This window comes from Aquarana catesbeiana, linkage group LG01 (genome assembly GCF_042186555.1).
Source record: "Aquarana catesbeiana isolate 2022-GZ linkage group LG01, ASM4218655v1, whole genome shotgun sequence".
Taxonomy (NCBI): Eukaryota; Metazoa; Chordata; class Amphibia; order Anura; family Ranidae; genus Aquarana; species Aquarana catesbeiana.
In genome coordinates, this window is record NC_133324.1 from 936,427,098 (window position 1) to 936,571,276 (window position 144,179).

Here is a 144,179-nt window from a genome sequence, read left to right on the forward strand (position 1 = left end):
CAGCTTTGAACTGCGCTAGGGCACCACAGCCATGCTCCAGTACTGGGCTCCTACTTTGCCTTCCACATTTCACACCCCTCTGTTCCCATTGGCTGGGGAGAAGCCGTGAGCCATTTCCTGAATGGAGAGGAGCACGAGGTGAGAACAGCCCAGGATGGGGAAGTGTCTGTGCTGTGTGCTGGCAACATGGAATGGTAACCAAGCTCAGCGAGGCAAGAGGGGGAGAGTGCCATCCTGTAGCCACGATGGGACCGATGTCACTGGTGAGGTATGACACTGCTCAGTGTCTCCTAGTCACCAGCTTGGATTCTCTGTACCCCCACCCGGGGATGTCTACTTACCCCACTTCCCTGACAACTAGGGAAAAGACACACACCTCTGGGAGGTGATCTTACCCCAACACCTGCCAACACTGACAGAGAAACCTTCAGAAACTGCTAAAACAAAAAAACAAATCCCTTAATACCTCCTCAGGGGGCCCCTGAAGGGCTGCAGGCTCCAGATTTTGTGTCACATGGCTTTTCCCTACCAGATCTAAGTTGACCCCCCAAAGCCCCCTGACCACCCCCTCCACCCTGCATGCTGTGCCTGGCTGCTGAGCTTCTTTCCCATTACAGCACTCTATACTGTTCCTCCTCCGCAGGGCTGAAATCACATTACTTTACAACACAGCCAGTTAGCCATGATCTGCACAGGGTGTATCTGCTTACTGCAACTACACTGCCGTTCTGACCAGAGAATTTCACAAGTCAGAAGGGAAACATAAAAGCAAGATACACCCTGTGAAGACTGACCGACTGTGTGTAAAGGAATGTAATTTCAGCCCTGTGTAGTGCGTGTGTGTGTGTGTGTGGGGGGGGGGGGGGGGGCTGTATAAAGTGCTGGGATGGGAAAGGAGCTTTGCCAAGTGACCTGCCAGGGGTCCCTGTCCTCTGATTCTCCAGTGGTAATCCCTGTCCTCTGATGTTAAGAGGAACTCTGCGAACTCAAAACTCTTAAGCCACTTTGAGTATCTTGGTGTGTGGTGGATGTATCTGCATGCAAGTTGGAAGTAGTGGGGGGGGGGCCCAGGTCAACTTTTGCATCGTGGTCCGCAAGCTTCAAGCTATGCCTCTGGCTCAGACCATACGCCGCACACCGCATAAAATTGGTCTGCATGGCTGTCATCCAAGAAGGAAGCCTCTTCTAAAGATGATGAACAAGAAAGCCCGCTAACAGCTTGCTGAAGACAAGCAGACTAAGGACATGGATTACTGCAACCATGTCCTGTGGTCTGATGAGACCAAGACAAACTTATTTGGTTCAGATGGTGTCAAGCCTGTGTTGCGTCAACCAGGTGAGGAGTACAAAGAGAAGTGTGTTTTGCTTATAGTCAAGCATGGTGGTGAGAGTGTCATGGTCTGTGGCTGCATGAGTGCTGCCGGCACTGGGGAACTACAGATCATTGAGGGAACCATGAATGCCAACATGTACTGTGACATACTGAAGCAGAGCATGATCTCCTCCCTTCAGAGACTGGGCCGTAGGGCAGTATTCCAACATGATAACTACCCCAAACACACCTCCTAGATGACCACTGCCTTGCTAAAGAAGCTGAGGGTAAAGGTGATGGGCTCTGTGATGTCATCATGGAGGAGTGGAAGAGGACTCCAGTGGCAACCTGTGAAGCTCTGGTGAACTCCATGCCCAAGAAGGTTAAGGCAGAGCTGAAAAATGATGGCGGCCACACAAAATATTGACACTTTTGTCCCAATTTGGAGATTTTAACTTAGAGGTGCACTCACTTTTGTTGCCAGTGGTTTAGACATTAATGGCTGTGTGTTGAGTTATTTTGAGAGAACAACAAATTTACAAGTATACGAGCTGTACACTCACTACTTTACATTGTAGCAAAGTGTAATTTCTTTCGTGTTGTCACATGAAAAGATCCAATAAAATATTTTACAAAAATGTGAGGGGTGTACATTTTTGTGAGATACTGTATATATATATATATATATATATATATATATATATATATATATATATATAAACTGCAGGTAAGGGTGAATCCATGTGTTATGTTAAAGTATGTGCCCCAGTATATGTTATTTATAAAAACTTCACTTCATACCTAATTTCAGTGCGCTGCTCGGCGCTCACGTGACCGCCTGACGCTCAGCAGGAGCCAATGGCTGTCTCAGCCAATCAGAGGGGGAGAGACCCGGAGAGTTCCAGCCAGCCGAGGCTGTCCTGCACATCGATGGGCTCAGATAAGTATTAGGGGGCTGAGTGGGCTGCTGCACACAGAAAGGTTTTCTATCCTAATGCGTAGACTGCATTAAGATAAAAAAAACTTCTGACTTTACAACCACTTTAACTGTTCAGCCCTTTTTTAGTTCCTTTTATAAAATTTTGCAAATAAATAATTTTTGTACATAAATTTGGGCCAAAATGTATACCGATACATATCTTTGGTAAAAATAACCCAAATTAGTGGATATTGTTTAGTCTGTGTGAAAGTTAAAGGGGGTCATTTACTATAGCGCCAAAAAATTCTTCTGCAGTACCAAAAAATAACTCTCAAAAAAGGCAAGACAGATTTCAACTCTAAGAAAGTCAGCACTATAATGCAAATGGAAAGCAGCGTTATTGCAGACCTGGGGGGTGTCTATAGTATGCCTGTAAAGGGGCGCATGTTTCCCATGTTTAGAACAGTCTGACAGCAAAATGACATTTCAAAGGAAAAAAAGTCATTTAAAACTACTCGCGGCTATTAATGAATTGCCAGTCCGACAATACACATAAAAGTTCATTGATAAAAACGGCATGGGAATTCCCCACAGGGGAACCCCGAACCAAAATTTTTAAAAAAATGACGTGGGGGTCCCCCTAAATTCCATACCAGGCCCTTCAGGTCTGGTATGGATATTAAGGGGAACTCTGGCCAAAATTTAAAAAAAAAATGGTGTGGGGGCCCCCCTCAAAATCTATACCAGACCCTTCAGGTCTGGTATGGATTTTAGGGGAACCCCGTGCCAAAATTTTTAAAAAAATGGCGTGGGGTCTCCCCAAAAATCCATACCAGACCCTTATCCGAGCATGCAACCTGGCAGGCCGCAGGAAAAGAGGGGGGGACGAGAGAGCGCCCCCCCTCCTGAACCGTACCAGGCCACATGCCCTCAACATTGAGAGGGTGCTTTGGGGTAGCCCCCCAAAACACCTTGTCCCTATGTTGATGGGGACAAGGGCCTCATCCCCACAACCCTTGCCCAGTGGTTGTGGAGGTCTGCGGGCTGGGGGCTTATCGGAATCTGGAAGCCCCCTTTAACAAGGGGACCCCCAGATCCCGGCCCTCCCCCCTGTGTGAAATGGTAAAGGGGTACAAAAGTACCCCTACCATTTCACAAAAAAACTGTCAAAAATGTTAAAAATGACAAGAGACAGTTTTTGACAATGCCTTTATTTAAATGCTTCTTCTTTCTTTTATCTTCTATCTTCTTTCTTCTACAAGCACAAATACGGTATCTGGATGATGTCTGTAGCTATAGGCATCACTCAGATATCCCCGCTCAAAGCAGAGGACGTAATTTGGCGTACGGCGGGTGGGAAGCGGTTTTAACCCTTTCATGACTAAGCCTATTTTTGAAATTTGGTGTTTACAAGTTAAAATCCATATTTTTTGCTAGAAAATTACTTAGAACCCCCAAACATTATATATATTTTTTTAGAAGAGAGTCTAAAGAATAAAATGGCGATTGTTGCAATATTTTTTATCACACGGTATTTGTGCAGCGGTGTTTTAAACGCAAATTTTTGGAAAAGTGACACTTTCATGAATTTTAAAAAATCCAAACAGTAAAGTTACCCCAATTTTTTTGTATAATGTGAAAGAGGATGTTACGCCGAGTAAATAGATACCAAACATGTCACCCTTTATAATTGCACGCACTCGTGGAATGGCGACGAACTACGGTACCTATGAATTTCCATAGGTGACGCTTTAAAAATTTTTTACGGTTACCAGGTTTGAGCTACAGAGGAGGTCTAGGGCTAGAATTATTGCTCTCGCTCTGACGATCGCGGCGATACCTCACATGTGTGGTTTGAACACCGTTTACATATGCGGGCGCGACTTCCGTATGCGTTTTCTTCGCTGCGCGAGCTCACGGGGACGGGGCGCTTTAAAATTTTTTTTTTTTTTTTTTATTTATTTTATTTATTTTTGTACTTTTATAAATTGTGTTTAAAATTTTTTTTTTTTTTTTTACTTTTATTGCTGTCACAAGCAATGTAAACATCCCTTGTGACAGTAATATGTGGTGACAGGTACTCTTTATGGAGGGATGGGGGGTCTAAAAGACCCCCCATCCCTCCTTTACACTTCAAAGTATTCAGATCGCCGAAAACGGCGATTCTGAATACTGTGTACTTTTTTAAATTCGGCGGCATTGGCAGCCGAGTAAACGGGAAGTGACGTCATGACGTCGCTTCCGCGTTTACAATTAGAAGGCTGGAACGAAGCCACTCACAGCTTCGTTCCAGCCCGCCCCCAGCCGCCGGAGATTCCCGAATGGACACCGGGCCTCCCGATCGCACGAAGCTGTGAGTGGTTTCGTTCCAGCCTTCTAATTGTAAACGCGGAAGCGACGTCATGACGTCACTTCCCGTTTACTCGGAAAGCCGAGGACGCATATGTGCGTTCGGTCGGCGGGAAGGGGTTAATGGTGTTCGCACAAATTTTTTTTTCCCGCAAAGCACAAACTTCCCATCTGTCTCGACACAGGAGAACAGCGTAGTGACGTCAGCATCACAGGCCACGCCTTACACGTTTCGTCACTACAGGACGTTATCTGGGGCTTTGCCCAACCCCCAGACAACGTCCTGTAGTGACGAAATGTGTAGGGCGTGGCCTGTGATGCTGACGTCACTACACTGTTCTCCTGTGTCGAGACCGATGGGAAGTTTGTGCTTTGCGGGAAGCCTGTGAGACGCCGGGATATCCTTGTTTTGCTGTCTACCTTTGCCTATGTGATCGGATTCGTTTGTAAGTGTATCTCTTTTTTCAATAAATCTTTTAAGTGGAACGATTACACTATGGGAGTTTTTTCTGTTGATATCTCCTGAGCAAATGCAGATCTAGCCTCAATACAGGATGCCGGTATAGGTTGTTGGGAGACCTTAACATTCCCTATGCTTGCTGAGATCACCTGTGTGATCAATGTAGTCGGTAAGGAGCCTCAATACTAACTTGGGTGTATTTAACTCTTGGGAGCCTGGATTCTTTTCATCACGTTTTTGGGACTAGTTCCTTGATTACTTTATGGACTTTTATATATATATGTTTTTTTACACTGTGTGTGATGGGACTCTTTCATGCATTTGTATTGTGATTATCATCACTTGAAATGTTCTCTTTACCTATTATGTATTTTTTTATATATTTTTATTTTTTTCACTGTTGATGAACGAACATTAATTACTTATAGCACGGTTTCATGATATACTGTGTTTTACTTATATAATTTTCCTATTCCTAAATGTTTTTTGGTTTTTCACTTATCTTTCACATGATTACTCATTATATCTGATATCTGTATTCAGACTACAAGGAAGTGGTATACTGACGGAAACACTCAAGTGGAGTGTGGGACGTTCCGTGACATTGGTGGCAAGCAGTGGGAAGCTTCCTGCAGTCTGGGAAATCTAAACCTCCACCTGGATCCAAGATCAGCATAGCAGACTTCAGTCACCCCAGTGGAGATATGGACCTGGCATCAGAGTTCCCAGAGCTGCTGCGGATCATCCTTTCAACATACACCAGGACTGTGTCTGAGGATGAATACCTGGAGCTTAGGCAGCAAATTCGGGTGGAGCTCTAAATTGGAGCCCTCCAGCTCTCTGGTATAAAACAGGGCAAGTGCTTTCCAACCCAAGAGCAACAGGCCAGTGACCAACGGGCATTGCGGATGGCATTCCTGGGAGAGCGACCCCAGGAGCAATGGGTGACTGAGTTGGACAGGCTGGTCCAGCAGGAGATAGAGCTGGACAATCGTTATTGGGCTCTGCAATGGTACGCAGAGGAGGGATATTTAGGGGAGACAACAGAATGCTCTCCGGAGGGATATGACTTTGGAGGCCCTGGATTGCTGAGGGAGAGCCTTACAGATCATTTTGTTTTTGGCAATGAAGGGGAACCTGACCTTGAGGACCTGCGAGAATATAGAGAGGCTATGCTCGGTCTTGCAGGGGTCTCAGAGCTCAAACCTGATCTGGACCATTTGCTAAGGAAGGAACAGCATCTGGAAAGGGCATACAGGAAACTGCTAGAACACATTCAACAGCATGCCAGAGAATCGGCAGTGGAAAATCTGAAGATTGCCGTCCACAAACCTGAAGTGCTGACCACAGGGCAGAGCTTTGCTAACCTCTGCCCAGCACTGATAACATCTTCTGGGTTCCATGGACAGGAGATGGCGAACCTCTATCCCCAGACACCATTTATAGAGGTAGGGGATTTAATAGACTTTTCTGCTGAGGAAGAACAACCTGATGAGCCTCCAGCTGAAGATCTGGTAACTGAACAGAGGGTCCAAGACCTCTGCCCCACACTTTTAGCAATTCCAGAGACTGGGGATTTAATAGATGTTTCTGTAGAGGAGGAACCATCTAGCAAACCCCCAGCAGAAGTGCTGGCAACCGGACAGAGGGTCCAAGACCTCTGCCCCACACCTGTGGCAGTTTCGGAGGCTCAGGGTGAGAAGGTGGCAATCACTTCCCAGCAGCAGATACAGGGGGGGAAGGGAGAGGAGGTGTTTGTTGTCCCTCCCCAGTTGACCAGGGTGGAGGAAGCGGCCTTTCCTCCCCAGCAAAGATCCGTGCACCTGGGAGACAGTACCATAGACATGTCATCCCAGCAGCCAGTTGAGGGAATGGAAAAGGAAGCAGCCAGCTCCTCTTTCCAATGGCAGCTACACAGTTTGGGAGTGGAGGAAGCCAGCCTCCTGCCCCAACGGTTAGCCAGAGCGGAGGATGCGGAGTACCCAGCAGAAGTGCTGGCAACAGAGCAGAGTGCTACCAACCTCTGCCCAGCACCGGCAACAACTGTGGAGTTCCAGGGAGCCGGGGCAGTTGGCCCCTCTCTCCGACGACAAGCTGATGTAGTGGAGCTGCTACTCCCAGCTACTCCCATGGGGTGATCGGCCCCTCTGCCCAGCAGCAGACTGAGCCCAGGAATGTTAAAAACAATCCAGCTGAAGCCCTGGCAGCCAGACAGAGAGTAAATGACCTCTGCCCCACACCTACTGAGGTCAACTATTCCTTGCAGCCAAGAATGGAGATCATGCGGGAAGACTATGTGAGTTCACTCTGCCTGACTATTGCATGCCCAGACCAGGTGGAGGTCTGGGACCTTGTTAGTCAACCTTTGATGGGGGAGAAATGTGACAGACTCATCCGGGACAGAGGCTATTGGAGGGGACTGAAAGCTAGCCTCTTGCCAACAGATTATGGGCCCTGGCATTTGGGGGAATGGTGCTCTCTGTGAGCTGTATGCCTGGGGACCCTGGGGTTGGTGTTACTTTGGATTCAGCTCCATTTCCCCCCAAACCACACAGACTCTGGGAACCCTTTATATGCTATATTAGAATGGTGACTGATTCATACCGTTGGGACTCCTACTGTTAAATGCTAATGTCATCAATTCCAGTTACCTGTCAGTTGTCTGCTATAATGTGTATATTGTAAATAAGTCTAGTGTGGCTCTAAGAGTCTTTTCACCCATTGTTGTTTGTGTTAATTAACTCTGTTACTGTGTGAAGCTCGGTGACCACAAGTCTGGGCAAAAGGCCATGTCTCAGTCACCTAGGCTGTATAAAGGATTAGATAATTAGCTCATGTTAATTAGGTTACAGTTGTATTGTTAGAGGAGGTTCCAATGGCATATAAAGTCAAGTAATTTGGATTCTAAATAAAAATAGTCCATGTTAGCAGTGAAGCAAGTGTCGCCTTGCTTTATGCTTGGGAGCGGTTGGAATATCTGATATCTGTATCCAGACTACAAGGAAGTGGTATACTGACGGAAACCCTCAAGCGGAGTGTGGGACGTTCCGTGACATTTTTTATTTTTGTTTAATTTCAGATATGCAAATTTGTATTTCTACTTATGATATTTAAAGGCGTTCGATAAGAAATGGTGTCCCTGGGTTAGCAGCGGGAGGAAATCATTCAGCTGAAATCACACACTTTCATTCCTGCATGTCAGTCCCGACTGCAGGGGGAATTTCAGAGACATCGGTGCAGAAACTGCACTGATATCAATACAAATTGCACCCCAAAGTCGCACCAATTAAAACAGCGCAATTGCTACCACTTTGACATGTCAAATCACACCAATGTGAACTAAAGCTGACACATACAACACTGCCTATCCACCAGCTGAATTCATTACCTGCAATTCTCCACAGCTGTTATATGTAAAGATTCCACCTTCATCAACTTGCAGGTGTGCAGAAGCCTAGGTTTACATTGGAGCGATTTGTCATGCGATTTGAGAGATCAAATCGCATGACTATTGGCAGCAATTACACTGTTCCAATCGATGCCACTTTTTTTGTGGCGCCGCACCAATTTGCTAAAGTAGTTCCTGCACTACTTTTGCCGATTTCAGGTGCGACTTCAATAGACATTTGTGTATAAAGTCACACGGATGTCTATCAAGTAGCACCTGAAATCACGCTGACCTTGCTTGGAATTTGTGCTACTTCAAGTGAAGTAGCGCGATTTCAAAGTAGCATCAATGTGAACCAGGGCAAAGAGATTCGTTTTTTGGTGCACAAATACATATTGAAATAAAATATAAGATATTGCACTTTCCCAAAACCACCACCCACAAAAACTAAAGAGAAAGAAAAGTAGAAAAAAAAAAAAACAAACACACACACACACACACACACACACACACACACACACACACACACACACCAAAGTTCAATAATGTACTTTTATTTTACCAGCAGAAAAAAAAAAAAATACATTTACTAGCTTCAAAAAAATTGACAAGATATATGGTGCTACATTTAGCAATGGGATTTTAAGGGCCCTGCTCATAGGAGCTTACAATCTAAAATTTGACAAAACCTTAGAGTGGACACAGCTTTAATTTCAGTGTATAATGGGCAACACATCACATTTTTATCTGCAAGATTATAGAAACATACTTAACAGTCATTCTTACAAAGCATTCCAACATAATATTACAACAGACTTATTCAAAACACCCACCACCAGCCCACAATCCACACATACATACAACATACATACATACATTGGTGGCCATGTTCTGCTGGAAGCTGCATTTCGGTGTACACAATTAAACGAGATCAAAAAGAGTAGGTTAGCAGATGCTTCCAAATGATGTTTGCATGATCAGACAGGAACAATACACGCACAACATTGACAGCATGGCCACATAAACCCACTTTTGATTAAAAAAATGCACAAGAATTTCATCAAATCTCCCAATATCATTCCTTCTCCCCCACAAATCACAGCAAAACACCTGACCTTCTCAAGCCAAACGAACCCCCCCTACTGCAGGCCTTTATATAAGAGAGGTTGTATTGTTAGCACACTGACACACCCAATAGAAGTACATGCCCACCAGTATCTTTCAATCTGTCTCTTCATGTATATCTAAAGTGATTGCACCTGAAGAGCAGGAACACATAATAGTATTCGCAACTGTGTTAGCCTTGGCTATGTGCATCAAATCTCCAACTACAGGACAAAGATCAAAGTAAACAAAGCATTAGTTTTCTAAGCATATGTACCTGTGCAGTGTAAACCCTAAAATTTGAAACGTCCAAGTCCCTGGGCATGACTAGTGCTAATAAACATTAACATCAGTCCCTGGCTGCAATGAGCTTCCAATCTAAAGTCCAAAATTAACTTTCTTACATTAGAACCTATTTTGACAGGAGACAAATAAAATGCCAGCATGTCTTTGGATTGTGGTGAGAAACCCACACAGGGAGTAGATATAAACTTCAACACAAGGATTAGCATGTTGGGGAATTGAACCAACATCCCAGGTGCTGCTAGACAGATGCACATAAACTATAATGGAATCCCAGTATTAGTATTGGGTTCAAAACTCATTTGACCAACCCTTTGCAGCTATAACAGCTTCAACTCTTCTTGTCCACAAGGTTTAGGAGTGTGTCTATGGGAATGTGCATTTGTGAGGTCAGGCACTGATGTTGGACGAGAAGGCCTGACCTACAGTCTCCTCTCTAATTCATCCCCAAGGTGTTCTGTTGTGTTGAGGTCAGGACTCTGTCCAGGCCAGTCAAGTTCCTCCACCCCAAAATCACTCATCCATGTCTTTATGGACCTTGCTTTGTGCACTGGTCCAAATCATTTGGTAGAGGGGGGATTATGATGTGGCGTTGTTTTTCAGGGGTTGGGCTTGGCCTCTTAGTTCCAGTTAAGGGAACTCTTAAGGCGTCAGCATACCAAGACATTTTGGAAAATTTCATGCTCCCAATTTTGTGGGAACAGTTTGGGGATGGCACCTTCCTGTTCCAACATGACTGCACACCAGTGCACAAAGCAAGGTCCATAAAGACATGGATGAGCAAGTTTGGGATGGAGAAACTTGATTGGCCTGCTCAGTTGAGTCCTGGCCTCAACCCGATAGAACACCCTTTGGCTGAATTAGAGTAGAGACTGTGAGCCAGGCCTTCTCATCCAACATCAGTGCCTGGCCTCACAAATGCACTTCTGGAAGAATGATCAAACATTCCCATTGGCACACTAAACCTTGTGGACAGCCTTCCCAGAAGCTGTTCTAGCTGCAAAGGGTGGGCCAAATCAAATTTTAACCCTACGGACTAAGACTGGGCTGCCATTAAAGTTCATGTGTGTGTAAAGGCAGGTGTCCCAATACTTTTGGCTAAATAGTGTATCTGGAAAAGACTAATGCCCCGTACACACGGTCGGACTTTGTTCGGACATTCCGACAACAAAATCCTAGGATTTTTTCCGACGGATGTTGGCTCAAACTTGTCTTGCATACACACTGTCACACAAAGTTGTCGGAAAATCTGATCGTTCTAAACGCGGTGACGTAAAACACGTAAGTCGGGACTATAAACGGGGCAGTGGCCAATAGCTTTCATCTCTGTATTTATTCTGAGCATGCGTGGCACTTTGTCCGTCGGATTTGTGTACACACGATCGGAATTTCCGACAACGGATTTTGTTGTCGGAAAATTTTATCTCCTGCTCTCATACTTTGTGTGTCGGAAAATCCGATGGAAAATGTGTGATGGAGCCTACACATGGTCGGAATTTCCGACAACAAGGTCCTATCACACATTTTCCGTCGGAAAATCCGACCGTGTGTACGGGGCATTACAATGGTGGTGGAACCCTCCTACACATAAATACTACATTTAGACATAATTATAGGACCTGGGAGATAAGACGACTTCTCTACATGAAGCAACATGGTTGGGATTTGAACCCATACACTCAGGGATGCAAAGCAGAAGTTCAAACCTCTAAGCCACAGACCTGCCACATGTGAAAACCTATTACTCAAGAGTTATTCTTCTTGATTTATTCTGTGATATTTGGTGTTTTTTTGTGGGTGAGAGTAGACTATTACCCTCAAATCTTTGGGAATTACATTTTGATTTCTGATGTTGGTACACATATCACATTTTTTGGCCTCAAATTATGAACATTTGGAAATAAATAAAAAGCAAAAATAATTGTGATTCATTTTAAATTTGCATCAGCAATAGTATTGTTTGTGGTTTGTAAAGACACCTGTGTGAGTTTGGGGTAAAGATTGTAGTGAGATGGAGAGTAACAAGTGAAAGTGACAGAGAAAAATATATTTTACCAAAACATCAAAACATTCCACATTCTAATATTCTTCGAATCAAAATATTTTAAGTAGAAGCAACAATGTTGCAAAGGAAATTTTATTTCACAGAAAGATACATTTCATCTCAACATTAAAAGGTTTTTTTTTTGTAAAAGTTAAAATTGTTCCATTAGAAGCAATGGCTGAAACTTCATTTTGACTAAATTAGAGCAGATTTTCATTTAAAAAAAAAAATGCTCTCTAATTAGCTCTCATTTTGGCTAAAAAAGACACTTTAGTTAAAATGAGAGTTATTTTCAGGTCTGAGCATGCTCATTTGTTCTGGCACCTAGTTGTCCAAAACGGGAAATTTTTCACTTCTCAGACTTTTAAAGATATTTCAGTGTAGAAATCACTTTTTCACACAGTTTAAAAGCAGATTATCTTTAAATAATATACCGCATATTTCAGTACCATTTAGGCAATTATATCATGCTCTAAACATTATTTCCATGTGCACTACTCCAGGTTTTAGCAGAGTAAGGGTTTGGGCGCTATTTGGTTTCAGGGAACTATAATAAATTCGATTTTGGGAGTATTTTCTCACCAGCGCTATAGTGAATACCGTTTTCGCGCTAATTACTGTGAATTAGCACTAATTACCATGAATTAGCGCTAATTAGCGCTAATTCACAGTAATTAGTGCTAATTAGCGCTGCAGCTCTATAGTAAATGACCCCCATAGAGTCTACAAGCTATGGTGCCAATCATTGAAAATTGATCACACCTGATACACTGACAGACTATCTTGAGGCCCTGAAATGTCAGGACAGTACCAATACCCCCCAAATGACCCCTTTTTAAAAAGTTAGACAGTCCAAGGTATTTAGTAAGAGGATTGGTAAGATTTTTGAAGTTCTTGGGAAAATTAAGACATTTTTATTTATTTTTTTTACGCAAAATTGTCATAATAACAAGTTATTTCTCACACACAGCATATGCATACTTGCAATTACACCCCAAAATACATTCTGCTACTCCTCCTGAGTATGGCGATACCACATGTGTGAGACTTTTTCACAGCCTGGCCACATAGAGAGGTCCAACGTTCAGGGAGCACCGTCAGGCATTCTAGGAGCGTAAATTACACATATAATTTCCTAACGCCCTATCACGTTTTGAATGCCCTGGAGCACCTGGACAGTGGAATTACCCAGAAAATGACCCGATTTTGGAAAGAAAACACCCCATCGTTTAATCTATGAGGCATAATGAGTCTTTTGAACATGTCTTTTTTTTCTACGGGTTTTTAGAAGATGTGGAAAGAAAATTAAAATGTTTTTTTTTTTTTTACACAGTTGTCGATTCATTAGATATTTCTAACACATAGCATATGCATAACAAAAATTAAACCCCAAAATACATTCTGCTACTTCTCCTGATACCACATGTGTGAGATATTTACACAGCCTGGCCACATAGAGAGGCACAACATCCAAGTAGCACCTTCAGGCATTCTAGGAGCATAAATTGCATAACAAATTTCATTCCTACCTATCACACTTTTGAAGGTACTGGAGCATCAGGACAATGGAAACGCTCACAAAATGACCCCATTTTGGAAGGCAAACACTCCAAAGTATTTTCTATGCAGCATGGGCTGCAGATAGGTACTCAGGTACTCTGATGGGCTGCTGATAGGAACTTGGGTGCCCTGATGGGCTGGAGACAGGTACTCAGGTAATCTAATGGGCTGCAGATAGGTACTCGGTACTGTGATGGGCTGCAGATAGGTATTCGGGTACTCTAATGGGCTGGAGACAGGTACATGGGTACTCTAATGGTCTGCAGATAGGTACTCGGGTACTCTGGGCTGGAGACAGGTACTCTGATGGGCTGGAGACAGGTACTCGGGTACTCTGATGGGCTGGAGACAGGTACTTGGGTACTCTGATGGGCTGAAGATAGGTACTCGGTTACTCTGATGGGCTGGAGATAGGTACTCCGGTATGATGGGCTAGAGACAGGTACTCAGGTACTCTGATGGGCTGTAGACAGATACGCTGGTACTCTGATGGGCTGCAGATAGGTACTCGGGTACTCTGATGGGCGGCAGATAGGTACTCAACTACTCTGATGGGCTGCAGATAGGTACTCGGGTACTCTGATGGGCTGCAGATAGGTACTCAAGAACTCTGGGCCGGAGACAGGTACTCAGGTACTCTGATGGGCTGGAGACCGATACTACTCTGGTACTCTGATGGGCTGCAGATAGGTACTCAGGTACTCTGATGGGCTGCAGATAGGTACTCAGGTACTCTGATGGGCTGGAGACAGGTACTTGGGTACTCTGATGGGCTGCAGATAGATACTCAGGAACTCTGGGCTGGAGACAGGTACTCGAGTACTCTGATATTGCAAAGTCAATCAAGCAACATTGGAAGCAGGGGAGTTGACTTCAGCTCTAAATTAATCTATTGATATGTTGATTCAAACGCTGTAGCATGGCCCTCCCTTAGAGGTTTTATTGGCATGCTACATCCCATTCGTGTATGCTGTCATGTTTGTGTCAGGAAACCGGAAAATAAATTTTTTGATATATTTTTGAACTAAATATACTATAGTTTGTATAACTTTCACACAAACTAAATAATATACACTTATTGCATTTTTTTTTTATCAAAGACATGAAACAGAATACATTCTAGCCAAACATTTTATTGGAGATGTTTTATAACAGAAAGTAGAAAAATTATGTTTCAATTTTTTTGGGCTTTTTTTGTTTATATAGCAAAAAATAAAAAACCCATTGGTGATCAAATACCACCAAAACTGAAAATTGTATACTTACCTGACAGTAATTTTCCTTTCCTGATACATAAGCATGACAGCATACAGGTCCCTCCCTTGTGGGTTTCACATTTGAGTACAGTTACGAGAATGCCGCCTGGGGGGAGGCGACTCATTTATATATAGCATAACCAGTCCTGATTGGGTGAGGAGCGGAGCCTATCCCATTTGTGTATGATGTCATGCTTATGTATCAGGAAAGGAAAATTACCCTCAGATAAGTACACAATTTTCTGTTTTGGTGGTATTTGATCACCACTGGGTTTTTTATTTTTTGCTATATAAACAAAAAAAGCCAAAAAAAATTGAAACGTCATTTTTCAACTTTCTGTTATAAAACATCTCCAATAAAATCAAATTTCTTCATACATGTTTGGCGAGAATGTATTCTGTTTCATGTCTTTGATAAAAAAAATACAATAAGTTTATATTATTTAGTTTGTGTGAAAGTTGTACAAACTATAGTATATTTAGTTAAAAAATGTATTAAGTCTGATTTATTGAAGACTTATCTAATTTCTTGAGGCCCTTAAAACGGCAGGATAGTAAAAATACTCCACAAATGACCTTATTTTGGAAAGTAGACAGTCTGAGGTATTTAGTAAGAGACATGGCAAGTTTTTTTGAAGTTGTAATTTTTTGTCACTTTTTGGGGAAATTAAGAAATGAAATAACATTTTCTTTTTTTTCTATTTAAATTTTTTTTACATACTGGGGGTCATTTACTATAGCATTGCAGCACTAATTACCGCAAATTACTGCGAATAGGGCTAAAACGGTATTCACTAAAAAATACTCCCAAAAATCGAATTTACTATAGTTCCCTGAAACCAAATAGCGCCCAAACCCTTACACTGCTAAAACCTGCAGTAGTGCACATGGAAATAATGTTTAGAGGAATGATATAATTGCCTAAATGGTACTGAAACATTTAGTAAATTATTTAAAGATAATCTGCTTTCAAACTGTGTGAAAAAGAGATTTCTACACTGAAAAAGTCTGAGAAGATATAAATTCCCCATTTTTGTACAACTAGGTGCCAACACAATTGAGCATGTTCAGACCTGCAAATAGCTCTCATTTTAGCTCCAGTGTCTTTTTTTACAGAGCGCTATAGTAAATACCAGATTGAGCGCTATGTTAAAGAGCATTTTTTGGAAGTGAAAACCTGCACTATTATAGTCCAATGCAAGTTTTAGCCATTGATTCTAATGGTACAATTGTAACTTCCCCAAATAAATCCTTTTAATGATGAAATGTATTTTTCTCTGAAATACATTTTCCTTTGCAACATTGTTGCTTCTGCTTAATCTATTTTGTTCTTAAGAATGCTAGAATGTGGAATGTTTTGGTAAAATATATTTTTCTCTGTCACTTTCACTCCATCTCACAACAATCTTTACCCAAACTGACACAGGTGTCTTTACAAACCACAAACAATACCATTGCTGATGCCAATTTAAAATGAGTCACAATTTTTTGTGCTTTTTACTATTTCCAAATAATCATAATTTGAGCCCAAAAATGTGATAGGTGTACCTCAAAGATCAAAATGTAATTCCCATAAATTTGAGGATAATATCACTATTCTACACTGACCCACAAAGAAGCACCAAATATCACAGAATAAATCAAGAAGAATAACTCTTGGGTAATGTAATTCCATCACCCGTATGTCCAAATAAATGCAGTATTTATGTGTAGGAGATTCTCACATGTGGCATCTCTGTGGCTTAGAGCTTAGAAATTCTGCTTGGCATCCCTGAGCATCTGGGTTCAAATCCCAAACATGCTGCTTCATCTCCCAGGTCCTAAAACTATGTTTAAATGTAGTGTTTATGTGTAGGAGGGTTCCACCAACATTGTAAATCTTGCCAGATACACTATCAAGCCAAAAGTATTGGGACACCTGCCTTTACACACAAATGAACTTTAATGGCCGCCCAGTCTTAGTCCGTAGGGTTAAAAATTGATTTGGTTTGCAGCTAGAACAGCTTCTGGGATGGCTAGGAAGGCTGTCCACAAGGTTTAGTGTGTCTATTCGAATGTTTGACTATTCTTCCAGAAGTGCATTTGTGAGGCCAGGTACTGATGTTGGATGAGAAGGTCTGGCTTGCCATCTCTGCTCTAATTCAGCCAAAAGGTGTTCTATTGGATTGAGGTCAGGACTCTGTGCAGGCCAGTCAAGTTCCTCCACCCCAAACTCGCTCATAAATGTCTTTTTGCACTGGTGTGCAGACATGTTGGAACAGGAAGGGGCCATCCCCAAACTGTTCCCACAAAGTTGGGAGCATGAAATTGTCCAAAATGTCTTGGTATGCTGTACATTAAGAGTTCCCTTCAATGGAACTAAGAGGCCATGCTCAACTGCTAAAAAACAACCCCACACCATAATCTCCCCTCACCAAATGATTTGGACCAGTGCACAAGGCAAGGTCCATAAAGACATGGATGAGTGAGTTTGGGGTGGAGGAACTTGACTGGCCTGCACAGAGTCCTGACCTCCACACAACAAAACACCTTGGGGATGAATTAGAGTGGAGACTGTAAGCCAGGCCTTCTCGTCCAACATCAGTGCCTGACCTTACAAATGCACTTATGGAAGAATGGTCAAACATTCCCATAGACATACTCCTAAACCTTGTGGACAGAATTCCCAGAAGAGTTTTTCCAACGGAAAATGTGTGATAGGACCTTGTTGGCGGAAATTCCGACCGTGTGTAGGCCCCATCACACATTTTCCATCAGCTTTTCCGACACACAAAGTTTGAGAGCAGGCTATAAAATTTTCCGACAACAAAATCTGTTGTCGGAATTTCCGATCGTGTGTACACAAATCCTGAAGCACAAAGTGCCACGCATGCTCAGAATAAATAAAGAGATGAAAGCTATTGGCTACTGCCCCGTTTATAGTCCCGACGTACGTGTTTTACGTCACCGCGTTCAGATTGATCGGATTTTCCGACAACTTTGTGTGACCGTGTGTATGCAAGACAAGTTTGAGCCAACATCCGTAGGAAAAAATCCTAGGATTTTGTTGCCAGAATGTCCGATCAATGTCCGACCGTGTGTACGGGGCATAAGACTGGGATGCCATTACAGTTCATGTGCATATAAATGCAGGCTTCCCAATACTTCGGACAATATATTGTATATTGCTTATGACACTGAGCATGGCTATGGACTTAGGGCTGGTTCACACCACAGAGATGCAGACAACATATGTGAGGCTGCCTGCTGGCTAAATGGGTAGCAAGTCCATCTAGTACCATTGGGGTTGCTGGTTCAATTCCCCAACATCCTAATGCTTGTGTTGAAGTTTATATGTGCTCCCTGTTTGGGTTTCTCATCACAATCCAAAGACATGCTGGTATCTTATTTGTCTCCTGTCGAAATAGTCTCTAATGTAAGAAAGTTAGTTTTGGACTTTAGATTGAAAGCTCATTGCAGCCAGGGACTGATTTTAATGTTTGTTAACACTAATTATGCCCAGGGACTTGGACATTTAAAATTTTAGGGTTTACACTGCACAGGTACATATGCTTAGAAAACTGTTTCTTTGTTTATGTGCATGCAAATGAACTTCGATCTTTGGCCTGTAGTTGGGGATTTGATGTACATAGTCAAGGGATAACACAGTTGCAAATAGTATTATGTGTTCCTGCTCATCAGGTGCAATCACTTTAGACATACATGAATAGACAGATTGAAAGATACCGATGGGCGTGTACTTCTATTGGGTGTGTGTCAGTGTGCTAACAATACAACAATCTCATATAAAGCTCTGCAGTAGGGGGGTTTGTTTGGCCTGAGAAGGTCAGGTTTTTTTGCTGTGATGTGTGGGGGGGGGGGGAATGATATTGTGCATATTGACAAACGCCCAACTAGGGCTGTTTGTTTGCTGAAATTCTTGTGCATTTTTTCCATCAAAAGTGGATTTATGTGGCCATGCTCTCAATGTTGTGCTGTGTATTATTCCTGTCTGACCATGCAAAATGGTTTGGGAGCATGTTCTGACCTTCTACTCTTTGATCTCATTGCTTAATCATGTACAAAGAAATGCAGCTTCCAGCAGAACATGGTCCCCAATGTATGTATGTGTGTGGATTGTGGGCTGGTAGTGGGTGTTCTATTTTGAATATGTGCCTTTTTAATATTTCGTTGGAATGCTTTGTAAGATAAATGACTGTTAAGTTTGTTTCTATACTCTTGCAGGTAAAATTGATGATGTAATTTACATAATTTTGTTTCTGCTGGCAAAATAAAAGTACGTTATTGAGATTGTTGTGTGTCTCTTTTCTTTCTTCTTTTTAATTAGTTTTGGGGGTGGTGGTTTTGGGGAAGTGCAATATCTTTCTTTTATATCTTATAATTTCTTTTTTTTTATTTATTTATTTATTTATTTTTGCTACTTCAGCGAGTTCATTTGAGAGGATTAAATCACTTTGATTAGGTCATTTTTATCCCATCTCATTATCGTCACATCATCTTTGCTTTTTTATAAATTTAATAAATCAACACTTCACTGCTTGTCTTTACACAAATTTATCCCCTCCCCTCCCCCCCCTCCCTCCCTGGCCCCTGCAGCTGACGCTATCACCTCAAGCTTTGGTGGTTTCTAATGTTCCAGGTCTCGTCCTACAATGTGATTGTTTCTAAATAGCGCTCGGATTTTCTAAATTTGGTCCAACAATCCCATTTACCCCCTTGTGTATCATAGTCACTTCCTGTAGAATTACTTGCTTCGAATCGCTCCAGAGCATATGTTTCATTGACGTTAGCCACCCACTCTCCTATCCTCGGCGCATCTTGTTTCTGCCAATTCTTAGGGATGATATTTTTGGCTGAGTTTAATAATACCGGGATTATTGAGGTTTTGTACCGTCTCATTCCCCCTTCCGACCTATGGAACAAACAGACCCACGGGTCGAAGGGGATCGCCTTGCCTGTTATTTCCTCAATTATTTTGATCACTTCTTGCCAGAAGTTTTTTATTTTTGGGCATTCCCACCACAAGTGCGACATAGATCCTGGAGTTGCACAACCTCTCTAGCAATTCGGAGACTTATCTGGGGAGAATGCACTAACTCTGACCGGGGTCATATACCATCTAGTCAGACACTTATAGTTGCTCTCTCTGGTTTTTGAGTCCACTGCCGTTCCATGTGTTGCCTCTAATATGCGCTTTACTTCCTCACTATCGACAGAGGCACCCAGTTCCTCCTCCCATTTCCTAATAAACGGGGGTGGCTCTGCCCCCAGCTCTCTCACCAAGATTCTATAGATTGCTGCAATTTTACCCTTCTTCATATCTTTGCTAAAAAGTTTTTCTATCGGTCTATACTTTGCTTCCTCCCTTAAGGGTCTAGGGAGACTAGCAACAAAGTGAGCTAACTGTGCATATCTCCACCCATTTAAGATCCAAACCCCCTCTTGTGCTGCCATTTCGTGAAACGTGATTATTTTTCCCCGTTTAATTATACCCCTTACCTGTGCCTCCCTATCTAATATCCAATTACCCCCCACTATCTCCATCCCCGGTGGGAAGAGCGAATTCTCTTTTAAATAAATTAAGGGGGAGTTATAGTCCCATTTATTTCTTGAGTGCATCTGATCCCAGATTTTGTATGTGTATTGTGTGATATAGTGTGTATCCTTACCCAGTCCCCTAAGCTAAGGGGGATTCCAAATCGCGTGACTTAATTGTGCATTACTCATCCTTTCTTCTAAACTCACCTATCTTTTAGTTTCTCTACTATGTGCCCAATCTAGTGCTCGTGCTAAGACCGTTGCTTTGTGATATAACCTAAAATCTGGGAGAGCGAGCCCTCCACTTTCTTTTTCTCTCCTCAGTGTCTTTAGAGCAATCCTGGGTTTTTTATTATCCCAGACATATTTACTTATAAGGCTGGATAATACTCTGAAAAAATTCTCCGGGAGGGGAATCGGAAGCATCTGCATTATATACAGGACTTTTGGGGTGAGCACCATTTTTACAAGATTGATTCGTCCTACCCATGTGACAGGGCAGTATTTAATTCTATTTATTTCCCTTTTTATTTCATTTAACAAGGGGATGAAATTCTGCTTATATAGTTTCGCTTTATCGCATATTAAATTAACCCCTAAGTATTTCAGGGATTTTTTCCATGGAAAATGGAACACTTCCCCCAGTCTGAGCGCCTCCATTTTATAGATATTTATTTTTAGGGCTTTTGATTTTTCTAGATTTATTTTAAAATTTAAGAGCTCTCTATAGTTCCTCAGGCAAATTAGGAGGTTTGAGATCGTGATTCTAGGTTTAGAAACAAAGAGAAGTATATCATCCATGAAGGCGGCTAGTTTGTGTTCCTCCCCACCCACTATGCAACCGCTTATATCAGGGTTTTTCCTAATCATAGCTAGGAGGGGTTCTAAGGCCAGGACAAACAAAAGTGGCAACAGAGGGCAACCTTGCCTCGTTCCATTTTTCATAACAAATTGGGCTGAGGGTGTCTTATTAACCTTTACATATGCTGCAGGTTGGTTATATAAAATTTTTATCCAATTTAACATTGTGGGCCCTATTCCCATTACTTCAAGTGTATGAAACATGAATCCCCAGTCTACCCTGTCAAACGATTTTTCGGCATCAATTGACAGGAGTAGACTGGGGATCCCACTCGTTCTAAATGCCTCCATTATCAGGAGAGACCTCACCCCATTGTCCCTTCCCTCCCTCCCAGGGACAAATCCCACTTGGTCTGAGTGGACCAGGAAGGGCATTTTCTCTTTCAGCCGAGATGCCAATACCTTCGCATATAGCTTAGTATCCGCGTTTAGGAGCACGATCGGCCTATAACTCGCGCATAAAGTCCTGTCCCTCCCCTCCTTTTGGATAGTGTTACAGCTGCCAGCAGGGCATCTCTACAGAGAACTCCCTGCTTCCCAAGACCGTTCCAAATTTGGCGCAGCCTGGGAACCAGGGATCCGCTGAATTTCCGGTAGAAGTTATTTGTGAAGCCATCGGGCCCAGGACTTTTGCCCGTGGGGGAAGACTTTAATGCCTGATAGATCTCCTCTTCCATTATCTGGCGCTCTAGCTCTAATGTGTCTGCTTCCGACAGCGTGGGAAGTCCCACCCCTTTTAAATACTCCTTAGTCTTCTCTTCCTTATTTCCCTTAATTTTTCCTACTTTGCTACCCAAATAAAGTCCTGCAAAAAACTGTCTGAATTCCTCTGCTATATCTTTAGTGGTATGTCTCATTTTACCTTTACTGTCTTTGATCTTCTCTATGTAGTTCTCGTCTTTTTTTTTCCTTGTGACTGACGCTAGATGTTTCCCCACCTTATTACCCTGCATATGGAACCTTTTTACATGTGTAGTCCTAGCTTTCGCCATCTCTTCTTCCAATAACTCCCTAAGCTCTTCTCTTTTTAGTGTCAGTTCTTTTAATGTAGCCTCATCCTTTCCTAATGAGGCTTTATGTATTTGTTCCAGCTGATAGATTTTGGCTACGAGATTTTCTTTCTTCAATCTCCCCTCTCTCTTTTCCCCTGAGTCTATGGAAATTATGATCCCTCTTATGTATGCCTTGAATGTCTCCCACAGAACTCCCCCCGTTATCTCACTCGACTCGTTGTATGTGAAGAACTCATCTATTTCACTCTGTATTTTCTCCACCACTGAATCTTTCATAAGGAGGGCCTCATTGAACCTCCAAGAGAACAGGGCTCTAAAAAGTCCCCTAAGCTTTACTGTCATGGAGATTGGAGCGTGGTCTGATAGGGTAATAGCCTCTACCTTTGAATCTGCTATGCACTCCAACAGGCTATGGTCGATCAACAGGTAATCCAACCTCGAGTAGGTCCCGTGGACCGGGGAAAAGAAGGAATAGTCTCTCGTTTTGGGGTGTTGTACCCACCAAACATCGATGAGCTGACTATCTTGCATATCCTTCCCTAATCTCATCAATGAGCCTTTCCCCATGTCCCGGGTCCCAGAGGACCTGTCCAAGGCCGGATCCAGACAAAAATTAAGGTCACCTGCCAGGATTGTTTCCCCCTCCTTAAATACATTCAGTCTCCTTAGGGTCCGGGAGAAGTATTTTATCGGGTCTCTATTGGGGCAATAAACATTAACCAATGTGTATTTTCTAAATATAAACAGTGTAGCGCTAAAATACAAACATCTATGTGAGGAAATTAAGAGAGAGGGAGCTATTCCACAATTAAGTAAAGAATAACCACATCCAGTCTCAAAACTACATAAATTAAAAAATGAATTCCAAGTGTGTAGTCTGATAGCATATAAAACGCTCATTCATCAGTGATGAGAAAGACATAAACAGTTTCAAAAAAATATATATATAAAAAATATATATAAATAGTGAAAAAATATAATAGTGACAAATAAAGTGATAATTTAAAATGTCCGCATTTCTAGTAGAGATGAGATATAAATAACAAACTTAGTAATAATAATAAAATGTCCACAATTCAAGTGGGAGGTGTGGCCACCAAATGGAGTCTGGAGATTGTCTAGTCCCAATGATATATCATGCAGATAAAGTGAATTCAATACAATGCAGGTGATACATTAATATCTCTTCCATAGTGATCCGAATCAACATAAGGGATAAGGTACTCTTACTGACTTTGGTGGACTCACAGGCCGTTGGCGGTGAGTCAAAAGGGCTTGCACTGTCTTAAGATGAATGACAGTATGGGAGTGGACCATGCGCTGGTAAACCTCTTCCTTCAGATAGGGGACCAGGATCCTGCCCGGATGGTCTAAACGATCACTGTCCTTGTCAGCATTGGTAAACCATGTGTAAAGAAAAAAACAAGGAGCCTCCACATGGTGTAAATCCAAAAGTTCAATTGGCATTTATTTGATCAGTCACGATCATCAAAACAATCCATAAAAATATATAAAAAAAAAATTGTAGAATCGATTCCAATAATAAAAGAAGTCTCTTCAGACGAAACGCGTCGGGTCTCCTTGCTGTACCCAGCCACCCACACCACGCTAGCCTTCTTTTATTATTGGAATTGATTCTACAATTTTTTTTTTTTTTTATATATTTTTATGGATTGTTTTGATGATCGTGACTGATCAAATAAATGCCAATTGAACTTTTGGATTTACACCATGTGGAGGCTCCTTGTTTTTTTCTTTACACATGGTTTACCAATGCTGACAAGGACGGTGATCGTTTAGACCATCCGGGCAGGATCCTGGTCCCCTATCTGAAGGAAGAGGTTTACCAGCGCATGGTCCACTCCCATACTGTCATTCATCTTAAGACAGTGCAAGCCCTTTTGACTCACCGCCAACGGCCTGTGAGTCCACCAAAGTCAGTAAGAGTACCTTATCACTACTACAGGATCACTACGGAGGAGATATTAATGTATCACCTGCATTGTATTAAATTCGCTTTATCTGCATGATATATCATTGGGACTAGACAATCTCCAGACTCTATTTGGTGGTCACACCTCCCACTTGAATTGTGGACATTTTATTATTATTACTAAGTTTGTTATTTATTGATATGACTGATTTCTGATTGGGACTCTAAAACAAAGTTAATACTGCAGCTGCAGGAACAGATTCACAGGACTCAATCACTGTGTTTAAAATGTCCGTTCGGTGAAAAAATTTATTATTACATGTTATTTTATACATAGATAAGAAAGGGGTGGTGTGAGATGTTATTAAAAAGTAACAAATAGCAATATGTTATTAAAATCTAACAAATAGAAATATATTATTAAAAACTAGCGAATAGAACAATTGCAAAAGTAAAACCTTGAAAAGGGAGGGGGGAGTAGAAAGCGTTTAGTAGGAGAAGTGTCTGTGTGTTAGGTGAAGGTTACAAAACACATTTCAACAGTGAGAACAAAATGGATTCTCTTGTGCTTAAATGAACAGTACAATGAATGTCCATGTCATTTCCCCCCTTTTGTTTATTTGACACCATTCTTCTCCGCGTTACGTTCAGCCGATTGCTGGTAACTCCTGTTACATTGGCGCAGAGAGACGGCGTCCTGTTCAGCTCTCTCCTAGCTTTCTCACAATAATGGGTTCATCAGGGCTGGTGGTACATTTGTTGGTACAGTGGGTAGTCACACAGAGGCATAGCCTGATGAGGAAGTAAATAACAAACATGAGAAATAGGAACATCACAATGTAAGCGCCTAGTTTCTGTAACCATGTTGCTATGCCATATAAAAAATCACCAAAACCTCCTAAACCCTGAAAGGGGTTCCATCCATCTTTAGCAATATCTCTGGCCTTATTCTGTAGTTCTCTTATCTTAGCAAGATGCCTTTTAATAATGTCCTCATTATCAGAAATGTATATACAACAGTCAGTGCGAAATATCTTACACATCCCACCTTGAGCTGCAGTGAGATAATTTAGCGTTAATCTGTGCTCTAATACTACTTTTTTAAGCTGAGCCATTTCTTCATTTAATAAACCTATATCAGTGGTAGTAAGGTTAATAATCTCATCTACAATTCTAGTGTAATTATTTAGTCTTTTCATTGCTTCAATTCCCCATCCTGTCCAGGAAGGGAACCATGACCATGCCATGTCACCTTCAGTGAACAGCTCTCTTTTGAACACTAAAGGGTATTCTGGACTTTGATCTGGTCGCACTGTATCTTTGCAAACAGCCAAAGCAGGTACTAACTTCCCAATATAACATGTACCTGTAACATTAGTAGGAAGCCAGGCGTAAGCTTTATTTCCACATATATAATATAACCCTCTACGTATGGACGGTATGCCTGCTCCTAAAAAACTGGAAGCAATAACATGGAATCTCAGGTAACCGATATTTTCACATATTGGAAACTGTGAGCAATTTGTACTATAAAGGGTTCTATTTAGTTCTGGATCTGGGATATAATAATATTGACCATGGTTTCCTCCATAAACTGTAATTTTTGCTCCGCTGCAATCTGAATTGCCCAACCGTCTACATTTAGTGTTAAACGGGCATGTGATGTTTAAACAAATCTGTGGAGTGTTTATCTGTTTCGAAACCATCAAAGTTACTGATCTGTGCTCATTAGCTGTGGAGACTATGTATGAGCCATTTATTCTGGTCCTGTTTAGATCAGTGAAATTGAGAGGCATTGCTATCATGGGTATTGTTCCTGTTTGGGGATGTAAGTGAGAACACACCCAGCAGTTACTAGCGTTGCTATGGGTTGCATACAATTTTAACATTTGGATGGAAGGGTTATTTTTCCATGTCTCAGTTCTCACAAACAACAAAAAGAAAAGAAACATTATCATCTTTTTTTCAAAGGATATCATCACTTCAGGATTTTCTTGCAGTGACTGGCGTGAATCCAGGTGGGCTTTCCTTCCAACTTGACAGCAGAACTGGTTGTCAAAAGCACCAAATGTGGTCCGTCAAATTTTAGTTCTAGTGGCTTTCTGACGTGTCGCTTGACCACCACCCAGTCACCTGGTTGGATTCTGTGAATACCTGAAACAGAATCTGGGTCGGGGATAGATTTATAAACACCTTCATGTATTTTATTCAATGTTCTTTGCAAAATCTGAACATATTCTAACAGATTAGAGTGAGAAGCCTGCAACTGTTGGGGAAAATATAGCCCTGTTTTGGGTGGCCCTCCAAATAAAATCTCATAGGGGGACAGCCCATGTGGTTGTTTAGGGGTAGTTCTTACAGAATATAGGGCTAATGGCAAAGCTTCCACCCATCCTTTTCCTGTATCTGCTTTAATTTTTGCACATCTGTTTTTCAAAATTCCATTAAGTCTCTCAACTTTACCACTACTTTGTGGATGATAAGGTGTATGGAAAGCTTGCTGTATGTGAAGTGCTTCCATTACCTCTTTCATTACTTCCCCGGTAAAATGGGTTCCTCTGTCACTCTCAATAGTTTCAGGAACTCCATATCTACAAACTATTTCATTCAAAATTTTCTTTGCTGTTGTTTTTGCATTTGCTTTGGCTACTGGCCAGCTCTCGGGCCAACCTGAAAACATGTCAACACACACTAAAGCAAACTCATAGGTGCCTATTCTGGGCATCTGAATGTAGTCTATTTGAATTCTTTGGAAAGGGAAATCTGGCTTTGGAGAATGCCTTTGGGGAACATGAACAGGCCTCCCTGCATTGTACAGAGCACAAGTGAGACATGAAGCACAAAACCTGGCTGCAAATGCACTAAATCCAGGTGCTATCCAATAGCAGTCAGTAAGTGCCACCATCGCGCCCTTAGCAAGATGACTGACGCCATGTGCCAGCTGTGCTAAAACTGGGTACAAACTCCTGGGTAGACACCACCTGTTGTCAGCGCTCCACAGGCCCTGCTGATTTTGGGTAGCATTACATTTGATCCACTTATCCTTCTCTTCATCAGGGGCCTGGTTCTGCAACTGAATTAGAGTTTCTACATCCCACTGCTCTTGATGAGGGGAAACTGTCCCCGCTACCTGGGCGACCCCTACAGTGGGTGTGACTCCAAATGCCATAAGGGCAGCATCCTTTGCCGCTTGGTCCGCTAAAGCATTTCCTCTGGCGGTCATGTCACTTCCCCTTGCATGCCCTTTTACCTTCAAGATGGCAACTTCTGCTGGTTTCTGAAAGGCCTCAAATAGTTGCTCTATGAGTTTTGCATGTCTCACTGGCTTCCCTGCACTAGTCAGAAAGTGCCGTGCTTTCCAGATAGGCCCAAAATCGTGGGCTATTCCAAATGCATATCTGCTGTCAGTGTACACATTTCCCCTTTGATTCTCTAGGAGATGACATGCTTTGACTACAGCATACAACTCCGCTTCCTGTGCTGACATCTGGGGTTTCAATGCTTCCTGATGTAAAATGGTGTCTGTAGTGGTTACAGCAAACCCTGTGTGTGGCTGACCATCATCAGTGTAAAATCTGGAACCATCTACGAATAAGTGTGTGTCACAATCTGATAAGGGCTCATCTTTTGCTGGTGTGACAGAGGCCCTTTCTACCTCCATAAGAGCCATACAATCATGAGAAAAACTCTCAGGTTCTACATCAGTACCATTTGTTGCATCTTCCTCATCAATTATAGGAAGAAGAGTAGCCGGATTTAAAGTAACACATCGTTTGATTGTTAAATTCGATTGAAGGAAAAAGAGCAGACTGGTACTTGTCAAATCTACTGGCAGACACATGTCTAGTATTTACTTGATTCATGATTTCCTGTACTGCATGTGGCACATACAGGATCAGAGCAGAATCTAGTACAAGCTCCGTTACTTTGTCTAGCAGCAAAATGCAGACTGCTATGGCTCGCATACAACTGGGGGAGCCTTTGATGACAGGGTCTAATGAGGCTGATACATACATCACAGGCCTCTGTTTGTCTCCATGTAGCTGGGTGAGTACACCTGCAGCAAATCCATTGACTTCATGACATAACAACGAGAAAGTCTTAGTATAGTCAGGAAGTCCAATGGCGGGAGCTTCAGACAAAATTTTAATAAGCTCCTTCATCTGCAATTCATTGTCCCATGTGAGTTTGAAAGGGTTTCTAGTGGTAGCCTCATATAGAGGAGCCATAAGTTCTGATGCATTTGGAATCCAGTCCCTACAATATCCCACTAACCCCAGGAAGGCACGTAGTTGCCGGACATTTCTTGGCTTTTCAAAGTTTTGTAGAGTTTTAACTCGATCTGGGGTTAGGTGACGGATTCCATGTGAAATGCAGTGACCCAGGAAGATCACTTTCTCTTGGCAGTATTGTAGCTTATCTTTGCTAACTTTGTTGTTACTGTTATAGAGAAACAGGAGAAGGCTTACTGTTTCTCTGCTACAAATGTCCTTTGTATCAGAACAAATAAGCAAATCGTCTATGTACTGAAGCAAAACAGTGTTTGGGTGTGAGGGGGACCATTGGTCCAATACTTGCTTTAACGCAGTATTATATTCAGAGGGGCTACTCACACAGCCTTGGGGCAATCTTGTCCATGCTAACTTTTGGGCATCATGGGTAAATGAAAAAAGGTGCCAGCAATCTGGGTGCAGGGGCACCGAAAAGAAAGCATTTGCAAGATCAATCACTGTAAAGCAGGTGCTGGAGGCAGGTATTCCACTTAGTAAAGTGCGGGAGTTGGGCACGATCGGGGTATCTGCCTCTATTATATTGTTAATGGCTCTCAAATCATGCACCATGCGATATGTCACCTGCCCACCCTTCTTGTCTGGCTTCTTTGCAATTGGGAACAGGGGTGTATTGACCTGGGACTTAATTGGTACAACAACCCCTGCTGCTTTCAGTTGAGTGATTTGATCCTTTATCCCCTCAGTCTGAGCAATACTCAGTGGGTACTGTTTAATCTGTGGGAGATGGGCTCCTGGTTTAATTTTTATCATGACTGGGGTGCAATCCAGCAGACCTACATCATATTTACTGGTGGCCCATAATTCAGTGGGAATCACTTTCAATTTTGGTGGAAATGGCAGAGTGGAGTCTTGGATTAAAAATACTCCACAGGCACAATTTAAAACTTCTCCTGATAGACTACTGACCACTTGGACTCCTGTAGGAGTGTAGTCTATGTTTGCTAAAATTTGGTTCAAAATGTCAGCTCCCAAAAGATTGGTAGGAACTGTGTCTGAAACTAACACTTTAGTGACAATTTCTGTTTGCTGTCCTAGCCTGAGTTTAAGTGGCTTGGACTCAACCAAATCAGTAGAGGTCCCGGTTAGGCCAACACCAGAGATAACATTTGTAGATAATAATCCTGGAGGTAAGTCCTCTATATTAAAAACACTTCGGCTTGCACCAGTATCAATTAAACAGGTTAATTCTGTTTCTCCTCCAGGATAGGGGAGTTCTTGTAAAAATACTTTTACTCTGGCCTCGGGACCATTGTCTCCCCTATTTAACATGATTGATACTGGCATGCCATTTTCCTATGCCTGATCCACTGCTTTTGGCAGAGAACTGGGATCAGCATGAGGGGCCTCTAAGCTCTTTTCTAGTCTACGGTCAGGAAGATGGCAGAATTTGGCTATGTGTCCTTCCCCATCACAATTGTAGCATATAATTGGTCCCCGATTGCCATGATTTCTGAAATTGCCTTTGCCTCTTCCTCTTCCTCTCTGCTTCCCCATGTACATTACCTTGGGTTTGCTGTCTTTTTGGTTAATCCTGTTTTATATGGACAACAGGATAGGCAGGACGTCTCGAATAGACATATTGCCTGCCTCAGGCCTTGCTGTGAACAACTTTTCTTTCAACTGGGGTATTAAACCATCAAGAAACCTTTGTTTCACCAGTTGTGTAGATGGACTTGCAGTTTCTCCCGCCTTCTCTTCCTCTATTTTAATGCCTGCTTCCTCAGCCATATCACTTAACCGCCTCCAATAAGCCCCTGCTGCTTCCTCTTTCCCTTGCTTAGCATTCATAAATTCAGCATGTCTGGTTTGTCCATATATTTGGGGCAATTTTTCCTTCAATTTCTCACAAACCTCCCGTCCACTAACCATCTTACCTAGATTTTTGACGTCTACACCACATTCTTTAAGTATATAGCCAGACATGTTGCTTCCCACTGCTTTAATAAGAAGCTGATGAATGTCAGTAGCAGAAGCCTCATATGCTTCCTGTGCAGCACTAAGTTTGTTTGCAAACCCAATTGGATTCTTTCTAGGATCTCCCAATCCCTCTAATATGGCTCTCATATCTTTGGGACTAAAAGGTACATGCCATTTAATTTGAGACTTACTGTCAACAGCATCACCTTCAAAAACTAATTGGGTTCTGACAGGATAAACTGCAACAGATTTCTCTATGCCAGGGGCAGAAGGGCTGGCATCTCCCTTCCTTCTCTCTTCATCTTGCTGCCACAATTTGGAAATTATGGTTTGCTCTGGAAGTTCAGACTCTATCTCTCTTTCTCTGGCCAAAGCCTTAAGTTCAGAGACATCTAGGTTTGCATATGTGCCTTTTGATTTATGCCAATCATCTGTTTCTAGGATACGAGCCAAATCCCTCTTTGTAGGTTGATATGGGGCTGTTAAACCTCTGCTCTCTACTATATTGCATAGCTCATCTTTTGTGTGTTCCATGTAATCTAATTCTTTTGCTTTTGTGCGTGGACCCCTTAAAGCCAAACTGGCAGCCACATAAGGTGGGGGGTCCTCCTCTACAGAGTCTTCTGGCCAAACGTAGTAAATTTGGGCAGTACTTTTATTAAATATCTCCGTCAAGCCAGTTTGATTTGCTACTTTAGCTTCTGTCTCCCATGTGCAAGCTATTCTCCACGTTCCTTCACTGCACAGTAGTGGGCCATAATCGTGCAGAAAAGTTTGCCATACTTTTAAATCAAAAGTCCCTTCAGATTTTAAAGGTTTGGCTGTTCCCTTTGTCCATTCTACCCATTTATCTAGGGGCTCAGTATAGGCAGAACCGTACCTTCGGTTCATATATTCTCTAGCGCTCATCTTGCGCTGGGCATTTTCTGAAGGCCTCTCTCCCTTCATTCCCTTAATTAATTTAATGCCCATAATGACTGGCCAGTCTTCTCTCTTCTCTACTTGTGCCTATACCCTCTTGCCTCTAAAACAAATAGTACAGCAAATCTGCAGATTTACAAGAATAGTCTCCACTTATCTACGTGGATAGAAGGGGTTTATGACAATAGACAAAACACTCATTAAGAGACCCTCCTCGTCTCTTCTCTTCTCTGTGAGTTTTATCTGACCCTACCATGCGCCCACAAGGAGTCAACGCAGGGAACTGCAGAGGATTTTCCCTATCCACACACAGTCCAACCCGTGAAGGGGGACACAAACACACTCACACACACACGTTACCCAACCAGAAAGGTCCGAGAGTGGTCTGGTTTCCTTGAGAACCGACAGATAGGATACATAGGAAAAGGCAGAAATATAGCAAGCTTAAGGGCAGCTTACCTAGCCGGCATTTGAGGTCTGCGTTTCCCGATGATCCCGATCGAAGCGCGGTTCCTTCTGGAGACTCTGCCAAACTCCTGGCTGGCTCGCCAAGACTGATATGACTGATTTCTGATTGGGACTCTAAAACAAAGTTAATACTGCAGCTGCAGGAACAGATTCACAGGACTCAATCACTGTGTTTAAAATGTCCGTTCGGTGAAAAATGTATTATTACATGTTATTTTATACATAGATAAGAAAGGGATGGTGTGAGATGTTATTAAAAAGTAACAAATAGCAATATGTTATTAAAAGCTAACAAATAGAAATATATTATTAAAAACTAGCGAATAGAACAATTGCAAAAGTAAAACCTTGAAAAGGGAGGGGGGAGTAGAGAGCGTTTAGTAGGAGAAGTGTCTGTGTGTTAGATGAAGGTTACAGAACACATTTCAACAGTGAGAACAAAATGGATTCTCTTGTGCTTAAATGAACAGTACAATGAATGTCCATGTCATTTATATCTCATCTCTACTAGAAATGCGGACATTTTAAATTATCACTTTATTTGTCACTATTATATTTTTTCACTATTTATATATATTTTTTATATATATATTTTTTTGAGACTGTTTATGTCTTTCTCATCACTGATGAATGAGCGTTTTATATGCTATCAGACTACACACTTGGAATTCATTTTTTAATTTATGTAGTTTTGAGACTGGATGTGGTTATTCTTTACTTAATTGTGGAATAGCTCCCTCTCTCTTAATTTCCTCACATAGATGTTTGTATTTTAGCGCTACACTGTTTATATTTAGGTAATTTGCACAATTTGGTCTTATTGTAGTGTTGGCTGCTCTTTAACTTTTTTGATCGGCGAGGTATTTTCTATCTATAATGTGTATTTTCTGTCCCCTAGAATAATTTTTACAAACAGAAACCGCCCCTCTTCATCCGCCAACTTCTCCATCAGTGTGAGTTTGATCCTTTTCGAGAACCCTATAGCTACTCCCTTCGCCCTTTTAATAGGTGAGTCACAATATACCCATGCTGGAAAATTCTTTGAATTCAGCTTGATGTTTTCCTCCTGCACCAGGTGAGTCTCCTGCAAGAAGACCACATCGGCATCCTACCTCTGTAATTCATTCATAATTTTCCGCCTCTTCCCTGATGAATTTAAACCTTTCACATTGTAGGAGACACACTTAACTTCTATCCCCACCATCAACCGCCTTACTCGCTATTGGACAGCTGCAGGGGCACCTCCCTCCCCCACCTCCCCCGCCCCTCTCCCCTCCTACCCCCCTCCCCCACCCCGCCTCCCCCCCTCCTCCCCTCCCCCTCCTCCCACCCCCCAACCCCCCTCCCTCCTGCGGCCACTGCTAGGCCGATGGGACCCAGTGTCGGGAATATCAAATTACCGACCTGTTTCCCCTCGTGCTCCAGGGTGGGGCACTGGGCGTGGACAGCTGTAGTGCCCCCCCCTGCAATAGGTGCGGGGCCTTGAAGGGCCTTCTTCTGCCCCCTTCTTTACTCCATCTCCCCGCTCCCCCCGTCCACCCCCCCCCTCAACCGCCCGACTCCCCCCCGCCCCCTCCCCCACGCCCCCCCCCTCTTATAAGCACAGATACTGAACTTCTACCCTTCTACCTAGGCATAACCCCATCTGGAATGTCTGGGACTGGGATCTCCAGAACATTTGCAGATCCCCCATATTTTTCATTTTGAATGTCCTGCCCTCCTTTGTCACACTTATTGACAATGGGAAGCCCCAGCTGTATTTCAGGTTGGCTCCCTTCAATAAATCCAACAGAGGTTTTAATAGGCGCCTTCTCGCCAGGGTTCCTGCTGACAAATCCGAAAATATTTGGACCTCCTGATTACGAAATTTCAATGGTTGTGCCCCTCTTAAGTTTTTCCAAATCTTTGCTTTATCCTCGAATTGGTGGAACTTTACTATTATGTCCCTGGGCACATCTTCTCTAATGTTTTGGGGTTTTCTTATCCTATGGACTCTGTCGATTTTAAGGTCACCCTCCAGGCTCCTTCCTAAAAGGGGGTTAAAAAGTTATTTCATTACTATAAACAGGTCTTCCCCATTCTGCTCTGGTATGGATCTAATCCTTAGGTTCTGACGCCTGCTTTGGTTTTCCTGCTCCTCCAATCTATACTTCAGCTCATATTGATCCCCCTGCAGGGTTTTTACTTGTTTTTTAAGAATCTCTATATCCTGGGCCTGCTGTTCCGCCACCTTCTCCGCCTCTTCTACTCGCCTGAGGAGGTGTCTTAGATCTAATCTGACATTAGAAATTTCCATTTTAATTGAGTTTTCCAGCTTGATGAGCATTTCTTGCATCTCATATTTAGTTGGAGGGGCCTCAGCAGCGTGTTCAAATTCCATGCTTGGGCCTGGTTCTACCTCGGCCTGAGCCTCTATATTGTGGGACCCCCCCTTGCACTCCTTTATTCTTTGCTGTGACCTTTTTTTTTTCTTTGGCCTCTTGTTGTTTATGCTCTGGACCTGGGCTTTTTAAATATTTTTGTATTGTGCTTGAATTCAAACTCTCTCTAGGCTCTGCCTGCTTTTGAGAACGTCCTCTCATGTTCCCTGCTTCTGGACTATGCCAACTTTTGATCTCAGAGCGAGCGCAACCCCAATCAGGAAGGAAAAGAACCCAACGGAGACAAGCCCAGTACACGGTTTCTACATTCCAGTGTCCCCCCAGGTGCCCCTTTTAATTTCTGGTCTACAAACGGAGGGTAACTCTCAGGCCGCTCTTCTCCCCCGTTTTTCGAATTGCGGTTGTCCCCCCTGTCTACTGGGGTTACTGGGGCTGCTGGTGTGCACACTTTCCCTCTGATTTCTTAGTTCAACAATATGTCAACACCACGGGCAGTTCATTTATATGACACAGACACAGATCCCCGCACTATAAAGTTCCATTAAGTACCATTAAGATCTTGCTTTTACTCACATGGGTAATTTTTTCACAGTCCCAGTAAAACCCAGGCTGGGTGCCTTCACAACCTGCTTCTCCCTTAAGAATCGGTAAAGTCCTACCTTACTCTTGCAGACCTCTTTGGACTAGACAGGATTACCAGTGTTCATCGTGGGGTGGCATGGCGCTCCTCTCTCTCTGATGCTCCTTCTCCGTTCAGTGTTCGGGAGATCGTACCACTTCCTTCAGATTCTGTGCATATACACCGGTACTCGGGGCGCCAGTATCTCTTGTCCGCTTCTCCCTTCACACTCGGCTGTCCCCTCTGGCTGCGGGGACAAGTAAAGTAGGTGGGGGGTGCGCGGGAGGGATGAGCGGGGCTCCGGGGTCGGGGATGAAGCCGAGCCGCGAGGGATATGGAGGCTGCGGGCGGGGGACGCCGCGGGTGCGACCACTTCAGCAGCCGTCGAATAGAGACGGCTGCCTGGCTCACTCCTCTGCAGCTTTAGGTGGGGACTCTATGCGCTTCACCTGGGCTCTCACCCCACGCTTGCACCGACGCCGCCATCACTCCGACCTCTGCCCTCCTCCTTCCACAGCCCCACCACCAGGCCCCTCCCCCTCTCAAAGCACGTCACATCCCGTCTTCAACTCTTATCTTCTAATTTCTATATGTATTTGTGCACCAAAAAACTAAGCTCTTCAGCACACCTGCAAGTTAATGATAAAGGTGGGATCTGTATATATAACAGCTGTGAAGAATTGCAGGTAATTAATTCAGCTGGTGAATAAAAAGTGTTGTATGTGTCAGCCCTGGTTCACATTGGTGAGATTTGACATGTCAAATTGGTAGCAATAGCACCATTCTCATTGGTGCGGCGTGGCAATTTCCAAAAGTAGTTTCTGTACTAGATTTTGGTGACTTCAGGGTGCAATTTTTATTGACATCAGTGCACAGAAGTCTCTGAAATTCCCCCTGCAGTCGGGACTGACATGCGGGAATGAAATTGTGCGAGTTCAGCTGAACTTGTACGATTTCCTCCCGCTGTCAGTGTGAACCAGGGCTCAAACTGGGCCTTTGCCTTTGTAATTCACCTGCTGCTATCCCAGGGACACCATTTCTTATCTAACTTTACCTTCAAATATCGTTATATGTAGAAATAAAGATTCACATATCTGCAAATAAGATAAAAGAAAAAAATTCTATTTGTGGTAGCGATCAAATATTCACAGCTGTGATCAAAAGAGCGTGGTTTCACCTTCTGACCTGGAAATGAGTCATTGTAATCACCCGGAAGTTCCTGTGCTGGTCAAGATCTCCATCTAGGTCAGTGGTTCTCAACTCCAGTCCTCGGGACCCACCAACAGGCCAGATTTTAAGTATTACCTTGGGGAGTTGCAGACTAGAATACTGCAATCACTGAGCAGCAAGTGATATCACCTGTGATGTATTTCAACTATCTTGCAAACCTGGCCTGTTGGTGGGTCCTGAGGACTGGAGTTGAGAACCACTGATCTAGGTGGACATGGCGAGGTCCCTCTTTAGCAAAGAAGAGGTGCTGCTCATTTGCCGGGTAAGTGTAGGATATGTATTTGTACTTACTCAATGTGGGGGTGGATGTGGTTCATTGATTTGTTTGGCATCATCACACATTTGCTTCTGGCCCATGTGCACACATCACTTCCTGCATTTATTCTGCTGATGTAAATCAGTAAGGACTATGCAAATATAAATGAGAGCTACTTTTTAAAAAAAATATATATGCCTTGTTTCACAGGTGGGTGACTTTTCCAGCAAATTTGGACCACCGAGCTGTATGACAAGTTGTACACCATGAGACTCAATGCTAACCATTCATATCTGTGCTACTTCAAATTGCAACAACTTCAAAGTAGTCCCTGTACTACTTTGGTGTGACTTTCATATGACTTGAGGTACATAGGGTGCAATATTACACAGGCATTCCCAGAAGTTGGGGACAAGTTGTAGCAGCAAAATAGTTTGACTTTCAGGTCGCAGCAGTGTGAATGAGATTCATGGATTATACCTTTGAATTAGGCACTATTCTCACTTGTGCATCCCGCAAGTGGGTCAAATTCGTCCCTGCACTACTTTGGTTTGACTTTGATGTGACTTGAGGCCCATATACCGCAAGATTACACAGGCATTGGTTGCACAAGTGCAAATGGGGCCTAATTCAAAGGTGTTATCAATGAATCTCATTAGGTTCCTTTCACACTTGGCCGACTTTTCATACAACTTGAGGTCCGTAAGGCCCCTTTCACACTTGTGCGACCTGAAAGTCCCACAATTTTGCAGCACTTTTTGCCGCAAATTTGATGTGATTTGAAGCAATGTCAGTGTAATCTTGAGGTCTATGGACATAGGAGTCGCAGGACAAGTCGCACAAGTGTGAAAGGGGCCTTAGGGCCGGTTCAAACTGCTCTGCGGTCTGACATCGGATGTGATTTGCCCCGCACTGCAAATCACATGCAATGTCTGTGTGATGCAAACTCAGCCATACAGATCGTATGGTTGAATTTGCATTGCATTCGGACCAAACTCGCACAGGACCCTTTTTTTGGTCCGCAGCAGAATCAGATTGCATGGGTGTAGCCTGAATTTGCAGTTCGCTCTGCGATATGCGATCTAATTTGGGGGTGTCATTAGCTTTCTACTGACACTCCCAGCAGTTCGCATATGGCAGTGTGAACTGCCTGCAAGTTGTATGCGATGCTGGAACCCGCACTGAATTTGCGTGAACTGGCGCTGACCCTAGGTTCACACCTATGCATTTTTTAGTGCATTTTGCAGTTTGCAGAAACACTCTACAGTTCATTTTCTGTTTGTGATGTGATTTTTGATGCATTTTGCGGTTCTTATTTTAACACTGTACATAGCTGGTTGCTAACCGGCAGGCCGGGAAGCCAGCCACCGCGTCATTAACAACCAATGAGTCATCAGCTGTCAGCGGCTTCCCCACTGAAAGTAAAAAAAAAAAACGCCAGCCAAAAAATGCTCTTCGGGTCCCCCCCATACCAAAAGTAAAAAAAAATGGCGTGGGAGTTCCCCCAAAATCCATACCAGACCCTTATCCGAGCGCACAACCTGGCAGGCCGCAGGAAAAGAGGGGGGACGAGAGAGCACCCCCCCTCCCAAACCATACCAGGCCACATACCCTCAACATGAGGAGGGTGCTCTGGGGTCCCCCCCAAAAACACCCTGTCCAAGTTGACAAGGGCCTTATCCCCACAACCCTTGCCCGGAGGTTATGGGGGTCTGCGGGTGGGGGGCTTATCAGAATCTGGAAGCCCCCTTTAACAAGGGGGCCCCCAGATCTCACCCCCCATGTGAATGGGCATTGGGTACATTGTACCCCTACCCATTCACCAATAAAAAGCAGTGAAATGTGACAAAAAGCAATAGCTGTTTTTTGATAATTCCTTTATTGTAAAATAGCTCTGAGTGGTCTTCTCCTCCAAGCCGCGTCTGCTGCCGTCATCTTCTCCTGGTGCTGTCTCTTTTGCAGCCATCTTCTGTCGCCGTCTCTCCTGCCACCACCTACTTTTCCCGCTGCTGTGTTCTTCCTCGCTGCCATGTTTCTCCAGTGTGTTGTCACCCATTGTCTGGCATCTCTTACACAGCCATGGGTCCTGACAATCCGTTGACGTCACACGGAAAGCCCGCCCCATTTATTTTTTGTAAGAAAGGGGGTGGGCTTTCCTTGTGACATCAACGGATGGTCACGCCCCATGTCTGTGTAAGAGACACCAGACAGCGGGTGACAACACAACGGAGGAACGTGGCAGCGGGAGAAGTAGGCAGTGGCAGGAGACGTAGGCGTTGGCAGGAGACACGGCTCGGGGGAAAAGACCACTCAGAGCTATTTTACAATAAAGGAATTGTCAAAAACTGGCTATTTTTTTTGTCACATTTCCCTGCTTTGTGGGATATTTGATGAGAGGAGAGCTGGAAAAGATTTGTACAGAGATGGGAGCTGGGGGGATTTGTACAGAGAGGGAAGCTGGGGGGATTTTGGGGGATTCGCCCTATGTGATGCACATTTCTTAGCCTTAACTCTACAATTTTTTGGTGCCACTGCAATTCACCCCTCTAAGGAAGGTATGGCTGGGGGCGGGGTTTGGGTGTGGTTGAGGCAGAGAGTTGGAGAGAGAGGGTGAGTTCTCTGAGAAAAAAAGCCCTGGATATATATATTTCTTGTACCAGTCTGACTGGTTTAGTTATTACTTTGTTTTGCTTTGATACACAGGTTATGCCCTTTTTCATTGTCAATCACTTGCAGTCACTGCTTTTGATTGTATTATATTGTGCCTTATGGCAGTGGTCATCAACCCTGTCCTCAGGGCCCACTGACTGGCCAGGTTTGCAAGATAACTGAAATACATCACAGGTGATATAATTTGCTGCTCAGTGATTGCAGTATTCTAATCTGCATCTTCCCAAGGTAATACATAAAACCTAGCCTATTAGTGGGCCCCGAGGACAGGGTTGATGACTACTGCCTTATGGTATAAATATCCCCCTCCCTAAGCAGCCTTATCACTATGATTAAGTGCTATCAGGGTAAACAGACCTAGAATAAAAGTATTATCTTAAAGTGATGTCATCAGTGTGCAGCCCTTTGTTACATTGAATGCCGGGCTATGGAGTGAAGAGAGGCTACCACCCCAGACTTAAGCCCCATACACACTGTTATATTTTTTGCTGATTTTTGTCTTCAAATTTACCAAAACAATATAATATGAGCTCAAACCTTAAGTGTTTCAATTTGTTTGCAATCAGGCAGACCCTTTCACTTCATGGTTTTGTTAAATCTGAAGACAAAAATCTGCAGAAAATCTAATGGAAAAAAGCAAAGGAGATTGGAGTGGTGCTCTACAGAATAAATACATCAAACTTTTGCTGCATAATACTGTATATGAGACTATATTTTCTAAAATGTTAATAACATTCTTATACATATTGAGTTTGTTTAAATTTATTTTCAGTAAGTGATAAACTCATTTGGTTCTATTTCCAAGCAAACCTGTTTTTGTGTTCAAGTCAGGTCTAAATAGAATAATGTAACATTTTGGCAAAAATATACAGACAAGAAGTCCAGCACTTGATGCCATTATAGCAAAAATCTCAACAGCGACCATATACTTCCCTTTAGTGCTCAGATAGGCCGGGATCATGGCAATCCAGACACTGCAGAACACCAGCATGCTGAAGGTGATGTACTTGGCCTCATTAAAACTGTCTGGTAATGTCCTGGCTAAAAATGCTATAATGAAGCTCACAGCTGCCAGAAGCCCCATATATCCCAGGACAGAGTAGAAGCCGATAACTGAACCCTCATTACACTGTATGATGATCTTTCCTAGATAAGAGTAAAAGTCTTGGTCCTGGAAGGGGGGGGAAATAGATAACCAAGTCGCACATATTATTACTTGAACCAGGGGACACACAGACATTATAGAGTTGGGCAATCTGGCTCCCATCCATTTCTTCCAAGAACTTCCAGGTTTGGTGGCTTTAAAAGCAACACACACCATGATACTTTTGGCAAGTAGAGAGGAGACAGCAACTGAGAAGATGACACCAAAAGACGTTACACGCAGCATGCAGGTTACATCTACTGGATGGCCGAGGAACAAGAAGACACAGAGGAAGCTCAGCATGATGGAGACCAGGAGAAGATAGCTCAGGTTCCGGTTATTTGCTTTAACAATGGGGGTGTCCTGGTAATGTACAAACATCCCCAATATTAAACAAGCCAGAAGGCAAAAAAGTATGGAGATAGATGAAAATACTGCAGAAATAGTATCATCAGTGTAGGAGAGAAATTCCACCAGTTTTAGAACACACCGATCCTTCTTCTCATTTGGCCATACATCATCAGGACATTTCATGCAGTTTTCACAGTCTGCAGGTATTGAAAAAAACACATGTGATGGACATATTTATTAAAGTATCTTGGGAATAAACAGTCTATTTTATAACTAGGCAACTCATATATTAACATTGATCAGTAGCTTCAAATTAATAACTAATGCAGTAGGGAAAAGACAAAAAAGATACACCCAGCACCTTTCCAAATAACTGTCCTGTATATTCAGCACTTTGAGTTTTTTTTTTTTTTTAGAACCATGCTTACGTAGGTATCACATTATTATTACAATTGTAAACCATAGGTAGGTATGCTTTTTTTCCTTATCCAAATCTTAGGAATTGGTTTTGGGCAAACGGTTCGGGCAGAGCAAAAGTTCGTCCCGAACATCGCTCATTCTCTGGGCGCTCGGCAGGATGTTCGCACGATCAATATGTAGTTAAGGAGTGGGTCTGGGAAGCTGGCTGCAGTGTCTTTAACAACGAATGAGTCATCAGCTGTTAGCAGGCTTTGGGGGGGCTCCACACCATTTTGTCGTTTTTTTTATATTGCCATCTGGGAATTGCAACCGCAAGTCAATTTAAATGTGATTTGACGTTTTTTTCTTTAGAAATGTAGTTTTTGCTGCAGCATGTTCTTTACATGCTACAGATGTGCCACTTTACATGCAGACTAAGGGGACCCCCTCAGGCACTATATTAAAAGGAATTTTTCATTTTTATTGTTGCACTTTAAACATCATTAAAACCACTGCTCGTTTAAAAATAATTGTTTTTTTAAAACAATTTTTGCTTTGATACATGTCCCCCAGGGCAGTACCTGGGCCCCCATACCCTTTTTATGGCCAATAACTTGCATATAAGTCTTCAAAATGGGGACTTTTGATTTTTCATGTTAAGGTCCCATAGACTTTCATGAAGTTTGCGGTTTGGGGCGAAACCTTTTCCCTGTTCGGGAGTTCTTTTGCATACCGATCGGGGGATGTTCGGCCCATCTCTATTAGGAATGTGAATACATGGTAGAAGGTTTGGTATGATATCAAGGATGTTTGCTGCAGTAGATAAAGCATACAAAATGAAATGCATGTACAGTATATACAGAGTTTACAAGTTCACACTGTTTTACAAAAAAATACGTTTGTCTTTAAAGTAAAAACCTGAGTGATTTCCATAAAAACAAATTTTTTAAAATATATAAGGAAAATTGGACCTGTTTATGAAATGGGGAGAAATACTAAATGTGTAAGAAAATGCATAGTGGTAGGAATATACACTATGCAGCAGTTTGTGGTAAAAATGGTCTTTGACTGCTGTATTGTTTGTAATATGATTATTTCCTATGATTTTCAGCTCCATCTAGTTCCCATAATGTTTTTTTTCTTGATTAAGGCAAATTTAGGAAAATATTGCCTTATGGTCACTAGATGGAGCTGACAACCATAGAAGATACTCATATTACAAACAATACAGAAATCATTTGAGGTGCATGTGCAAATGTTAAAGGCATCCCTCAACATTTTTTTCTACACAGACCCACATTGTGTTTCTATGTGTGCAGCAACAAATGAAGAAGTGGGCAAGGGTTTAGTGGAGCAGTTTTTCGGTGAAGTCATAGTATGTATAAGAGGAACAGCATGGAAGTATTGAAGTTTGCCATGTGTACCAATACAAAGGCAGTCAGTAAAGAAGTATGTGGTGTTAATGCAGTCAGTGGAAGAGGAGTGTATTGGTGCAGTGTTACAGTGGACCTCTGAAGCACCAAAATCCTGTGCAGTTTTGACATCCCTGTCAAATTCTCTCTAGACTACAGCACAAGTCTATGGCAAATATACACTCTACCAGAAATGTTGGAGATCTCTCCTTCTGGACATGGGATGCACTCATAGCAACATTTATGAATTGAAGTTCCAAACTTTTTTCTGTTACCAGGCAAGCAGGGTCTTGAGCATCGAGATACCGGCACCTAAAAAAAAAGGAAAACTGATTGGCTGCCAGCTGGCTTGTCAACTGATATGGAGAAAAAAGCAGCAAATGATCAATAGTAAGGTGAATATGTGGGATTGGGGGCACTTTGCAGAGACACTATTACTTTGTCCTGAAGGGGCAAGGTCATAGTGTTTCTTTAAGACAAATCTGATTGGATGCCTAAAAGGAAAACATGGAAATCAGGAAAAATGAGCCTAAAACAAGACTTCAAATAATCTATCCCTAAAATTCTATTTCTTCTTTCTGAATTCATATTATCTGTAGTTTCTCATTTGCAATGGATGTACTTTACAGTATAATAAAGTAGGCTTAGTCAAAAAAAAGTAGGGGACATGACTTACCAATAATCTGATGTGTCCTTTGTACTTCTGGCTCCTGGATTCCTTGAAATCTTCATCCTCTGACCCCTCCTACTGGAAGATTACAGCGGTGGGAGGTTAATAGAACTGGGGGGCTGTCACAGACTCTTGTCAAGAGTGCCCAACTATGCCTTCCCTTTCTGCTCAGCATCTCCATTCATAGAAACTATAACTACAGCTTCTTTGTGTAGCACCCTTCTATTGTAGGATGCTAGGTACATTTAGTTTTTGGCTCCTTTTGTAATCAAGGGAGCAGTGATTGTTTGGTCCATTCTGTTCAGAGTTGTTCAGACTGGAAGTTTGATTGCTTCCCCCTGCCTTTAGAAGAAGTTTCTCGACCTTAGGGAGGGAGAATTCAAATACCCAGCCTAAATACTGATCAGGGCCCAGCCAATCCCTGTGGAGGTGTGTCCAGATGTTGGCTGGGAAGCTGATAAATAGCCTGAAGCTGTAAAGTGAGGTTTTTTCCTGAGCAAGGAGAGTTACAAGCCTTAGGGGATATTGCCCCTAAGGCAGCCTATGGACTGTGTTGCTGTCCTGTGAGGTCTTAGTTGTGGCAGAGCTGGGGCCTGGAAGTGTTGTGGAACTGACTGCAGGATGTCACCAAAGGAATCTGGTTGAGAGAAGCACTGTCTCATTCACTGGGTTGGCATCTGGAGGAAGCTGGAAAGTGGCAGCTGCCCTGGGGACTTATGAGTAATGACCCTGAATTGATTCCTGGTGACTGTGGGCTTTTGGGATATAAGTGCCAAAGGTAGCTTGGACTGAGGCAGTCCTCATAGCATCTCAGAGTACAGGGCATTCTCCTGTCCTCAGCAGGATCCTAGACTGTGAACCTAGAGCAGAGTGTTCCCCTGTTACTGTGTTCTGGAGATTGCCAGTTGCCGGGGCCATCTTTAATATTGATTGGACCCTGGGCAAAAAAATCCTCCCCCCCCCTTCCATGCAATTTCGCTCTCCACCTGCTCTGAGACATACAATAAATAGCAACTAGACTCAAAATCCGTTCACTGAATCAGATCAGGCAGCAATTGCGATTGTTTGTCAGAGGTTAGTGTATCATTACCACTCCCTGACTGGTTGCTAGAGGTTACAGCACATGATTTCTGCTCGTACATTGATTGCTAGAGATTACTGTACACCAATACTGCTCACTGATTGGTTGCTAGAGGTTACTGCACATCATTACTGCTTACTGATTGGTTACTAGAGGTTACAGCACATCATCTCCTCACTGCCTGCACACTATGGATGGGGGAGCTGAGGGGACCCATTAATAGACAGAAAACTCTTAGGGATCCTAGGACTCCTGGGATCAGTGGCAGTGCTGGGTGGATGGGGGTGGTGTGATCAATAGGCAATGCAGATTTTTTTTCACAGACTACCAATATAAAGACGAGTTTCAACACTGGCCACCAATAAAATATGGGTTTACACTGACCACCAATATAATAGAAGTATACAGAGAAACCACCAATGTAATGAGGGATTTACGCTGACCACCAATGTAAGGGGGTCATTCACACTGGCCAGTGGTCACTAGTGTGAATGAAAGGATTCTACACCAAGTACAAATGTAATAAGATTTACACTGACCACCAATGTAACTGAGACATTTAGCCTGCGCTCACATTTGTGTGTGTTTAGAACACATGCAAAATCACTTTCCTGACACCACAGAAACTACTGGCCTTCAGCAGATACACAGCAGTGCCATTAATTGTTTTTGTGTGATTTGAAAAAAGGGTTTGGGACTTTCTTCCGCATTTGTAGCACATAGAGCAGCCCATTGAAATTAATAGGCTGCCCTACACGTGACCTACATCTTTATCCACCCTGTCAGTACACCTTTGCATCCTAAAACCCATGCTAACCTCTGCACCCCAAACCTCTCCAATCCTCTACATACCAATCCCCCTCCCCTTTAACTCTACCTGCCTTCTCTTCTCATCCTTGCACCCACCTTCCTCACCTCCGTACATCCCCTCCTTGCTCACCTGTGCACCCCAAACTGTAATTCCTTCTCTGTCTACCTCTGCACACCCCACACTACCCCCCCCCCCCACTAATATGCCTACCTTTGCAGAACAGGTTGATGGTAGGCTTAATGACCACAGTTTCAGGCAGGACTTTCAAGCATGCCCCTTTACCTCTCCAGTGGGCAGCATTCAGTATAGGTGATGGTGGATATGACCTCAGGGGGCTACGATATACATATGAATACTGCCTCTATTTACATATCAATGCTGCTGGCCCGCCGCTATTTACATATCAATGCCAGTATTTACATGTAAACACAGGGACTGCAGGTGAGTCATCTGCACAAAACAATAGGGCAGAGCTGAGCAGCATTAGTAACAGAACTTCACACTTAGATATCAGGACACAGCATGGGACAAGGGAATTTAAACTGGGATAGTTGGCAAGTATGAGGCATATGCTTTGGGTCCCACAACAATGACAGGGCCCAGGGCGGCTGCCCCTTTTGCCCTGCCTTAAAAACTGCCCTGGAGATTGCACTGGTTACTTATAGCTGTGCAATAGTGTAGGGTAACCAGATGCCAAAGAAATGTTTCTTTGGTCTACAGCTGTGAGACCCTAGACTGTCCAACATTTTCCTCTCACAGCTAATTGCTAACCATTTTGGAATATCCAATGTCTTAATCCCCCTCTCCTGATACTGTACAAGTTTTACAAACAATACATCACAAAAAGACAACCCCTGGACTGTTTATTGGAGCCAGGATGAATGGACTGTTGCTTGGGCAGATGGTGGTCTCTATATGGTTTGGGGGAAAAAACTGTTAAAATCAGCAGCCCCTGCAGGCTAGCACTACATAGCTATAAAATGTAATCTATGAATGGAGGACAGCATAGTCAGGCACTCTTGATGAGAAGATTATGGCAATGAAGTTAGGGCAGCATCGGTGGATGAAGATATCAAGGAATCCAGGAGTCAGCAGTACAAGGAGCACATCAGATTAATGGCAAGTCATGTCCCTTTTTTTTAAAAAACCTAGTCTTTAAATTATGAGATTGTGGGCATTGAATGAGACATCCAAGTTTATTTACCCTAAATATTAGGGATGGGCGAACAGTTTGGCCATTCAGTGAACACCCAAATTATGAGGGCGGTCGACTGTTTGTTCAGCCCGCTGTATGACGACAATGCACTGCGCTGCCGCACAGTGCTTTGGAAGCCCTTATTGGCTGAAGCAATGAAAGCTTTGCCCAATCAGGGCACAGAGCACTGTCAGAGCCATGATTGAAGAAAGTAATGATGGCTCTATGCAATCATGGTGCATTGCACTTAGTCCCACCCCACACTATAAAAGTTTACTTTCAATAGTGGCAATTTGTTGTGTGATATCGGCATGGAGAGAGATAGAACAGGGCTCTGTTCAGTGCTTCCTTGGCAGTTAGTGTGCTATGGTGTGCTATTCTGATTCTATTGTCAGTGTAGTATATCAGTTTAGTGTGAATCTAGTGATAGTTCAGTCAGTGTGAGTGTAGTGACCATTCATTGTCACTTCATTGTCACTTTAGTGTGAATCTAGTGATAGTTCAGTCAGTGTGAGTGTAGTGACCAATCATTTTTACATTTAGTGTCAGTTTATTTTGTCAGGGCAGGTTTACTGTAGTATAGTTTGTTAGTGCACATTTAGCGCAGTACATTTCTGTGCAATAGTGCATGTTTAAAGAAGTATATATCTGTGCATTACTACATGTTTAACGCAGTATATTTCTGTACTTTACGTGCCGTTTAATGCAGTATATTTCAGTGTGATACGTGTCGTTTAGCACAGTATGGGGTCATTTACTATAGCGCCAAAAAATTCTCCTGCAGTACCAAAAAATAACTCTCAAAAAAGGCCAGAAAGACTTCAACTCTCAGAAAGTCAGCGCTAATGCAAATGGAAAGCAGCACTATTGCGGCAATAATGCCTGTCAGATTACATATGCTGGAATAGTGGAAGTCAATGGGGCTCGAACCTGCAAAATCCAAAGTTCTCACTGAAGGCTTATATGCAAGTTCTTTGCCATAAAAAGCGTTTGCATCCCAGGTCCTGCCCCAGGGGACATGGATCAATGCCAAAATTTTTTTCAAAAACGAAAATTTTTTCGGGAGCAGTGATTTTAATAATGCTTTGAGTGAAACAATAAAAGTGTAATATTCCTTTAAATTTCGTACCTGGGGGGTGTCTATAGTATGCCTGTAAAGGGGCGCATGTTTCCTGTGTTTAGAACAGTTTGACAGCAAAATGACATTTCAAGGGAAAAAAAGTCATTTAAATACTATTCGCGGCTATTAATGAATTGCCGGTCCGACAATACACATAAAAGTTCATTGATAAAAACGGCATGGAAATTCCCCACAGGGGAACCTCGAACCAAAATTTTTAAAAAATGACATGGAGGGTCCCCCTAAACTCCATACCAGGCTTTTCAGGTCTGGTATGGATATTAAGGGGAACCCTGGCCCAAATTTTTTTTAAAAAATGGCGTGGGTTCCCCCTCAAAATCTATACCAGACCCTGCAGGTCTGGTATGGATTTTAAGGGGAACCCTGCGCCAAAATTAAAAAAAAAAAGGGATGGGGTCCCCCCCAAGAATCCATAACAGATCCTTATCCGAGCACGCAACCTGGCAGGCCACAGGAAATGAGGGGGGGACGAGAGCACCCCCCTTCCTGAGCCATACCAGGCCACATGCCCTCAACATTGGGAGGGTGCTTTGGGGTAGCCCCCAAAACACCTTGTCCCCATGTTGATGGGGACAAGGGCCTCATCCCCACAACCCTGGCTGGTGGTTGTGGGGGTCTGCGGACGGGGGGCTTATCGGAATCTGAAAGCCCCCTTTAACAGGGAGACCCCCAGATCCCGGCCCTCCCCCCTGTGTGAAATGGTAAGGGGTACAAAAGTATTTCACAAAAAAAGTGTCCAAAATGTTAAAAATGACAAGAGACAGTTTTTGACAATTCCTTTTTTTAAATGCATCTTCTATCTTCTATCTTACTTCAGTATCTTCTTCTTCTGGTTCTTCCTCCAGTGTTCTCGTCCGGCATCTTCTTCCATGGCATCTTCTTCCCTTCTTCTCCTCAGGCCGCTCTGCATCCATGATGGCATGGAGGGAGGCTCCCGTTGTGTGATGCTTCTCCTCTTCTGACGGTTCTTAAATAACGGGGTCAGGACCACCCGGTGACCCTGCCCCCCTCTGACGCACAGGGACTTCCCTGTGGCATTCCCTGTGACGTCAGAGGGGGGGCGGGGTCACCGGGTGGCCCCGCCACCCCGTTATTTAAGAACCTTCAGAAGAGGAGAAGCGTCACACAGCAGGAGCCTCCCACCATGCCATCATGGATGCAAAGCGGCCCGAGGAGGGAACAAGACGCCACGGAGGAAGATGCCGGACGAGAACACCAGAGGAAGAACCAGAAGAACCAGAAGAAGAAGATTGAGTAAGAAACCAAAGGAAGATAGAAGAAAGAAGATAGAAGAAAGAAGAAGCATTTAAATAAAGGAATTGTCAAAAACTGTCTCTTGTCATTTTTAACATTTTTGACAGTTTTTTTTGTGAAATGGTAGGGGTACACCCTTACTATTTCACACAGGGGGGGGAGGGCCGGGATCTGGGGGTCCCCTTGTTAAAGGGGGCTTCCAGATTCTGATAAGCCCCCCACCCGCAGACCCCCACAACCACCGGGCAAGGGTTGTGGGGATGAGGCCCTTGTCCCCATCAACATGGGGACAAAGTGTTTTGGGGGGCTACCCCAAAGCACCCTCCCAATGTTGAGGGCATGTGGCCTGGTATGGTTCAGGAGGGGGGGCGCCCTCTCATCCCCCCTTTTTTCCTGCAGCCTGCCTGGTTGCGTGCTTAGATAAGGGCCTGGTATGGAATTTAGGGGGACCCCCACGTCATTTTTTTTTTAAAATTTTGGTTCGGTGTTCCCCTGTGAGGAATTCTCATGCCATTTTTATCAATGAACTTTTATGTGTATTGCCGGACCGGCAATTCATTAATAGCCGCGAGTAGTTTTAAATGACTTTTTTTCTTTTGAAATGTAATTTTGCTGTCAGACTGTTCTAAACACGGGAAACATGTGCCCCTTTACAGGCATACTATAGATACCCCCCAGGTACAAAATTTAAAGGAATATTACACTTTTATTGTTTCACTTTAAGCATTATTAAAATCACTGCTCCAGAAAAAACAGACATTTTTAAAAATTTTTGCATTGATACACGTCTCCTGGGGCAGGACCCGGGTCCCCAAACACTTTTTATGAAAATAACTTGCATATTAACCTTTAAAATTAGCACTTTTGATTATTCATGTTCGTGCCCCATAGACTTTAACAGTGTTCACACAAATTTTTTGTCTGTTCGCATGTTCTGCTGCGAGCTGAACAGGGGGGATGTTCGGCTCATCCCTAGTTATCATTGAGAATCATGGGGTACAACTTGTCAAGCAACTCGGAGGTCCAAAGTCGCCCAACTGTGAAACAAGTCATATATATTTTAATAGAAAGTAGCTCTCATTTATACTTGCATTTACATCAGCAGAACAAATGCAGGAAGTGATGTGTGCACATAGGCCAGAAGCAAATGTGTGGGGATGCCAAACAAATCAATTAACCCCACCCACACCAAATCTAACTACCACATCCACCCCCGCATTGATTAAGCACAAGTACATATCATACCCTTATCCGGAAAATGAGCAGCACCTCCTCTTTGCTAAAGAGGGACCTCGCCATGTCCACCTAGATGGAGATCTTGACCAGCACAGGGAATTCCGGGTGATTACAATGACTTATTTCTGAGTCAGAAGGCAAAACCACACTCTTTTGATCGCTGCTGCAAATATTTGATCGCAATCACTATCAGAATTTTATTATTTTTGTTTATTTGCAGATATGCTAATTTGTATTTCTACTTATGATATTTAAAGGCGTTCAATAACAAATGGTGTCCCTGGGTTAGCAGCAGGTGAGTGACAAAAACAAAAGGCCCAGTTTGAGCCCTGGTTCACACTGACAGAGGGAGAAAATAGTTCAGCTGAAATCACACACTTTCATTCCTGCATGTCAGTCCCGACTGCAGGGGGAATTTCAGAGACATCTGTGCAGGTTTCTGCACTGATATCAATACAAATTGCACCCCAAAGTTGCACAAATTAAAACAGTGCAATTGCCACCGCTTTGACATGTCAAATCACACCAATGTGAACTAAAGCTGACACATACAACACTGCATATCCACCAGCTGAATTCATTACCTGCAATTCTCCACAGCTGTTATATGTAAAGATTCCACCTTTATCATTAACTTGTAGGTGTGCAGAAGCCTAGGTTTACATTGGAGCGATTTGTCATGCGATTTGAGAGATCAAATCGCATGACTATTGACAGCAATGTTACTGTTCCAATCAATGCCACATTTTTTTGTGGTGCCGCACCAATTTGCTAAAGTAGTTCTTGCACTACTTTTGCCGATTTCAGGTGCGACTTCAATAGACATTTGTGTATGAAGCCACACGGATGTCTATCAAGTCACACCTGAAATCACGCTGACCTTGCTACTTTGAAATCGTGCTACTTCAAGTGAAGTAGCGCGATTTCAAAGTAGCATCAATGTGAATCAGGGCAAAGAGATTCGTTTTTTGGTGCACAAATACATATTGAAATAAGATACCACCCACAAAAACTAAAGAGAAAGAAAAGTAGAAGAAAAAAAAACACAACAAAGCTTAATAATGTACTTTTATTTTACCAGCAGAAAAACAAAACAAAAAAAATTTACATTCATTTACTAGCTTCAAAAAAATTTGGACAGGATATATGGTGCTACAATTAGCAATGGGGTTTTAAGGGCCCTGCTCATAGGAGCTTACACTCTAAAATTTGACAAAACCTTAGAGTGGACACAGCTTTAATTTCAGTGTATAATGGGCAACACATCACATTATTATCTGCAAGATTATAGAAACATACTTAACCATCATTCTTGCAAAGCATTCCAACATAATATTAAAAGACTTATTCAAAACACCCACCACCAGCCCACAATCCACACATACATACATTGGTGACCATGTTCTGCTGGAAGCTGCATTTCGGTGTACACGATTAAACAAGATCAAAAAGAGTAGGTCAGCAGATGCTTCCAAACGATGTTTGCATGATCAGACAGGAACAATACACGCACAACATTGACAGCATGGCCACATAAACCCATTTTTGATTGAAAAAAATGCACAAGAATTTCATCAAATCTCCCAATATCAATCCTTCTCCCCACACTTTTTTTTTTTTTTGTCAATTCAGTAAATAGACAACACACATATACTGTCAGTACTTAGTGACTGCGTCCCTTACATCATATGACCAAACAAATTAATAATATAGAGCACATCTTAATAATCATGCAACTATATCAAAAGACATTCCACTTACCCCTCTTCCAATATCTCCCAGCTTCTTCCTCCCCCATCCCTTTCACATCAAAAAGATAAATATACATCCTAGCCAAAAATATCCTCACCGCATCTTCTACAGAAATTAACCTCTTCCTTCCTACCCATATATTCCTAACATCCCACATTACTTCCTTGTAGACAACAGAAAAGCACCACGCCTTCCTGGCTGCATTTTTCTCCAATCTCCACAAACCCAGAACCACCATTTCCTCCCTTACAAAAACCACCCCCACCACCTCCCTCAGGAAGCTCTTCAATGTTCCCAGCACTTGTTCAGTGAAGACACAGTTCCAAAACACATGGAACATATCCTCCACACCCCCACAGCCCTCCCTTGGACACAAATCCGATCTTACCAAATCCCTACTTTTCAGAAAACTCATGGTCGTTAGACACCCCATTAAGGTCATCCAGGATATGTCCCTTTGTCACTCCTCTTGTGCTCATACTCTTCCAGATTTGCACACTTTCCTTCTCTCTTAAGTACTGTATCCCATTAGGAAAAATCTCCCCAGCAATCCAAGCTTTAAGTTTCTTTTTATCACCAACCTCCCTCCCCAGACCCCCCAACCTCCATCCTTCCCAGATCTTGGTTAGGACCAAAAAATACTGAGGAACGACCCATGCCTGTGGCTTTTCCAGGGCCCGACTGTAGAGTCCCCATCTTGTAAACAATCTTCCTCCAAGGTACTGCATCATCTCCTTCCCGATTCTGTTACCTCTTAGGGTCCTTATCAACGTCACCCAGTAATGCAGCATCAAAAAGTCCCCGATCTTTGGAAGTCCGAAGCCACCTTTGGCCCTTGGTTTAGTAATCTTCTCCCTTGCACACTTCTCCATCCCCCCTCCCCAAAAGAACAAGAACAGTAGCCTCGTCATCTTCCTCACTCAACCATCAGGAGGCGGGAATATAACAGAGACATACAACATAATCGGAAGGATCACTGACTTGATAATCAGAACTTTCCCGGTGCAGGACAATTCACGCATCCTCCACATAGACAACTTTTCCTCCACTCGCTCAGTCACCTTCTGAAAACTGCAACTTCCCCTCAACTCCCTGTCAAAACACACACCCAGCACCTGCATCCTCTCCACCTTCTGACTCCGTCCCTCATTCACCTCTACCTCACGGCCCACACTACACACCTGACACTTACTCCAATTCACACTCATCCCAGACACACTGCAGAACAGACTCACCTGCAATCTTCCACGCCGCACATCAGCCATTCCATCAGCCACCAACACAACATCATCCATGTACCCCAAAACTTTCACACTCCTTCCACCACTGCCAGGCACAAACACACCCTTGAATGCCTTGTCCTTCTTCACTTCACTCAGTAATGGCTCCATCACGCAGATGAACATCAAAGGGGATAGGGGGCACCCCTGCCTAACACCAGACATCACAGGAATACTCCCCCCTAGGGTACCGTTGACCAAAACCTGACTTGAGACACCTTTGTATTGTCCTCTGATAACCTTCATCAGCTGGTCCGGAAACCCTAGGACCTCCAGAATCTGAAACAGAAACTGATGGGAGACTTTGTCATGGGCCTTTTCAAGGTCAATCAACTCTAGAAGGCACGGCAAGTTGTTAGATTGCGCGTAGTATATGACATCCCTCAGTAACGATAGATTGTCGGAAATCCGCCGACCAGGAACCGCACACACCTGCTGCTCCCCAATCACTTCGCTAATCACAAGCTTGACTCGATCGGCAATCAATCTTGCCGCAATCTTGTAGTCAACGTTCAACAGTGTAATTGGCCACCAATTCCGAATGTCTCTCTTGTCGCCCTTTTTATAGATGAGGGTAATCACCCCCTCCCTTAAGGACTTTGGCATCTCCCCCACTTCAAACACCAGCCTCACCAACTCACACACCTTATTCTTCATCACCTCCCACGCTTTACAAAAGAACTCAACAGTCAACCCATCCTTCCCAGGTGTCTTATTCCTGTTCATCCCATCTATCACTCGCCTCACTTCCTCCTCAGACACAACCATACACATACCAAACCTCTCCTCCTCAGACAATCTTGCACAATCTTCCACTTTCTCGCAATACTCTTGCAGCTTCAAAGGGTGGGCCAAATCAAATTTTAACCCTACGGACTAAGACTGGGCTGCCATTAAAGTTCATGCGTGTGTAAAGGCAAGCGTCCCAATACTTTTGACTAAATAGTGTATCTGGAAAAAACTTACAATGCTGGTGGAACCCTCCTACACATAAATACTACATTTAGACATAGTTATAGGACCTGGGAGATGAGACAACTTCTCTACATGAAGCAACATGGTTGGGATTTGAACCCATACACCCAGGGATGCAAAGCAGAAGTTCTAACCCCTAAGCCACAGAGCTGCCATGTGTGAGAGCCTCCTACACATAACTACACATAAATACACATACAAACACATAAATACTGCATTTCTTTGGACACACAACTGATGGAATTACATTACTCGAGTTATTCTTCTTGATTTTTTCTGTGATATTTGGCGTTTTTTTGTGGGTGAGAGTAAAATATTACCCTCAATTTTTTGGGAATTACATTTTGATTTCTGATGTTGGTACACATATCACATTTTTTGGGCTCAAATTATAAATATTTGGAAATAATAAAAAGCACAAAAAATTGTGATTCATTTTAAATTTGCATCAGCAATGGTATTGTTTGTGGATTATAAAGACACCTGTGTGAGTTTGGGGTAAAGATTTTTGTGAGATGAAGAGTAACAAGTGAAAGTGACAGAGAAAAATATATTTTACCAAAACATCAAAACATTTCACGTTCTAGTATTCTTAAAATCAAAATATTTTGAGTAGAAGCAACAATGTTGCAAAGGAAAATTTATTTCACAGAAAGATACATTTCATCTCAACATTAAAAGGTTTTTTTGTGAAAGTTAGAATTGTTCAATTAGAATCAATGGCTGAAACCTCATTTTGACTAAAATAGAGCAGATTTTCATAAAAAAAAAAAAAAAAAATGCTCTCTAATTAGCTCTCATTTTGGTATTTACTATAGCGCCGGCTAAAAAAGACACTTGAGTTAAAATGAGAGTTATTTTCAGGTCTGAGCATGCTCAGTTGTGTTGGCACCTAGTTGTCCAAAACGGATCATTTTTCAGTTCTCAGATTTTTAAAGATATTTCAGGGTAGAAATCACTTTCCTGGTGCCTCTATGGCAGCATACTAGTGATAGAGCTCCGCCTCGACTCCTCCCTCAGGACCAGTGAATAGCATAAATTAACCACTTGACCACTGGGCACTTAAACCCCCTTAATAACCAGACCAATTTTCAGCTTTTGGTGCTCTCACATTTTGAATGACAATTACTCAGTCATGCAACACTGTATCTATATGAATTTTTTGTCCTTTTTTTCACACAAATAGAGCTTTCTTTTGGTGGTATTTAATCACCGTTGGGTTCTTTATTTATAAAAGAAAAAAGACCGAAAAATCTGTAAAAAAATAAATTTTTCTTTGTTTCTGTTATAAAATTTTGAAATTTAGTAATTTTTCTTCATATATTTTGGCTAAAATTTATACCGCTACATATCTTTGGTAAAAATAACCCAAATTAGTGTATATTATTTGGTCTTTGTGAAAGTTATAGCGTCCACAAGCTATGGTACCAATATCTGAAAATTGATCACACCTGAAGTACTGACGGCCATCTCATTTCTTGAGACCCTAACATGCCAGAAAAGTACAAATACCCCCCAAATGACCCCTTTTTGGAAAGAAGACATTCCAAGGTATTTAGAAAGATGCATGATGAGTTTTTTGAAGTTGTCATTTTTTCCCACAATTCTTTGCAAAATCAAGTTTTTTTTTTTTCTTTTTTTTTTTTTTCACAAAATTGTCATATTAGCAGGTTATTTCTCACACACAGCATATGCATACCACAAATTACACCCCAAAACACATTCTACTATTACTCCCGAGTATGGCGATACCACATGTGTGAGACTTTTACACAGTGTGGCCACATACAGAGGCCCAACATGCAGGGGAGCACCTTCAGGCGTTCTGGAGCACCCAGGTCAATTCTGACATTTCTCTCCTACATGTAAAAATCATCATTTATTTGCTAGAAAATTACATAGAACCCAAAACATTATATATGTTTTTTTAGCAAAGACCCTAGAGAATACAATAGCGGTCATTGCAACTTTTTATCTCGCACGATATTTGCGCAGCAATTTTTCGAACGTGTTTTTTTTGGAAAAAAAACTATTTTTTGCTTTAAAAAAAAAACAAAACAGTAAGGTTAGCCCAATGTTTTTGCATAATATGAAAGATGAAGTTACGCCGAGTTAATAGATACCTAACATGCCACCTTTAAAAATTGCACATGCTTGTGGAATGGCGCCAAACTTCGCCACTTAAAAATCCCCATAGGCGACGCTTTAAAATTTTTTACTGGTTACAAATTTTGAGTTACAGAGGAGGTCTAGGGCCAAAATTATTGCTCTCGCTCTACCGATCGCAGCGATACCTAACATGTGTGGTTTGAACACCGTTTTCATATGTGGGTGGGACTTACATATGCGTTCGCTTCTGTATGCGAGCACACGGACAGAGGCGCTTTAAAAATTTTTTATTTTTTTTTATTGTTCATTTTACTTTATTTATTTTAGTTTGACACTTTTTTCCAAAAAAATAATTTTTTTGATCACTTTTATTCCTATTACAAGGAATGTAAACATCCCTTGTAATAGGAATATGGCATGACAGGTCCTCTTTACAGTGAGATATGGGGTCAATAAGACCCCACATCTCACCTCTAGGCTGTTCCTGAAATAAAAAAAAAAAAAAAAAAAAGATCCTGGCTTCGATCATAGCGGTGAGTCGGTAGAAGCACCGGAGGGCGGCGGGAGGGGGGGTCCCCTCTCGCCTCCCGTAAGAACGATCAAGCAGTGTAACAGCCACTATGATCATTCTTATGGTGTAGGGAATCGCCGGCTGAAAAAGATGATATCTGAATGATGCCTGTAGCTGCACCCATCATTCAGATATCCCCGCACAAAGTCAAGGACGTCGTATGACGGAAGGCGGGAAGTGGTTAAAACGCTTTTTTTTTTTTTAACACAAAGTTGTCCATTTATACAATATTTCTAACACATAGCATGTATATACCAAAAATGACCCCCCAAAATAGATTCTCCTACTATTCCTGAGTACGGCGATACCACATGTGTGAGACTTCCACAGCCTGGCCACATACAGAGGCTGGGTATGGCTGAGCATGGCTGGGTATTGCAGAGTATCGCCGAGTATGACTGGGTATGGCAGAGTATGGCTGGGTATCACCGAGTATTGCAGAGTATGGCTGGGTATCACCGAGTATTGCAGAGTATGGCTGGGTATTGCGGGGTATTGCAGAGTATGGCTGGGTATGGCAGAGTATTGCGGGTTATTGTGGGGTATTGCAGAGCATGGCTGGGTATGGCAGAGTATGGCTGGGTATCACTGAGTATTGCAGAGTATGGCTGGGTATTGCGGGATATTTCAGGGTATTTCAGGGTATTCCAGGGTATGGCAGAGTATTGCGGGGTATTCCAGGGTATGGCAGAGTATTGCGGGGTATTGCAGGGTATGGCAGAGTATTGCGGGGTATTGCAGGGTATGGCAGAGTATTGCAGGGTATTCCAGGGTATGGCAGAGTATTGCGGGGTATTGCAGGGTATGGCAGAGTATTGCGGGGTATGACAGAGTATTGCGGGGTATGGCAAAGTATTGCGGGGTATGGCAGAGTATTGCGGGGTATGGCACAGTATTGCGGGGTATGGCAGAGTATTGCGGGGTATTGCAGGGTATGACAGAGTATTGCGGGGTATTCCAGGGTATGGCAGAGTATTGCGGGGTATTGCAGGGTATGGCAGAGTATTGCAGGGTATGGCAGAGTATTGCAGGGTATGGCAGAGTATTGCGGGGTATTGCAGGGTATGGCAGAGTATTGCGGGGTATTGCAGGGTATGGCAGAGTATTGCGGGGTATCCCAGGGTATGGCAGAGTATTGTGGGGCATTGCAGAGGGAATTGCAGAGTATTGCACAGCATTGCAGGGCATGCAGAGTAGTAGGGATGGATGAGCATGGATGGATGGATGGCTGGATGTCTCTGTGCAGCGCTGTGGGCACTACAGATGCAGCCCACAACGCTGCAGCCATCCATCCATCCGCCTCTCCGGTCACTGTGTACCGATCGGTACACAGGAGGGGAGGAGAGGGGGAGGAGAGGAACCGGCGTCATCAGATGACGCCGGTTTGTTTACATGTGATCGCTCCGTCATTTGACGGAGCGATCACATGGTAAACAGCCGCGATCAGCGGCCATTTACCGGGATCTGTGATCCTGAGGACCCGGCGGTCACGGATGCTCTCGAGTGCGCGCCCTAGGGGGCGCGCAAGAGCAGAATTCTGGGAGGACGTCCCTGGATGTCCTCCCAGAGTTAAACAACCGCCCTGTAGCCGTCATTTGGCTATGGGCCGGTTGTTAAGTGGTTAAAGACGTAGTCCCTCCCCCAACATTCTCCTTTTTTTCCTCATACCTCTTGTGCTGGTGAAGAGTAGCAGTATGTCCATACCTCTGCAGTCGGCAACATCCGCCGGGTTTAGCCTTTCCCGTGCGCAGTCCCTGTTCTTGGGCCACTCACAGCGCTAATAAGACTGGGAACCCCTCTGTGGATCTGTTGGGGTCTTCTTGCAGAGTTTCCTCACTGGAACGCAGTCTGCCACCATATCCTATGATGAAGGCAAAGGAGTCGCAAAAGGATCAGCTCCATTCTGCCAGGCTTGTGATTTTACATTTTTCTTTTTGTTGTTTCCATTTTAAAAAAAAAAAAAAAGAGAAAGAAAGTTGCATTTGTATTCCCCCCCCCCCTCTTTTCCTTCTGCATCATTCCTTTTCCTCCCTTTCAAAGAAAGTATAAATATAAGAGGCTGTAAGACATTTGTTAGATACCTGTGAGGTTTACAGGCTGCTGTATCAGAAGAGACTTCCATCGCCCTGTTACTGTGGGACTGTGTTGTGTTTTCTTTGCCTTCCCTTGTATGTAGCATGGCTCGACGTTCCCTGCGTCCTACTGCGCATGCGCGATCCGGGAAGCTAACAGCCGTCGCTTGACGAGTGTTTTTCTTGGCTTCCCGGCGTCGGCTCTACGGTGCATGCGCGGTCTCTCGAAGCCGCGGCGGCCATCTTTGTTTCTGGAAAAAGGGCCAATTTTGGCCCTTTTTCCTTTAAAAATTAAAAAAAAAAAAGGGGGCAGAGTGACTGGGGGTTCATGGGTTCTACCCCACCCACCCACCCTCAGGCTATTTAGGATCGGCCTTGGGGGCTGGTGGTCAGAGTTGCCTCAGCTGTGCCCTGCTAAGGTCTCTCTAAGCTGCTCCGTGGTAAGCATTCCAAAAAAAAAAAAAGTGAATTATGTGCCTCTTAAAAAAAAAAAAAAAAAAATATATATATATATCATTCTTTTCTTTTCTTACCTTTCTTGCTATTTTTTTCCCGCAGCTTATCCTTATGCCCAACTCCAAAATGAGCCATTCATCTCGCAACAAAGATCCTCACACCTCCGTTAGGTATGGGACCACCTATACGTGAGTATAAAAAAAAAAAAAAAAGTGCGCTCGCTGGCCTGACATGATTTTTCTTAAAATCATAGCCCTGCCCACTCCAAGAGGAACGAAAAATCCTCAAGGCACCACGATGATGACAGCCCAAGTCGCAGATCTCGTTCTTCACGCCACCGGTCCCGCTCGTCAAGACGTGAGTCCCATTCTTCGCGACAGAGGTCAAGATCCAGAAGACGGGACCGGTCCCCCTCTCCTAGATCCTACAAGAAGAAGAAGTGCTGGACATGTGGGGCTAGTCCGCTGCCTAATAAAGTAGTCTGCAAGGACTGTTTTGCGGACTATGCGTCCAGCCGCGAGTTAGAAAACCAGCAGGTGGTGGACCTGCTCAAAAGGACTATGAAGGACTCCTTCTCTGAGCTTGCGGCCTTGATTCCTGCCCAGCCAGTCCCGCAGACGTCCCAGGCGCAGGATGTTGAGCATGTTCTTTCTGGTCCTTCCGCAGCCAGTACGCCTCTACCTCCATCAGGCCGACTGGCCAGAGATTCCCCACCTGAAGACCTCTCGGGCGATTCATCAGATGAGTCAGATCCTTCTGGCTTCAGCCATTCATTGGTAAAGCCATTCATCCAGGCAGTAAGAGCTGCAATAGCTTGGGAGGATACTGAAGAACCTCCCCAGGAAGCAAAAAGCTACTTCCCATTCCTTAAAAGGAAACAGGCTTTCTTCCCTTTGATGGAAGAAATTACGCAAATCATTCAAAATGAGTGGTCTAGGACTGATAAAAAGCTGTCGTTGGGCCATTTCAATAAGATTGTATCCCTTGCCGGAGGCAGGAACAAAGTCAATAAACTCCATACCTGTGGTAGACGCATCAGCGGTGCGACTCGCAAAGAATATTACCCTGCCTATGGAAGATTCTGCTTCTTTCAAGGATCCTCTTGACAGAAGAATCGATCTGGATCTCAAGAGGAGCTATTTAGCTGCAGGAGCGGCATTTAAGCCAGCGATCGCCCTCACCTCCGTATCAAATGCTATTAGAGCTTGGACGGATAACATTGAAACAGCTCTACGCCAGGATGTCCCCAAGGAAGACATAATTAAAGCCTTGGAAGAAATTAGATTGTCAGCAGACTTCGTTGGAGTAGCACCTATAGACACGATTAGGTGTTCAGCAAGATCTATGCTGCACTCAGTAATGGCAAAAAGGGCCTTGTGGTTAAAACCCTGGACGGCGGATTTGGCTTCCAAGCAAAATTGGTGCAAAATCCCGTTTGACGGGAAGGCATTATTTGGAGACAAAATGGATAAAGCCATATCTAGGCTGTCAGGAAGAAAGTCAGGTATGCTTCCCTAAGATAGAAGGATGCGAAGATCCAGAGGGGGTTCTTCCAGGTTCCGCCAGTCAAACCCTAGAGATTTCAGACAATCAAGGCAGTTCAGAGACGGCAGAAGACCCTGGAGGGGCACTCAGGCATCCTTCTTGGGCAGAAAGTCTAAGGCCCCTCAGACTCCACATGAGCAGAAGCAGTCCTTTTGACGCCAGATTAGCCCAGACACTCCCGGTGGGAGCCAGACTAAAATTCTTTCTTGCAGTCTGAGCCAGCAAATGCCAGGATCCCTGGGTCCTCTCAACAATCCAATGGGGACACTTTTGGAGTTTCTCCCATCCTCCACCTCAAAATTCATTCACAAGAACGGAAATTCCATCCTCTCCGCTGAAGGCTCAAGCCCTAAGACAATTCGTATCGTCACTCCAACTTCAGGGAGCAGCAGTGTCGGTTCCTTTGGCGGAGCGCTTCGCAGGCTTCTATTCCACTCTATTTCTGGTCCCAAAGAGAACGGGTGGATGGAGGCCTGTGATCGATCTAAAAAGACTCAACAGGCACATACACCCAGAAAGCTTCAAGATGGAGTCTCTACAAACAATTATTCAGGCAGTACAGCCAACAGATTGGATGATCTCAATCGATCTGCAGGATGCGTACTTACACGTGCCAATTCTACCTGCCTTTCAGAAGTATCTCAGATTTGCAGTAGGTCGGATCCACCTGCAGTTTCAAGCCCTGCTCTTCGGTTTGTGCACCTCCCCCAGGGTGTTCACTAAGATTCTAATATCCGCTCTGGTTCCCCTGCGGGAGAGGGGTTTGAGGATATACCACTATTTGGACGACATCCTCCTCCTAGCAAGCAGTCCGGGTCAGTTGGTGTATCACTGAGACATTCTTCTCCAGTCCCTGAGAGAACTAGGATGGCTGATAAACTCAGAGAAGAGTCAGCTTGCACCTACACAGCGAATGATCTATCTAGGTGCGATGTTCGACACCCGGGAGGGGACAGTGTCATTACCATCCCTGAAGATGAGGATTATTATCCAGAAGATGGTCAAAACCATCGCGAGCCGGTATCCAACGGCATCGCAATGCCTGAGCCTCATTGGCACAATGTCTGCTTGTATACCGATGATTCCTTGGGCCCATTGGCATTTGAGGTATTTTCAGATGGGTTTCTTGGTGCAGTGGAAGAGACAGCGACTCTCTCAGACAATTCTGCTGACGGGAGCAATGCGCAGGAGCCTTCATTGGTGGACTCTTCCGGAAAACCTCTCCAAACCTCGTCATCTGGGTTCCCTCTTCTGGATCACAGTTACGTCCGACGCAAGTGGACAGGGCTGGGGAGCCCATTGCGGGGAAACCAGGATACAGGGGAGATGGTCCTGTCCCACCCAGGGAGTAGTATCCAACATACTGGAGATGAGGGCAGTGTTCTTGGCACTAACTTCATTGGCCTCTCAGATCAGGGGCCAGAGAGTACTTTTACGCCTGGACAACAGGGCAGCTGTCGCGTACCTGCAGAGGCAGGGGGGCACTCGCAGCACATCACTCCTTAGGGAAGTAGAGCTGATTATGCTCTGGGCAGAGAAGAACGTCCTAGACCTCAGGGCGATGTATCTCCCGGGAAGGTTGAACACGGAAGCAGACACGTTGTCGAGGAAATTCTTGGACAACAACGAGTGGGCTCTTCATCCCCAGGTCTTCCATCAAATTGCCAACCTCTGGGATCCTCCTCAAGTAGACCTATTTGCCACTCCGGGGAATGCCAAACTGACCAGATTCGTCTCTCGCCTTCCGTATACACAAGCGGAGGAAGTAGATGCCCTGTCATGCCCCTAGAGGTTCACCACCGCATATGCCTTTCCCCCTCGGCCATTAATATTCAAGTTCCTCCTGAGACTTCTCAGAGAAACAGTCCAGGTACTGGCAGTACTCCCATATTGGCCGAAGAGACCCTGGTTTCCTCTAGCTATGCGCCTCAGTGTGAGCTCTCCAATCAGGATCCATCCTTTCCCTCAACTTCTGATGCAGGGCAGTTTAGTTCATTCAGACCCTCAGAAGCTGAACCTTCGAATCTGGAGGTTGAGAGGCGAAGGTTCGAGTCCCTAGGATGCTCCCCAGGGGTCATAACAACCCTCCTAGGAGCCAGGAAGCCAGCAACCAATGCTATATATTCAAGAATATGGGACAAGTTCTTGTCATTTGCTGCCTCAAATGAGTTTAATCCAATCTCTCTTTCTACATCAGGTGTGCTCGGCTTCCTCCAATCAGGACTTGATCTGGGTCTTGGCCTAAGTTCCCTCAAAGTCCAGGTAGCAGCAATTTCTGCCGCAACAAATAAAAAATGGACAGAAGAGCCCTTAGTAGTCACTTTCCTCAGAGGAGTGTTAAAGATTCGTCCACCTGTCAGACGCTCTTTTCCCAAGTGGGATTTATCCCTGGTCCTTGAAGTCCTCTCTGACCATCCATTTGCCCCAGTGGAACAACTGACAATATGGAACATAACACTAAAAACGGTTTTTCCTGCTAGCCATTACATCTGTTAGAAGGATCTCAGAACTCCACTCGTTAGGGATAGGTGATGACCACATCTCTTTCTTCCACGATAGAGTAGAGCTTCATCCCCTTCGGGGGTTCACACCCAAAGTCGCTACTTTTGGAGCCTTGGGCACTACCAGTATTTGCTGAAGCGGATTCGGGATCATGTCATGAGCTGGACGTTTCCAGAGTGCTCAGAGCCTACCTAGAGGCCACTAGATCCCTCAGGAGCTCGGAAAGACTTTTTATTGTTCCATTCGGTAAATACAGGGGCAAGGAAGCTTCCATCAGAACCCTGGCATCTTGGGTGGTAAAACTAATCCAGAAGGTCTACAGGATAAAGAATATGGAACCTCCATCCCGAGTGAATGCTCATTCTACAAGGGCAGTCTCAACCTCCTGGGCAGCAAGGGCTAACGTGTCACTAGAGACGGTGTGCAGGGCCGCCACCTGGTCTTCCCGCAATACTTTCCTCAGACACTACCATATCGACCCAGGAGCTCTCACAATGGTTGAGTTCGGGAGAAGGCCAGTTCAGGCTGCAATGTCCCATTCTAATTAAAACATTTATTGTTAAGCATTATCCCACCCGTGTCAGCTAGTTATTTATCACTAGTATGCTGCCATGGAGGCACCAGGAAAACGGAAAATTGTATCATACTTACCGTAATTTTCCTTTCCTGGTGCCTATCCATGGCAGCATACACTCCCACCCTCGGTATTCTATTTAACGGAGAATGTTGGGGGAGGGACTACGTCTTTAATTTATGCTATTCACTGGTCCTGAGGGAGGAGTCGAGGCGGAGCTCTATCACTAGTATGCTGCCATGGATAGGCACCAGGAAAGGAAAATTACGGTAAGTATGATACAATTTTCCGTTTTTTCACACAGTTTAAAAGCAGATTATCTTAAATAGTATACTGCATATTTCAGTACCATTTAGGCAATTATATCATGCTCTAAACATTATTTCCATGTGCACTACTCCAGGTTTTAGCAGAGTAATGCCGCGTACACACGAGCGGACTTTACGGCAGACTTTGCCCGGCGGACGGGATTTCGTTGGACAATTCGATCATGTGTGGGCTCCAGAGGACTTTGTTTTCTCAAAAGTTGGACGGACTTAGATTTGAAACATGTTTTAAATCTATCCGTCGAACTCGAGTCCGGTCGAAAAGTCCGCTCGTCTGTATGCTAGTTTGACGGACAAAAAGCCACACTAGGGCAGCTATTGGCTACTGAGTATGAACTTCCTTGTTTTAGTCCGGTCGTACGTCATCACGAACGAATTCGACGGACTTTGTGTGTAGGCAAGTCCATTCATTCAGAAAGTCCGTCATAAAGTCCGTTGAAAAGTCCGCCAGGCAAAGTCTGCCGTAAAGTCCGCTCATATGTACGCGGCATAAGGGTTTGGGCGCTATTTGGTTTCAGGGAACTATAGCAAATTCGATTTTGGGAGTATTTTTTCACCAGCGCTATAGTGAATACTGCGGTAATTAGCGCTAATTTGCGCCGCAGCTCTATAGTAAATGACCCCCTATATTTCTGTGCATTTCTGCATGTTTAACGCAGTATATTCCTGTGGATTACGTGCCATTTAACGCAGTATATTTTTGTGCATCACTGCATGTTTAACGCAGTATAATTCAGTGCAGTACGTGACGTTTAACGCAGTATATTCCAGTGTGCTACTGCACGTTTAATATATTTCAATGCATTTTGTGCCATTTAATGCAATATATTTCAGTGCATTAGTGCAGTTTTAACGCAGTAAATTTATGTGCGTTACTGCACGTTTAACGCAGTATATTTACTGTATGTGCGTTACTGGACATTAAACAAAGTATATTTCTATGCGTTAGTGCATGTTTAATGCAGTATATATCAGTGCGTCAGTGCAGTTTTACTGCAGTATATTATAGTGTATCAGTGGAGTGTGTCTGTGTAGTGAGTACTCAGGCTAAAGTCCACCAAACACCACTTTTCACTGATTAAAGTGCATTCATGTAAACATTTCCACATCTTTGTTACATTTTATTAATAAGCACCCCCCTCATGTCTGGAAGGACAACAAGGAGAGGCAAATGTTACCATGGCACTGTGAGGGGGACAGCAGCATATGTGTTCACGGGCAAAGGTGGACGTGGTCAGTCCTCAGGCAGGGCATAATTTTGTCTGTTTAGTGATGTTGCCCATGCTATCCAGCCACAGCATGCGGAAGAGGTGGTGGACTGACTTGCTAAACCATCCCCAACCTCCTCATCCTTCATCACCCAAGCAGAGACAAATGCGCAGTCCACTGTAGCTGCCAGAGTGGCTAAATCTGCCTCCTTGTCTGCAGCTATTTCTGCTATAGCCCCAGCATCAGACATGGAGGAGTCAGCTGAGTTTAAACACAGCCTCAGCCACTTGCTTCTTGAATATGCACAGCCATTACTTGATTTAGATGTTGATTCTGAGGTTGGAGAGTGTAGGAACAAGAGCCCACAGAGGGGGAGAACACTGGTACACAAAGTGGCAGTCATGTTCCCCCAGCCACAGCGTATTGCCAAGTTGTCTCCAGTGGTAATGAGGATGGAGGAAATTATGATGATGAGGTCACTGATATGACTTGGGTGCTGGATAGAGCAGAGGAAGAAAGTGAGGGTGAGGCACAACCTCAATGAGGCAGCCATCATGGAATAGTAGAGAGCAACCACCCTATTCACATTATGGAGCTGTTATCTCCCGCCCCTCTTCCCACAGCTCAGCTGTCTGTGCCTTTTTTAGCACACGTGCAGCCGATCGGACTGTTGCAATTTGCAAACTTTGGGGCTGATTTATGAAGCATTTGCGCCATGACTTGCGGTGCACGTCGATGCGCAAATGACATTTTCGTATTTACAAAGCATTTGCGCCAATAATACAGCGCGATCCCCCATTTACTATTCTCTTCCCTGCGCACAGGAAGAGGTGATCGGTACGCCACTATAGACATGGCACACGGCATCTTTAACTTCAAATTTAAACAAGCTGGAAGTGCCAATATTATGGGGGTGATGTGGGGTGATGTGGGGAAGTGTAGTACTAACTGTCTGAGTAACAAATATGACCAAAATAGAATGAGAAAGTGTATTTTTCTGAACAAGCCGGCAGCGCCGAAAAATTAAATTTAGAGCTGCGGGAGGTGAATTTATACACTGCGCATGCTCAAATGGCATTTGCGCTTGTTCAAATTCTTTGGTTCAGTGTGCCAGCAAAATCTTAGTAAATGTCAAGCAACGTATATGCATTTGCATAGGTTGAACGGGTGCACCTCTACACTTTTTTTTCGCTGGTTCACTTTGCGGCTACAATGAAATGTCGGTCCGGCAAAACACATAAAAGTTCATTGATAAAAACAGCATTAAGAAAACAAACAAAAATGAGGGAAAAAAAATGCGTGGGGTTCCCCCTAAATTCCATACCAGGCCCTTCAGGTCTGGTATGGATTTTAAGGGGAACCCCGTGCCAAAATAAAAAAAAATGGCGTGGGGTCCCCCTAAAGATCCATACCAGACCCTTATCCGAGCACACCTGGCAGGCCACAGGAAAAGAGGGGGGGACGAGAGAGCGCCCCCCCTCCTGAACCGTACCAGGTCAAATGCCCTCAACATTGGGAGGGTGCTTTGGGGTCCCCCGCAAAGCACCTTGTCCCCATGTTGATGAGGACAAGGGCCTCATCCCCACAACCCTTGCCCGGTGGTTGTGGGGGTCTGCAGGTGGGGGGCTTATCGGAATCTTGAAGCCCCCTTTAACAAGTGGACCCCCAGATCCCGGCCCTCCCCCCTGTGTGAAATGATAAGGACCTACCATTTCACCAAAAAACTCAAAAATTTTTAAAATGACAAGAGACAGTTTTTGACAATTCCTTTAATTAAATGCTTCTTCTATCTTCCTTCGGTTTCTTCCTTTATCTTCATCTTCTTCTTCTGGTTCTTCTGGTTCTTCCTCTAGTGTTCTCGTCCGGCATCTTCCTCCGCTGTGTCTTCTTCCCTTCTTCTTCTGGGGCCGCTCTGCATTCATGGGAGGCTCCCGCTGTGTGACACTTCTCGTCTTCTGATGGTTCTTAAATAACGGAGAGTGGGGCCACCCGGTGACCCCGCCCCCCTCTGACGCACGGGGACTTCCCTGTCTGCCCCCTCTGACATCAGAGGGGGGCGGGACCACCCTCCATTATTTAAGACCCGTCAGAAGATGAGAAGAGTCACACAGCGGTAGACTCCCATGGATGTGGAGCGGCCCGAGAAGAAGAAGGGAAGAAGACGCCGGCGCCGCGGAGGAAGATGCCGGATGAGAACACCGGAGGAAGAACCAGAAGAAGATGAAGATGAAGGAAGAAACCGAAGCAAGATAGAAGAAAGAAGATAGAAGTAAGAAGATGGAAAGAAGAAGACTTTAAATAAAGGAGTTGTCAAAAACTGTCTCTTGTCATCTTTAACATTTTTGGCAGAAATGGTAGGGGTACTTTTGTCCCCCCTCTTTTCCTGCGGCCTGCCAGGTTGTGTGCTCAGATAAGGGTCTGGTATGGATTTTTAGGAGGACCCCACGCCATTTTTAAAAAAAAATTTGGCGCGGGGTTCCCCTTAAAATCGATGCCAGACCTGAAGGGCCTGGTATGGATTTTGAGGGGGACCCCACGCCTTTTTTTTTTTTCAATTTTGGCGCGGGGTTCCCCTTAAAATCCATACCAGACCCGAAGGGCCTGGTATGGATTTTGAGGGGGACCCCCACGCCATTTTTTAAAAATTTTGGCATGGGGTTCCCCTTAATATCCATACCAGACCTGAAGGGCCTGGTATGGAATTTCGGGGGAACCCCACACATTTTTTTGCTCTTAATTTTGTTTTTTTTTCTTAATGCTGTTTTTATCAATGAACTTTTATGTGTATTGTCGGACCGACATTTCATTATAGCCGCGAGTATTTTTAAATAACTTTTATTCCTTAAGGGCCAGTTCACACCACATACAGTCCAGTGTGTTTTTTTTTCTGCAAAAACGCACAGAAGGTAGGTTATATGGTTTTCAATGGCATAGTTCACACCAGTGCTTGCAGTTCCAGTGCGTTTCCAGTTCCAGAAAAAAATGTAGAACATGCTGCATTTTTTATGCACTAGACTGTACTGGAACGCTGTAAAATGCATCAAAAACACACTGGAACGCATCAAAAACGTGCATGCAGAAAAGCACCTGGAACACATCCGGACGGCGTTTATATAGTGTGATCTGGCCCTTAGGGCCCTTAGGGCCCTTAGGGCTAGTTCACACCATAGAAACACCATTTTTGATGCAGTCCAGTGGTTTTTTTTCCCCCCTCTTTTTTCCTAACCTTAAATAAGGACAAGTGCATTCCAGTGCATTTTTGATGCATTTTACAGCTTTCCAGTACAGTCCAGTGCATAAAAAATGCAGCATGTTCTACTTTTTTTCTGGAACTGGAACGCACTGGAACTGCAAGCACTGGTGTGAACTATGCCATTGAAAACCATATAACCGAATTTTCCTGCATTTTTGATGCATAAAATATGCACTGGACTGCATTGGTGTGAACTGGCCCTTAAGCAATTTGGCATATTTAAAGGCATTTCTCCTTGTTTCGTTTTTGGGGTTGTCAAATTGGTGACATTGATATATGTCCCTTAGGGTGGGACCTGGGCCCCATACCCATTTTAAGGCCAATAATTAGAAGATAAGCCAGCCAAGTGGGGACTAGTAAAAGTCCTAGTCAGTTCCCTTAGACTGCAATGGTATTTGTTGTATAACTATTGCACATGTTAGGCTCTTTAGCTGCCCCCCTGAACTGGGGGGTGTTTTGTCCCATCTGTAATTTTGGTGCATGCTGGATGATGTGTTTAATTTTGGACAGGGGGGTGGCTTATTTTGTGCTAGCTGCATTTGGGTTGTTCTGGGCATGCTCAGGGACTTTGTTTTTTTCCTGTGCCTTTTGGTGTGTGAAATGCATTTGGGTTGCTCAGGGACTTTGGTTTTTTGGTGGTGCTTTTTGTGTGTGAACAGCACTTGGATGTTTCTGGGCATGCTCAGAGTTTGTTTTTTGGGTTAGTAATTTAAGGACATCCTTAACAGGTGTACTCACTTTTAAGTTCTCTCTACATTGGGTGAACTTGCATTTTGTGTGTTTCATGGACTGTGCATGTGTTTGCAATTGCCTCATTAGCACACAAACCTATGTTATATAAAGCTTGCAGAGAGCATTCTTTACGTTGCCCTGAAAAGAGCCAAGATTGTGTGTGTGGGGGGACGACAAAAGAGTACATTTGGGTGTCCTTATCGAGTTTCTAACACATGTATTTTCTATTTGTATTTTGTTTCTTCTGTTTTGCAACAACATATGTGTTTTTATGCAATTTATTTGTTACTTTGGTTTGTTGTTTTTTTTTGGGGTGGTGGTTATTTTTTTATGTTGGCAATTTTTGTTGTTTTTACATTGTTCACTTTGATTTAACTGTCTGTGCTGCCTTATTTTTAAAATGCTTTCTCAAGATGTTGTGCCTAATGTTGTTTTAATCCTTAATAGATGTCCATTTGTGGGTGCACTCCTTTTAACTCCTGTTAATTTACAACATACTCAAATATATTCTGTTAGTGTCTCAAATTAACATACATGTGTGTATTTTGCTTTCCTTGCTTCTTTTCCAAGTCCTGTTTTTTTTTTTTTGGACCAATGTTTCAAATTTTTTGTTTTATGTGTGTTCTTTTCATGCAACGGATTTCCCAGCTGCAGCTTAACTAGGCTGATTGGCATGTCTTAGACAAATCCCTTTTTTTTTTTGTTTTTGTTTTAAGTTCCTTTCCTGGTGCCTTCATGGTAGCACATGCATGGATTGTGCGAATGCTGCCATGGATAGTGACCAGGAAAGTAACATTTCAGAGTGGTAAGTATTCAATTTTCTTTTTGAGCTGTGGTTTTCAGCCTCAGTCCTCAAGTACCCCCCGGACAGGACATGTATAGGAAATTGTGTCTTATCTAAAATAGCTGTCCAAAATACAAAACCATGGACTTTGATTTAAAGCACCTGTGCAAGATGAAGGCAAACCTGCAAACATGGCCTGTTGGGGGGTACTTGAGGACAGGGTTGAGAAGCACTGATTTAGAGCACTGAACTAAAATCAAGCTGAAAACAATCCTATTCTAATTGTGGACATTTGAGGGAAATCAAGATTTTTATTTATTTTAAGGTTGGGCTTTGTGTCCCTTTTCTTAAAATTGGCTTTGCTTCCTGTCACATAGCCAAAAAAGAAGTGAGAGTAAAACCCTAGCAATATTTTTCCTTGAACACACAGGTCAATCTAACTAGTGCCCCCTATATGCAAATTGCACTCTAGCACTTTGTTGTGTACACCCCAAATTATTAGATATTTTGGGGGTTATTAAAGGCAAATCCTTTCTGCAATACAAGTATAGTTGATGAAAATCAGAGGGGAAGCACTGGTGATTTTATCATCCAATCATGTAGAGGCAAAGATGCTGTTTTTTTTCTTTTCCTTGCTTGTCCCCCTCCGATCTCCAGCAACTGCACTTCTAAGTGCACTTGTAGTGCAAAATGGATTTACCTTTTAGTAAATAAACCCCAAGATACATAATAATTTGGGATGTACATGGCAAAATGCTAGAGTGCAATTTCCCGAATGGGGAAATTATATAGATTGACCTGTGTGTCCCCAAGGACATACATTGGGGTTTTACCCTCACTTCCTGTTTGGCTATATGACAGGAAGTGAATAATTTTGAATGAGAAATTGGCAAAATTAGGGAGGTGTCTTCACCCTATCAGGGGTTTAGACATCTGACAAAACTTCTTTTTTTTTTTTTTTTAAATTATTTATTTATATAAATTTTTCAATACAAAATTACAACCATAAATAACTCTCTTCCAAGAGAGAGGATACAGTCTCACTTTTAATAACAACATTCCATCACCGAAACTCCAGCTAATTCCCCCCTTCCCCTTCCCTACCCTTGACCCCCCCCTTCCCCCGCCCCTCTTCAGGTTTAGAGTACAACAGTTCTACCTGGGTTGTCAGATAATTCCTCAATATCAGTCACACCTTGTCATCTCCTCCAAATAGCTCCACGAGTTTTTATAAATCTGCCATCCTGACCATTTATCACCCCGGGTTTCCCCCTCCTCAGAATCCAGTCCCCCTCCATCCCCTCCCTCCATGTTGTATATCTCGTTGATACAGAAGAGCCAATCTCGAATATTCTGACTCTCTGGTTCAAGCCAGTTCTTCCCAATCTGTCTCTTGGTCACATCCAACAGTATAGGAACTGCGGAGTTTTGATATTACCTAATTGGCTCCTCTGTACCATGGAACAGACATACCTATGGGTCTTCTGCCACAGTTTTACCCGTAATAGTTTTAATCAATTCCATTATCTTTTTCCAGAAAGTTTTGATGATCGCACAGTCCCACCAAATGTGCGCCATCGTCCCAACAGCCCCACACTTTCTCCAGCAGTCCTCTGATTTCCCTGGATCGAACTTTTTGAGTTTGTCTGGTGTGGCATATCACCTAGCCAGGCATTTGTAGTTTATCTCGGTCCTTTTACTGTCCACTGCTGTTTTATGTAACAACTTCCAGATTTTTAAAAGTATATATTTATCACAACGTGACCCTAATTCCCTTTCCCAAGCCTCAATATAATGTGGTACCCCCACCTCCTCTCTCTCACTTAGAATTGTATACACTTGTGATACTAGACCCCTCTGGCGCTCCCCCTCACAGAGCTTTTCTAGTGGTCTATATTCTTCTACCCCCCTAAGGGGTTTTGGCAATTTTCCGATAAACATAGACAGCTGAAGGTACTCCAAGGATCGATGGACAGGTCCTCAGGCTTCTCTTTTAATTCAGAATACGTGCATATTTTCCCCTCTCTAATAACATCTCTTATTTATAAGCTATCCCTTTTTAATCCAATTCCCTCCCACCTCCCTCTTCCCCGGTGCAAAAAAATTATTTTCTTTAAGTGATATCAAAGTTGAGTTGTACGTCCACTTATTTTGCATGTGTACCTGGTCCCATAACTTCAAAGCATTCTGTGTCTAGTGCTCTGTATTTGGGTGGGTTCCATATTATGTGGCTTAAAACCTTATTGCTCATACTGTGTTCTATATTTACCCACCTCCTTTCTAATCCCCCCTTTGACCATTCAATAACTCGTGTCAAAACCACCGCTTTGTAGTATTTATGAAAATCTGGCAATGACAGTCCTCCTTTCTCTTTCCTCCTGCTCAGGACCGAACTGGCAATTCTAGGCTTTTTACCACCCCAGACAAACCTCAGTAATAGGCCTTTTAAAGCCCTAAAGTACACTTGGGGGAGAGGAATAGGGAGCATCTGGAACTTGTATAGAATTTTGGGCATTATAGTCATTTTCACCGCATTAATGCGTCCAAACCATGAAAGGGGGCGATAGGACAAACCTCCCACCTCTCGTATAATTTCGTCTAACAGGGGGATATAGTTGTTCAAATACAGATCCTTCAAATTATTCGAAAGCTTGACCCCCAGGTAGTTAATAGTTTTCCTCCAAGGGAAGGGGAAAGACCCTGCAAGGCTCTCCTCCTCCTCCTTTCTCACATTCATATTAAGCACCTCCGACTTCCCAAGATTGATTTTAAAGTTTGATACCTCCCCAAATTTTTTCAGATTTTTCAGAATGTTCGGGAAAGTAATTCTAGGATTTGAGATAAAAAACAGTATGTCGTCTGCAAAGGCCGCTAATTTATGTTCCTCAAGTCCTATTTTCACCCTGCTGCAGTCTGGATCCCTACGAATGGATGATAGCAGAGGTTCTAGGGTTAGGACGAACAGGAGGGGAGATCCCTGCCTCGTACCATTATCCATCCGGAAAGACCCAGAGGTCACCCCATTAGTTTTTACAAATGCTGTTGGGTCAGAGTATAGTATTTTCACCCACGCGATGAATCTCTGGCCCATCTCCATTGTTTCTAAGGTTTTGAACATCCACCCCCAGTCTACCCTGTCAAACGCTTTTTCTGCATCCATTGACAGGAATAGAACTGGGGCCCGCCTCGTTTGATGGACTCTGCCAGGAGCACAGACCTTACTCCGTTATCTCTGCTCTGCCTTCCCGGTACAAACCCAACCTGGTCTGGATGCACCAGGGTGGTCATTTTACTTCTTAACCTCCCTGCCAGAACTTTGGCAAATAACTTTACATCGGCATTTAGCAATGAGATGGGTCTATAATTTGAGCATAGCTCCCTATTTTTGCCTTCTTTGTGGATTAGAGTTATGGCCGCCAGTAATGCATCCCCTCCCATTTTACAGTCTGAGCCTAATTTATTCCAATAATTTCTTAGTCTGGGTATTAATATTTGTTTAAATTTTAACAGATATAATGAGGTAAATCCGTTGGGGCCTGGGCTTTTCCCTTGGGACTACTCTTAAGGGCCTCAAGTATTTCTGCCTCTTCTATTGGTCTGTCTAGGAGATCTCTCTCCTCTTTGGATATCTTTACTACTTCTGCTCCCTTTAAAAATTCCTCCATCTTCTCCTCCTTATTACATTCTCCTGATACTTTTTGTTTGATGGAGTAAAGATCCTTATAGTACTTTCTAAATTCTTCTGCTATTTCCCTGCTTGAGCCTAGTATTTCTCCTTTTTTGTTTTGTATTTTCACAATATAGTTCCTCTCTCTTTTCTTCCTCAATATCTTTGCTAGATGTTTACTTATTTTATTACCCCAGACGTATCTCTCCTTTAATAATTTATTAAGGGCTCTTTTTGTATCCTGTTCCAAGCTGTCTCTCAACTCTTCCCATTTTGCAACTAACCGTCGATAACTGTCCTGACATTGGCCTTTTGATTTTTTTATGGTCCTGTTCCAATTTCTGAGTTTCCTCCATGAGTTTTTCCCTCTCCTCTCTTCTTTTTCTTTTCAGCCCGGAGCCTATAGATATAAACACCCCTCTTATAAACGCTTTGTGCGCCTCCCACAGCACCGCCGGTGAGATTCCCTCTGTGTCATTAGTTCTGAAAAAGAATTCTAATTCTTCCTTTATTTTTTCTACTACTTTAGGGTCCGATAATAAATTTTCATTTAATTTCCAGGAATAAGACTGCTTTTGTATTTCTGTGATCCTCACCCTTAGTGTTACTGGCACGTGGTCTGAGAGGGAAATTACCCCTATTCTAGACTCCTTGGCAGAATCTGACAAAACTTCTAATCCCTCTGCAGTCTATCCTCAAGCAAAAAAAAGAAAGGATTTTAATTAGTTTAACTTTGCAAAGACACATTCCTAAGTTCAATTGTGATGCATGTTAATGGCCCATTTAGACTTTTAATAGAAAGTCATCAGTTGCCTTTGACTCTAAATATTATTTTTGGCCAGTCCTAGAAATCTGCATCTGTTTTTCTATTAACCACTTGGTGTCTGTGTTAAAGCCAAACGACGGCCACAGCGTGGACCTGAATTTCTGGGAGGCTGTCATAGGATGGGCTCCCCGTGTGCTCCCTGCAGGGCGCACTGAGTCACTGAGACTTGAATGATCACAGATCCGAGTAAGGGGCCAATCCTGGCCCCTTACCACGGGATTAGCTGTCAGCCAATGATAGCTGATCACATGATGTAAACTAAAGCTTGGTAATTGTTTATTTTTTCTCCTTACGCTGACAGCATGAGGATACAAATAAAAGCTGATCACTGGCTTAGGTGCAAGGGACATTGGTCCCAAAGAGGCAATTCTGCCTCATCTGTGCCCACCAGTACCACCTGCCAGTGCCACCTATCAGTGCCCACCAGTGATCCCAAGCAGTGCTGCCTATCAGTGTAACCAATCAGTGCCCATCAGTGCCGCCTCATCAGCGTACATCAATGAAGGAGACAAATTACCTGTTTGCAAAATTTAATCAAAATATCCAAAAATATACAAAATTATTTTTAAAAATCTGTCTTTTCTTTTTTTTTTTTTTTTAACAAAAGAAAAAAACTACAGAGGTGATCAAATACCACCAAAAGAATGCTCTAGTTGTGGGAACTTTAAAAAAAACAACATTTGGCTAAGTATGACCGCGCAATTGTCATTCAAAGTGCATCAGCGCTGAAAATTGGTCTGCACAGCAGTGGGGTTTAAGTGCCCAGTAAGCAAGTGGTTAATTTCCATGCCAAATATGGATTTCTGTAACAAAGATGTGTGCCCGCTGTGTATACGGCATGGGTGTAAGCAAGTCGCACACATATGAACGGTACTCATTGTAAATCATGGGGTAGAACTTGTGATGCAACTTTTCAGTCCTAAGTGGCCTTAGGCTGTCTTTCTACTACTGCGAGTTGTTGTGCGACTTGACACATGTGAAGTCGCAGGACAAGTCAAAGCACATGTATTTCAATGTTCCCCAGTTCTAATTGGCGCAACTACAAAAAAAGTTCTTGCACTACTTTGTTCCAAATTCAGTGCAACTTTTTTTCCGATCTTTTGAAATAGTCGCATGACATGGCATTAAGGCTCGGTTTCCACTATTGCAAGCCCAAAGTTGCGTGTTTTTTGCCATGAGTTTCCCCGCAACTTTTTGCCGAAACTTGAAGCAATGCCTGTGTATTTTTGAGGTCCATGGACCTCAAGTCGCATCAAAGTGGGACCAAAGTAGTGCAGGGACTACTTTGAAGTTGCTGCGACTTGAAGTCGCACACATATGAAAGGTACTCATTGTAAATCATGGGGTAGAACTTGTGATGCAACTTTTCAGTCCCTAGTGGCATGACAAGTTGCAATAGTGGAAAAGAAGCCGAAAAAGCACATTGTAAATCAAGGAACTTTGGTGTTCAAATAGTGGAAAGAGAGCATTAGGCTAAAGCGGTAATAGGAAGATGCACTGTAAGAATGACTTCTAATTGTGGAAAACCAAACAGGCTCTTGCACTGAATGAAATTTATGGAAGATCTAACTGATTGGCCAGTGTATGGTGACCTTTAATTTCTGGTGTTTAAGCCTCATACACACAATGGGACTTTGTACAAACTTTCCGGTGGCTTTTTGTACAAAGGGCTTTGGCCTTAGGGTTCTTTCACACGGACGTGTCCGTGTACGGAGCCCGCTCTGCTCAGCGGGGGATCGCTCCGTGGATCCCCGCTGAGCAGGCAGATGACAGGTCTGTCTCTGCACACTGTGCAGGGACAGACCTGTCAGAGTGCCACTCCCCTTTATGGGGGATCGGATGATGACGGACCGTAGAGCTCGTCGTCACCCGATCAGATCCGCAGACGGATGGAAAAATAGGTGTTTCCTCCATTACACTTTTTCGGATTGGAGTGGGTCGAATGTCAACGGACATGTCACCACTGACATCCGACCCTTCATAGAGGTCTATGGAATCTACCCATTCACCTGGTGGAGAAAAGTGTCAATCAAAAACCTGTGTAGTGTGTTTTTTTAAGTAATTTATTAGGCCGCTCCGGGGGTCTTCTTCCGACTTCGGGGGTCTTCTTCCATGCTCTCCACATCTTCTCCCGGTGTCCGGTTCTTCTCCGCGCTGTCCAGCCTCTTCTCCCAGTGTCCAGTATCTTCTGCCGGCCTCCCCGCTATCTTCTTCCAGCTCTTTTGCTAGCGGGGGCCTGGTCTTCTCCCATTGTCTGGTATCTTCTGCCGGCCTCCCCCGCTATCTTCTTCAAGCTCGTTTGCTAGCGGGGGCCCGGTCTTCTCCCAGTGTCTGGTATCTTCTGCCGGCCTCCCCCGCTATCTTCTTCCAGCTCTTTTGCTAGCGGGGGCCTGGTCTTCTGCCGCTGCCCGGTTCTTCTCTGGTATCCTCTTCCGGATCTCCAGCTATCTTCTTCCAGCTCTTTTGCTAGCGGGGGCCCGATCTTCTTCTTCTACATTGTCGTCTTCTCCCCTCTTCTCTTCTTCCGATGTTGACACAACACTCTCTCCCGCTGTAATGCCATCTGCGAGGTGTGCGGAGACTTATATAGGCATGGGGCGTGGTCACTGAGTGATGTCACCAGGTGACCCCGCCTCTTATGACGGCATAGTCCCGAGGCATGATGGGACTATGCCGTCATAAGAGGCAGGGTCACAACGGCAGACTCTGGCTGGCTTGGCTTTTTTTCCCCACGCCAATGGCTGCTCATAAAGGGTGCATGCATAGGCGTGCGCACAGGGTGTGCCAGGTGTGCCTGGGCACACCCTAATGCCCGGGCACACCCTAATGCCTAGGCACATCCAACACATCCCAGGGCCTTTTTGCTGCCAAAATGTGTGAGAATTCTTTTTTTTCTAAATGACACTGCTGCGAGTTAGACTATTTGTCATGGATGTGTACAACTCCTGTGGGAACTGCAGCCACTGGCTGCGGAGTAATCAGTCAGTCAGCCGCATTTTCCGATGCTGACTCTGTAGTTCCGGCTACAGCATCCCTGTCAGCAGAATATCACTCCGCCGCCAGCTGTCAGGGATGAAGCATGTGAACTTCAGAGAGCATCAGATAATTCCTGACTGCTTACTTTACAGCTGTGGCTGCAGTCCTTACAGGAGTCACCCACCATCCTATGCCTGTGTTGCCAGAAGACAGCTTGCCGAACTCCTCTCTGATGCCGCATTTGGATGAAAACTGTCTCTCTCCTCCTCGGGTTCCTGTCTGGCTGAGTCGGGGCTTTCACAGCTCCAGTACAGGTGAGAGGAGCAGGAAGTGATCATCACAGAGTGCACCCTCGATCTCTTTCCTCCTGTCCAGCACACAGCACAGCTCTCCCTGGGGATGATGGAAGATCTCAGAGGACAGATAGCAGCCTTTTTACCTGTGAGACCTGTGAGTACTGACCTTCTCTGCCTTCTACTATACAATTCTATGCTGTAAACCTGCCCTGCACTTTGCAAAACAGGTTTACTGAATGAGAAAGTAACATTCTTCAACAGGTTAGGAATTCCTGGGACTTCTGAGGTGTTACATAAATATATTCCACATACACATTATATCCTGTTAAAATGATTTTTTTTAATAACATATAATATGTGTGTGTGTATGGAATACATCTATGTAGCACCTCTGAAGTCCCAGAAATTCCTAACCTATCAAAAACTCTTATCATAATAATACAGCCCAACTCCAGGACAGTAAAAAAGTCTATCCTTGCAGTGTGTGGGGGGAGGGGAGGGGGGTAACCTCTTTCACTTACCTGACTCTAATGTCTCTTCCTTCACCCCAAAGCCGTGACATCATCACATACCATAGAGGGACATTAACCCTGTATGGTATGGTAGGGAGGCTGGAGTGTGACCACAGCCAGTAACTTAAAGCGGAGCTCCACCTTAAAAAAAAATATTAAAAGCCAGCAGCTACAAATACTGCAGCTGCTGACTTTTAATAAATGGACACTTACCTGTCCAGGGTGCCCGCGATGTCGGCAGCAGATGACGAGCAATTGCTCGGTTTTCAGCTGCCCCCACCGCCATCCTCAGTCAGGGAATCAGGAAGTGAAGTGTTGCGGCTTTATTGTCGCCCTGCACGTCTTCACTGGTCCCCATTGTGTTGTGGGAACTGTGTGTTTCCCAGACCACAACGGGGGGGGGGGGCAGGCATCTGCGGCTAGGTATTCCCGGAAGTGGGTGCAGATACCTGTATTATATAGGAATCTGCAGCCCCCTCCCCCCCCCCGGAGGGGGGGAGGAATCAGATGAGTGGAAGTTCCACTTTAGGGTGGAACGCCGCTTTAAGACCCCTTTCACACTGGGGTATTTTTCAGGCGTTTTAGTGCTAAAAATAGCGCCTGTAAAGTGCCTGAAAACTGCCTCCTCAGTGTGAAAGCCTAAGTGCTTTCACACAGGGGCAGTGCGCTTGCTGGACGTTAGGAAAGGTCCCGCAAGCAGCATCTTTGGGGTGGTGTGGTAGAGCTGTATACACTGCTTCTAAACCGCCCAATGCCCATTGGAATGGCCAGTTTTAACCCTTTCTTCAGCCGCTAGCAGGAGTTAAAAGCGTAAACCTCTATGCATTTATTATTTTTTAATAAAAAGTTGAACAAAGGCACTTGGGTCAGGCAGGCACATAAATGGGTGGTTTTATGTACATATATGTGAGTATTTGTGTGTGTGTGTGTATATACAGTATATGTGTGTGTGTGTGTGTGTGTGTATATATATATATATTTTACACACGCATGTGTGTTTGAGTTTTGGGGTGCACACCCTAATGCAATAGGCTGCGCACGCCTATGGGTGCATGCACTGTATTGTCACCATTTGAGGAGGCCACAAGGATGATGAGCGGTGACAATGTATGCATCAGTGACACAATCCCTGTTGTGTTCTTGCTGGAGCAGACTCTGCATGACATTATGGACAAGGCACTCGAGGCAGAGAAGCGGGAGGAAGAAGAGGACTTTCTTTCCTTATCAAGGCTCACTTTATGCAGACAGTGACACCATTCTTTCTACACCACAGAACACACAAGAGTAGAGGGAGGAGGAGGATTCTGGCAGTTTTGGAGGCATTGAAGCAGAGGAAGACATGTGTCAAATATTAAGAGATGGTTTTCCATCCCTAGAACCCCTGGGAGTAGTACATGGCTGGGAGGAGGCAGTTCCAGATACTGTAATCCTTATGCCCTGTACACACGGTCGGACTTTATGACGGAATATGTGCGATCGGAGCTTGTTGTCGGAAATTCCGACCGTTTGTGGGCTCGTTTGAGAGCAGGCTATAAAATTTTCTGACAACAAAATCCGATCGGTTAAATTCCGATCGTGTGTACACAAATCCGACGCACAAAGTGCCACGCATGCTCAGAATAAATTAAGAGACACGAAAGCTATTGGCTACTGCCCCGTTTATAGTCCCGACGTATGTGTTTTACATCACCGCATTCAGAACGATCGGATTTTCCGACAACTTTGTGTGACCGTGTGTATGCAAGACAAGTTTGAGCCAACATCCATCGGAAAAAATCCATGGATTTTGTTGTCTGAATGTCCGATCAATGTCCGATCATGTGTACAGGGCATAAGTGACTCAGAGGAGTCTGTGTCAGGGCTGGGCTCAGCCCTTCCTTTTCTGAGCTGGCCACTCAGCTGTCGGCTAATTGCCAGCTCCTATCTTTCCACAGTTACTCAGCTGTTGATGATATCTTGCTCCTCAGTCCTGCCTACTTAAGTTGTCCAGACCAGAGGAGCTCTGCCTTCGCCTTTGTCACAGCACAGAAACTATCTCCTGCGATCCTGTTCAAGACTTGCTTTGCTGACATCCCTTCTGGCTCCAGATCCTGCTTGCTGTTGCACTACATTGATCCCTGTCTTCTGGCTTGGCTGACTATCCGTTCCGGTTACTGAACTTTGGCTATGTTTTGACTACATTTGTTCTTTTTACTTTTATTATTAAACAAGTGTGAATTAACTGTACTTCTGTCTCGGCCTGATTTCATGGTTTTTGACAGTAGGCGAAGGCCATGAATTCAGATGATGCAGTCAATCCACTTGTTGGTAATATTTTCCCAGATTGGATCGGGGCGGATCCAGAGTCTAGTCTCAGGAGCGGCACTGCCAGAAAATAAGGTGTTGCCTACAGAACTGTATTTAACGTATCATACAGTCCTACCCTTGTTTAAAACAGTGCCAGCATCCAATTTATTTGTATTCTGACACATGCCACACTTTTATTTATTTTTATTTATTTGTACAATAACATGCCGTGTCCCAATATGACATGCTGGTGCGGGTTCCTGCAAGTTATTATTATGCAAGTTATTGTCATAAAAAGTGTTTGGGGACCTGGGTCCTGCCCCAGGGGCCATGGATCAATGCAAAAAAAAGTTTTAAAAGCGCCCGTTTTTTCGGGAGCAGTGATTTTAATAATGCTTAAAGTGAAACAATAAAAGTGTAATATTCCTTTAAATTTCATACCTGGGGGGTGTCTATAGTATGCCTGTAAATGGGTGCATGTTTCCCATGTTTAGAACAGTCTGACAGCAAAATGACATTTTAAAGGAAAAAAAGTCATTTAAAACTACTCACGGCTATTAATGAATTGCCGGTCTGACAATACACATAAAAGTTCATTGATAAAAACGGCATGGGAATTCCCCACAGGGGAATCCTGAACCAAAAAAAAAAAGACGTTTGGTCCCCCTCAAAATCTATACCAGACCCTTCAGGTCTGGTATGGATTTTAAGGGGAACTCTGCGCCAAAATTAAAAAAAAAAAAAATGGCATTCGGCCCCCCAAAAAATCCATACCAGACCCTTATCCGAGCACGCAACCTGGCAGGCCGCAGGAAAAGAGGGGGGGGGGTGAGAGAGCGCCCCCCCCTCCTGAACTGTACCAGGCCACATGCCCTCAACATTGAGAGGGTGCTTTGGGGTAGCCCCCCAAAACACCTTGTCCCCATGTTGATGGGGACAAGGGCCTCATCCCCACAACCCTTGCCTGGTGGTTGTGGGGGTCTGTGGGGGGGGCTTATCGGAATCTGGATGCCCCCTTTAACAAGGGGACCCCCAGATCCCGGCCCTCCCCCCTGTGTGAAATGGTAAGGGGGTACAAAAGTACCCCTACCATTTAAAAAAAAACTGTCAAAAATGTTACAAATGACAAGAGACAGTTTTTGACAATTCCTTTATTTAAATGCTTCTTCTATCTTCCTTCAGTTTCTTCCTCCATCTTCTTCTTCTTCTGGTTCTTCCTCTGGTGTTCTCGTCCAGCATCTTCCTCCGCGGCGTCTTCTTCCCTTCTTCACAAGAATCACTTATTCATAAAGGACAGCTCACAGAGCACATTTTTTTTTGTATATTTGCACACAGTAACAGTTTGGTCACTATAGTTTATGTATTTATATATATATTTAACTATATATTTCATTGGATATTTAATTCAATCTTTGATCATGTGAATATATGGTATTTTGGCATTTGGCACATTGCACTTTAAGTTTGCACATGTAAACGTTTCATAGAATTTTGTATATTTATTAGATTTGAGCAAATTAGGGGTGTTTCATAATATATTGCATATTTATTAGATTTGAGCAAATTAGTGGTGTAAGTAAAACAGTAGGGTAACGCAGCCAACAGCATTTTTTAGTATTTATTTTTATCACTTATATTGGTGGTTTTTCTTTGACTGCAACAACCAAAGTAACATTGTTTGTTTAATTTTAAAAGACGGTGACTCCCACATACTCATTTAAATAAAGCAATTGTCAAAAACTGTCTCTTGTCATTTTTAACATTTTTGACAGTTTTTTTGTGAAATGGTAGGGGTACTTTTGTACCCCCTTACCATTTCACACAGGGGGGAGGGCCGGGATCTGGGGGTCCCCTTGTTAAAGGGAGCTTCAAGATTCCGATAAGCCCCCCGCCCGCAGACCCCCACAACCACCGGACAAGGGTTGTGGGGATGAGGCCCTTGTCCCCATCAACATGGGGACAAGGTGTTTTGGGGGGCTACCCCAAAGCACCCTCCCAGTGTTGAGGGCATGTGGCCTGGTATGGTTCAGGAGGGGGGGGGGCGCTCTCTCGTCCCCCCTCTTTTCCTGCGGCCTGCCAGGTTGCGTGCTCGGATGAGGGTCTGATATGGATTTTTGGGGGGACCCAACGCCATTTAAAAAAAAAAAATTGGCGTGGGGTTCCCCTTTAAATCCATACCAGACTGAAGGGTCTGGTATAGATTTTGGAGGGGGACCCCACGCCATTTTTTTTTTTAAATTTTGCCTGGGGTTCCCCTTAATATCCATACCAGACTTGAAGGGCCTGGTATGGAATTTAGGGGGACCCCCATGTCATTTTTTTTTTTAATTTTGGTTCGGGGTTCCCCTGTGGGGAATTCTCATGCCGTTTTTATCAATGAACTTTTATGTGTATTGTCGGACCGGCAATGCAATAGCCGCGAGTAGTTTTAAATGACTTTTTTTCCTTTGAAATGTCATTTTCTGTCAGACTGTTCTAAACATGAGAAACATGCGTCCATTTACAGGCATACTATAGACACCCCCCAGGTACGAAATTTAAAGGAATATTACACTTTTATTGTTTCACTTTAAGCATTATTAAAATCACTACTCCCGAAAAAACGGCCGTTTTTAAAACTTTTTTTTGCATTGATCCATGTCCCCTGGGGCAGGACCCAGGTCCCCAAACACTTTTTATGACAATACCATGCATATAAGCCTTTTAAATTAGCACTTTTGATTTCTCCCATAGACTTTTATAGGGTGTTCCGCGGCTTTCGAATTTGCCGCGAACACCCCAAATTGTACGCTGTTCGGCGAACTGGCAAACAGCCGATGTTCAAGTCGAACATGAGTTCGACTCGAACTCGAAGCTCATCCCTAATGACGAACATATTTAGCTGTTGTATAATTCCTCATTGTGGGCAACAGCCAGGGCATGGCATAGGTGAAGGGTGATACTGAGTAACTACCTTTTTGGAGACAAAGAATTGATTGCAGATTTGATGCTTTCTATTTTCCCCACACTTTCCTCAGCCTGCTGTGGTGGCCTGTCGCTCTCAGTGTGTTAACACACTGTTCATAGGGAAGACATACAGTGACTGCCTCAGAAGAATTCATTCAAACTTTTTGGTTTTCCCTTTGCCACATTCATATGTCACTACAAGAACACAGGTATTTTTCAGTCTGGCCACGGGATGTCACAGGTCCTCATACAGTGGTGAAACACACTTGCTGTGTCACCGCCCCTGCTGATGATGGCTGCTGGCCGCCGCTATTTCCTCCTCAGCTTGAGCCCATCCTCCACTCAGCACCTATTGGCTGAAAGAGTTAGGCAGTGATAAGGCTGCTGACTGATATCACTCCGCCAGAGCCGGAACCTTCATTTCATTATAGCAAAATGCGGGACCTGGTGGTGTTAATCCGCCTAAGCGTGAATTAAAAAAAAAAAAAAAAAGTCTCTCCATCCTACAGCATCCTGGGCCCCTCTAAATGAACTGATGGAGCCCAGGGAATATATTTTAGGCCCAACCGTTGGTAATGTGAGTCCTAATGCCACCCTCCTAACTCACTTCCCACCACTGCGCCTCAGATTAAAAAATAAACCTAATCTAAAGCTGCCACTTTAAAGAATCAGAATACTGTAAATGGTGCTTCTCTGTGTGCAAAACGAATAACTATGTGACACAAAGCCAACACAGTGGCGCTAGTGCTTATGAATATGTGAAATATCCAAAACTAAACCAAATAACAAGCAAAGCAAATATATATTACATAAATGAGTGTCCACCCAGTGACAAGTGATGAACGTAAATAAACATAAATATTTCAGAAGACTGCTAGAAAACTAAAAACAGTCCTTTAAATGTTGACTTTCTTTTCTTTTCTTCAACTTCCACCACACCCAAGTGTTTGGTGATCCCACTCCCTATGGTAATCCACTCACCGACTCCTAATGCCCACACTCTCGTGTTAGGGCTTAAAAGCTTGTTGACCACATCACACCGGTCACATCGGCAGATCACAATGTCAGAATTGTGTGCAGGGATCGTTCCATATGTGAAATACAAAAAATACACCAATAGTGCAAAAACATTTTCAAATTTATTTAAAAGCACTCAAAATCTTCAGTATAAAACTCACATGTTACAAGTATCAAAAACGCAGATAAACACTTCCACAGCAAATCGATCTTCACAGCAGAGCAACAAACGCATATAGATCAGCCACTTAATGAGTTGTGATCACGGCGGACCCGAGGTGTGCAGGCGTCAGACTATCTCTCCCACCTACTCCCTGGCGCCTCCCCGCTCTATCGATGTGTCACTTCCTAATACGATGCGGCAGCGTCACTCGTCATTGGTGGGGTACGTCATACAGCCACGCCCCAACATGTTTCGTCATACACCGACTTCATCATGGGATTGGCTGTATGGTGTGACGCTCATTCCTTTTATCTCCTCCTCCCATCACCTGACTAGCGAAGCACCGACGCGCCTCTCATATACTTTTTGACCTTCTTTTTCTGTGTTTCCCGGTCGATCTTTTCCAACTTTTTCTTAATATTGCTATTGAATTCCTTTATCTGGTTGGAATCCTTAATAGGTTCCAATTTCTCTTGTATTATTCTAATTTTCTCATTAATTAGTCCTAACTTGATCTGCTTTCTACTTAAAACAAGACTCTGTAGGTCCCTACCTGCTTTATTGAAGAACTCCCTCCATTCATCCACATACTTTTGGTCATTGAGCCCATCCTGAGGGGAGACTTCCCACCTCAGGCTCCTAAAAATTAAATTTTCTTTCTGGTAGTGTTCAAATGTAAACACATCCCACCACACCTTAATCTGCTTCTCTAGGAGATTAGAAAATGTTTTTAGTGTTCCCGAGAAGTCTTCCTCACAATCAGCCATTTCACGGTTGCTTGAGAAGACACACTCAGGATCCATTTGTCTATTCGACAAATAATTGAAAGGATCCATGGCTGCACGTGGGTAAAATAAATGTAATCCCAACCGTTGGTAATGTGAGTCCTAATGCTACCCTCCTAACTCACTTCCCACCACTGCGCCTCAGATTCCAAAATAAACCTAATCTAAAGCTGCCACTTTAAAGAATCAGAATACTGTAAATGGTGCTTCTCTGTGTGCAAAACGAATAACTATGCGACACAAAGCCAACACAGTGGCGCTAGTGCTTATGAATATGTGAAATATCCAAAACAAGAATATGAACAACATTAAATTGGAATATCAAATAAGTGAGACAACTATTCACTTCCTTGATGTCACCATAGATAAAGAACCTAGTGGTCTGAATACTAAGGTTTATTTCAAACCGACGGACCGCAACAGTTACCTGTCCATCAGGAGTGGGCACCACCCTGCGTGGATAAGGAATATCCCGAAGGGACAGTTTTTGCGAGTCCAACAGAACTGCACAAAGGTGGAAGACTACCTAGAGCAGGTCAATAACCTTAAAGTCAAGTTTGTGCAGAAAGGCTACAGTGATAAAAAACTTGACGAATTAATACAGGAGGTGGCAGAGGTCCCCAGAAGTCAGTGTCTCCAGAAGAAAGAGCACCTAGACTCCACTAATCAACATCAATTAAGTTTTATCTCGGGCTTCCACTGTCAATATAGGGAATTTGAGAGTATATACCAAAAACACTGGCACATCCTCTGCAAGGATAGGCATTTAGGAGAGATACTACCGCAACAGCTGAAATTCATCTATAGGAAAGCCCCAAATTTTGGGGACCAGATAGTTAAAAAGATCTTGGATCCTCCAAGGGCTATGAAAATAGATTTGAGAGGATTCTATTGTTGTAGGAAATGCATCTGTTGTAGGACGGTTAGAACTAGCCACAGAGGGTTAACGAATGTTACTAATAGAGATGGAGAGACATTTGAAATAAGGGAATTTAGTACCTGCAACTCCTCTCATGTGGTGTATCTCATGTGGTGCCCTTGCGGCCTATTTTATGTGGGAAGAACCAAAAGATTACTGAAAATCAGGATAGCAGAACATCTGACTAATATAAAAAATGGGTATAAATACCACAGTGTCTCGTTGCACTTTACAGAAAAACATCAACAGGATGCATCACTGCTACAGTTTTGTGGCATTGATGTAGTGCATCCGACCTGGAGAGGGTCAAACAGGGTGAGGGATTTATGCCAAAGGGAAACCAAATGGATATTCCGTTTTAAATGTCTAACGCCTAGAGGGTTAAACATCGAACTAGACGTGAATTGCTTTATAAATGATTTCTAAAAAATTTCTGGAAGGATTTTAGGTTCATCAAGTGTGATATCTATAAATAATATAGGTTGTCAGTGAGTACCTATCATCATATTTGATATTTCTATTATGATAGGGTTGAGGGGTATATCTGATCAGTCTGAAATATAGGAAACCTTTGAACCCACCTTTATCTATATATGCGGGGGGAGGAGAGGGGGTGATGCGAGAATATAGGGTATGCTTTGGGTGGAGTAGAAATTAGGGATTATATTTTGGCAACATTGGGTCACGCCTGTTTTTGCACTTAAGGTTTGGTACTATATATTTTTGGAAATATATTTTTTTATATATTTTTATATATTTTGTTTGTACATATGTTTGTTATATACATTTTGCTTTACACGCCCATAGTTGTATGTTGAGTATGGTAATCTACACTGTGAGCAGCTGTGCTGTTATTCAGCGCAGTTGGTGCTTGTAGTGGGAGATTTACACATAATAGATGAATTACACCTTAAGGGTTAATTTATGGGAGAATTGGGGTCATTTTATATTATAATTTATCATTTAACGTGGTTGTGAGTTTGACACATAGGACCACAAATAAATAGGCACTTTTAGATTGGATAAGGAAATAGGTGTAAAGAGGAGGTAAGAGTCGGATTAGTGAGCACGGGTGGTGGTAGGTCTTCGGATCACTGGGATGATCCCGAAAACTCAGGACGATATATTTTCACACCCCTCATAATGATAATGAGATTAGAGACCCTCCTCTTGATATGTTAATTTTTACCATGTTGTTTAGAACAATATATATATATTTTTTGATTATTTGATGAGAAAGGTATTAGAAGAACCCGCCCATTCAGTTATTCACATACATTTAATAACCAGTACTTTACTGTGTTACTGATAGTGCTCAATGAAAAAAATCATTTTATATATTATTTTTATATTATTTTTTATTTAATAATTTTTAAAATACTGTTTTAATGTTTTCATCATTATAGCATTATATGTTATCTCATGCTGTACAGAGTAGGGGAACTAATGACCCTTATTAGCACTGTAACGATTAGAGTGTGAGTATCTATATAGTCTATGGATGTTCATCATTTAATGCAGAGTATTTGAAGTGACGATTGCAGAGTTACACCAACACTACTATATTGGCAAGGGATGTCACATCTTATGGCCATAATACAAGCTGCTGCGGAAGGGCGGAATATTGCGCATTATGTACAACTAATGCCGGTTTGTAATAATGGAGATTTTGTGACTGCGGGGACACGAGATGTGCGCAGGCGCGTCGGTGCTTCGCTAGTCAGGTGATGGGAGGAGGAGATAAAAGGAACGAGCATCACACCATACAGCCAATCCCATGATTAAGTCGGTGTATGACGAAACATGTCGGGGCGTGGCTGTATGACGTACCCCACCAATGACGAGTGATGCTGCCGCATCGTATGAGGAAGTGACACATCGATAGAGTGGGGAGGCGCCGGGGAGTAGGTGAGAGAGATAGTCTGACGCCTGCACACCTCGGGTCCGCCGTGACCACAACTCATTAAGTGGCTGATCTATATGCGTTTGTTGCTGTGCTGTGAAGATCGATTTGCTGTGGAAGTGTTTATCTGCGTTTTTGATACTTGTAACATGTGAGTTTTATACTGAAGATTTTGAGTGCTTTTAAATAAATTTGAAAACGTTTCTGCACTATTGGAGTATTTTTTGTATTTCACATATGGAACGATCCCTGCACACAATTCTGACATTGTGATCTGCCGATGTGACCCGTGTGATGTGGTCAACAAGCTTTTAAGCCCTAACACGAGAGTGTGGGCATTAGGAGTCGGTGAGTGGATTACCATAGGGAGTGGGGTCACCAAACACTTGGGTGTGGTGGAAGTTGAAGAAAAGAAAAGAAAGTCAACATTTAAAGGACTGTTTTTAGTTTTCTAGCAGTCTTCTGAAACATTTATGTTTATATACGTTCATCACTTGTCACTGGGTGGGCACTCATTTATGTAATATATATTTGCTTTGCTTGTTATTTGGTTTAGTTTTGGATATTTCACATATTCATAAGCACTAGCGCCACTGTGTTGGCTTTGTGTCACATAGTTATTCGTTTTGCACACAGAGAAGCACCATTTACAATATATTTTAGGCCACCTGGGAGCTGCGTGGAGTTGAGGGAAGCAGAAATAAAGTCCCTGCAGCTGCATTTAGATGATGCCTCACGAAACTTAAATCTGGTGAGGTGGCGGAGGGAGCCTCGGAGTTGTAATATTTTCTTGGGGGAGGGGGGCAATTGCCCCATTGATCCGCCCCTGGATTGGATAAACAGAATCACCGCATGGATCAGTTTGCCATGGAGTTACAAACGCTCCTGTGTCGCACGGATCACCTGGAATCTCCCACTGTGGCAGCCCCGGTACAACCTACAGTATGTTGCAGGCTGACCCTGCTGCTGCTCCAGTCTCTGCGCAGGCACCCGCCTCGAGTATTACCTCAATAAGAGGTATGTCTGGTTCCGCTACGCTTCCCCAGCGATTTGGGGGTGATCCACTCCAATGCAGAGGGTCCCAGGCGTTTCCCATGGACAGAAGCAAAGTAAGTTTCCTGATATCTTTGCTTTCTGAGAGAGCCTTGGCCTGGGCAAACCCTCTATGGGAGACGCAAAAACCTGTTGTCTTGAGCTACCCTGAGTTTGTGGCTTTGTTTAAAAGGGTATTTGACATTCCCGCACGCTCTGCTTCTGCTGCCAAGTGCCTCAGAGGTTGCGTGGAACAATGAGGCCCTCATGGCTGCTTTTCTCATAGTCTCTCGGATACCATCAAGGATGAGATAGCAGCCCAAGATATACCCACTGAGCTGGAGAAGTAGATCACGTTTGCCATCCTCATTGACTTCAGACTCAGAGAAAGACTCTCTTTTAAGGAGCGCTTGCGGAAGCCTCCAGTACGTTTATCTCCGAGCTTTGCAGTCCCACCCGTGCCTCCCTCAACTCCCATGCCTCCTGGTACCGAATCGTTCAGTGAAGCTGAACCCTTGCACTTGGGTTTCACGCGCTTCTCTGCGGATGAGAGAGCCTTTAGGAGGAGGAGGGATTGTGCCTTTATTGTGGCCAGGCAGGTCACTTTTTGAAGTCTTGTCCTACCTGTCCAGGGAACGCCCGAACCTTGAGGTCCTGTCACTGACAGACCTTAGGTGGCATTGTTTCATCCTCAGTTATCCAGAAGGATAAGCCCCTGGTTTCGGTCACCCTTTCTTGGGCTGAGTCATACGTTGTGATAAAGGCTCTAATCGACTCTGGGGCTGCAGGCCTGTTCATGGATGCTGCCTTTGTATCAAAGCACTGGATTCTGCTGCAGCTGCATGACACTCCACTTGCCATCGAGGCTCTTGATGGGAGACCTCTACCTCCTGCCCATGAGACTCATGAGATGATTCCATTGTACATGGCCGTAGGGGCTCTTCACCATGAGATAATCCAAATCCAAGTTATTTCCTCACCTAAGTTTACGCTGGTTATTGGTGATCCTTGGTTACAGAGGCTGACTCGTTTGTTCCACAGAATATTCCTGCGTTAGAGGAGCATCTCCGTGATCTTTGTTCCACTTGGGCACAAGTCCAGGAGACTTTGCGACATGCTAATGATAAGTACAGACTCCATGCTGACCGCTGACGCATGCCTGTGCCTTCCTACCAGTTTGGGGACAGGGTCTGGCTGTCATCTCGCAACCTCCGACTTCGTGTTCCCTTTCTGAAGTTTGCACCTTGGTTTAGTGGGCCTTTCCGTATTCTTCGCAGCATTACCCCAATGGCCTTCGCATTAGACCTTCCTTCTAATATGCGTATCTCGAATGTATTTCATGTCTCCTTATTAAAACCTTTGGTCTGCAACCGCTTTACCACCTTGGTACCACGTCCTCACCCTGAACAGGTTGATAACCATGAGGAGTATGAAGTACAATTTATTGTTGACTCCCGTAGGTTCCGTGGGCGCATACAGTACCTGGTGCATCGGAAAGGGTATAACCCGGAGGAACGCTCTTGGCTTTCATCCTCAGACGTACATGCCCCTATCCTCCTCCTTGATTTCCATAGACATTTTCCCCTCAAGCCTGGTGGTCCTCCGAGGGGGAGGGGTCGTTAAGGAGGGGGTACTGTCAGGGCTGGGCTCAGCCATTCCTTCTCTGAGCTGGCCACTAATTGCCAGCTCCTCTCTCCACAGTTACTCAGCTGTGGATGATATCCTGCTCGTCAGTCCTGCCTACTTAAGCCGTCCAGTCCAGAGGAGCTCTGCCTTCGCCTTGCTCACATCACATAAACTATCTCCTGCAATCCTGTTCAAGACTTGCTTTGCTGACACCCCTTCTGGCTCCAGATCCTGCTTGCTGTTCCACTACATTGATCCCTGTCTTCTGGCTTGGCTGACTATCCCTTACGGTTACTGAACTTTGGCTATGTTTTGACTATGTTCTTTTTACTTTTATTATTAAACAAGTGTGATTTAACTGTACTTCTGTCTCGGCCTGATTTCATGGTTTCTGACAGTCTGCTTCTCATGCCTCCGCAAACTTGCGGTGCATGGGCTCCCTCATGCTTCAAAGCCTGTGAAAGGACCCAAGAATACATGGCATAAAGAAGAAGGATCACTATTGGTTGGAAACCCTCCTTGACCACTGTTACAAGGGGAAAGTCTCAGAACTCATCCCATACCCACCCAGAGGGTGCAGAAGATGGAATCTCTTGAGGACACCTTACAGAGGTGTATATATATATATATATATGCCATGGAAAATGTAGTTTTAAGGCTTCTGTTGGTCAGGAGAGGAGCGATGGAGAAGGCGGCCATCTAAGTGATGCATTTCACAATTTTTTTAGTCCACGCCACCCAGGGCTGTCAGCTTCCACATCCCATTGGCAGCATTTGCATCATATGGTGGACGATTATCTAGGGGCAAAAACAGAGATGGAGAGCTTTCCAGTTGAGGATCCACTGGGTTACTGGGTCATGAAAATAGACCACTGTCCAGAACTTGCCCAGTATGCAATTGACCTGCTGGACTGCCCTGCATCCAGCGTGCTTTCCAAACGGCATACAGTGCTGCCAGAGGTTTTGTTACTGGTTATATAGAACACTTCTGTCCACAGACTCCTTGGACCATCTGACAGTTATCAAAATGAATCAGTCCTGGATTACCAGCAGCTATGAAGCCCCTGATGCCGATGTTGCTGATTAAGTGTTTTTGGGATGTGGAATCTCTGCAGGACTTCTAGGCTGCCTAGCGTTGTAGGTGTTGATTTCATATAGAAGCATTTTTTTGGTGCAGGTTTCTTGGACACAATTAACACCCTATGGCCAATTATTCCGTACCTGTTTGACAGGTGCATATAATTTACATTTTTGACAGCAAGGCCAATTCTTGCTTTCATCAAGAGTACCTCTATAGGGTTATGGTGTGAAGGCACCTCCTACACCCACATTTTTCCACACATGTTACTTCTATCCAAAATCTGCAGAAGAGACACCAGAATTTATCCAAAAAATCTCTAATATTGTTCCCAGTACACTACATTGTGGCCTCATCATACAAGCTGGCTCCCCAGGGCATTGTTTAAAAAATAAAGAAACCTTGCAGGGAAAATGTCATTTTTTTGGGCTTTATAAATGCAATTATTGCTGCAGCAGATTCTATACACAGTACAGATGTGCCACTGTACCGGTAGACTAAGGGGACCCTCCAGGCACTATATTGAAAGGCCCCAAACAATTTAAAGCAGGCGCTACTCCTCCGAATGTGTATTTGTGATCTCTATAAACCAACATATACTTTCAACATTACAAACTATAATACAACACATCCACCTACTCAAATTTGATCACATGTATCACAAAAAAAATATTAAAACATTTTTTAAAAAATGGGAAAAATTGGAAACACAGTTTATTAAAAACACCCTATTAAAATGCTGTCCCACAATTCCAGCTCTTACATCTCACAGTGCCCAGACCAGCACCACTTCGATTAGCAAATCTGGATACACATAATAATCGCTAATACGCCAAGTTATCCCTTATGCTCCTCCACTTCTCTTACCCAAACACGGCATGTTCCACTACAGGGAGGATGTGACGTCACTTTGCGGTCTATGGATGTTCAGACAACTATCCGACCTCTATGCATTTCGCTGTTATAGCATCATCAGTGCACATCAGCACAACCTGATCAGTGTCCATCAATGCAGCCTCATCAGTGCCCATCACTGCAGCCTCACCAGTGCCCATAAATGCAGCTTCATTAGTGCCCATCAATGCAGCCTCACTCGTGCCCATCAATGCAGCCTCATCAGTGCCCATCAATGCAGCCTCATCAGTGCCCATCAATGCAGCCTCATCAATGCCCATCAATGCAGCCTCATCAGTGCCCATTAGCTCAGCCTCACAGTGCCCATCACTGTTGGTCTTACTGGCTACTGGCCTGTAGGTTCTGCTGGGAGCTGGTCATGGCCTGTGGGTCCTGCTGCCAGCTGGCCTGTAGGTTCTGCTGGGAGTTGGCCATTGCCTGTGGGTCCTGATGGCCGCTGGCCTGTAGGTTCTGCTGGGAGCTGGCCATGGGCTGTGTGCCACAGCCCATGGCCAGCTCCCAGCAGAACCTACAGGCCAGCAGCCAGCAGGACCCAAAGGCTAGCAGGATCCATAGGTCATGACCAGCTCCCATATATAAAAAGGGACCAGAGGGTCTAGGGAAAGGATTCTTCAGAGAGGAACACACAGGCTTTAGAAGATTGCAAAAATGGAAAAATGTATTAAAAACATGTAAATATCCACCCACAATGGGAAATAACCACTATATACCTCCACAAGTGGATAAAGTATTGATGAAATAACAGACACAGCACATGAACCCTCCTCATTCACTCAAATTCCCACCCCCCACTCCGAGTATGGGTAGTATAAATGACAAACTGACAGTAGCAAATTCTTATGTTTAGGGCAATGTAAAAATGATGGTGGAACAACAAAGTACAAAAAAATAATAATAATGTGCCCTAGAAGCATTAAATAAATGCACCACTAGTATAGTAGTCTCTATTTGAATAAGTAGATGTCATTGATCCTTCCATTAACTGCGGATGGAAATAAAAAAACAAGCACTGTTTGTGCTGACAAGTTATTCAGAGTGGACCTTTGGGAAGAATTATGGAATGTTCTCAAAGATGCCGTACATTCAGAATAATCTGAAGGTTGAAAAAATGTAAATATGAACGGCATCAGATTATTGAAACTGGTAGAAACTGACACATACCTTCACTCCACTCCTGCAGAGACTGTACGTTTATAGGAGGGAGTGTAGCTTCACTCATCAGGTTGGAAGCACATGCCTTCTGAAATACAATCCCCCGATAATTTTAGGGGAGTGGGAACCTTCCTGATGGATGAGGTAAAAGATGTTAACAAAGCCCAGACCCAGAGATGGCCGGCCGGAGTAGCCTATGACACTTCGCTGGGCTTCACACACACTGCTCTAGGAACGCTCCCCCTTACATGCCAGGCACCACAGCCATGCAGCGCTGGGAGCGGAGCTTGTGTGAAGAGGCTCCAAGCGGTGATAGAGCATTCACTGGCTATATATACATATATACAATACATATATTGATATTTTTGTTTTTCTCCATCTCCCAGCAGGACCTACAGGCCAGCGGCCAGCAGGTTCTACAGGCCAGCAGGACCCAAAGGACATGGCCAGCTCCCAGCAGGACCCACAGGCCAGCAGGACCCATAGGCCATGGCCAGCTCCCAGCAGGACCCACAGTGTTGAGGGCTATTTTGAGGTTACTGGGTGGGTACTGAGGCAGGGTAAATGGGGTGTATGGGGGTATAGATGGGATGTTGGGGTCAGCTCGGGGTGTCAGGGTCTCTCACCTCAGCCCATATGCCAGCTCAGCTCATAAGGTCCTTGCATGGCCTCCTTCAGTTCTGTGGAGGTGGTGATGCTTCAGTCCTCTGCTTGCCTCCAAGATCCAGGAGTTGCAGTTTCCTGGCTGGCTGCGCTGCTCTGTTCTCCACAAACCTCGGCTTTGCGGCGCATGAGCAGTAACGTAATTGTGCCACCCGGCGTAATTTTCGAATCAATCGAGAGAGAACACTGCAGCCAGCAGAGCCAGGCGACTCTGTCCTGTCATGCAGTGCATGACTGCACACACACTCGTCATAGGCAGAGGTACGGAGATGGAGAGTGAAGCTGTGGGGGTGGGGGTAATATCCGTACTAAAAGGAGGACATTACTGGGACTGGAGCTGGGAGTAGTAATATGATGGTGAATAGAGCACATCAGTCTCTGTCCCTGGGCCCTGGCTGCATGGCATATGCAGGGGACAGAGACTGATGTGCTTTATTCACCATCATATTGCTTCTCCAGTCTGAATCATCAGTGTGCTGTGTCCTCATCCTGTGCCCCCTTTCCCTTTCATCTCTCCACAGGTCAGGGCAGCACTGTGCTGCCCTGACCTGTGGAGAGGTGAAAGGGGTACAGGAGGAGGACACAGCACACTCATGATGTGGAGAAGTAATATGATGGTGGGCAGAAGAGGAGGCTATTGTGAGGATGTATCATGTCCGCATCCTCTGTCCACCTCCTGTAGTATGTCCGCAGCCTCTGTCCACCTCCTGTAGTATGTCCGCAGCCTCTGTCCACCTCCTGTAGTATGTCCGAAGTCTCTGTCCACCTCCTGTAGTAAGTCTGCAGTCTCTGTCCACCTCCTGTAGTATGTCTGCAGTCTCTGTCCACCTCCTGTAGTATGTCCGCAGTCTCTGTCCACCTCCTGTAGTATGTCCGCAGCCTCTGTACACCTCCTGTATCATGTCTGCAGCCTCTGTACACCTCCTGTATCATATTCGCAGGCTCTGACCATCTTTTGTCTTTTATCATGTCTGCAGTCTCTGAGGGGATCCTAGAAAGGAGTCAAGAGTGGGAGCACCACCGGGATGGGGGTTACGGGAAGAGACAGACATGTGTGGACTGTGAAGAGGAGACTATAGAATAGCCGCCAAGCTGGAGCCGTCTGACTGAGCCCTGCAAGGTGCACCTGAGAGGAGGTCAGTGACAGCGCTGCCAGGCCAGTCTGGGGGGGGTCACTGATGTAAGGGTGGAGTGAATACAATAATGCAAGGGGGCACTGATATAAAGGTTCCCCCTATATTAGTAATCCCCCTTACCTTAGCGTATTCACTCTGCGGAAGGTGGTCGCTGGTCACCATCCTGCAGACTCTGATGTAAGGGGGAACTCTCTGCTGGCCGGGTTATAGTAACCTGACCTTCATGTAAAATTAAGAAATATGTTTTTTGACTTTTGTTTAACTTAAACACATTGCTAATAGCACTAGCTGTGTGTTTATAGTTCAAATATTGATATTTGCACTGTTTAGCACTAAAAACATAGCAAATACTGTAGCCTAAACTACCCAGAGTCTGCCCACATACTGTATAGGGAGTAGGGATGGCCATCAGGTTTTTTGTCCGTTCGCCGAATACGAACATTATGGGGCATTCGCGGATATTTGGAGCGCCACGGAATGCCCCATAATTCACTGTGCGATTTAGGTTTGTGGTCATTATCATGTTGGAATACTGCCCTGCGGTCTCTGAAGGGAGGGAATTATGCTCTGCTACAGTATGTCACAGTACATGTTGACATTCATGGTTCCCTCAATGAACTGTAGCTCTCCAATGCTGGCAGCACTCATGCAGCCCCAGACTATGACACTCCCACCACCATACTTGACTGTAGGCAAGACACGCTTGTCTTGTATGCTCTCTTGTGCATCATCTTTAGAAGAGTCTTCCTTCTGGGATGACAGCCATGCAGACCAATTTAATGCAGTGTGCGGCAAATGGTCTGAGCACTGACAAGCTGACTTCCCACCCCTTCAACCCCTGCAGCAATGCTGGCAGCACTCATACGTCTATTTCTCAAAGACAACCTCCGGATATGACACTGAGAACTCACACTCAACTACTTTGGTCGACAATGGAGAGGCCTGTTCTGAGTGGAACCTGTCCTGCTAAACCGTTGTATGCTGCAGCTCAGTTTCAGGGTCTTGGCAAGCTTGTTATAGCCAAGGCCATCTTTACATAGATCAACAATTCTTTTTTTCAGATCCTCAGAGAGTTCTGAGGTGCCATGTTGAACATCCAGTGACCAGTATGGGAGAGTGAGAGCGATAACACCAAATTTAACACACCTGCTCCCCATTCACACCTGAGACCTTGTAACACTAAATGAATCACATGACACCGGGGAGGGAAATGGCTAATTTGGCCCAATTTGGACATTTTCACTTAGGGGTGTACTCACTTTTGTTGCCAGCGGTTTAGACAATAATGGCTATGTGTTGAGTTATTTTGAGGGGACATCAAAATTACACTGTTATACAAGCTGTACACTCATTACTTTACATTGTAGTGATGTGTCATTTCTTCAGTGTTGTCACATGAAAAGATATAATAAAATATTTACAAAAATGTGGTGTGTATGTGAGATACAATAAATGTATATATATATACACACACACACACACACACATACATACATACATACATACATACATACAGTGAGGACGGAAAGTATTCAGACCCCCTTAAATGTTTCACTCTTTGTTATATTGCAGCCATTTGCTAAAATCATTTAAGTTATTTTTTTTCCTCATTAATGTGCACACAGCACCCCATATTGACAGAAAAACACAGAATTGTTGACATTTTTGCAAATTTATTAAAAAAGAAAAACTGAAATATCACATGGTCCTAAGTATTCAGACCCTTTGCTGTGACACTCATATATTTAACTCAGGTGCTGTCCATTTCTTCTGATCATCCTTGAGATGGTTCTACACCTTCATTTGAGTCCAGCTGTGTTTGATTATACTGATTGGACTTGATTAGGAGAGCCACACACCTGTCTATATAAGACCTTACAGCTCACAGTGCATGTCAGAGCAAATGAGAATCATGAGGTCAAAGGAACTGCCTAAAGAGCTCAGAGACAGAAGTGAGGCAAGGCACAGATCTGGCCAAGGTTACAAAAAAATTTCCGCTGCACTTAAGGTTCCTAAGAGCACAGTGGCCTCCATAATCCTTAAATGGAAGATGTTTTGGATGACCAGAACCCTTCCTAGAGCTGGCCGTCCAGCCAAACTGAGCTATCGGGGGAGAAGAGCCTTGGTAAGAGAGGTAAAGAAGAACCCAAAGATCACTGTGACTTAGCTCCAGAGATGCAGTCGGGAGATGGGAGAAAGTTGTAGAAAGTCAACAATCACTGCAGCCCTCCACCAGTCGGGGCTTTATGGCAGAGTGGCCCGACGGAAGCCTCTCCTCAGTGCAAGACACATGAAAGCCCGCATGGAGTTTGCTAAAAAACACCTGAAGGACTCCAAGATATTGAGAAATAAGATTCTTTGGTCTGATGAGACCAGAATAGAACTTTTTGGCCTTAATTCTAAGCGGTATGTGTGGAGAAAACCAGGCACTGCTCATCACCTGTCCAATACAGTCCCAACAGTGAAGCATGGTGGTGGCAGCATCATGTTGTGGGAGTGTTTTTTAGCTGCAGGGAAAGGACGACTGGTTGCAATCGAGAGAAAGATGAATGCGGCCAAGTACAGGGATATCCTGGACGAAAATCTTCTCCAGAGTGCTCAGGACCTCAGACCGAGCCGAAGGCTCTGATGAAGAAGGGACACCTTCGAAACGCGTTAGCCAGCAGCGGTTTGTACATCCTCTTCCTAGGACCTGGAAACCTCTATCAGTGGACCAATCGCTTTGTGACTGTATATAGTGAGATTTTTTTTCCTACCTTTGTGAGTAGAGTTTAATCTTGGTTTTAATTAATAAATTTACCTTAGGATAATGCACTAGGCTGGTGCGCTCTCTTTTTTTCTTATCATTTACTACTAGGTTAATCCCATCCTGGAGAGCAGCAAGGCCGAAATTCATTGTCCTTTCTGAACCCTTTGGATCATCTAGCTTACACACCTGTGCGCAAGAGTATTTGCTTCTGTAGTACGGGCCGAAGGTTTACCTTCCAACAAGACAATGACCCCAAGCGCACAGCTAAAATATCGAAGGAGTGGCTTCACAACTCTGTGACTGTTCTTGAATGGCCCAGCCAGAGCCCTGACTTAAACCCAATTGAGCATCTCTGGAGAGACCTAAAAATGTCTGTCAACCATTAACGTTTACCATCCAACCTGACAGAACTGGAGAGGATCTGCAAGGAGGAATGGTAGAGGATCCCCAAATCCAGGTGTGAAAAACTTGTTGCGCGTTTCCCAAAAAGACTCATGGCTGTATTAGATCAAAAGGGTGCTTCTACTAAATACTGAGCAAAGGGTCTGAATACTTAGGACCATGTGATATTTCAGTTTTTCTTTTTTAATAAATCTGACAAAATGTCAACAATTCTGTGTTTTTCTGTCAATATGGGGTGCTGTGTGTACCTTAATGAGGAAAAAAAATGAACTTAAATGATTTTAGCAAATGGCTGCAATATAACAAAGAGTGAAAAATTTAAGGGGGTCTGAATACTTTCCGTCCCCACTGTGTATATATATATATATATATATATATATATATATATATATATATATACATACACATATATACATACACACACACATATATACATACACACACATATATTAGAGGGTCAGCCTGGGGCAGGGTTAAGAAGTGGTTAATCAAAGAGGGCAGGTACTTCCCCTTCAGACCTGCTTATTTTCAGCTGGGCTTAAAGTGTCAGAGGAGAGCTGTTTGAGTAGGAGAGAGAGACCCAGCAGCATGCTGTGTGAAAAGTTCCATTGCTGGACTGTGTACTTGCTGGGTGAGCTTAACCACATAAAAGACTGTAGCTCTGATTAGAGCCATGAACTATTGCCTGTAAGCCTGTATGGTGCAGAACTGTGAGCTTTACCTGTGTGCACATCTGTGTGACAAGACAGCCTGTCGTGTCTTCTGTTTGTTTTTGCCAGTTTGCTAAATAAAGCCATTTTTATTTTTACTGGATTGTCTCTGAGCCGGCTGTTCACCCCTTTGATCCCCTACAAAATTATATATATTAATATATATATATATCTCTTGTGACATTGGGGAATGTCTAGCTCAGTGGTAGATGCCTTTTCAGTGAGTTTCACAGCGAACAGGAACTTTGGTTTAAGGGCGTGGTGGCCCACTTTTATTAACAGGAGCAAAATAAAGGAAAGTTCATACATGCACTTGGATGCCCACACAGGGGTTCTTCTCCCAAAAACAATAACAAACGAAGAAATGCCAAGCCACCTGGCTCTCTTCAGTAGCACTGCCACTTAGGCTTTACGCTTCAGTCCTCTTGGCCATAAAACAGGGTTCCTGTACAACTACTGTACCTTTTTTCAGCTTCCTTGCTGCTCAGGCCTTCCACTTCAGGCTCTCATCTGTTTACTTGGATGCACACAGCTTCAACACACACAAAAAGCAGCCCCTCATTGCTCTGATCTTCAGACTTGGATCCTCAGACTTGGTTCTCTGGCTTTCACTAGTGCACACCGGCACTCTCTGGACTCCTGGAGACCTCCTGTCTCTCTGGGTGGAGCCCAGAACTCTAATCCTGACTCCGCTATAAGCCCAGGACCCACCTGCTCAAACAACCAGCCAGACTCCTGGCTGTTCCCAAAACCCGGTCCCAGGAGATTGGAGATTCCGTTCCACCCATAACGCTATGGAATCTCTGGGCTTCAGGTCCCCAAATGGATTTTATAAACTTTAGAGGAAACTTTGGAGGAAACCCCTCAACCTGCCTATTTGAGAACACTGGGCGACAATTACTAGGACAGGGAACTGTACTGTCACATATCCCTCCCCCTTGTTTCGAACCAGAGGGCGAAACACATAGTTTCCTATGTGCCAACTACAGCTTACAGAAGTCAAACCCTGTCCAACCTCACTTCTCCTAAAGGGGAACTCAACCCACCACTTCCATTGGTGTCTCTCTCTTTGTCCCCCTGTCAATCTGCTATGGGTTTTGACACCTTCCCGGCTCTTCTTCCGGGTGCATTTCCATAAGGATTTCCTCTCCTGAAATTTTAACAGAGTACCCCTTGTCTTTCTACCAACCCTTCAAGTTTCCTGGTTTCCCAAAACCTCTCTCAGCATTACTGCTCTGAGACTGTAGGGGGCCTATTTCTATGGTGTTTATAATGGGACCCCTCCTCTTATTTCTGGTACTTGACTCAGCAATCACTAATTGTTTACTAGGTTTACATGTACCTTTTGGACACCACATTGTCATGTACCATTAACACATTACTTGGTCTATCATTGACAGACATATTCAAACCAACATTAGACCTCTCAATGTTGTCACCAGTCCTTTTTTTTTCCAGCATTTGCTAGGGCAGAGTCTGCAGAGGACACACATCCAGAGGGCCGCCATCGCCTACGGGAACCTCACAAGACGTCACCTCCCCTGGGTTCACCCACTCTGCAGGCAGCTGTCCTAACACTTGACCTGTTCTGATGCCATCTGTATTTTTATCCACCTGAACAGACAAGTTCTTGTCTTATCCACATACAACTTTTACCGTACTCCTTATCCGTTCCCCTGTCTCGGGGACCTTATTAGGTTTGTCACCTAAATCAAACATTGGACTGGGGACGCCAGTCTCTTTAACCACCTTCGTTTGAGCCCCGGTCAGGATCTCTGCTGCTTTTGGGTCCACACTTGGCCCTTCCACCTCATGTGGTTTTTCCACTGGTGCAGTATATGCGCCCTTCACCGACAACTGACCAGCACCACCCTGGACCATAGCAGCAGAAATGCTTCCCGTCTGGCTGGAGGTAAAACCACAGACGTTTTAGGCTTATTTTCCATTTCTCCAAAGTCTCTCTCAAACATTATTTCTTCTGGACGTAATCCAGCAGCATACGCAGTGGCAACTTTTAACAAAAGTAACAAATTCAGGAATAAACAATTCCTGTCCTGTTTTTTGTGTACAGCCTGCCATTCAGTGCTCCACCTAGTGGTACTCCGCAGTACCAGGCCGTCAGACTGTGGAGGAAACACACTAGTATAGATTGGCTGTACATCCCAAAGTTCAAGCATCTCTTTTAATGCCTTGGTTATAAACCAGGCCCTTGACTCCAGACCTAAGTCCTTCCTGGGGACTTTCATGACACTGGGGATACAGAGAGACTCACTTGCTGAGATTTGAAAAGTTCCAACGGTTAACGGAACCTCCTCCCAGATGGAGGTAAACACAGCCTGGTGCTCCACCAGAGTGCTGCCAGGTGCTGGACTCATACCCAACTTCTCAGGCTCAGCATCAGTGAACTGCTCCAGAACATTACCAGTGACGTCACTTTGACACTCCATGTCAACCTCAGTTTTGTGGGTAACGGACAATGTCTCTGCTGTGTGCTCGCCCTTATTTGGTTCATCCTGCTCACGAGGGTTAACCTCTGCCACCGCGCCCTCCGGTACAAGCTGTTCTGCAGTCCCTCCTGCTGGCACAGCAGAAACTTTGTCCACCTTATTTTTGTGCATAAAAGCCTTATCTATCAGGGAGTTAAGATTTTTACCCCAACTATCCCAATATGTTGTATGTGCGCTTCATCAGCGGTACTCCTCAGCACCGATCCATCTGCCCAAGGAGACACATAAGAACAGACTGGCTTAGCTGCAGACTCATTACACCAGTCATTATAAATCATGTCAGCTTGTGATAACACAGGTTTTAACACAGCAGGTTGCAATACACCATATTCACCACCTTGCTCGGGTGGCGCTTCATAAACCTCACACACCTTTGCATTTTTCACAGGTTGTGTTAACGCACCATTTACCTGCACATTTTTAGTACTAGCAGCTTGCACTAACACATTACCATTATACAGTACAGTTCCACACTGTCCCACCAGAGTGACATCGCAGTTGTCCAGGGCAACCTCCGACTCCAATACATTAAGTTCCCTGGAGATTTCTGGGGACAACTGTGCTGTCTTACCACCAGTTGCTACAGGCAATGGCTCATTTGTGATAACTTTTGCTCTGAAAGAACCTGGGGTTTTCCCAACAGCAGCAAACTTTTCATTAACAGTAATGCCCCGTGCACATGGTCGGACATTGATCGGACATTCCGACAACAAAATCCTAGGATTTTTTCCGACGGATTTTGGCTCAAACTTGTTTTGCGTACACACGGTCGCACAAAGTTGTCGGAATTTCCGATCGCCAAGAACGCGGTGACGTCAACCACGTATGACGAGACTAGAAAAGGCCAGTTCAGAACCAAGCGCGGCACCCTTTGGGCTCCTTTTGCTAATCTCGTGTTAGTAAAAGTTTGGTGAGAGACGATTCGCGCTTTTTCAGACTCGTGGTTTTCAGATCGTTTTCTGCTGTTCAGTTTGTGCTTGTGGGTTTGCATCTGCTCTTCAGTGCGTGCAGCAAGCTATGCGTGACTTTGATTAGTCATTGTGTTCTTGTTCGTTCGTTACTGTTTTTCAGGTCGCTCTTCACAGGCCTTGCTGTTCTTCAGTGCGTTCTGTTACTTCGTTCTGAGCAGCCGACCGTTTTCTAGCCATGTTGCGTATACGTACTCCTCGTAGAGTTCGTGCTGTGCGGGGGCTTGGTGTTGGGGTCCTGACCTTTCACAAGTCCAGTCCATGAACAGGGTGGGGAGGAGTTCATGGACCAAGAATTGGTTGCTTCAGCGTGACCAGTTCTGTCATATGCCTTTGCTCCATGAGAATAATCCTGATGATTTCAGGAACTCTCTCCGGATGATGGACCCCGTATTTCACCGTTTGTTGGCTTTGCTGACCCCCTATATTAGCAGGCAGGATACCTGCATGAGGCAAGCCATCACTCCGGAGCAAAGGCTTGTCGCCACCCTGCGGTACTTGGCGACGGGGAGAAGCCTGCAGGACCTCAAGTTCTCGACAGGCATCTCCCCCCAGGCTCTGGGGATCATTATCCCAGAGACTTGTTCTGCCATCATTCAGGTCCTGCAGAAGGACTATATTAAGGTAAGATTTTTATCCTTTAATATCACATTGTATTGTATTTAATGTTTGATAATATATTGTATTTCTTTCCTCATTCCCTAATTACCATGATTGTAATATGCTGTGAATGTCCCCTTTGTCCTCATTCATGTTGCATTTTTATGTCATTTTTTGGTTGTTCTTCATACATATTTGCCTTCACTAACCTCCCCAGCATGGTCTCCTGGCCCTATACTCACCTCATGTAGTCACTTAACAATGTATTTTATCAGCTCCATAGTAGTGCTTTACCCCAAACACCCCTAAAATGTTTTTAAATGTGATTTGTGCTTTAAATTCTGACAGAGTGCCAGAGGCTTTTTTTGGGGGTCCCCAAATCATTTGGAACCCTCTCTTCCCCCAACTGCTAAGTCAGCTGATACCAATTCTCTATCTATCCTCAATCATCTATCTGCTGACTTTGCCAAACCCATACACACTATACCCACCTCTTTTGTGCTCAGATTTATGGATGAATTCCCCAAAGCATGTAGTGCAAGGGCCTGCCTGTATACTTTCAAATGGTACTGTTTAAAGTTTTTGTATTCTTTTATTATCTTGATAGGTAATAGCAGAATGTCCAAAGGTGCTCAAATGTGTACAATGTGTATTTATATCTTTGTATTATGACACTTCTTACCTGTCCAGTGGGCTGCCAATAGTGTAACTAAGGAGGGGCTGTTCAAAGTAATACACATTATTTAGTCATTCATCTCTCAATGAAGTGGAGAGGGTTACCTGGCCAAGAGCACCCCCCTATAATGTTAGAAAGGGCCCAGGAGAGGGGGGGGGGGGATATGATAGGTGTACCTTATACTTTGGTGTTTAAAAATTCCCATTAATAAATGTTATCTTGATGTTGGCCAAGAATGTTTGTGTCTAATCTGCTTTCCCTTTTTAATGTGCAAAAAGACAATTTTTTTTTTGTTTTCCTTAACCTCCCTGGCGGTATGATTATTTCGGATTTTAGGTGCTGAAAGAGGTACAATTATTTTGCATGGAAATTTGGCGTTTTATATTGTAGGTCTGTAAATCTTAACAATAACACACTTAAATCTGTCCAAACCAGAGTCTAGTAGATATCCCGGGTATGATAAAGTTTGAAACACAAAAACATAAATTATAATATAATAAATAAAAATAAATAATAAAAAAAAATTTAAAAAAATAGTAATAAAATAAATTTCCCCACAATTCACTATCGCTCAATTCTGCAAGTGTTCTAATTTACTATCGCTGTTTTCTAGCTGGTCTAAAGCCACTTTTGACGTAAAGGGACACTTTTTGGTTGCTATGGACAATCTCCAGTTTCCAGGCAGAAAGAACAGTGTATATCATGTAAAACTGCATGCAGGACATGGGACAAAGCACTGGGGACAAAAGGGATGTGAAAACATTTCATACAGTACTGTAATCTGTAAGATTACAGTACTGTATGTGTTATGATTTTGACATTTTTTTGAATTTGCCGCCAGGCTCCGCCCCCGTGCGTCGCGCCGCTCGCAGGGAACGGAGCCTGGCACGGAGAGGCTTCGGAGGAGGACGGAGCCCTCGGACACTGCGGGGGACATCGCAGGATCCCGGGGACAAGGTAAGTAACGCCGCCCCAGGATCCTGCAATGCGATCCCGAGTGTGGCTCGGGGTTACCGCTAATGGTACTGAATTTTAGCCCCGAGCCACACTCGGGAAAACCGCCAGGGAGGCTACCAGTTTCCTTCCACGCCACAGGAATGGCAGACTGTGGCCTCCCACTTTGCCCAGCGGTGGGACTTTCCTAACTGCAGAGGGGCAGTTGATGGGAAACATGTCCACATCATCCCACCACCCAACTCGGGGTCGTACTATTATAATTATAAGGGGTTCAATAGTATTGTGATGTTGGCGGTGGTGTCGGCTAATTATGAGTTCCTGTATGTGGACGTGGGGAAGAATGGCCGGATGTCCGATGGTGGAGTCATCGCCCAGACCGAGTTCTACAGGCGTCTCCAGAATGGCAGCTTGGACTTGCCACCTCCAGAAGACCATGTGGAAGGACTCCCATTCGTCCTTGTTGCGGATGAAGCTTTTGCGCTGGGGGACCATCTTATGTGGCCATTCCCGATGAGGACCCTCACCCCGGACCAGAGGGTTTTTAATTACCGGCTGGCCAGAGCCAGAAAAGTGGTGGAGAACACATTTGGAATCATGGCCAGCTGGTTCCGTCTATTTCTTATACCCATACATATGGCGGAGTATAAACTGAATCATATAATCCTGGCATGCTGTGTTCTACATAACTTTTTACGGAAACATTCTACCAACTATGCTGGCTCAGTTGGGCCTGAAGCCAGAATTCAAAATGAACCAACCCTGACGGCGCTTGAAAGTGGCCATCCTGGCTTGCCCTCCCTGAGTGCCCGTGATGTCCGGCTAAGATACCTTGAATTCTTTGTGGGTAGGGGGGCTATCAATATGCCAGACAATGTGTGAAACCTTTATCAAATAAAAAAAAATAATTAAGCAAATCTTTGTTGACATTTACTGCTTGTGTTTGTTTTAGCTGACCCTGACAGAAATGTGTTGAGTCCTGAAAATGGCGTGATTGTGTAACCTTATACAAAGCACTGTTGGGTGTTATTTACTAAAGGCAAAGACACTTTGCACTAAAAGTGCACTTGAAACTGCACTTGGAGTGCAAAGTGGATTTGCCCTTAGGAAATAACACCCATTGTCACAGAAAGCAGCAATTGGAGCACCACAAAAGTGTTGTAGTGTTGAGACAATTATCCACACATTCTTGATTAACAATCTTTTTAATACCTGCACAATTACATGTGCATTTAGAAAAGGTTTGTAAAACAAACCAACATGTTTGTTGTATAACAATTTTTGGGGTGGCATTAGAAAAAGTAGAAATGTCCATTTAAGATAAAACAGGCATGTTTCAAACCAACAAGAAAGACACAAATCTTGAACTTACAAAGTTCACATTAGGTAGAACTTGAAGGCAATATCAGACATGAGTATTTAAAAACTGTGTTTGATATTGCATTCAGATGGGGTGAAGTCACCCCAGGAAAAGCCAAATTTTGAAGATGCACACCAATTTACGAATGTCAACATGTGCTAGCTGCCATCACGGGGGATCAAGGGACGTGTTTTGGGGGAGCAACCCCTTCCTCTCAGCCACTTTATTGAGGAAGGGGTTGCACCCCCAAAACGCGTCCATTGATCTCCGTGATGGCAGATAGCACATGTTGACACACGGTGTGCATCTTCAAAATTTGGCTTTTCTACAATTCTTCAAAACTTTAAAAATTGTAGCACACCATAAAAGAAAGGGCTTTGGAGGGGTTTTAAACTCTCCCCAAAACATCAATGCTGTTATTTTTTTGAACAACATCATTGATGTTTTTCTTGATGTTTTCCAATGCAGCATTACACCCCATGATCTCCCCAATCAGGATCTGTGCACTTTCTAAGATGAAATGCCCTGGATCCACAACATCACGATCACCTAAAAAGATAGAAATCAAAAAAAAAAAAACATATATTATAAATATTCCGGCATTCATCTCTTACCTGAGCCTGTGGTCGCAGACACTCACCTGTTGTGGTGACAATTTCCACCACGTCTTCCTCCTCCTGCTCTTCTTGTCTTTGGGGTATTTCCCCTTCTTCCAGAGGTGGGGGGTCTCTGGTCTCCTCGGATGAGGGGTGTCCTCCGAGTCTTTTCTCCCCTATGTAAAAAAAAAAAAAAAAAAAAAAAAAAAAGGTATACTTAGCACACAGATATTTGTTGGCAGAATTATAAATATGAAACAACATTGTTTGTAAATGGGGTACAATTGTCTGTTTTGGGAGAGTTCCAAGATGTAGAATTGTAAGCGTCCTTTGTCAAGCTTCAATACTTTACCTGTCTTGTACAAGCTTCACAGATGGAGACCCCCCTATAGTATACACTGGTGCACCTGTGTGGGCCCCCTAATAAAAAGGGTGTTCTTGTGTCCGACACTAGTGCTCCAGCGTCCAGATGTGTAACCAGCTGCTGAGTGTCCTCTCCTTACACAGAATCTAGTTTGCATTTCATTCTAGTAACAAACCCATCTACATAACCAAATTATTTTCAGACAAGTGGGCCCTAAAAAATGTGGGCAAATGCATATGGCCAAAACAATGGTGTTTTATAGGCCGAAAGAAAAATGTTTGATACGAACGAATAATGTGCCAATGAACATGAAAGTTGCCATTTTAAACTGTACAACAGTTAAGAAAAGCACATGGAGCAGCACGAACTTAATAAACATAAAGAATAGGAACAAAGCACAACTACTTCCTTTTTTGCAGCACTCTCCGGATCTTTCTGTAGTGCTCATGCTCTCTTAATTTCAGGTCCGACCACGGCTTTCTGAGCTGATCTTTCGATCGTCATACCCCAAAACTCCAGTGCAGACTCTTGACCACTTTCGCCATGATCTTGGCCTTTCTGACATTGGGGTTGGGGTAAGGTCCATACTTTCCATCATAGTCGGCCCTCTTCAGGATGTCCACCATCTCCAACATCTCCCCAAAGGACATATTTGAGGCCTTAAATCTTCTCCTTCTGGATCCAGACGTTTCCGGCTCTGGGCTTTCCTCCCCCTCCTCGTTGCTATAATTAGCACGCACCTGTTGCGTCTCCACCATGTGCTCTTCCCCCACTGCGCCGAATGAAAAGGGGCAGGGAATAGACTAGAAAGAAAGTCAGGGGCGTGCGGAGTTACACACATGCGCAGTGTGTATAAAGCGTAACACGCGTGCGTAGTACGTACGATCTGTGAGCGGAGGAAGGAGTATAGGAGGCACAGATCGTGATAATGAAGGTAAGATCTAAACTTGGGCCTATACTGCTTCTAGATTGAGGCCTATATTGTAACAAGATTAGGAGAGTTTTGCCTGACATTAGGGTTTGTCTCGTGTTGTGTCTTGCAGATAAAATGGATGGCTTCAATGACCACAACTCCCCCCCCCCCTGTTCATAGACAAGTACAGGGAGCTGCCCTGTCTGTGGCAGGTGAAACATCCACATTATAATCATAAACAAAAGAGGCAGGCAGCGCTGGAGAAACTGCTGGAGTTGGTGAAGCCGGTGGTCCCCACAACAACCATCCCCTATTTAAAAAACAAAATTGGTGGCCTGAGGAGCACTTATCTTAGGGAGTGCAAGAAGGTCACGGATTCCCAGAGATCAGGAGCAGATGACGTTTATGTCCCCAGGCTGTAGTACTATGAGAGACTGCTTTTTCTGTCAGACCACACTGAAGTCAGGGAATCCCTCTCCACTCTTCCTTCCACCCCAGCTGAGGCTTCCGATGTCCAACCTGGGCCTTCCAGCCATGAAGAAGTGGAGGAGCCCAGCTTGAGCCAGGTATAACATTCTTCTACAGATTTATTTGCTAAACATAAATGATGTTTACTAGATGTTATTATTGATCTCTAATTGCAGATTTAATAAAGTTTTTTACATATCAATAGACAGTAGTGGGCAAAAATAATTGGGACAAGAATGAAAAATGCTGGGCTCAGAAGGATAGTCTGTTATATTTGTTATCATTCAATTTGCAACAATCATGAGGTGAAAATTGTGTGTGATTGATGAATAAAAAAAAACTAAGTCCCTTTTTCATACACAGGAAGACCTCAGCCAGGAGGAGGCTGTGGAATGTGGCAGCCAGGAGGAGGCAGGGCTAAGTTGCAGCCAGGAGGAGGCGGGGCTAAGTTGCAGCCAGGAGAAGCCTGGGACCAGTCGCAGCCTGACAGAATCGCAGGTTCCTCCCCTCCACCTTCCATACAAAAGAGCAAGGAAGGCGACTCACATGCAGGATTCAGCACTCAGGCTCAATCAGGAGGCTTCTGCGTCCCTCAGAGCCTTACCCACTCCTGAAGAGGCCTTTGCCTGCATGGCTGCCACCAAACTGAAGTGCATGCAGGAGGGTCAATGCCTCATGTGTTAGCAACTTATTTATAAAGTCCTAACTAAGGGGGTGAGTGGCAAAATCACACCCAAGACTGACGTGATTGAGTTGGACCATCCTCCTCCTCCTGCTGCCACAACTCCACCACCAGAGCCACAGCGTGGAAGGAAGCGTGGAAGGAAGACCAGAGAGTGAAGGCCCTGGGTTCAGTCTCGTCTGACAAAAGATGCAGTCTCTTGTATGACCACAGCCTGGGGACACAGATGTCATCTGCTGCTTTCATGATCTCTGGGACTTCTGGACCAGACTGCACTTCCTTACATATGGACTCCTCAGGCCACCAATTTTGCAGGAAAATAATTAATGTGAGCCCTGGGGGTCAAAGGCTTCACCAATTTCTGCTGTTTCTCCAGTGTTGCCTCCCTCTTTGTTTGGTTCTGAGCCCTTAATAAAGGCATTTTTGTTTCAATTATACTCGCCTATGTGTGTTTTCCTTAAAAAAAAAAAACAGTTTGTTTGTGAGGAGGCAGATACATTTCAAAATACAATGTGAAATTAACAAGGGACACCAACACCAAACAAACAATCTAATTGAGATTCAATAATATAAGCCAATAATGGTGTTGTGGTAACTTGACACACAAAACACACCCAAAAAAATTCTTTATTAAAAAGCAAACCAAATTAAAAAAAAAACAGCCTTGAAAAAAAAAAAAAAAAAAAATTGGTCAGATGTGACAAATCAAAATATATTGAGGGAATCCCAATAAATAATAAAGAAAGAAGTTTGTGAGAAGTCCGTGTGAATATGAGCAGCAAAACTACTTCATTCTTCTCACATTATAAAGAAGAAGAGAGTGCGCTGTATTAACCACTTGACGACCGCCTCACGCCGATGTACGTCGGCAAGGTGGCACGGACAGGCAAAATCACGTACAGGGTACGTGATTTGCCTTCCGCGGGTGGGGGGACCGATCGGTCCCCCCCCCGGTGCCCGAGGCGGTCGCCATTTCTTCCCGGGCGATCAAAGGTCAGGGGGAGGCCATCCATTGTTGGCCACCCCCTCCCGATCGCTCCCGGCGAATGAAAATGCTTCCTTCCCTCTGTAATGTAAACAGAGGGAAAGGAAGTGATGTCATCTCTCCTTGAGCCGGTCTTTTCGTCGCCGCGCCGAGGAGAGAAGACATCAAGTAAGTCTGCACAACACTACACTAACAGTAGAACACGCCAGGCACACTTGTCACCCCCCATCACCCCCCGATCACCCCCTGATCACCCCCCTGTACCCCCTGTCACTCTGACACCAATAGCATTTTTTTTTTTTTTTGCATTGGTGTCAGTTTGTGTCAGTTAAAAGTTTTAGGGCAGTTAGGTTAGCCCCCTTTAGGTCTAGGGTACCCCCCTTAGGTCCAGGGTACCCCCCTAACCCCCCCTAATAAAAGTTAACCCCTTGATTACCCCCCCGTCACCAGTGTCGCTAAGCGATCGTTTTTCTGATCGCTGTATTAGTGACACAGGTGACGCTAGTTTAGGGAGGTAAGTATATAGGTTCGCTGTCAGTGTTTTATAGCGACAGGGACCCCCATATACTACCTGCTAAAGGTTTTAACCCCCTGATTGCCCCCTAGTTAACCCTTTCACCAGCGATCACCGTATAAGTGTTACGGGTGACGCTGGTTAGATAGTTTGTTTTTTGTAGTTTATTACAGTTTATTACAGTTTATTATAGTTTTAGGGCACCCGCCGTTTATTACCCTATAAAGGTTTAACCCCCTAATTGCCCGGCGGTGATAGATTTATAGTTTTTAGGATCTGATAAGGTCTGCGTCGCCCCAGGCAGCGTCAGGTTAGCGCCAGTACAGCTAAAACCCACGCACGCAGCATACACCTCCCTTAGTGCTATAGTATCTGAACGGATCGATATCTGATCCGATCAGATCTATACTCCCCAGCAGTTTAGGGTTCCCTGAAACGCAGTGTTAGCGGGATCAGCCCAGATACCTGCTAGCACCTGCGTTTTGCTCCTCGGCCCAGCCCTGCCCAGCCCACCCAAGTGCAGTATCGATCGATTACTGACACTTACAAAACACTAAGCACACATAACTGCAGCGGTCGCAGAGTCAGGCCTGATCCCTGCGATCGCTAACAGTTTTTTGGTAGCGTTTTGATACAGTCGCCAACAGTCAGGAGCTTTTTTGCCTGTGAGTCTCACTAGTGTACCCCTAAATTTAGAGGCCAAAATGGCAAATCCAAGGTACACTAGTGAAGAGGCCTACAGGATTCTGAGCATGACAGATAGTGAAGAGGAAGTCACTCATCTGTCAAGTTCAGGCTCAGAATACGAACCTGTAGAGGACAGCGGCTCCATGACAGATAGCTCTGACGACAGAGTTGTGGTCCCTGCTAGGGTCAGGCGTACCAGACCCCGAACTTATGCTGTCCTTGAAGTGCAAGAACCGCAGGGCTCTCGTATGGAGCAGAGCAGTACTAGCGCCGCTACTCCTTCTGGTGAACTGGCAAGCACCAGCGGCCTAGTACACCCTGGTCGTACATCCAGCACTGCAGTATCACGTGGTGACGTGGCGAGTCCCATAAGTGCAGTTCAAGCTGGCGAGGTGGCAAGCAGTAGTAGTGTCCCGCTGCCACCAAGAAGACAAAGACAGGCCCGTCGTGCCCATAGTGCCCTTCCTGCTGCATTGGCCAATCCGAATTGGGAACCTTCCACTTCTGCAGCACCCGTACTTCCCCCTTTCACTGGCCAACCCGGAATTCAGGTGGAAACAGTTGACTTTATGCCACTGGATTTTTATTCACTGTTTTTCACCGAAGATCTCTATAGATCTATTGTGGACCAAAGCAATTTGTACGCTGGTCAACACATCGCCACTATGCCCCAGTCCACCCTTGCCAGAGATTGGAGACCAATTACGGTCTCCGAATTTAAGACCTTTCTGGGCCTTTCCCTCCTCATGGGGTTGAATAAAAAGAGTAAGTTGCGGTCATATTGGTCCACTGACCCAATTTACCATTCATCCTTGTTCTCTGCTTCCATGGCCAGGGCACGATACGAGCAGATTTTGCGGTTCATGCACTTCAACGACAATGAACTCTGTCGTCCTCGTGGAGACCCTGCATACGATCGGCTCTACAAAATTCGGCCCCTCGTAAACCACTTCAACCAACGTTTTGCAGACTTGTTTACCCCCCATCAAGTTGTCTGCGTTGATGAGTCCCTGATTAAGTTTTCTGGCCGCTTGTCATTCAAACAGTACCTTCCCAGCAAGCGTGCCAGATACGGGGTCAAGATGTATAAGCTCTGTGACAGGGCCACAGGCTATACATATAGATTTATGGTTTACGAGGGAAGAGATAGTCACGTAGAGCCGACAAACTGCCCTGACTACATAGGAAGCGCTGGCAAGATAGTGTGGGACTTGGTGTCACCCTTATTCGGAAAGGGGTACCACTTGTACGTGGACAATTATTATACGAGCGTGCCACTTTTTAGTCACTTGTTTGATCAGCAGATTGGAGCATGTGGCACCGTGCGACCTAATCGCCGGGGCTTTCCCCAGCGGCTTGTAGATTCCCGTCTTAGGCTGGGGGAGAGAGCCTGCTTGAAGTATAATAATTTGCTCGCTATGAAGTGGAGGGATAAGAAGAATGTTTTCGTTCTCACCTCCCTTCATGCAGACACGACGACCCAAATTTCTACGGCGACTGGTGTTGTGGAGAAACCCCTCTGTGTCCACGAATACAACCTTAATATGGGAGGGGTGGACCTCAACGACCAGTTGTTGGCGCCGTACTTAGTTGCCCGTAAGGCCAGACGCTGGTACAAAAAAGTGTCTGTATACTTATTTCAATTGGCTTTGCTGAATGCTCATGTGCTATACAGAGCTTCAGGACGGACTGGATCCTTCCTTAAATTCCAGGAAGAGATCGTCAGAGCCCTTCTGTTTCCAGACGGTGCTCTACCTCACCTTCCCCAACCAAATGCAGTAAGCCGGCTGCATGAGCGGCATTTTATTTATGCCATCCCGAGTACCCCTACCCAACGAGCCCCCCAAAAAAGATGTCGTGTCTGCAGCAAGCGCGGATTTAGGCGTGACACCCGGACTTATTGTCCCTCCTGTCCTGGCAATCCTGGTCTTTGCATGGGTGAATGCTTTGAACGCTACCATACATTAGTTGAGTATTAGCGTAGGGTTCAGCACTGCACAGACTAGGCACACTAACACAGGGTCTCCCAAGATGCCATTGCATTTTGAGAGACCCAAACCTGGAACAAAAGTTACAAAAGTTAAAAGTTACTAAAAAAAAGTGTAAAAAAATAAAATTAAAAAAAATTAAAAAAAATAAAAACACAAAAAAAAATATAAAATAAAAAAACCAAAAATAGTTGTTGTTTTATTGTTCTCTCTCTCTCTATTCTCTCTCTATTGTTCTTCTCTTTTTTACTCTATTCTATTCTGCAATGTTTTATTGTTATTATGTTTTACCATGTTTCCTTTTCAGATTTTTCATACTTTACCGTTTACTGTGTTTTGTTGGTAACCATTTTATTGTTTTCAGGTACGCCATTCAGTTGCAGCGCGGATTTATTTATCTTGACAGCAACAGCGTTTGCTCCCACGATATATAAAGCCGTGACTCCAACGCTGTCGGAGGTGATTTCACCACCACAGTTACATACTTCAGCATATATGCCGAAGCATGGGGGCAGAAGTGGGTGGAGGAGCGATTTGCTCCTGCCTTTTGCGGGAGGATGCCCCCATGCTTCGGCATATATATATTTTAGGCACAGGTTGCGTTAAATGTTTTATTTTTTACTATTTTTTTTTTTTTGTATTTGCTTTGCAGGTATGGTAAGTCTTACTGTTATACTGTAATGTTGCTTTGTTTTATTGTTAACCATCATTTGCTTAGCAGGTACGCCATTCAGTTGCAGCGCGGATTTATTTATCTTGACAGCAACAGCGTTTGCTCCCACGATATATAAAGCCGTGACTCCAACGCTGTCGGAGGTGATTTCACCACCACAGTTACATACTTCAGCATATATGCCGAAGCGTGGGGGCAGAAGTGGGTGGAGGAGCGATTTGCTCCTGCCTTTTGCGGGAGGATGCCCCCATGCTTCGGCATATATATATTTTAGGCACAGGTTGCGTTAAATGTTTTATTTTTTACTATTTTTTTTTTTGTATTTGCTTTGCAGGTATGGTAAGTCTTACTGTTATACTGTAATGTTGCTTTGTTTTATTGTTAACCATCATTTGCTTAGCAGGTACGCCATTCAGTTGCAGCGCGGATTTATTTATCTTGACAGCAACAGCGTTTGCTCCCACGATATATAAAGCCGTGACTCCAACGCTGTCGGAGGTGATTTCACCACCACAGTTACATACTTCAGCATATATGCCGAAGCGTGGGGGCAGTAGTGGGTGGAGGAGCGATTTGCTCCTGCCTTTTGCGGGAGGATGCCCCCATGCTTCGGCATATATAAATGGTGCATGTATGCCCATCATTAGAAGTGGGTGGATGAAGGGAGGTATTCTAATGGTGGGCATACCCACCGATCAATATCTTTTTTTCGTTCAGCCCACAGGCTGCATGAAAAAAAAGTTTACAATATATGCCTAACAAGGACCAGCAACGTACTGGTATGTTGCTGGACTTTGAGTGGTTATACCAGAATGATGCCTGCAGGTTTAGGTATCATCTTGGTATCATTCTTTTCAGCCAGCGGTCGGCTTTCATGTAAAAGCAATCCTAGCGGCTAATTAGCCTCTAGACTGCTTTTGCAAGCAGTGGGAGGGAATGCCCCCCCCTCCCCCACCGTCTTCCGTGTTTTTCTCTGGCTTTCCTGTCCCAACAGGGAACCTGAGAATGCAGCCGGTGATTCAGCCAGCTGGCCACAGAGCTGATCGGAGACCAGAATGGCTCCAAACATCTCTATGGCCTAAGAAACCGGAAGCTACGAGCATTTCATGACTTAGATTTCGCCGAATGTAAACAGCGCCATTGGGAAATTGGGAAAGCATTTTATCACACCGATCTTGGTGTGGTCAGATGCTTTGAGGGCAGAGGAGAGATCTAGGGTCTAATAGAGCCCAATTTTTTAAAAAAAGAGTACCTGTCACTACCTATTGCTATCATAGGGGATATTTACATTCCCTGAGATAACAATAAAATTAATTAAAAAAAAATAAAAATGAAAGGAACAGTTTAAAAATAAGATAAAAAAGCAAAAAAATAATAAAGAAAAAAAAAAAAAAAAAAAAAAGCACCCCTGTCCCCCCCTGCTCTCGCGCAAAGGCGAACGCAAGCGTCGGTCTGGCGTCAAATGTAAACAGCAATTGCACCATGCATGTGAGGTATCACCGCGAAGGACAGAACGAGGGCAGTAATTTTAGCAGTAGACCTCCTCTGTAAATCTAAAGTGGTAACCTGTAAAGGCTTTTAAAGGCTTTTAAAAATGTATTTATTTTGTCGCCGCTGCGCGTTTGTGCGCAATTTTAAAGCATGTCATGTTTGGTATCCATGTACTCGGCCTAAGATCATCTTTTTTATTTCATCAAACATTTGGGCAATATAGTGTGTTTTAGTGCATTAAAATTTTAAAAAGTGTGTTTTTTCCCCCAAAAATGCGTTTGAAAAATCGCTGCGCAAATACTGTGTGAAAAAAAAATATGAAACACCCACCATTTTAATCTGTAGGGCATTTGCTTTAAAAAAATATATAATGTTTGGGGGTTCAAAGTAATTTTCTTGCAAAAAAAAATTATTTTTTTATGTAAACAATAAGTGTCAGAAAGGGCTTTGTCTTCAAGTGGTTAGAAGAGTGGGTGATGTGTGACATAAGCTTCTAGATGTTGTGCATAAAATGCCAGGACAGTTCAAAACCCCCCCAAATGACCCCATTTTGGAAAGTAGACACCCCAAACTATTTGCTGAGAGGCATGTCGAGTCCATGGAATATTTTATATTGTGACACCAGTTGCGGGAAAGAGACAAATCTTTTTTTTTTTTTTTTTTTTTTTGCACAAAGATGTCACTAAATGATATATTGCTCAAACATGCCATGGGAATATGTGAAATTATACCCCAAAATACATTCTGTTGCTTCTCCTGAGTATGGGGATACCACATGTGTGGGACTTTTTGGGAGCCTAGCCGCGCACGGGACCCCGAAAAACAAGCCCCGCCTTCAGGCTTTCTAAGGGCGTAAATTTTTGATTTCACTCTTCACTGCCTAGCACAGTTTCGGAGGCCACGGAATGCCCAGATGGCACAACCCCCCCCCAAATGACCCCATTTTGGAAAATAGACACCCCAAGCTATTTGCTGAGAGGTATAGTGAGTATTTTGCAGACCTCACTTTTTGTCACAAACTTTCGAAAATTGAAAAAAGAAAAAAAAAATACATTTTTCTTGTCTTTCTTCATTTTCAAAAACAAATGAGAGCTGCAAAATACTCACCATGCCTCTCAGCAAATAGCTTGGGGTGTCTACTTTCCAAAATGGGGTCATTTGGGGGGGGTTTTTGCCATCTTGGCATTTTATGGCCTTCAAAACTGTGATAGGCAGTGAGGAGTGGAATCACAACTTAACGCCCTTAGAAATCCTGAAGCCGGTGCTTGGTTTTCGGGGCCCCGTATGCGGCTAGGCTCCCAAAAAGTCCCACACATGTGGTATCCCCATACTCAGGAGAAGCAGCAGAATATATTTTGGGGTGTAATTCCACATATGCCCATGGCATGTTTGAGCAATATATCATTTAGTGACAACTTTGTGCAAAAAAAAAAAAAAAAAAAAAAAAAATTGTCACTTTCTCGCAACTTGTGTCAAAAAATAAAATATTCCATGGACTCAACATGCCTCTCAGCAAATAGTTTGGGGTGTCTACTTTCCAAAATGGGGTCATTTGGGGGGGTTTTGTGCCATCTTGGCATTTTATGGCCTTCAAAACTGTGATAGGTAGTGAGGAGTCAAATCACAACATTATGCCCTTGGAAATCCTGAAGGCGGTGCTTGGTTTTCGGGGCCCCGTATGCGGCTAGGCTCCCAAAAAGTCCCACACATGTGGTATCCCCATACTCAGGAGAAGCAGCTAAATGTATTTTGGGGTGCAATTCCACATATGCCCATGGCCTGTGTGAGAAATATATCATTTAGTGACAACTTTGTGCAAAAAAAAAAAAAATTGTCACTTTCCCGCAACTTGTGTCAAAAAAGAAAGTATTCCATGGACTCAACATGCCTCTCAGCAAATAGCTTGGAGTGTCTACTTTCCAAAATGGGGTCATTTGGGGGGGTTTTGTGCCATCTGGGCATTTTATGGCCTTCAAAACTGTGATAGGTAGTGAGGAATGAAATCAAAAATTTATGCCCTTAGAAATCCTGAAGGCGGTGATTGGTTTTCGGGGCCCCGTACGCGGCTAGGCTCCCAAAAAGTCCTAAACATGTGGTATCCCCATACTCAGGAGAAGCAGCAGAATGTATTTTGGGGTGTAATTCCACATATGCCCATGGCATGTTTGAGCAATATATCATTTAGTGACAACTTTGTGCAAAAAAAAAAAAAAAAAAAAAAAAAGTGTTACTTTCCCGCAACTTGTGTCAAAATATAAAATATTCCATGGACTCAACATGCCTCTCAGCAAATAGTTTGGGGTGTCTACTTTCCAAAATGGGGTCATTTGGGGGGGTTTTGTGCCATCTTGGCATTTTATGCCCTTCAAAACTGTGATAGGTAGTGAGGAGTCAAATCACAACATTATGCCCTTAGAAATCCTGAAGGCGGTGCTTGGTTTTCGGGGCCCCGTATGCGGCTAGGCTCCCAAAAAGTCCCACACATGTGGTATCCCCATACTCAGGAGAAGCAGCTAAATGTATTTTGGGGTGCAATTCCACATATGCCCATGGCCTGTGTGAGAAATATATCATTTAGTGACAACTTTGTGCAAAAAAAAAAAAAATCGTCACTTTCCCGCAACTTGTGTCAAAAAAGAAAGTATTCCATGGACTCAACATGCCTCTCAGCAAATAGCTTGGAGTGTCTACTTTCCAAAATGGGGTCATTTGGGGGGGTTTTGTGCCATCTGGGCATTTTATGGCCTTCAAAACTGTGATAGGTAGTGAGGAATGAAATCAAAAATTTATGCCCTTAGAAATCCTGAAGGCGGTGATTGGTTTTCGGGGCCCCGTACGTGGCTAGGCTCCCAAAAAGTCCCACACATGTGGTATCCCCATACTCAGGAGAAGCAGCTGAATGTATTTTGGGGTGCAATTCCACATAGGCCCATGGCCTGTGTGAGCAATATATCATTTAGTGACAACTTTTTGTAAATATTTTTTTTTTTTTTTTTTTTTGTCATTATTCAATCACTTGGGACAAAAAAAATAAATATTCAATGGGTTCTACATGCCTCTCAGCAATTTCCTTGGGGTGTCTACTTTCCAAAATGGGGTCATTTGGGGGGGTTTTGTACTTCCCTGCCATTTTAGCACCTCATGAAATGACATAGGCAGTCATAAACTAAAAGCTGTGTAAATTCCAGAAAATGTACCCTAGTTTGTAGACGCTATAACTTTTGCGCAAACCAATAAATATACGCTTATTAACTTTTTTTTTACCAAAGACATGTGGCCGAATAAATTTTGGCCTAAATGTATGACTAAAATTGAGTTTATTGGATTTTTTTTATAACAAAAAGTAGAAAATATCATTTTTTTTCAAAATTTTCGGTCTTTTTCCGTTTATAGCGCAAAAAATAAAAACGGCAGAGGTGATCAAATACCATCAAAAGAAAGCTCTATTTGTGGGAAGAAAAGGACGCAAATTTCGTTTGGGTACAGCATTGCATGACCGCGCAATTAGCAGTTAAAGCGACGCAGTGCCAAATTGGAAAAAGACCTCTGGTCCTTAGGCAGCATAATGGTCCGGGGCTCAAGTGGTTAAACCATTTTTTACATTGCAGCATGATGAAAGTGCTGTATCCATTGCGAAAGCTAATTTTACCAGACCGAGCTGTTCCGTCTCGGAATTTCTTCGGAGCATGCGTGGCACTTTGTGCGTCGGAACTGGCCACACACGGTCGGAATTGACGCGATCGGATTTTGTTGTCGGAAAATTTTATAGCCTGCTCTCAAACTTTGTGCGTCGGAAAATCCGATGGAAAATGTCCGATGGAGCACAGACATAGTCGGAATGTCCGACAACACGATCCGATCAGACATTTTCCATCGGAAAATCCGACCGTGTGTACGGGGCATAACACTTATAGCATTTTTAGCTTTTGCAGGCTATCCTAGCCCACTGCCAACTTGAGACTGACAGACATTAGACACAAAACTTTTAGTCATCAACACAAGTTCTGTTTGGACTTTAACCCCTGCATTCCCACTGGGTAGGGAAAAGTCATTCTCAAGCGCACATTTAGTGGCCCCACTAACCGGGGTCACTCTCACATCATGGGCAGTCTCGTAACCAATCCTTTTATACATAAAATCAGCAGATCCAGCCATCATTTCATTAAAGACCGTCTTACCTTCCACAGTAGTTGGGGTCACCATCTTCATTTGAGTACGTTGTCTTATGAACCAGTCCTCTGCTGCACCTTTACTGGCCAACTCCCCCTGGTGGCCACGGTATGAAACTACAGCAAGCATCTCCCACTGTTTAGCACTCCCTGCAGGCACAACAGGAAACTACTTGTTGCTAGGGGTGACTGCAAACATATTTGCACAGGAATCTGGGCCTGCAGGCAAAACATTTTGCTCAGCAACATTATCTCCAGCCATATTCCATAACCTAGGGCAAGAAAATATGCCATGCCCCAGCTGGCCACATTCCAGGCATGGTACTGGATGATTTTTTTCCCAAAGCTCTTCTCTCCTGGTGATTCCCAGCTGGCTGGAACGCACAGGCCTCTTTGTGAGGACGCTGAGCCAAATCTTCACTGCAGCTCCTCCTTTCAGGCACAACTTTCACTCCTGTCGCCATGGGAGACCGCACTCTCCCAGCAGAACTTTGCTGGCTCTCTCCAACATGCTGTATCAGCTCCTCCTTAAGCCACTTGCCATGATCATTATTAGACATAGCCCATGGTACACAGACAACCCGACTGGTTTCCTATGCTATGGGCAACCACTTTCGGTCTCAGCCTTTGATCAGCCTCTCTTCTGGCACATAACACAGGCTTCCCTCCACTGGACCCTGTCTCAAGCTGTGTCACTTTCACACTTTTCCAAACAGCTGCTGGTTTAACTGCAGCAGCGTTGCCAGGGGCAACAGCACCCATCTCCCAAGTATGGACATCCGGCAGCTCTCTCTTTATATATAAGGTTGGCTTGCCTTCCACTTTAGCTTGGTCCATTCCTGCCAGGTGCCGCTTGCACCAATCCACTGCAGATTCAAACGCTGGTGAACTCTCCATACCAGCAGTCACCTGTGCACTCATTGCACCAGTGTTGCTAGGGACAATCCCAACCCTTTTTCTCCTTGATAAACTCTGATCAGGCATGTATGGGCCTCGTTCAGGCAGTAACAACCCCTCCAGCCACAGAGCTCTGCCTCTCATTTCTGCAAACCTTGCTTCTTTTAGGAGCTTTGATCACCCCATACTTATTCACACCAGAACAACTTTGCACAGTCCAGGAAAAATTAAGCACTGTCGCTTTGCAGCAAGTTGCTTTTCTCAGCTGCACACACAAATTGTGCGGTCTCATGCACACAAACACAGTTCATAAAACAGATGAACTTACTTTTTTCAGGGATCTCCAATTCTGCCCGCATTCGAACACCACTTGTGACATTGGGGAATGTCTAGCTCAGTGGTAGATGCCTTTTCAGTGAGTTTCACAGCGAACAGGAACTTTAGTTTAAGGGCGTGGTGGCCCACTTTTATTAACAGGAACAAAATAAAGGAAAGTTCATACATGCACTTGGATGCCCACACAGGGGTTCTTCTCCAAAAAACAATAACAAACGAAGAAATGCCAAGCCACCTGGCTCTCTTCAGTAGTACTGCCACTTAGGCTTTATGGTTCAGCCCTCTTGGCCATATAACAGGGTTCCTGTACAACTACTGTACCTCTTTCCAGCTTCCTTGCTGCTCAGGCCTTCCACTTCAGGCTCTCATCTGTCTCCTTGGATGCACACAGCTTCAACGCACACAGAAAGCAGCCCCTCACTGCTCTCACCCTAGACTTGGATTCTCAGACTTGGTTCTCTGGTTTTACTAGTGCACATGTGCACATCTGCACTCTGTGGACTCCTGGAGACCTCCTGTCTCTCTGGGTGGAGCCCAGAACTCTACTCCTAACTCTGTTTAAGCCCAGGACCCACCTGCTCAATCAACCAGCCAGACTCCTGGCTGTTCCCAAAACCCGGTCCCAGGATTGGAGATTCCGTCCCACCCATAACGCTATGGAATCTCCGGGCTCCAGGTCCCCATTACAAACTTTGGAGGAAACTGATAAAACGGATTCCTCCACATTAAATACCCCTGGAGCCCCTCAACCTGCCTATTTGAGAACCCAGGGTGACCATTACTAGGACAGGGAACTGTACTGTCACAATATATATATAAAATATATATACTCTGCATTCAGTGTAGACTATATACAGTGGGGACGGAAAGTATTCAGACCCCCTTAAATTTTTCACTCTTTGTTATATTGCAGCCATTTGCTAAAATCATTTAAGTTATTTTTTTTCCTCATTAATGTACACACAGCACCCCATATTGACAGAAAAACACAGAATTGTTAACATTTTTGAAGATTTATTAAAAAAGAAAAACTGAAATATCACATGGTCCTAAGTATTCAGACCCTTTGCTGTGACACTCATATATTTAACTCAGGTGCTGTCCATTTCTTTAGATCATCCTTGAGATGGTTCTACACCTTCATTTGAGTCCAGCTGTGTTTGATTATACTGATTGGACTTGATTAGAAAAGCCACACACCTGTCTATATAAGACCTTACAGCTCACAGTGCATGTCAGAGCAAATGAGAATCATGAGGTCAAAGGAACTGCCTGAAGAGCTCAGAGACAGAATTGTGGTAAGGCACAGATCTGGCCAAGGTTACAAAAAAAATTCTGCTGCACTTAAGGTTGCTAAGAGCACAATGGCCTCCAAAATCCTTAAATGGAAGATGTTTGGGACGACCGGACCCTTCCTAGAGCTGGCCGTCCAGCCAAACTGAGCTATCGGGGGAGAAGAGCCTTGGTGAGAGAGGTAAAGAAGAACCCAAAGATCACTGTGGCTGAGCTCCAGAGATGCAGTCGGGAGATGTGAGAAAGTTGTAGAAAGTAAACCATCACTGCAGCCCTCCACCAGTCGGGGCTTTATGGCAGAGTGGCCCGACAGAAGCCTCTCCTCAGTGCAAGACACATGAAAGCCTGCATGGAGTCACTAAAAAACACCTGAAGGACTCCAAGATGGTGAGAAATAAGATTCTCTGGTCTGCTAAGACCAAGACAGAACTTTTTGGCCTAATTCTAAGCAATATGTGTGGAGAAAACAGGCACTGCTCATCACCTGTCCAATACAGTCCCAACAGTGAAGCATGGTGATGACAGCATCATGTTGTGGGGGTGTTTTTCAGCTGCAGGGACAGGACGACTGGTTGCAATCGAGGGAAAGATGAATGCGGCCAAGAACAGGGATATCCTGGACGAAAACCTTCTCCAGAGTGCTCAGGACCTCAGACTGGGCCGAAGGTTTACCTTCCAACAAGACAATGACCCTAAGCACACAGCTAAAATAATGAAGAAGTGGCTTCACAACAACTCCGTGACTGTTCTTAAATGGCCCAGCCAGAGCCCTGACTTAAACCCAATTGAGCATCTCTGGAGAGACCTAAAAGTGACTGTCCACTAACGTTTACATCCAACCTGACAGAACTGGAGAGGATCTGCAAGGAGGAATGGCAGGGGATCCCCAAATCCAGGTGTGAAAAACTTGTTGCATCTTTCCCAAAAAGACTCATGGCTGTATTAGATCAAAAGGGTGCTTCTACTAAATACTGAGCAAAGGGTCTGAATACTTAGGACCATGTGATATTTCAGTTTTTCTTTTTTAATAAATCTTCAAAAATGTCAACAATTCTGTGTTTTTCTGTCAATATGGGGTGCTGTGTGTACATTAATGAGGAAAAAAATGAACTTAAATAATTTTAGCAAATGGCTGCAATATAACAAAGAGTGAAAAATTTAAGGGGGTCTGAATCCTTTCCATCCCCAATGCCCTCAACATGGGTACTAGAGCCTCGTTCACAACCTTTGCCCGGTGGTTGTGGGGGTCTGAGGGTGGGGGGCTTATCGGAATCTGGAAGCCCCCTTTAACAAGGCGGCCCCCAGATCCCGCCCCCCCTATGTGAATGGGTACCGGGTACATTGTACCGCTACCCATTCACCCAAAAAAGTGTCAAAAAGTAAAAACCACAAAAGACAGTTTTTGACAATTCCTTTATTAAAAAAGAAAAAAAAGTGTCCCGTAATGTACGTCCATCTTCAATCATGCTGCCCGACAGACCCGAAAAATTGAAAAAAAAATACTCCGCCTCCATGGGAGGCGTCCCGCCGACTGCTGTCTCTTCACTGTGACAGCTGTTATATAGGAAAGGGTGGGGCCACCTGGTGACGTAACCGAGTGACCCCTGCCCCTTCTGATGTCATGTGCCATGAGAGGGGAGCGTGGTCATCCAGTTACGTCAGCGGGTGGCCCCACCCTTGCCTATATAACAGCTGTCACAGCCAAGAGGCAGCAGTCGTCGGGAGACCTCCTATTAGGAGAATACCTGTAATGAGTGGAGACCAATGGCCGACAACACCAGACAAGCTCCGTTCTCTGGTGTGCAAGAGATTGGAAAGTCTGAATAGCTAGACCTTTGATCAGTGTTGGGGTCACAAGCCAAGGTCGATGCAGGGGAAGAGTTTCGTAGTCGGGGTCACAAGCCAAGGTCGATGCAGAAGGAGAGTTTCGTAGTCGGGGTCTCAAGCCAAAGTAGTTTCCAACAGCAATAGCAGTAGCTCCAGTAGTACACAGGATCGGACAACAATAATCTGACAACAGGAAGAGCCGAGGCAAGGCTTATATAGGAAGTTCATGGGAGGAGCAAGGTGTTCAAGGTTCAACAGCAATCAAGACATGAAGCAGGGTTGTTCCAATGGATCCGGCAGGACTGTCTAATAAATCAGGCAGGGAGCTGTCCAGTATCCCGTATCCAGTATCACATAAGAGATCCCAGGTTTGAGCCCAGGTCCTGACATCTCCCTTTGAGGCAGGGTATTCCCATTTTTTTTTTCTGGTCCCTCGGGCGGTATGGTTGAAGATGGATGGACATCACGGAACACTTTTTTTTTTAAATAAAGGAATTGTCAAAAACTGTCTTTTGTGGTTTTTGCTTTTGGGTGAATTCACATAGGGGGGTGGAATATGGGGGCCTACAACCACTGGGTAAGGGTTGTGGGGATGAGGCCCTTGTTCCTATCAACATGGGGACAAACAATAATGGAAAATCAAGGCAAAAAGTACAAGAAAGAACACCACATCCCAATAGATATATATAGTGAAGCAAAGGGAAGAAGGGGTAACAGACCCCGGGACTTTATCGGTGTTCAATAGGCAAGCAAGATGAGGACACATTTGCATCAATAAAAATATAACAAATTTTATTAAACAATTTAAAAAACATGAAGACATTTAACCATCAGTGTCAGGATCAGAAATTCCATTGGGTAGCACACATAAAAAAGATACCACTCAACATGTTTCGCTATTAACAGCTTCTTCAGGAGTTTCTGGTAAGGAATACGTTATGCTAGGAAAGACAAAAGAAAAGGATGAGTTCTCATGTTATGTTACTTTGATGCTAAAGACTCTGCACAAATACTGTGAGCTCTCCATAACACAAACAAGTGAGGCTGCAACTCACCCGCCAGTAAAATTCAATACACTATACAGGATTAGCATGTGTATATAACAACAAAAATATTGGATGTTGGTCCATAGTTAGCATACTATTATATACTGTAGAATTGAATCATTCAATAGTTGAAATAAATAAAAGTGAAAATGAATGAAATAAATATGAGAGGAAAAGAAAAAGGGCAAGGAAAAAAGGGAATAGAGTAGAAGAATGGTGATGAAGAAACCATTTAAATAATCACAGGAAGGGTTTGAAACTATAGGCGTCATTCAAACCAGGGTACTTAAGGGCAGATAGTTCATGTATCCATCATGCCTCACGCTGTAAAAGCATTTTATCATAGTCACCACCTCTATTTCCTGGGGGAATGTGCTCAAGGGCAAAGAAGTGCATTTTTGAGCAAACAAAATTATGGAACAGACCCATATGGCGACTTATGGGTGTTTGCATTAGTTTTTTTGAGACTAGGGAAACATGGTCCCTAATGCGGTGGAAAAATGGTCGCTTCATTTTGCCTGCATAAAAGGCGTGGCACTCACATATCATTAAATAGACAATTCCAACCGACTGGCATGTTGCCAAAAATTTTGGTCTAAATAGACGCCTGTTGGGGAGGGCAATGCTAGATGCAGCATAGATGTGTCAACAAAAATTACACCTATGACATTGCCTAGTACCCTTGGCATTGTTGGAATTGTCTGATTGAAGAGCATAGTGACAATGCACACATCTGTCACGGAGAGATCGAGATCGAGATCCCATTAGTAAACACCAATGTTTTTGTAGGATGTCACGCACCTGGCAATGTTGGCCAGAGAAGCGAGTGATCATCCTTACTCCTGGATTAGCTTTGACCGATTTTGGATCATGTATTAAAGAGGCACGATCTTTACTTTTAGCCCTCATGTAGGCCTTTTTAAGGCATTTCTTACTGTAACCACTTGATTTTAAACGCAGTTGTAGCTCTTTGGCTTCTTTTTCAAAATTATGGTCTTCACTGCAGTTGAAAAACTGAAAAACTGCCGGGGCGTTACAAAGGCCAAAAGGCATTACAAGGTACTCATAATGGTTCTGGTCAGTACTACCACTAATACCGCCATCGGTATATCTACACAGGCTCGCCATCGGTACCGCCACACATGCCGCCACCAGTCTTGCCATCAGTACCACCGCACAGACCCATCGCTAGTACCGCTATCGGTACCACCACACAGGCCAGCCATCAGTTCCACCAACAGTACTCTCACACAGGCCCGCCAATAAGTACCGCCATAACGTCTCAAAGGGTTTACACATCTGAGGAGGCATAAGCCATCCTTACCATGTCGGATGATGAGAGCAGGGGGGAGCTCCCATCATCCAAGGAGGATAGTGGATCAAAGCCCGAGTCAGCAGAGAAAACCGTCCCTCCTAAAAGAATAAGGAGATCAGGACAAAGATCAGACCAAGATCAGAAGACCGTCACCAGCAGCGCCAGACCCCAGGAAGAGGAGCCTAGTACAAGTACTGGAATTACACGTCCAACCCGAAGAATCCAGCCCCAGTCCTACCTTTCCGATGCCCTGGCAAACCCCTTATGGTTGCCTGCTGTGAAGAACCCCTGTCCTCAAACAGGTCTCTGTCCACTGTCTATGCTTCCTCTGTCCAGGACCAGCACTATCCAAGATCCTTTAGCCCACCCAGTCACCAGACAACACCAGTCTTGGAGTGGCAAACAACAAACTCATTTATTATCACACATGGACACAACAGATAAAATAACTATTTTGAGTTATGACTCTTTCCCCCCACCCTTGGAAAAGAGGGCAGGTTAAACTGTCCAATGACAATGGACACACAGGTCAGGTGTGTTTAACTTCTCATCAGTAAACAGTCTTAGCTGCTGAAGGAATCCCCCCTCCCTCTTTCCTCACAGCAAGACACTTTCACATCCCATAATAGTTGGGGCAGACAGCCACAATAGAACAATAGAATACAGTCACACCCCAAACTATCACAGCAAATAGTACACAACATAATAAGACAGCACACATTATATATATATACAGTCATGGCCGAAATTGTTGGCACCCCAGAATTTTTTCCAGAAAATCAAGTATTTCTCACAGAAAAGCACGTTTTGCTATACACATGTTTATTCCCTTTGTGTGTATTGGAACAAAACAAAAAAGGGAGGAAAAAAAGTAAATTGGACATAATGTCACACAAAACTCCAAAAATGGGCTGGTCAAAATTCTTTGCACCCATAACTTAATATTTGGTTGCACACCCTTTGGAAAAAATAACTGAAATCAGTCGCTTCCTATAACCATCAATAAGCTTCTTACACCTCTCACCCGGAATTTTGTACCGCTCTTCCTTTGAAAACTGCTCCAGGTCTCTGTTATTGGAAGGGCTCCTTTTCCCAACAGCAATTTTAAGATCTCTCCACAGGTGTTTAATGGGATTTAGATCTGGACTCATTGCTGGCCACTTTAGAACGCTCCAGTGCTTTGTTGCCATCCATTTATGGGTGCTTTTTGACGTATGATTGGGGTCATTGTCCTGCTGGAAGACCCAAGATCTCGGACGCAAACCCAGCTTTCTGACACTGGGCTCTACAGGGCAACCCAAAATCCTTTGCTTATCCTCAGATTTCATGATGCCTTGCACACATTCAAGGCACCCAGTGCCAGAGGCAGCAAAGCAACCCCAAAACATCATTAAACCTCCACCATATTTCACTGTAAGTACTGTGTTCTTTTCTTTGTAGGCCTCATTCCGTTTTCAGTAAACAGTAGAATGATGTGCTTTACCAAAAAGCTCTATCTTGGTCTCATCTGTCCACAAGACGTTTTCCCAGAAGGATTTTGGCTTACTCAAGTACATTTTGGCAAACTGTAGTCTTGCTTTTTTATGTCTCTGTGTAAGCAGTGGGGTCCTCCTGGGTCTCCTGTCATAGCGTTTCATTTTCATTAAATATCGACGGATAGTTCGCGCTGACACTGATGCTCCCTGAGCCTGCAGGACACCTTGAATTTCTTTGGAACTTGTTTGGGGCTGCTTATCCACCATCCGGACTATCCTGCGTTGCAACCATTCATCAATGTTTCTCTTCCATCCATGCCCAGAAAGATTAGCTACAGTGCCATGGGTTGCAAACTTCTTGATAATGTTGCGCACTGTGGACAAAGGCAAATCTACATCTCTGGAGATGGACTTGTAACCTTGAGATTGTTGATATTTTTCCACAATTTTAGTTCTCAAGTTCTCAGACAATTCTCTTCTCCTCTTTCTGTTTTCCATGCTTAGTGTGGCACACACAGGCACACAATGCAAAGACGTAGGCTCGGTTCACACTGGGGCGACTTGGGATCCGACTTGTACGCCCTCAAGTCGCCCCAAGTCGCCCCAAGTCGCTTTGCATTTAGATTACAATTGTAGTGAATTGAACCGTCTTAACTGACACTACTGAAGTCGCTCCGACTTCAAAAAAGGTTCCTGTACTACTTCTATCCGACTTGTAGGCGACTTGTACCCATTCAACTCAATGTAAGTCGCCTGCAAGTCGGATCTCTCAAGCGACTTTGCAGAGAAAACCCCTCCCTCCCCCCTCCCTCCCAGAGAGGTGATTGGCCACAGGCGAAGTCGCCTGTCATGGAGGCGACTTCAAGTCGCCTCGTAATTTGCCGAAGTCGCGCTGAAGTCGCGCTAAAGTCGCGCTGAAGCCGCGTTGAAGTCGCGGTACAGAGTCGCGCTAAAGTCGTGTTGCCCATGTGTGAACCGACCCTAAGTGAACTTCTCTCCTTTTTATCTGCTTTCAGGTGTGATTTTTATATTGCCCACACCTGTTACTTGCCCCAGGTGAGTTTAAAGGAGCATCACATGCTTGAAACAATCTTATTTATCCACAATTTTGAAAGGGTGCCAAGAATTTTGACCAGCCTATTTTTGGAATTTTGTGTGACATTATGTCCAATTTGCTTTTTTCCTCCCTTTTTTTGTTTTGTTCCAATACACACAAAGGGAATAAACATGTGTATAGCAAAACATGTGTTAGTGCAATACTTTTCTGTGAGAAATACTTGATTTTCTGGAAAAAATTATGGGGTACCAACAATTTTGGCCATGACTGTATATACAGCATTGAGTCTCTGACTAGCACAGATCATAGTGGGGTTCTCTTCTTTGTGTTTTGGGGGGACATGGACTTGAATCCAAACTAACATTACTTCAGGGTCCCTAGGCATGCACCTTGCAAAGAGTATTGTTCCCTTACAATCCAGGGCCCATAATCAGAAGGCAAGAGGCTAGCATTCAGTCCTCTCCAAAAACCACTGTCCTGGCTAGGTCTATCACACATCTCCCCTTTCAGCAGGAGACTAACACAGGAGGAGACCCCAGATGGGTTGACTCTGAAGTTAGTCCATAGTTCCAGTCCCCCAATGCCGGTATCCACACAGTACCCAAAATAAATTGTCCCAAACATAGCATTACTTACCCAGCCAACCTCTGCCCCTCTCAGAGAACATGCCTGCTGCTGGGGATAGGCCTAGACTGGCCCTTCTCCCTGGAGTCTTTTCAGCTGCTGGAGAGAAGACAGGGTGACTGAGCTCACTCCATCATACTGTTGGGATCTGGGCCGACCGCCCAGCGTCCCTGGGGTATACAAATGGAGGCTGAATTCCCATCCACTTTTGGTAGGTGAAAATCCCCTAGTGCTTGTAAAGCATGGCTGACATCCTCCTATCCCAGTGCCGCACCAATTTTTGGGGTTGTGTTAGTGGAGACCGAAGTCCCATCCACTACCACAGGAACTCCCTCTTCTGTTAGGTGTGGGCAGAGGCTAGCAGCACTCTGCCCAGTTGGCAGCCCTTCTGCTGGGCTGCTGTGAGCGGTCCCATCCACCGATATCAGCTCAAGCTGCAGTTGTGAGGTGCAGATTGCATTCTCTCCTTGGGTCCTGGTCTGCTGCTTGGGAGTGACCACCACCTCCTCACCCTGGGCCTCCAGAACTGCCACAGGTGTGGGGCAGAGGTCTTGGACCCTCTGTCTGGTTGCCAGCACTTTAGCTGGGTTGGTGTCATCATTCTGGGGTGCCGTTTGCTGCTGGACAGTGGGGCCGATCACCCCAGCTTCCTGAAGCTGTTGCCGGTGCTGGGCAGAGGTTGGTATGGTTGGTTGGATGACATTTCTCTGTCACTGTCTTCCAGGTGCATGAATCCTTGTTGGGGAGTAGGGATGAGCTTCGAGTTCGAGTCAAACTCATGTTCGACTCGAACATCGGCTGTTCGCCAGTTCGCCGAACAGCGAACAATTTGGGGTGTTCGCTGCAAATTCGAAAGCCGCGGAACACCCTTTAAAAGTCTATGGGAGAAATCAAAAGTGCTAATTTTAAAGGCTTATATGCATGGTATTATCATAAAAAGTATTTGGGGGCCTGGGTCCTGCCCCAGGGGACATGGATCAATGCAAAAAAAAGTTTTAAAAACGGCCCTTTTTCCGGAGCAGTGATTTTAATAATGCTTAAAGTGAAACAATAAAAGTGTAATATTCCTTTAAATTTCATACCTGGGGGGTGTCTATAGTATGCCTGTAAAGGGGCGCATGTTTCCCGTGTTTAGAACAGTCTGACAGCAAAATGACATTTCAAAGGAAAAAAAGTCATTTAAAACTACTTGCGGCTATTAATGAATTGCCGGTCCGACAATACACATAAAAGTTCATTGATAAAAACGGCATGGGAATTCCCCACAGGGGAAAACCAAACCAAAATTTAAAAAAAAATGACGTGGGGGTGCCCCTAAATTCCATACCAGGCCCTTCAGGTCTGGTATGGATTTTAAGGGGAACCCCGGCCAAATTTTTTTAAAAAATGGCGTGGGGTCCCCCTCAATATCTATACCAGACCCTTATCTGAGCACACAACCCGGCAGGCCGCAGGAAAAGAGGGGGGATGAGAGAGCCCCCCCCCTCCTGAACCGTACCAGGCCAGATGCCCTCAACATTGGGTGGGTGCTTTGGGGTAGCCCCCTAAAACACCTTGTCCCCATGCTGATGGGGACAAGGGCCTCATCCCCACAACCCTTGCCCGGTGGTTGTGGGGGTCTGCGGGCGGGGGGGCTTATCAGAATCTGGAAGCCCCCTTTAACAAGGGGGACCCCCAGATCCTGGCCCTCCCCCTCTGTTAAATGGTAAGGGGGGACCAATTCACAAAAAAACTGTCAAAAATGTTAAAAATGACAAGAGACAGTTTTTGACAATTTCTTTATTTAAATGCTTCTTCTTTCTTCTATCTTCTATCTTATTTTTTCTATCTTCTATCTTCCTTCGGTTTCTTCCTCCATCCTCTTCTTCTTCTGGTTCTTCTGGTACTTACACTTTTATTGTTTCACTTTAAGCATTATTAAAATCACTGCTCCCGAAAAAACGGCTGTTTTTAAAACTTTTTTTGCATTGATCCATGTCCCCTGGAGCAGGACCCAGGTCCCCAAATACTTTTTATGACAATGACTTGCATATAAGCCTTTAAAATTAGCACTTTTGATTATTCATGTTCGTGTCCCATAGACTTTAACGGTGTTCGCGTGTTTGAACAAATTGTTTGCCTGTTCGCATGTTCTGGTGCGAACCGAACAGGGGGGTGTTCGGCTCACCCCATTGGGGAGTGACCATCACCTTCTCACCCTGGGCCTCCAGAACTGCCGCAGGTGTAGGGCAGAGGTCTTGGACCCTCTGTCCAGTTGTCAGCGCTTCAGCTGCATACATTTCTGGTAACTCCACCGATGCTGCTGGCAGCAAATCCCATGTCTCTGTCAGTATTGTGGGAGAAAGGCCAACTGCCTCTTCTCTCCGGGAGGCTGAAGCTGCTGTTGGTGCTGGGCAGAGGTTAGCAGAGCTCTGCCCTGTTGTCAGCACTTCAGCTTTGGAGATGGCAATCTCCGGAGTTTCCACTGCCGATTCTCTGGCATGCTGCTGAGCGTATTCTAGTAGTTTCCTGTATGCCCTTTCCAGATGCTGTTCCTTCCTTAGCAAATAGTATAGGTCAGGTTTAAGCTCTGAGACTCCTGCAAGACCGAGCATATCCTCTCTGTATTCTCGCAGGTCTTCAAGGGTAGGTTCCCCTTCATCACCATACACAAAACAATCTGAAAGGCTCTCCCACAGCAATCCAGGGTCACCAAAGTCATATCCCTCCGGAGAGCATTCTGTTGTCTCCCCTAAATATTCCTCCTCCGCGTGCCATTGCAGAGCCCGATACCGATTTGTCCAGCTCTATTTCCTGCTGGACCAGCCTGTCCAACTCAGTCACTCATTGCTCCTGGGGCCGCTCTCCCAGGAATTGCATCCGTAACTCCCATTGTTCACTGGCCTGCTGCTCTGGGGTTGGAAAGCACTTGCCCTGTTGCATACCAGCAACCTGAAGGGCTATAATCCAGTGTCTTACCCAAAACTTCTGCCTGAGCTCCAGGTATTCATCCACGGACATAGTCCTGGGGATTGCTGAAAGGATGATCCGCAGCAGCCCCGGGAACTTTGATGCCAGATCCATATTTCCGTTGGGGTGACTGAAGTCTGCTATGCTGGATCCAGGTGGAGGTTTGGACGTCTTCACAGCCAGGAAGCGCAATCCCGCTGCTGCCAACCAGTTGTGATGAACCCCTGTCCTCAAACAGGTCTCTGTCCGCCGTCTATGCTTCCTCTATCCAGAACCAGCACTATCCAAGACCCTTTAGCCCACCCAGTCACCAGACAACACCAGTCTTGGAGTGGCAAACAACAAACTCATTTATTATCACACATGGACACAACAGATAAAATAACTCAAAGACTCTTTCCCCCCACCCTTGGAAAAGAGGGCGGGTTAAACTGTCCAATGACAATGGACACACAGGTCAGGTGTGCTTAACTTCTCATCAGTAAACAGTCTTAGCAGGGGCCTGCTGGAGGAATCCCCCTCCCTCTTTCCTCACAGCAAGATACTTACACATCCCATAATAGTTGGGACAGACAGCCACAATAGAACAATAGAATACAGTCACACCTCAAACTATCACAGCAAATAGTACACAACATAATGAGACATATACATATATACAGCATTGAGTCTGACTAGCACAGATCATAGTGGGGTTTTCTTCTTTGTGTTTTGGGGGGGCATGAATTTGAATCCAAAGTAACATTACTTCAGGGTCCCCAGGCATACACCTCGCAAAGAGTATTGTTCCCTTACAACCCAGGGCCCATAATCAGAAGGCCAGAGGCTAGAATTCAGTCCTCTCCAAAAGCTTCTGTCCTGACTAGGTCTGTCACACCTGCCAACTCAGGATCCTCTAAATCCCCCCCTTTCACTGCACAGCCAGGTGTGCAACCAACACTATGAATTTTTCCCAATTAGATTATTTTTATTTATTTTTCCCACAAGGTTTCCTGCAGAATATGGTGGACCAAACCAATCTGTATGCATCCCAATTTACTGCTGCCAACCCCAATTCATCCTACACCCTCATGTTCCAGTGGTGACGTCTCACACTGGATGAATTTAAATCGTTTTTGGGCCTTACTTTCAATATGGGGCTTACAAAAAAGAATGAACTCCATGCCTATCGGTCCACCAACCCTATCTACCACATGCCAATATATTCTGCTGTCATGTCCAGGACACGCTACGACATGATTATACATTTTCTACACTTCAATGATAGTTCACAGTGCCTTCCCCAAGATCATCCCAACCACGATAAAACGTACAAGATACGCCCCCTAATCAATTCTTTTTCCCAGTGATTTGCGGACGTTTTTATCCCAGACCAAAAAAATTGTTGGACGAATCTCTTATACATTTTTCTGGCTGACTGCACTTTAAGCAGTATATACCAAGTATGAGAGCCAGGTTTGGTTTGAAAATTAAATAAATTGTGTGATCGAGCCACTGGATACATGTAAACATTCCGTATTTATGAAGGCAAAGACTCCCAGCTCCAGCCCTGTGAGTGCCCCACATATATAGGAACCAGTGGGAAAATTGTCTGGGAGCTGGCATACCCCCTGTTCGAAAAAGGATACCACTTATATGTCGACAACTATTATACCAGCCTGCCCCTTTTTCATCGCCTTTACAGTAAACAAACCCTGGCCTGCGGTTCCTTCAAAAAAAATGGAAGGGCTTACCACAAAATCTGTTAACAAATAAATTGCAAAACGGGGAATCTGCATTCATGAGGTACGAGGAGGTGTTGACCATGAAGTGGAGGGACAAGAAAGATGTCCACATCCTCTCTACCATCCACAATGACACCTTGGTGGAGATCCAGAGAAGACGCGGCCCTGTTGTAAATCCTGCATATGTCCACGGCTACAATCTGTACATGGGGGGGGGATTTAAACAATCAGATGCTACAACCTTATTTGTCAACCCGAAAGTCCTGTTAGAAGAGTAACCAGCTATTATTGTCCCCAATGTCCCTCCCAACCTGGCCTGTGCATCTGAGATTGCTTCAAAAATTATCACACATCCATCAGATATTAGTTCCCCTTATTATTAACAGACTGCCATTTCCCCAATTCAAATACCTGTGTGGATCATTTGCCTGCTACCATGTTTCTAACTGTTAATTAACTGACCCTGGCCTGTTTACCGACGATGTCTTTGCCTGCCGATTTAAACCACTTTTCTGACTTCCACATGCACCAACCTCGGCCTGTTAATCATCCATGTTTTTGCCTGCCACTTGGACTGATTTTTTGCCTTTCTACTTTAGTACACAGAGGTCTCACATATGTGAGGGGCTTCAGAATAGCGTTCTGAGGAGAGAAAACCAGTTTTTTGTTTTCTGTGCTCCCAGAACAGGCTCTGGTTGCCTGGAGGCTTCAAAGAGATTTGGGTGGGAGAAGCCTCTACCCCTGTCCCCTTGGTCCTAAGCTTGATGGTCCCTTCCTGCTGCCTGGACCAATACTTTGGCTGTGCTGACCATATTGCTGCCTGTAATGACCCAGGACATTATGGACCATGTTTCTTCCTGCTGCTTGGACCAATACTTTGGCTGTGTTGACCATATATCTGCCTGCTGCCTCTACTGACTATGGACAGTATTTCTGCCTGGACACCTCTGCCTGCTACCTGGACCAATGGTTTGGCTGTGCTTTGGCTGTGCTTTTGCTGTCACTGACCACATCCTTGCCTGCTGCCGCAATTCCATTATCCTGGTGCTCCAGTGCCTTCAAAAGTGTAATAGGTGGTTGAGAAATGAGATGTGCAATTTATGCTCATAGAATGCCTTAAGGGCTACTTCAATGTTGGCAATGTTGGCAATGTATGTGTACACATGTGGTATCGCCATACTCAGGAGGAGTAGCAAAATGTATTTTGGGTTGTAGTTGCAATTATTCATATGTTGTGTGAGAGAAATAACCTGTTAATATGACAACTTCGTGTAAAAAAAAATTTAAAGAGTCTTCATTTTCCCAAGAATTGTGGGAAAAAATTACTTCTAAAACTCACAATGCCTCTTAGTAAATACCTTGGACTGTCTAATTTCCAAAAAGGGGTCATTTGGGGGGTATTTGTACTTTCCTGGCTTGTGAGGCTCCATTCACACTAGCGCGTTTTTTGATGCATTTTGCATTTTGCAGAAATGCACGGGAATTTTTTAACATGGGTTCCTATGGAACATGTTCACATCAATGCCTTTTTGTTTCTCTGCATTTTTGGAAAGGGTCAGGGACTTTTTTCATGCAAAATGCAGCGTTTTGCATGTAATAGAATTCAATGGAAAAGCATCAAAAACGCAAGTGCACCGTTTTTGCAGCGTTTTTGCAGCGTTTTTGTTGCGTTTTTGCCGTTTTTTTTTTTTTTTTAATTTTTTTTTTTAGACTGTAAAAAAAAACTGTAAAAAAAAAAAAAAAAAAACGCAAAAACGCTGCTCAAAAACGTGGCAAGCATGAAAAAAAAACCTCCAAAAATGCTCAAAAGCAACATGCATAGGTGTGAATCGAGCCTTAAGGTCTCAAGAAATGTCAGCACATCAGGTGTGATCAGATGTGATCAATTTTCAGTGATTGGCACCATAGCTTGTAGACTCTATAACTTTCACACAGACTAAATAATATCCACTAATTTGGGTTATTTTTACCAAAGATATGTAGCAGTATAAATTTTGTCCCAAATTTATGAAGAAAATGACTTATTTGCAAAATGATACACTTGAAACTAAAAAAAGTGTTTTTTTTTTTTTTCAAAAAGAAAGCTCTATTTGTGAGAAAAAAAATGAAAAAAAATTTGTTTGCATACAGTGTAGCATGACTGAGTAATTGTCATTCAAATTGTGAGAGCGCTGAAAGCTGAAAATTGGTCTGGACGGGAAGGTGCATAAGTGCCTGGTGTTGAAGTGGTTAAAATTAGCACTTTTTTTTTTAAAGTTCGTGTCCCATAGACTTTAATAGGGTTAGCATGTTTGCACAAATTTTTTTGCCTGCGCGCAGGGGGTGTTCGGCCCATCCCTAATAGGGAAAGGGATCTTGGGAGATTTAGTTCTGGAGGTGTGTCCAGTGGTGGCCCTGCACTGTGGGTGCACGGGCGCTGCCCCCCCTTTCATGCACCCGGCCCCTTTTAGGATGCCGGACACATGGATTCCTATGGCAGGGGTGGGAGGGGGTGGTACTTTTGAAGCACCTGATTAGACCCAGAGGCTCTAATAGGCTTCAAAATAGGGTGGGCTCAGGGCGCAGAGAGTGCACCCTGATCCCACCCAATTGTGTGACGATAGAGAATTAATTTTTGCTATTTCCACACTAACCTTCCTCCCCCCCATTCAGGAGGCAGGGCGTCAGACCTGCTTCCTGATTGGCTAAATGTCATGGTTATGCAATAGAGTTTCTTTGTCAGCTCACCCGTCTCCATGTATTCCTCTCTAGAGACCAGCTGCCTCTCACCTGACTGCTTTTGTAACCTCTCCTCTAAGCATGGCCTCACCCCAGGCCCTATCAGGAAACCCTATATTAACCTGTGCACTGCAAGCCAGCAGTGCTGATCAACCATTGTGTGTCAGCCTCCGTGTGTACTTGCTGTGTTTCCTACGTCTGATTCCTGTTACCGACTTTGGCCTGTTCTTAACTATTCCTGTCTGCTCGTGACCCTGACCTTTGGCGTGTCCACGACCATCCCTGTTTGCCTGTGACCCTGAACCTTGGCGTGTACTCTGTTGTCCTTGTCTGCTAGTCGCCCCGACATTTGGCTACCTCCTTACTATTCCTTGCTGTCCTGGGCTGCTGTTTCTTCTCCGTCCTCCTGTAGCCTACCGTGAGCGTGAGCTGGAAAACCCTGGGGGCCGCGACCTGGAGCCAGTTGCAGCCCAGTCCATCCTCACCACTAGAGGCTCTGGTGAACACCAACTGGCTCTTAGACTCCACACCCTGGTGGAATCTATGCTCTAACTCACTGTGGGATCCGTGTTGGTGCTCCAGGGGACCTGCCTTCCTTAAACACCCCGAGTTCCATCTGCAGCAGTCAGCCTGAGGGTCCACTATCATAGCGGTGCACTCCTGACCTCAACGGGGTGCATCTGTCACCTGGATACAGGTGACCTGACAGTTTAATCAGCCATGGACCTGGCTGATGTGCCGCTACCCGCAGATGATCCGTTGCAGGGCTTAGTTCACAGACTTGAGACCCAGGAATCGCATCAGACCCAAGTGATGCGATTCCTTCAGGATTTGGCATCCCGTTTGAACAGGTTCAGGCCTCATTAGGACCCCCGGTTCAACAACCTCAACCGCTATCTGCTGCTGCACCTATCGCATCAGTCGCAGCCACACATTCATTACAACTGCCAGCTCCGGCCCGTTTCTCTGGGAACTCCAAGGCTTGCAGGGGGTTCCTTAGCCAGTGCACGATTCATTTTGAACTTCAGCCCCAAAACTTCCTATCCGATCGGGCGAAAGTAGCCTATATTATATCCCTTCTGTCCGGCGATGCGCTAGCTTGGGCTGCCCCTCTGTGGGAACTGAATGATCCAGTGGTTTCTAGCCTGTCTGATTTCTTGAAACTTTTTCAGAATATCTTCGAGGAACCGGGTCGTGTCTCCTCAGCGGCTATCACTCTTTTACGTCTCCGTCAAGAGTCCGCTTCTGTGGGAAAGTATTCTCTTCAGTTCCGTATCCTCACAGCTGAATTGAGATGGAATAATGAGGCCCTAGTTGCAACCTTTTTACATGGCCTCTCTGATAGAGTGAAGGATGAATTAGCAGGAAGATCCCTTCCTGCTTATCTGGACGGTGTTATCACCTTGTGCAACCAGATCGATATTCACTTTCAGGTGAGGGCCCTGGAAAAAAGACGCCAGCACTCCCCGTTCCTTAGGCAGCTTGACCTCCCAGTCCCTTCTCTTCGATCCGAGGAGCACCCCCTGCCCGCTGAGGAACCTATGCAGCTGGGCTGGACCAAGTTGTCTCCTGAAGAACGCGCTAGGCGCAGAACTCTGGGCCTGTGCCTCTACTGTGGGGCCAAAGGTCATTTTCGTGACACTTGTTCTCTTCATCTGAAAAAACGATCGGGGCTAATACATCTGGAAGGTGGAGTATTAGACCCTGAAGTATCACCTTTACCTTCTCGTCTTCTTCTTTCTGTGTTCCTTCATGTCGGCGCTTCCTCTCGTTCGGTCTCGGCACATCTGGATTCCGGAGCCGCTGCCAATTTCATGGACTGGGGAACTGCGTCTTCCATGAGACTTACCCTTTTGCCCCTTACAACGCCATTGGTGGTCTTGGTGATTGATGGCACTGTTCTCCCAGGGGGCCCTATCCACTTCCAGACCCTCCCTGTTAAGATGTCGGTAGGGACACTCCACCAGGAGTGGATATCTTTCCTTGTCTTACCTAAGGCTTCGTCTCCTATCATATTAGGTCTTCCTTGGTTACGGCTCCATTCTCCACATGTTGACTGGACTGCTGGACAGATCTTGACTTGGGGTTCCTCCTGTTCCTCCTGCCTACTCAAGGTTACCCCAAAAGAGAATCCTCCTGTTGCCACCATCCCAGTAGCTTCTGCTCTTCCCGCTGCATATAGCGATTTCTGGAATGTCTCCTGCAATAGTCGGGCTGAGGCACTCTCTGGTTCGTGTGGCACTCTGGATGAGGAGCCTACCTGTGAACCTGAGCCGATCAGTCACTCCAGTTTGCATGGTCATTTCCCTTTGCCTGTCCCTGCTGGACCCCCTTGGACACACACCCAGGCTGACTCGTCCACCAGTTCCACAGTCGCTACGCCCTGCGATGAAATTCTGGTGGTCGCTGCACCTGGCAATGCTGTTCAGTCGGCCTCTGCACCAGTCCAGCCTATGCCCAGTGAGCTTCCTGCTTCTTGTTCAGGACCTTCTGTAACCTGGCCTCACCCTACTGCTACTACGTCCGTTCAAACCTCAATCCATCCTTTGGATAGACTGCCTCATTCGGCCAGGTGGGATTTTCAATCTTTTGTTCAGGGCTCTCTGCATTCTGTTTGTGTTTCAGCTATCCAGCTTAACTCTTTTGACACGTCACCTTTTAACCAACCTGACCTCAGGGATCCACTGACCTCTACCCAGTCTGATGGTCCTGTGTTGGATGTCCAGCACATCTTTAAGGGTCTGGGGGACCCTGCTCAGACTTCTGATGGTCTTCTCGTGCCATTACCCATTTCTAAAAAGCCTTTAGTCCTCAATAAGTCCTTTTGTCCTCTCCTTACCTCGGTTCCGGTCTCTGAGGATAATCTAAAGTACGAGGTTAGTCAAGTTTTGGATTCCCGGCTCCGTAAAGACATTCTTCAGTACCTCGTACATTGGAAAGGGTTTGGTCCTGAGGAGAGGTCTTGGATCACTGCATCTGAGGTCTTTGCTCCTCGTCTATTGAGGAGGTTTCCTTTAAGCCTGGGCACAGGCGGGGGAGGGGGAGGTCTCATAAGAGGGGGGGTACTGTCATGGTTATGCAATAGAGTTTCTTTGTCAGCTCACCTGTCTCCATGTATTCCTCTCTAGAGACCAGCTGCCTCTCACCTGACTGCTTTTGTAACCTCTCCTCTAAGCATGGCCCCACCCCAGGCCCTATCAGGAAACCCTATATTAACCTGTGCACTGCAAGCCAGCAGTGCTGATCAACCATTGTGTGTCAGCCTCCGTGTGTATTTGCTCTGTTTCCTACGTCTGATTCCTGTTACTGACTTTGGCCTGTTCTTAACTATTCCTGTCTGCTCGTGACCCTGACCTTTGGCGTGTCCACGACCATCCCTGTTTGCCTGTGACCCTGAATCTTGGCGTGTACTCTGTTGTCCTTGTCTGCTAGTCGCCCCGACATTTGGCTACCTCCTTACTATTCCTTGCTGTCCTGGGCTGCTGTTTCCTTTCCATCCTCCTGTAGCCTACCGTGAGCATGAGCTGGGAGACCCTGGGGGCCGCGACCTGGAGCCAGTTGTAGCCCAGTCCATCCTCACCACTAGAGGCTCTGGTGAACACCAACTGGCTCTTAGACTCCGCGCCCTGGGGAATCTATGCTCTAACTCACTGTGGAATCCGTGTTGGTGTTCCAGAGGACCTGCCTTCCTGAACCACCCCGAGTTCCATCAGCCTTAGGGTCCACTATTATAGCGGTGCACTCCTGACCTCAACGGGGTGCATCTGTCACCTGGATACAGGTGACCTGACACTAAAGTTCTGGCCAACCCTATTGGATGCCTGGCACTTGGGAAGAGGAGCGGAGGAGACACGTGCTGGAGCGGAGGTCGCCGCCTCTCTTAGAGTGCGCCCTGATCCCACCCAATTGTGTGACGATAGAGAATTAATTTTCGCTATTTCCACACTAACCTTCATCCCACGCGCTGCAGCGGAGGTCGCCACTGCTCTGAGATTAGCTGCTGCAGAGCTATGGTAGGGCCCTCGGCTCTATCAGAGCCATGCAGGGGGGTGCTGCCAGAGCCGCAAGCCGTAAGCCACGAGCGGGGGTGTCGTGGGGGGGTCGGTGGGCACAGTGGCTGCATTTTGGAAAATGTGGGCAATGCCTGGTTATAGATTTTAACCAGATGCGGACTGCCCTCGCACATTTACCTTGACAGGGCGGCCGCTCTGTGCAGAATCATGTACAGGTATACAGCGCTTCACTGCTGTCTTAACCAATGAGGAGGGAGAGCCCCAGACAGAGGAGTCTCTTGTGCAACATTGCTGGATCGAGATGGGGCTCAGGGAAATATTGGGGGGTGGGGGGGCTGAGGGGGGCTGCTGCACAGAGAAGGCTTTTTATCCTAATGAATAGAATGCATTAAGATGAAAAACCGTCTGCCTTTACAACCACTTTAAGCTTTGCCGTTTACAGCCTGTTGGCAAATAAATTTTGATGTATGTTATAAACTCTGAACAGTCTTAAGAAAGTAAAGATACTCTGGTCAGCTTTGCCTTTTTTGCATTCTTTCAATTTCCATCGACTTTATCTTTATTAATACTCAAATTTATAACACAGTCCCACCTTATTGTTTAATTTCCATGTTATGGCTTCATGATTGACATGAAGCTTCTGACCTTCTGGAGCCCAGGGTGTAAAGTTTCCCACCTCCTTATAATCTTCAGTAAAATCGTCTCCCAGTATCCAGTTAGTTATTCTGTAGTGATAAACAAATTCTCCATATTCATTAAAGAATGGCACTGGCTCAGCTGAATCAAAGGAATATTTAATTTCTTTTAGGAGGTAATACAGCTTGAAAATAAATATAGAAAGGTAAAAATGCATGCTGGCATAATAGAATCTGTGAGAAGGAACTAATTATTTTCAGAGGATCCAGACATTTTTTGACTCCCCCCACAGGATATAAGCTATGCCAAATACATCCTTCTGTTTTACTGCAAGTCACCCGACTCATAACCAGTTGCAGACTCTGGCCAAAAAAAGTCATCATTGTACACAGGGCATCTCTAGTACATCCAGTCCTTCTGCCCTGCTGCTGGGATCCCCCCTGTCCCAGTACACAGCAATTCAGCTCTTATTAATCACAGCTGCATTGCGAGTATACAGAGGGGGTCCCGGCAGCAGGAGCTGTTAAAAAAAGACATTGGGAATGTTTATCAACAACATTGCTCAGCTGCAAATACAGGAAGCTACAATGAATGTTTCATTTTGTATCTTTCTGTTTATTCATTTACAAATCAAAGGAATTTACTTCAATCTGCAGATGAAGTCAGTTAAAGAAACATGACAAGTAATAAAAAGTTTTGTTTTGTCTTTTTTATTAAATGCTCCTCTGTTGAACTCCTTCTTAACCCTTTGTTTACTCTAATCAGCTCTAATTAACTCCTTATTCTCTTTCTCCATTCAATTATAATATTTAAACTTTTTTTTTTTTTTCTGATTTTTGTTTGCTTTGTTTATTAATATTTTTACACCTTTTATATATATTTATACGTATCACACTGAAAAAAAGTGCAAAATTGAAAAAAACCCACATTTGTAAAAAAAACTTGTAAATAACATTGCAATGCATTGTACCAAAATCATAATTTTAGTTTTGTTTTTACCACTTCAGCCCCAGAAGATTTTACCCCATTCCTGACCAGAGCACTTTTTACAATTTGGCACTGCATCGTTTAACTTGTAATTGCGCGGTCATGCAATGCTGTACCCAAACAAAATTTGCGTCCTTTTTTTTCCCACAAATTGAGCTTTCTTTTGGTGGTATTTGATCACCTCTGCGGTTTTTATTTTTTGCTCTATAAACAAAAAAACAGCCACAATTTTGAAAAAAAAAAAAACAATATTTTTTACTTTTTTCTCAAATAAATATCCCCAAAAATCTTTTTTTTAAAAACAAATTTCTTCATCACTTTAGGCCAATATATATTCTTCTACATATTCTTGGGGAAAAAAAATCTCAATAAGCGTATATTGCACAAAAGTTATAGCGTCTGCAAACTATGGGAAAGATTTATGGCATTTTTTTTTTTTTTACTAGTAATGGCAGCGATCTGCGATTTGTATCGGCATTGCAACATTGCGGCGGACAGATCGGACACTTTTGACACATTTTTGGGACCATTGACATTTATACAGCGATCAGTGCTATAAAAATGCACTGATTACTCTGTAATTGTTACTGGTAGGGGAGGGGTTAACACTAGGGGGTGATTAAGGGGTTAAATGTGTGTTTTCCCAGTGTGTTCTTTATGTATGAGCATAGGACTGAGTAAGAAAGGAGACATATCATTGTTCCTATTTACTAGGAACAAACGACATGTCTCCTCTCCCCTGACAGCACAAGGATTTGTGGCCCGTCAGCCACGCGCATCGGGTCCCTTCTGGCGGCTCTTAACTGGCCGACGTACCCATGCGGGATTTTGCGCACCCGTGCCACAGTGACGATGTATATCGGCGTCAGCCGGTCGGGAAGGATGTTAAACGGGACAAATTACAGCATAAAATGCACATTTTTTTTTGTGCAGTAATACTTTTTAACACTGTAACACTGCTCAAAAAAGAATTGTGAAAAAAATCATTGTTGCAGGACAATATTCACAAAAAGAAAGCCTTGTTTATCCTTAAAAAAACAATATATGTATTACAATGTTATGTAATGACAAAATTATTGCCAAATAAACAGGCTCATAGCAGAAATGTGAAAATTGCTCGGGTCCATAAAAGGTGAACAGGTGTGAGAGCCGAAGTGGATAAGAAATATGCAGAAAATAAAATTAGAACACACAAGCTATACACTTGTAAGTCAGAGAATTCATCTCTTTCACTTTAAAAAAAAAAATGTTTTTTTTTGCTTTTTTTATTTGTAGTACAGTATATGTTTCATGCTAAGCA

General features: G+C 44.3%; 1 protein-coding gene across 1 annotated transcript; it reads right to left on the reverse strand.

Moving 5' to 3' along the window:
• Positions 1-39,578: 39,578 nt before the first annotated feature.
• Positions 39,579-93,064, reverse strand: LOC141128196 (vomeronasal type-2 receptor 26-like). Its single transcript, XM_073615342.1, has 4 exons — positions 92,898-93,064; positions 84,689-85,124; positions 42,289-42,412; positions 39,579-40,486 (listed from the first exon to the last, which is right to left on the reverse strand). Exons 1-4 carry the CDS (start codon positions 93,062-93,064, stop codon positions 39,579-39,581), a joined length of 1,635 nt encoding a protein of 544 aa, XP_073471443.1.
• Positions 93,065-144,179: the final 51,115 nt, after the last annotated feature.

Coding starts and splice junctions, on each gene's coding strand:
- LOC141128196 (XM_073615342.1), bottom strand. CDS start 93,064: ATGGGCTGTGGCACACAGCCCATGGCCAGCTCCCAGCAGAACCTACAG. Junction 85,125..92,897: donor AACCTACAGGCCAGTAGCCA/GTAAGACCAACA, acceptor TTTGTCGAATAG/ACAAATGGATCCTGAGTGTG. Junction 40,487..42,288: donor AGAGATCTCCAACATTTCTG/GTAGAGTGTATA, acceptor CAATACCTGCAG/ACTGTGAAAACTGCATGAAA.